Raw genomic sequence first — 144179 nt, 5'->3', positions numbered from 1 at the left:
ATTAAAAAAAATCCAATATAATGTTATTTATTTTTTAAAAAATGCTGTTGATATGTGACAATTCAGTTGTAAACGTAAGCCTCTAAGTAGGAGGCCCAAGTTATCACTGGCAATGTGGCATCTATCACTTAGATGGTGGTGATAAAGCTTCCCCCTTAGCGATAAAAAGCCAGGATGGCATAGTGTTTAAGACACTAGGACAGAAAACAGGAGACTGTGAGTTCTAGTCCCACCTTAGGCACAAAGCAAGCTGGATAATCTTAAGCCTACCCTTCTCCCTCAGGCCTACAAAGCAGGCAAGGACAAACCCTTTCTGAAAAATCTTGCCAAGAAAATCACAGAAGAGAACCAACCTAGAAATAAGGAGAAATTTTCTTACAGAACTATTAATCAGCGGAATGGCTTGCCTCCAAAAGTTGTGGGGGCTCCAAAAACACTGGACATTTTTCAGAAGAGATTAGACAGCGATTTGGTATATAGGGTCTTCTGTTTGAGCAGTGGGTTGGATTAAAAGACCTCCAAAATCCCTTCCAACTCTGTTATTCAGGTGCTTGTCAAGGGTGAAAACAGACTTGAAGCACCCCCTCCCAAAAAAAACACCCACCAAAGAAATCCTTAGGGATACGTTTTCACGGACTAGTGTGACATTAAAGTCCTAGCAGGCTCATAAGACTAATTGGGAGTCAAGACATAATAATAATAATAATAATAATAATAATAATAATAATAATAATAATAATAATAACCCCTGGGTGGGGCCCGACTAGTAACCAATGCCAAATCCGGCGAAACAACTGGCCGCTGTGATACAATTGTACAATAATAATAATAATAGAGGATCATAAAATGCTTAGAAACAACTGGCATTAGCAAAAATATTACATCCTTTATTGAAAAGGCGATGAAACAATGGAGAACTGAGTTGGCAGTAGGGAATGAGATCTACGGAATGGTTAATATCAAGCGAGGAATTTTTCAGGGTGATTCACTTTCACCTCTTCTCTTCATCATCGCAATGATCCCACTAACAGTAATCTTAAAAAAAATGAAATTAGGCTACCAAACAGCCAAAGAAGCTGAAAAAATTTCGCGTTTACTATATATGGATGATTTGAAACTCTACGGAAAGTCAGAAATAGAAATCCAATCATTGACAAACACAGTCCGAGTATTCAGCACCGATATTTCAATGCAGTTTGGCATGGAAAAATGCGCCAATGTATCCATAAAAAGAGGCAAAATCACTGCATGTGAGGGAATTGAAATGCCCAATGGCCAACTAATTAAATGCAACGAAAATGAAGCCTACAAATACTTAGGCATTCTGCAGTTGGATAACATCAAGCATGGAGAAGTAAAAACTATTGTCAGGCGAGAGTACACCAGGAAAATTTTGAAATCTAAATTGAATGGTGGAAATACAATCAAGGCCATAAATACCTGGGCAATACCAGTTATAAGATACACAGCTGGTATAGTTAACTGGACACAAGCTGATTTGGACATTTTGGACCGAAAAACCAGGAAACTAATGACAATGCACTACACTTTACATCCACGTGGTGATACTGATAGACTATACCTGCCCCGAAAATCAGGTGGCAGAGGATTATTACAAGTGAAGCAAACAGTTGAAGAAGAAAAACATGCACTGGCTGATTATTTAAAAGAAAGTCAAGAACATCTATTAATTGAAGTAAAGAACAAAAATCTACTGAAGGCCCAACAGACGAAACAAGAATACAGAAAACATGTGATAAAATCAAGAATGGAGAGTTGGCAGAACAAAGCACTGCATGGCCAATTTCTGGAAAAAATAAAAGATAAAGTGGACAGTGAAAAACTTGGTTATGGTTAACAACAGGTACATTAAAGAAAGAAACAGAGTCACTAATCCTGGCTGCGCAAGAACAAGCTATCCGCACCAATGCCATTAAGGCCAAAATCGAAAAATCCTCTGATGATGCCAAATGCAGACTTTGCAAAGAAGCTGACGAAACTGTTGATCACATACTCAGCTGCTGTAAAAAAATCGCGCAGACTGATTATAAATTGCGGCACAATTCAGTAGCACAAATGATCCATTGGAATTTGTGCAAAAATTATAATATTAAAACAGCAACAAACTGGTGGGAACATCAGCCTGAAAAAGTCACCGAAAATCAGATGGTCAAGATCTTGTGGGATTTTCGCATACAAACAGACAAAATAAAATAGTGGTGCATAATACACCAGACATCACATTGGTTGAGAAAAATAAGGTCACAATCATAGACATCGCAATACCAGGTGATAGCAGGGTCGCTGAGAAGGAACATGAAAAAATTGCAAAATACCAGGACTTAAAAATTGAAATTCAACGACTATGGCACAAACCAGCAGTGGTAATTCCAGTGGTAATTGGCACACTGGGTGCTATTCCAAAAGCACTGGAATTACATTTAAAACAGTTAAAAATTGACAAAATCACCATCAGTCAAATGCAAAAAGCTGCACTGCTTGGATCTGCACGCATATTACGAAAATACGTTACAACGTCCTAGGCCCCTGGGTGGGGCCCGACTAGTAACCAATGCCAAATCCGGCGAAACAACTGGCCGCTGTGATACAATTGTATAATAACAACAACTACAACAACACTTCTTTGCAGTGCACTGTTTTACATTGTTTCTCTCAAAGTTGCTATACTGAAAGTAAGGTAAGGTCCTTTCCTTGATTGTTAGTTCTGCCTGCTCAAACCGGAAGGATCATTTTCACACGACTAGCAGTGTGTCCTGCTGTCTCCATCTTACCTTCCTCATCCTGGTTTGTCTTCTCTCCAATCAACCAGCTTTCCACTGTGAGGGAAGAAAAAACCCAAGTCAATCGTTTTCAGGTGGTGGAATTCAATTTTTTTTACTACCAGTTCTGTGGGTGTGGCTTGGTGGGTGTGGCATGGCTTGGTGGGCATAGCAGGGGAAGGAGATTGTAAAATCTCCATTCCCACCCCACTCCAGGCGAAGTTTACTACAAAATCCCCATTTCCTCCTGATCAGCTAGGACTCATGAGGCAGAGAATAGATCATCTGGGACTCAGCAGCCATAGAGGCAGGGCCAGTCAGGGGTGGTATTTACCGGTTCTCTGAACTACTCAAAATTCCCGCTACCTGTTCTCCAGAACTGATCAGAACCTTCTCTCTGCCCTTAGTTCAACAGAACATGATAGCAACAGCAATAGCATTTGGACTTATACACCACTTCTTAGTGCTTTTACAGCCCTCTCCACGCGGTTTACAGAGTCAGCCTATTATCCCCAACTAGCTAGGTCCTCATTTTACCGGCTTCGGAAGGATGGAAGGCTGAGTCAACCTTGAGCCAGTGAGATTTGAACTGCCGAACTTCAGGTAGCAGTCAGCTGAAGTAGCCTGCAGTGCTGCACTCTAAGCACTGCGCCACCTTGGCTCTTGGTGTGGAATCCCTGGCTTCTGGAAGCCCAGGGAATTCCAGAGGTGCCAATTCCTACCACAGAGAAGCTGTTCTGCTCTGCAGCTTTGGAGGAAGCCCTCTAAAACTGCAATGGCAGCATTTCCTCTGTACCGAGAGCCAAGTAACTCGAGGAGTCAATTAGCCCAGCTTTCCAAGATGCTCAGAAGCCCCACAGCATTGTGGGAACTTGCAAGCTTATTTCTGAACTGTGATCACTGTGTTTCTTCCATATGGAAGGCCTCTTAAGCATTTAAACAATCCTACTGGCCTATTTGTACAGAAAGGGAAAACAAATAGGGTGTGTTTCCCAGGACTAGCTATTTTTGATACTTTCACTCTTGACAGTCCATCCCACGTCTGAAAAGATCTATCTGAACAATTCTGACAGCTTGAACTGCATGTAGAAATAAAAAGTGAAAGAATGTGAAGGTTTTCCCCCCGCCTTACAAACCATCTATTTTTAATTACCTACAATCTTACATACAGGAAACTAGGGAATATATACTAGGGGGAAAGTATTACTAAATCGTAGAGAGTTAGGATTACTTTGAGCATTCAAGAGATGTGTGCTGTATCAAATAAAAATGGGGCCTGTCATGTCTCTCAAGACTGCTTGTCAGTCATAGTGCCTACAAGAGTCCCTTCAAATAACTGGTGGCTCTGTGTTTTAGGCCCTGTTAGCTTTGCCTTGAAGACATATTTCCCTTCACTTATGCTTGTTTTTTAGGCAAAAGACTGGGGTGCAAAATTAAGTCCTTTCCTGAGCCTTCCCATTGTTAACCTTCTCATGGAATGGAATGGACTAGAATAGCAGCATATATAAGAACTGCTATTAGGGATAGTGGCATACAGGTAGTCCTCAATTTACAACAATTCGTTTAGTGACCGAGGTTACAACAGTACTGAAAAAAGTGACTTCTGACCATTTTTCACACTAATGATCATTGTAGCAAGCCCATGGTCAGTGATTTGCATTTGGAGGCTTGACAACTGACTCACATTTATGACGGTTGCAGTGTCCCGGAGTCACGCGATTCCCCCTTTGCAATCTTCTGACAAGCAAAGTCAATGTGGAAACCAGATTCACTTAGCAACTGTGTTACTCGTTTTACAACTGCAGTGATTCACAACAAATCTGGCAAAAAAAAGTTAAATGTGGCACGAAAGGTCATAATATGGGACAAAATTCACTCAACAAATTCCTCACTTAACAACATTAATTTTGGAGTCAACTGTGGTCGTAAGTTAAGGACTACCTGTATTATAAGAGCTGTGGTGGCGCAGTGGTCAGAATGCAATATTTCAGGTTAACTCTGCTGACTGCCAGCAGTTTGTTTCTGACCGGCTCAGGGTTGATTCAATCTTTCGTTCTTCCAAGGTCTGTAAAACGAGAAGCCAGATCATTGGGGCCAATATGCTGACTCTATAAACTGCTTTGAGAGAGCTGTAAAGCACTATGAAGCTATATAGAAGTCTAAGTCCTATTGAATAGAATGGAATAATTTATTTGGCTAAGGGTATACATGTTCTCAGTGTACATGCAAATCATCAGAAAACATAGCTGGAAGTAACACTGTATTACACTTACCCAGGGTCATTGACACACTCTTTCTCTCTACACGGGAAGACAAGACTGATGTTTTTATGACAGATTATCCCCAAAATTGCACTTGAAGGAAAAGTCTGAGTTAGAATTCTCTCCTTCAATATGCAAAGAAATCGTGAAAGCCGTTTATTTAGAAAAATCTTGTGCTCTGTTACCAAGAGGGTTTTTTGGTGGTCGTTATTGAGATACATCATGTGAGCTCGTTGATCTTAGATGTAGGTTTTATGAAGGCAATGTATTTGCAGGCTCCTAACGTGCCGTGTATCTCTCTTGCAAACACTAACAATCCTGAAATACATGCAGGGATGACACAAGCTAAGTTGACTTTCTATTAGATTCACAAGTAGGGAGAATAATAGTAAATACATGCTCTGTTGAAGCATAGTAACTGAATAAAATATTGGGACGCTTGCAAAAAGACACAGGGCTAACTCCTTGTCAGACTTTCCAGGACCAATTAGGGAATAACACCTGAACAGACTGTTTCATTGGGCAAATATATAGGCCTATCTTTCAAATAAGATGCTCAGTTGCAAATGCCATCAATTATTCCAGACTGTAGAAATATGTGTGTGTGCCTCTCCCTCTCCCCACTCTTTTAAACTTTCAACACTGAAATCCAGGAGTCACAAGAAAGATTTCTTGTTAATGCCTAGCCTTTTTCCTGATATCTCAATCTCACTTTCCCTGCATATGCCTGCGTACATATATTTTGATGTGTGAGGGAATGAGACAGAAGGAACCAGAGAGAGCATTCAATCAAGAGCCCCATTTGCAGCGTGAAGTGCTACAGCTCATTAGCAAGGTTTAAACCATCATGTGATGTGAGGCAGGGAAGGAAAGCCAATCTGAAATTTGACAACCGGGTTCCGTAAATGTCTGTGCTCCCTTTGCTACCATGTTTCCCCAAAAATAAGACAGGGTCTTATTTTCTTTTGACCCCTGAAATAAGCACTTTGCCTTATTTTTGGGGAGGTCTTATTATTTTTGAGGTGCAGGAGGCAGCAACCGTAGTCACCTCATGGCTGCTGCTGTGTTGCAATATTTTCGAGGAGGGCTTAATTTAGTGCATGCGCTCAAAAGTCCAATTGGGCTCATTATCTGGGGGTGGGTGGGTGGGTCTTATTTTGGGGAAAACAGGGTATGTAACAAAGCTTTCTTGCACATATAGGTAGCTCTCAACATACAACCAAAATTCAGCCCAAAATTTCTGTTAAGTGAGACAGTTGTTAAATGTCTCATTTTACAAGCTTTCTTACCACAGTTTTTAAGTGAATCATTATAGTTGTTCAGTTAATAACACGGTTAAGTGAGTCTGACTTCCTCATTGATTTTGCTTGTCAGAAAGTCACAAAAGGGGATCACATGATTCTGGGACACTTTGACCATCATAAATACGAGTCAGTTGCCAAGCGTCTGAATTTTGATCATGTGACCATGGGGAAGCCGCAACAGTCGTAAATGTGAAGAACAGTCCTAAGTCATTTTTTTTCAGCGTTGTAACCTTGAACAGTTAAAAAGGTAAAGGTTCCCCTCGCACATATGTGCTAGTTGTTCCCGACTCTTAGGGGGCCAAAGAGCCAGCGCTGTCAAAAGACATCTCCATTGTCATGTGGCCAGCATGACTAAACACTGAAGGCACATGGAACGCTGTTACCTTCCCACCAAAGATGGTTGCTATTTTTCTACTTGCATTTTTACGTGCTTTCGAACTGCTAGGTTGGCAGAAGCTGGGACAAGTAACGGGAGCTCACTCCATTACGTGGCGCTAGGGATTCGAACCGAGGTGCCGACCTTTCTGATTGACCAAGCTCAGTGCCTTAGCCACTGAGCTACCCTGTCCCTAAACATTATAAACATAATTTCATTTTATTTATGTTTATATAATGTTATATAAACATAAAATTTAGTAACAGTTACTAAATGAATTACCTGTCCTGGAAGTAATACTATTTTGCACATTTTCCCGCTCATTGGCTCCACAGGAAGAATATAGTCATGGAAATACAGTGGGTGGGGAAGAGAAAAGGTGATATTGTAATTCAAGAGGTGAGCACCTGGCCCAAGGCTATTTTGGGGATAGATGGGAGGAAGAGGATGCCTCTGAACGAAGATGGGGCTTCAAATGTCAGTCGTAGTACTGTAACCAAGCTCACAGGCCAAGCCGCAGACGTATTTCAAGTGCTGTTGCTGCTTGACAAGGGTCTTCCTCCTGCTGCCTTGAAAATGGAAGATTTCAGGGAGGGAGGGCATTTATACACACATCCACATAAGTTCCAGAAGACCACCCCTTTCCTTTTTTTAAATTGCCTTTGGTGGCACAAGTTACAGCTAATTGCTCTCAGCTACTAAGAAAAAAAAAAGAACAAGGCAGCACCATGGGAAAATGCTTTATCAATGAAATATTAATACATCTTTCAAGCTTCGTGGCCTCCCTCTTTTCAAGCGGTCTGCTGACACAATGGAAGGCTTCTCTCCATATTCACCAATGCTTTCCTAAGAAGGGAGGGAGGAGAGTAACATCCATTATTTCCAGTTTCGATAGATCCTTGGAGCAGTACTTAAAACTCCAGAGAGCTGACCCTACTAGCCTGCTATAGAAAAGGGGGAAAATGAGCAAGAAAGCTGGCAGTATGTCAAGAGACAGATGGGAGACAGAAGCCAGCTTCACATCTTCACTGACAATGAAGTAGACTCCCAGATTCGTGACAGCTTTCATCACAGTCTGCCTGTCCATCTTTAAACAGATGCAAAGTCTGAGAGTAAATCAAAACAACACAGCAAAATTGAATATGATTCTGTTTGATGACAGATAGTCCTTGACTTACCAGCAAAACACAGCCCAGAATTGTTGTCGTAAGTCAAGGCATGTGAGTAGAGTTGATTTTAGAGCCATTTTTAAACTGCTCACAAAGAGAGTCCCTTTGTCAGAAAGTGAGTCACACATGGTCGTTAAGCAAATTCAGCATATTGAATGGGCATTTTTTGCCATTTTCTGCAGGGCAATGAAATTAGCAGCACGAAGAGCACAATTGCCATCTCTCTGAGCTTATTACCTAACGGCTGGGACTTCTGAGAGTTGCCATTTGGCAGCATTTAAAGGGCCAGAAGTTGCAGCATTAACACTGTACAGGTAGTTCTCGTTTTGTGTGCCTGCTTTGTCTCTTGTAATTCCTTCCTCTCCAATCTCTCCAATTTCAAAGCTTGGGAGAAGAATAACAACAGTTATGTGCAGGGCAACAGTATGCGCAGAGATGGGAGCCATAAGCACCCTATGCAAACAGTCTAGTGCAGCGATAGCGAACCTTTTTTGGCCCGCGTGCCAAAAGAGGGGGGGAGAGCGCAGAGGGATCATGTGCAGGCGTGCCACATCCATAATGCAATGTGCGACCCCCAGCGCGCATGACAGGCACTCCCATTTTTTGCATGCTTTTTTCGAAAAACGACCCTATGAGCAAACCGGCCTGTAAGGTCATTTTTCGTCCTCTGGAGCCTTCAGGGAAGCCTCCGGAAGGCCCCTGAAGCCTCCGAAGGGCTTAAACCAGCCCTATGAACAAACAGGAAGTCTGTTTCCAAAACTGTAGGACCAGTTTTTTGCGCTCCAGAGGCTTCAGGGAAGCTCCTGTTTTCGCCCTCCCCAGGCATAAATCCTTTGGAGCCTGGAGAGGGCGAAAAATGGCCTCAAAAAAAAGGCTAAAGTCAGCTGGCCAGCAAGCACATGCGCACTGGCCAACTGACAGGGCAACGCCTTGCGTGCCCTGACAATGGCTTTGCATGGTACCTGTTGCACGTGTGCCATAGGTTCGCCATCTCGGGTCTAGTGTAGTTCCAATTGTGTACATGTGATCCCTTCCCCTTCATCCTTACCACTCTGCAGGAGGTAAGAAAGAAATGGGTCAGATACAGGAGACATTGCCTACATAAAATTGCTTTTTTTCCTCAATCTCTCATAGAATGGAAATTGGAGAGGAAGAATGTAGATTAATTCCTTCCCTTCTGTTAATTAACCTAACACTTAGGTGAGCATTCCAAAAAGCAGGGAGAGGTTGAGAAGTAAATAAAAGCAGAAAATGAAATTGATTAGTCTTGGCAGTTTTGAGCCAGCTATCCCAACATTCCAAAGGCAGGGAACGAGGAAAAAAGAAAAAGCACAGTTGTGGTGCTTTTTAGCAATCACTTCACTTACCACAGAGCTACTCATCACAACCATGGTTGCCAAATGAGGACTACCTGTATATACAGTAGTGGCCAAAATTGTGGAAACCTTTGTGAAAAGAGTACAGTATTTCTGAGGTTTGATGGTTAATAACACTACTTTTTTAAGAGTAGTACCATATATATATATCAATATCAATGGAAAGACAATTTAATCAAGAATGTAATGCAATAATTTTTATGAAGGATTTTCTATTAGAATAGCAGTTATAAAGAAGAAAAGTGAAAAATGTAGAAAAAAATGAGATATACAAAAATTATCACCATGTCAATTAATACTTAGTTGGGTAACCTTTAACATGAATTACAGTTTTACATCATTTTCCTACGAACCAAGTCTTTTAGTTCTGGAGTTGTTATAATGTGAAAGATTGAATGATTGCTTCTATTAACTGGGTTTTATTGCTGGCTATATTTGGCTATAACCTTTGATATAATACAGGTAATTGAACAAACTTTGTTGCATTACATTCTTAATTAAATTATCTTTCCATTGATTATATATATATGTATGTATGTATGTATGTATGTATGTATGTATGTATGTATATGTATATGTATATGTATATATGTGTGTGTGTGTGTGTGTGTATACATATACATATACATATTCATATTTATTTATTTAGTGTCACAACCCCTGGTATGCCCCAATTATAGGAGGAAGCTAACTGCTTCCATTATCTGTCAATCGGCTCGTCACAAGAGTCCATCACGACAGAAACCCAATATTTTTACTGTTGCCTTTATTATATTTGTGTTATATTTGTGCTGATAAATAAATAAAGGGAGACTAGTATAGATCTATTTCAAGCTATTTATTTATCAGCACAAATATAACACACACAAATATATATATATATATATATATATATATATATATATATATATACACATATATACACACACACACATATATACACATATATATACACATATATATATATATATATATACATATATATACATATATATATATGTCTGTCTGTCTGTCTATCTATCTATCTATCTATCTATCTATCTATCTATCTATCTATCATCTATCTATCTATCTATCTATCTATCTATCTATCTATCTATCTATCTATCTATCTATCTATCTATCTATCTGTTACTACTAAAAAAGGTGTGTTATTATCCACCAAACCTCAAAAATACACTTTTTCCAAATGGTTTCGACAATTTTGGCCACTATTGTACATATACATACATATACATACACTCTCTCTTTTCTGAGAATTTTAGGGAACTCTTGGGAAATGTTTATTCCCTTTCTGGTCCTGCCATTGACACATAATATTGAAATGAGATCTCATGGGCACAGGTCTGCACATGCAATTATACAGACACATTCAGGCTTGAGGAGAAGGCTGAAATCTAATCAACATTCAGTAATCACCATACATGACTTTTCATTTCAAACATAACCAAGAACTATAGCTTAGAAATTATGCCAATGCATGGCTTTTGTCAACCACTATTAAGAAGTCATACATCTCTTAAGCTGAACCCAGTTCACAGCATTAAGATAAAACTAGTATTTCACTTGCTCTTGCCTGTGTTCTTCTGCATCTTCTTGTACATCCCCAAATTTAGCACAGCAGAATGCTGGAAGTTCCCCCCATCCCCCCAAAAAAAGTTGCAAGTTTTTAATATTTAAGAACTCTTATAAGTTAAGCTGATCTTCTTGATCAGAAAATAGGAAGTAAGAAAAAACGTAAAGATGAGGTTGATATGGAAACCATATCTATACATGAATGAAAAGCCATTAACTGTAGGTTGATGAAAAGCCATTAACTGTAGGTTTTAAACAAAGTAACATCAGCATTCTCCCGTTCCTGGGTGGAAAAAAGCAAGCAAATGTTTGTAAATTCTCCATTTTTGGAAATATGTCCTTCTGGATCCAATCTGGGCCTGTCATCAGGACTAGAGGTTTTGTCTTCCGAGCTTTCGGACTCATGCTGAGGCTCATCTTCAGGGAACTTCTCTCTAGCAGTGTGGACTGTTTTGTGTATGGTATTTATAGTGCCTCTGTTGTATGTGGCTTCTTAGATATTGATCGGGGTGTGTTGATGGCTAGCTTTTAAGTTTTTTGCTTGTGCTTCCCAGCCCACACCTCCTAAGTACTTGATAGGCTGGTGGCAAATCTACACTGTTGACATCTTTCAATTTATGAGAGGTAATTTATTACTATTATAGATTCTGTGGTGGGAGCTTTCCAAAGTTCCTCCAAAAGTCTTTTAAACGGCATGTCCTCTACAGAAAAAATCAAAACAAAGTGACAGTCAACAACCCAAAAGATTTGCTTACCTGGAAGTTAAATTTCATTTCTTCAGACAAAACTTGAAACCCAGATCCACAGCTACAGCTCTGAGCCCCAACAGCACCAAACTATAGATTGCTTCAAAAATTCCAAGTAATTATTTGCCTGCAGAAAGCATGAACTAAAGCAGACATTAAGCAAGTTTCTAAGATGAATTGTAAATTTTATATGAACCATCACTGTAGTTAACATGGATATCAACCTTCATATAACAGGTTTTTTTCTACATACCATAGTTACCCTATAAATCAAGTACAGGTAGTCCTGGACTTACAACAGTTCATATCTTTTTTCACGCTTATAACTGTTGTAGCATTCCCGTGGTCACATGATCAAAATTGAGAGAGTTAAACAACTGGCTCATATTTATGACAGTTAGTGTGTCCTGGCATCATGTGATCGCCATTTCTGACAAGCTAAGTCAATGGAGAAGCCAGATTCACTTAACAACTGTGTTACTAACTTAATGACTGCAGTGATTCACTTACCAAACATGGCAGGAAAAGTCATAAAACAAGGCAAAGTTCAATTAACAAATGTTTCACTTAACAACAGAAATGTTGGGCTGGATTGTGGTCATAAATTGATGACTACCTGTATATTTTTTTTCAGATAACTATGAATGGGAGGAAGGGGAGAGAGAACTGATTATTATTATTATTATTATTATTATTATTATTATTATTATTATTAATAGGAGCTGTTGAAAACAAGTGGATGGAGTAAAAATGCAAATGACTGCAGATATCACCGGTGAAAATATTTTTGAATTTTAGGCAATGCTTAGAAGGAGCTGCTTGCCTGTTAAATTTTAATCCCTACTTAATTTATGACTTTTCCCCTTATTTCTCTGCTCATTTTCCTTTGCCTGTTGCAATAATTCCATTTTTCCTCTTTTTTATTTACCTAAAAGAAGGGAGGGGCTTATGCACCTGTGTATATATGAAAGAGAGCAGTTGGTGTTTGATAGAGATAATAGTTATCTGGATAGGACACCACTACGTATTTGATACAAAAGGTATTTAAAGGGGGTCCATCATGCTATAAGCTATATTTTACCATTTCAAATGGTTGCTTCAAGAGCTTCAAAGACATCTCAATACATAATGTATTGCAACCTAATGTTTTTAATGCAACATTTTTCCATAATGCATATATCTAGACAATGAATTAGGAATTTTACAGAAAAAGTAAATTAAGCAACTTAAAATTACAGTTCAAAGTGAGGAATCTAAATCACCAGTTTAGAAAATGTTTTTCAGAAATTTCCATATACATTCAACATTCTGCTAATTTTAATAAAAGCTTTCCAGAATGAAGTCACTCACCATTTAAATGCAAAATGTATAACTTAATACCAGGAAACCTACATGCCATATAACTTACTCTGAATATGTGCCTGAAAAACACTTGGAAAGATTAGTGTGGCCAATTTAAAGTTCGAATTTGAAATCACATCTATATCTTGTCAACAGAGTTACAAAGTTGTTAATATTGTAATTACAGTGGCTTAATTTTTTTTCTCTATTTTTATTGATAATCCAGAAAATTATCAAACTAATCCAGAATCAATTTGTCTTTTCTTAAAAATGAAAATGAAATGGAACTAAAGTAGTTCTCCTTTAAAGTGTGTTCAGTTATATTTATCGAGTCACAAATCCTCAGGTTCTAATTTTCTGATATGATAATTATTACAATGCCAAAAGCATCTTCTGCTATAATAGCCTGGGATAAATGCAGTGGTGTGCAGATAAATGTATATAAAAACTGGCTGTGCTGACTTCAGTTGCCATTACAGGTTACATGGTGAGATGCCACATAGCTGATCAATTTAGTAGATGTTATTGCTCAGTTCTGTTCTCAACTAGATTGCAAAGTTCCTGAAATTTTTTTTAAAAAATTGGACATTATAAACTGGCTCCATCACTCCGGTGGACAGATGACAATATGAAACAAAATCCTTAAAACTATATACTGCTAATGTGATTGAAGGGAAAACTGAGAATAGGAAAAGGCACGTAAACAATGAAGAGATAGTGGGTAAATTAGTTGACAGCTAATCTCACAAAAGGCAATTTAGCTTCTCTGTCAAGAAACCTAGGAAGGAGCATATTAAATCATTTAGAGATGCTGCCCTAATTAATTCAGTAGAAATAAGAATTGGAAATTCTGATTCTGGTTTCCGATTTTATCGGCCTGAAATAGTGCAGTGTTGGTACAGTATTCTTAATCCTGTTTATCTTAATGGGGTTAAATAGCTGACTCTTTTAAGAAGTATTTTTCAAAATCTAGAATAGGCAATCTTCAATCTATATTGAAAACTTTTTTTGGTCAGACATACAAAGGTTGCAAGAAAAGCATTGCTAAAAATCAACAGGGTGTTGCCAAACATTGACTCTGCAATTTCCCTTCTAATTGTGATATTATTAAATCATTTTCACCTGCTAAAAGTATTAAAATGCCCAAAACAGTTGTAAGCAACTAAACACTGGGAGCAGTTTACAGAGATTTGCTTTTTTTCCTTATTCCTTAACCTATAAAATAAATTTAGATTATTATTAATAATGAGCCCCAACCAAAAGGAATAAGTGCACACAGTTTGCATATATACAAGTATAGCAGTGGTGGGATTCAATTTTTTTTACTATCGGTTCTGTGGGCGTGGCTTGGTGGGCGTGGCAGGGGAAGGTTACTGCAAAATCCCCATTCCTTTCTGATCAGCTGGGACTCAGGAGGCAGAGAATAGATGGGGGCAGGGCCAGTCAGAGGTGGCATTTACCAGTTCTCTGAACTATTCAAAATTTCCACTACCGGTTCTCCAGAACTGGTTAGAACCTGCTGAATGCCACCTCTGAAATATAGTATGTGAAATACTGTGTATAATACAGAGCTAAAGGATCTTTTGAAGATCATGGCAACTTTTTTTTCCCCACTTAATTTTGAAAGCAAACTGTTTAAATGTTTTACTATGGAGAAAATGAAAGCCGACCAGTTCAGTCTAAGGCACCTGGCTAGAAGCCAGGAGACTGTGAGTTCACGTCCCATCATAGCTATAAAAGCTGGCTGGGTGACTTTGAGCCAGTCACTTTTTCTCTGAGCCCAACTCACTCACTCACTTAATCACTCACTCTGTGTGTATGTCTTTCTCTGTGTCTTTCTCTATCTGTCTGTCCCTCCCCCCTCCCCCTGTCTCTCTCTCTGTCTCTATCTCTCTCAGTGCCTCTCTGTCTGTTTCTCTCTCTCTCTCACACACACACACATACTGTGATCACCTTGTTGAGTGTCCCAACACTTAACAACTGGCCTGCATTTATGGTTTTTTGCAGCATTCTGCAGTCATAGGACCAAAATGTATGGTTAAAAGTATCTGGCAGTGGCGTTTTTCCCTGGGGGGCTCCGCAGAATATCCCAAGACAGATGCCACCACATCTGCCCTCTTCAGCGACAGGTCCTCTTCAGAAGGACGAGGCTCCTCTGGTTGCCCTCCCGTTCCTCGTCTTCTGGCTGTGACTCCACGCCATGGAAAACATAGGCGCGCGCACACCCCGCACAATTACAGCCCGGAGCAGGACTAAAGCCCCTCTTCCAACTGGCCCTTCCTCCCTCGGAGGGCTTTGGAGGGAAGCTTCTCCAGAAGCCGGGCAAGAAGCTGGGCGAGTTTCTGAGGCTGTAATTTTATGGGGTGTGCATGCGCACCTATGTTTTCCATGGCGTGGAGCTGCGGCAAGGCTCTGCACGGCTGGTCATGACTCTGGAGCCCATCTGGGAAGATGAGGAACACAAGGGTAACCGCTCTCCCGCGGATGGGCTATGGATCAGTGGAGCCTCATCCTTCTGAAGAGGACCTGTCCCCGAAGAGGGCAGATGTGGTGGCATTGGTCTTGGGATATTCTGTGGAGCCCCCAGGGAAAAACACCACAGGGGATGGCTTTTTAACCAGGCGGCTGTCAGAGAGAAGAGGGTAGCGAACGCCTGTGGGCTTGTGCAATAGCCAAATCCTCACCTCCTGTTCCTTCTTCAGCTGCTGCACAAGCCCACGTGGCATGTGCTGCCCTCTCTGACAGCCGACTTGTTTCCAGTGAAAGGGGTAGGGAATGCATGCATTTTCCTCCCTCTGAGTAGATTTCCCACACCAGTTGGACCCGTTGTTGCTAGAGACGCTTTTGTTGAATCCGGCGCAGCGGTGGGACTCTCACCATTGCTGAGAGCTTCGCTGGCAGCCGCTTCTTGCCATCGCCGCAGCGCTGGATTCAGCAAAGTGGCTCCAGCAGCAACGGGACATGCTTGGGGAAGGGGGAGCCGGAACTGACTGCCTGTGATTGTGCTTCTGCTGCCCATGCTCTCAGCTATCACATGCTTCCTTTCTTTCTCCGCCTGCCTGAGCAAAGAAAGCTGGTCACTAAACTGCCCGCTCGCCTGCATTCAAACCAGCCCATCCCCTCCTGTCTTTCAGCATGGGCTCTCTGGAGGGGGAGGGAAGGTTCTTTCCAAAGACTGGCTTCTTTCCTTCCCTCCTGCGGTTGGAAAACAGACATTTTCACAGTGGCGGCTGAAGCACAATCCCGGGCAGTCAGTTCCAGCTCTCCCTTACCCAAGCATGTTCCGTTGCTGGAGCCGCTTTTGCTGAATCTGGCGTGGCGGCGGGACTCTTGCCATCGCTGAAAACTTCGTTGGCAGCAGCTTCTTGCCATCGCCATCGCGCCGGAAATAAGCCGGTCTTTGGAAAAAACCTTCCCTCCCCCTCCAGAGAGCCCATGCCGGGAGAGAAAAGGGGGCGGTTTGGTTTGAATGCAAATGAGCGGGCGGTTTGGGGCCAGCACCTCCTTCGCTCATTTGGGCAGGCAGAGAAATGAGCCTTGTGATAAAGCACCCCTGCCACCAAGGGAGAAGGGGAGCACCTTCGCTCTCGGCTATTGCATGCCTCCTTTCTCCACCCGTCCAAACTAGCAAAGGTGGGCCACTAAACTGCATGCTTGCCCGCATTCAAACCAGCCCTTACCTCGCTGTGCAGTACCGTGATGGCAGGATATTCTTTTTTTCGCCAGTACGGGGGCATAGCCTCGACCCCTGCCTTCCTGTCGCCTCCAGTCCAGCCCTGTGCAATCTCCTCACCACCCCACCGACCTGGGGACACTCCCAGCTGCAGTTGGCATTCTCCTAGCGATCCTTCCTGGTTGCACCCCAGAGCATATGGCTGCGGCGCGCGGCTATTGACCGACCCAGGGCCCGCCCAGACTCCCAGAGAGGAATGATCAGCAGGAGAAAGCCAACTGCTGCTGGCAACGGGGCACAAAGGAGCAGCCGCCCAGCAGCTGCCACATCCCATTGCAGGCATCCAGGGTGGCCTCAATGTCTTGCCTCCAGTCCCGCACAACCTTCCCACCAACTCACTGACCTCAATACACTCTGCTGGACAGCCTCTCCTTCGTGTCCTGTTGCTGGCTGCAGGCATGTCCTGGCAGGTGCTGTGCCCCTAGAGCAGTCACATGACAGTGGCGTGTGGCCCGTTGACCGTCCCAGGGCCTGCTTGGTTGCTTCTAGGCAGGCAGATGGGCAGCATCACTCTCCCACCTCCCTGGCCGCTTGCAGCCTCAGCTGGGCGGGCAAAGGAAGAGGGTAGTAATAGGAGATGAATGACACACAAATTTAATAAATACATAAATGGCTGATTTTTTTAAACTTATCTTACATTTATGTTCTAGTCTATCCTCTATTTGTAATCTGAGAATGAGCATGCTAGAGATTTAAAAATATAAAATGGGATATTGTTCTGGTAGAAACAAATGACAACTGATTTTCATGCTTAATGAAAATAAATTCCAGGTAGATGCCAGCTCAGTGGTCGAGTATCCACAGCCATAGCACTTAGACTTATATACCATTTTACAGTGCTTTACAGGCAATCTGGATCCTCATTTTACTGACCTCAGAAGGATGGAAGGCTGAATCAACCTTGAGCCAGTCAGGATTGAACTGCTGGCAGTCAGCAGAGTTAGCCTGCAATTCTGTATTCTAACCTCTGCGCTACCACGCTATGCTGTTTATGTAGAATGCCAACTGACTCTGCTATTTCCCATTCCACTGATTTTAGGAAGCTGCTGCCAAAAGAAGTCTGACAAGATGGGAGCACAGTGGGATTCTATCCAAAACTCTTTCATATGTCACCTATCAAAAATATGTTCAGTTACAAGAACCATGATTTCTATCAGATTAGAGAAAACTTCAATAGTATAATCCAAGAAGCACCCCTCTACTGGTACAGAAAAAGATTCCCAAATTCTTGTAGAAAAACTGTTTCCTTGGCCTTCATTTAAACTTGGCTCTTTTAGGTAAGGTAAAAAAACTCTCACCGGTGAAAGCCATTTAGAAAGTGGCATAGATGAGAAACTCTAAGATGTATTAATAAAATACAGAAAATGAGGGATGGTAACTCAGCATTAAAGTTAATTATGGTCATAGACTAGCATAAAGTGGGAAAGTCTTTTCTTTTTTTACTCAGAAATCCCCTGGTATTACTAGATAGGAATCCTGTTGCCAACTTAGGGGGCAGTGCTCATCTCCATTTCAAGCCCATTGAGGTAGCACTGTCCAAAGACATTTCCAGCAGGACATCACAGAGCGCTGTTACCTTCTCATCAAAGTGTACATTACATTACGTTTGAATTGGTTGCTGTTTTCTTCAAAGTGTTACCTAGTTATCTACTTGCTAATTTGGCAGGAGCTGGGGCGAGAATGGGAGCTCACCCTGTTGCATGGAGCTCGGGTCTTGAACCTGGGATGCCAACTTTCCAGGCAACAAGCCCAGCATCTTAACCACTGAGCCACCATGCTATCCCACTAAATAGTGAAGGGAAGGGGAAAAACCCAAATTGAAACTCAGGAAATCACCATTGGCTTACCTGAAGGGTCCTTCTCTGTGCATTGCGGGAGAGTCCAAGCATGGGTTAAATTAGTCTTGTTGCCAAAGGACTGAGGTAATCTTTTTCTTTAGCCATGCCTCCTGGTCCTCCTTAATGTCAGATTTTTGACAAGTTCTGGAACTGAAGAAGGCTGATGATGCGATGAAGAAAACCAGAGTCGATCTGATGGCAATGAATCACTGGACCTGAAGACCCTGGGTGGGGTTGGACTCTCCCGCAGCACACAGAGAAGGTCCCTTTAGGTAAGCCAATGGTCATTCTCCTGTGTGCTGCTTGGAGAGTCCAAGCAAGGGACATACCCAAGTTAATTGTCACTAGGGCAGTAAAAAGGTCTGTCCAGGGAGTTGGTCATGGAAACAACCCCCTGCAGGACCCGCCTGCTGAATGATGCATTGGCTGAGGCATACATGTCCAATTTATAGTTTCTGACAAAGGGCGATGGAGACGACCATGTTGCCACTTTGCAGATTTCATCTATTGTAGCCTGGGTTGTCCAGGCAGCAGTGGTGGCTACGGTCCTCATAGAGTAAGCGGTGATGTGTTGAGGAACTGCTTTAGACTGGTGCTCATACGCAGCCATGATGCATGCCCTCAGCCACCTGCCGACAATTGAAGAAGTTACCTTTCATTCCATGGACCCTGGCTGGAACGACACAAAAAGGGCCTTGGACCTGCAGAATTCTGCTGTCCGTTTAATGTATCTATGCAGGGCCTGTCTAATGTCCAGAGTATGCCAGACCCGTACCCTCGGGTGTCTAGGGTGCAGGCAAGTTTGATAAAATTACCCCCTGTGCCCTGTAAAACCATGTGTTAATTTTTGGGGTGAAGGCCAGGTCCAGACGAAGTACAACTCTGTCTGGATGTATAATATATAGGTCCTCTTGGACAGACAGGGCTACCAGCTCCAATATTCTCCTTGTAGATATTATAGCAATAAGAAAAAAATCTTAAGAGTGAGGTGTTGAAGGGAAGCAGCTCAAAGAAGTTTGAAGGGAGCTGAAGTTAGACCCTGTAGAACAACTGAAAACTGCCAGGTTGGGTACCGGTGGACCACCAGAGGGTGCAGATTGGACACTTTTGGTAGTCTGTTGAGGGGCTGAGCTGAATCTCCAGACCAAATGGTGGATAATGCAGCGACATGACAGCGGAGGGTGTTGGGAGGAAGCCACCTATCAAGGTTCTCCTGCAGAAAGTCCAATATGCGGGGAACTGGTAGTGTGACTGGATCAATATGATGGGTGTCGCACCACCTGGCGAAAGTGGCCCAAGTGGCATCATAAATTCTGGTCAAGGGTCACCTGGACGCCTGGATGGTACGTATCACCTCCTCCGAGAGGTCATCCCTCCTCAGGAGGTCCCCCTCAAGTGCCAGACAATTGGAGCCACTGAGGGTCTGGGTGGACAATGGCCCCTTAGCTGAAGGAGACCTAACCCTGAGGGATTCATTACGAACTGGACACCGAGAGGTTGACGAGGTTGTACCAGGACCTCCAGGGCCAGTGAGACACCACCAGAAGCACCTCCACGATGATTTTGTGGACCACTTGTGGTATAAGAGGAAGAGGCAGAAAAGCGTGGTATAGAATGTCCTGCTGGAAAAGACGTAGGGAGAGTCTTGTTGCCCTCAGCTCTAGCCAGTTGACGTTGCAAGCTGCTTTGGCTGGAGACCACCTGCCCTGTGTCACGGGTTGTCTCATGTGGGTCCCTCAGCCAAATAGGCTGGTGTCCATTGTGATGAGTACTCACGTTGGTTCTTTGAAGGTGTCCTTTTAGATGGCTGCTGATTGCCACCACCTGAGGGACCTCTTCATCCTCAGTGGAAGTAGGATATTTGTTGTGGAGTTGCTTCTGTTGGCTCTCTGATGAGGCAGGAGAAACCATTGCAACTCCTGTGAGTGGAGGCATGACCAGGGAACTACTGAGATGCATGAGATCATCTTCCCTAATAATTGCGAAAGGAGCAGCACAGGGACCTGCCCAGAGGTGGGTTCCTGCCAGTTCTAACCTCTTCTATAAATGAGGTTCCACAAATCTACCATGCTGTTTAGAACCAGTTCCAGCTCCCTCCCCCCGCCCGTCCACATCACGCTTGCTCTGCCCGCCGCTCACTGATTGGCTGGCTCACCAATTGCCCCCCACCTCTAAGAGTCCTATCTAAACCTTAAAGTCTTAAAGCTGTCAAGTTTGAACACCCCTGGGGTTTTTTTTCTAAATGGTTAGGGAAGCAAGGGTCTTGTAACTTGACAGCTTTAAGACTTGCACGCTTCAAGAACAGAGTTCCTGAGCCAACATGACTGGAGGAGGAATTCTGGGAGCTGAAGTCCACAAATCTTAAAGCTGCAAAGTTTGAACACCCCTGGGGTTTTTTTTCTAAAAGGTTAGAGGTGCAAGGGTCTTGTAACTTGACAGCTTTCAGACTTGCATGCTTTAAATGCCAGAGTTTCTGAGCCAACATTTTGGTTGCTAAGCAAGAACGTTATTAAGTGAGTTTCACCACATTTTACAAGTTGGCCATGCCCACCTAGTCACATGACTGCCAAGCCACTCTCATTCGGTCACATGGCTGGCAAGCCACTCCCACCAGGTCACATGGTCGGCAAGCCGTTTGCACAAAGCAGGCCACACCTACAGAAGAGGTTCTAAAATTTTTTGAAACCCTCCACTGGACCTGCCTCAACCTTGAGAGACCGCCTGCTGCCAATTACCTCCACCAGACCGATTAGATCCCACAGACTAGGCCTCCTCCGAATTCCATCCGCCGGCCAGTGTCGACTAGCGACTACCCGGAGGAGAGCCTTCTCTGTGGCTGCTCCGACCCTCTGGAACGAACTCCCCGTGGAGATTCGCACCCTCACCACCCTCCAGGCCTTCCGCAAAGCCCTTAAAACCTGGCTGTTCCGATAGGCCTGGGGCTAAAGAACCGTTGCCCCTATCTCGAATGGTATGATTGTTGCGTGTTTTAAATTATGTATTGTTTTGTGTTGTTGTTAATTTGTCTGTATCCCCCTTCTCTGGTTTGAGTTGTGAGCTGCCCTGAGTCCCCCTTTGGGGGAAAAGGGCAGCATACAAATGAAATAAAGATTCAAACATACATTCAAACCCCTGAACCTTGTGGACTAGAGTGCCTAGGCTGTCTATCCTATCCTGAGAAAGAAACACCTTGCAGATTGAGGTGTTGCTCACCACCCCCAGGTGGAGGAGCTTGGTGGTTGGTGTGAAGGGACTTTTTTCCAAGTTCACAGAGAACCTGTGGTTCTGGAGGGACCTCGTGGTGACCTGGAGATCTTCTAAGGCTTGTTTCCTGGGCAATGACTGGATTAAGATGTAACACTGGAGTCTTATAGGTCTGCATCTGAGGTGAGCTGCGATGACTGACAGAATTTTGGTGAAGGTTCTGGAGGCTGACGAAAGGCCAAATGGTAGGCCCTGTACTGATAATGTCGGCCGGCGTAGAACTGCAGGAACCTTTGATGTTGTGGCCGAATTGGGATGTGTAGATATTCCTCCTTCAGGTCTATGGACTGCATTTCTGTCAATTTTCTTAATGATCCAGATTTGGGCTAATTAAACATGTTGGGTTTAATAGTTTATTGGGTTGGGTTTAATAGTTTATTTTCTATTCAGTGTTTATGCCAAATGTATCCTTCTCCAGAAGGTTACGAAGAGTCACTGTGAGAAACAGAAGTCCCACAAACACCTTCCACATTCTTGTAGTCATGTACACTCCACTGGAGCTCACCCATCCATCCCTGACACAAAGCTATGTATTGCAATCTGTACTGTGGATTAGGTCATTTCAGATCAAGGTTATAATGTGGGATGAGGAAGAAAGAAGATTATCTTAATCCTCTCAAAGTTACAAGAAAGCAACTTTAAGGGTTGTGTCATTGACTGAAAGTCAAAAGTTGAAGTCCTCTATGTCTCAGCCTTGGGTGGGGAGGGAGGGTAGCCTACTTTTTATTTTGGCTGGCATGAAAATTGACAAGGAGAAAATGGAAACAAAGAGAGACTGAAGACAAGAAGGCACACAACCTACTGTTTCCATGATGTGTGTAAAGAAGCCTTGCTAATTCTACATAGTTCTGTGATGGGCAGGAATGGGGAATGGAAGGAGAGGGATTTGGAGAGAATGAGGGAAAGGCTGTGTGTGTATATGTGTGCATTTACAGAGTGTACCAACAAGCTATAGGCTCCGGAGACTGATTAGATAAATTATATTACATGTTTGAATTGGTTGCTGTTCTCTTCTGAATACTTCCTTATTTGATTCATGTTTGATCTTTGAACATTCCTGTGTACATTAAAATTATCTTTGACATTTGCAAATTCTAACGAGATGGTCTCCTTTAGATTATCAATTTTGTTTATAGGGTATGTCCCAGTGGTAGGTTTCAAATTTTTAAAAAACCTATTCTGTAGGTGTGGCCTGTTTTGTGGGAGTGGCTCGGCGGTCATGTGACCGGGTGGGAGTGGCTTCATGGACTTGTGACTGGGTGGGCATGTCCAACTTGGAAAATGTGGTGAAACTCACTTAACAATGCTCTCACTTAGCAACGAAAATTTTGGGCTCAATTGTGGTAATAAGTTCTTTCTTTCTTTCTTTCTTTCTTTCTTTCCTTCCTTCCTTTTGTCTCTCTCTTCCTTTCTTTCGTGTCTTTCTCCCACTTTCTTTTTTTCCTTCTTCCTTTCTCTTACTTTCTCTCCCCCCCCCCCTCTCTCACACAAATCCCTTCCAATTATTTTTGTAGATATATTCTATGAACGAAAACCAGTGCCCAATAAATTCTATGATCACGGCATTCTGTGTCCTACAAGCCAATTCACAGAGCTCCCAATTCAGCCTCTTACTGCTCTGGTGGTTAACCGAATATGGTTAATTGTCCTGTTATCTCTTGTCCTTGGTTCCCCATTTTTTAGCAGAGCGACAGAGGGGGCTAATTTCAAACTGTTTTTTTTCCCTTTTGCCGAAGCCAGATTTCTCTGCCACTCGGGGGTGTGTGTGTGACCTGGTGGATGTCCAAAGGTGTTAGGCACGCCACGGAATGCACACACGTCACACACACACTGCTTGCCACAATGCAAGGCATTTGTATAAGGAGGACTGGATCAGCTGGAAGGCTGGCAAAAAAGAAGCCTCTGTTTCTCTGCTGCCGCAGCTTGCAAGATGACAGAGCAGAGATGATGGTCGGTGCTCTCGTGCTTATCACTCACCACCGCTGCCCCTGTGGCACACTTGTTGCAGCCCTGCCTGGCTGGGTGGCTGGCCGGGAAAGCAGTGAGGGGGTAAGCACCGGCCATCATCCCCGCCTTCTTCCTATGCGAGCCACAGTAGTGGAGAAACAGAGGCTTCTTTTTTGCCAGCCTCTCAGCTGATCCAGTCCCCCTTACACATGGTGTGTGTGTGTGTGTGTGTGTGTGTGTGTGAGAGAGAGAGAGAGAGAGAGACAGCCGCCTGGTTTCCAATGGGGGGGGGGAATCCATGCAGAGGAAGGAAAAATGCATGGATTTCTTCCCCACCACCATTGGAAACCAGGCGGCTGTCAAAGAGAAGGGAGCACATGCCATGTGGGTTTCTCACAACAGCCGAATCCTCACTTCCTGTTCCATCTTTGGCTGTTGAAAAAAGCCCATGTGGCACGTGCTGCTCCCTTCTCTTTGACAGCCGCCTGGTTTCCAATGGGGTGGGGGAAAAATGCATGGATTTCTCCCCCCCCCCCAATTGGAAACCAGACAGCTGTCAAAGAGAAAGGAGTGTGTGCCACGTGGGCTTCTCCCAATCCTCCGCTCCGGCAAAGGAAGTAGGTGGGTGGGGCAAGCCAGGTGCGGACAAGTGGGGGAGTGAGTGGCCACTGGGTGGACGGAGCAAGTGAGCAGCGACTGGATGGGTGGGGGGAGCAAGTGGGAGGGCAGGAGCGTTCCAGTACGGGGCCTCCAGAAAATCAGGTATGGGAAGGCATGCTAAATTTTATGAAGCGGTATGTGCATACCAGCTGAAACCAATGCTTGGTATGTCCTGTATACTGCTAATTTATTAAGCAGTGTCTTCTGTATAATTTAATTTTCCTTTCCTGTAACTGCAATATACTGGCAATAGAAATACACTTAATTTACAGGCTAATTAAAAGTTACCCCTACCCATTAATTAGGAAGATTTGAGAGACTAACCTACTGATTAAATGTTAAAGTTCTACTGATGCTTACGATAAATAAGCAACAGCAAGGAAGTCGTGTACTTGTGTATGTGTATGCGCAGCCGTTGAAATAAGGAGACAGAAAACATTAATCCAATTTAGAAAGGAAATCCTTTTACACTGTCTGAACTTAACGCATAATGGTGAAATTCTCTCTTCATGCAAATGGAAAACCCAGAGGCAGAACAAACTCTAGGCAGAGAGAGAGAGAGAGAGAGAGAGAGAGAGAGAGAGAGAGAGGGAGGGAGGGAGGGAGGGAGGGAGGGAGAGAGAGAGAGAGAGAGAGAGATTGCTAAGTTTTATTTCTTAAATTTCCAAGCCCATGAGCCAAGGAGGGCATTAAATGTACTATCACCGTTTGAAGTGGCACATAAAACTTTGTTTTAAGAAAGGACAAAAAGCTCACGTTGAAAGGAGGCAGAGCTATATTGATAGCGAGAAGTTTGTAAGTCTTAAGAAAGAAACAAGTTGGCACTCAGATAGTCAGCTGTTGATAGGATCTGCAGTTTGAACATTCCCCAGCTCAATTTAACCTCACTTTGATTTTACATCAGAGCTGAATATATTTTGATCCAGACTCCTATTCAACTGAGCTTCTAAAAGAGGATTCTAAAATCAGTTTAATATAAAAGGTTCTTCATATCAGATGCAACATCTATTCAGCAAATTAGTTAACAAATTTAGAGCATGATACATAATGTGAATTGTCTATGCTTGCCCGGTTAGAATTGTTATCCTACAATCAGAAATGGTTAACATTTCAAAAGTAGTAAACAGCAATTGTACCAGGTCCTATTTAGTTGATTATGTCACCAGCCACTGAGGAACAGATGATTCAGATGAAATATCATTTTCTCAATTAAGCCTTAATGGATGACACCATGTACAATGACTAAAAAAACCATGTGGTTCATTGCAAATTCTCAAAATACTGAAATTTCCAACATTCTAACCCATAACAGTAGCAACAATTTTTAATTCAATTAGATGCTAAATGTTTTGTAAACCCTGGTCAAAAATGTCCTACACATCATAAACAATGGTGCTCCTGAACTCCAATCTGAGGTAAGATCTAGGTGGAACACCTGGAATCTCTCTTGGCACCATAAAGAGGATAGTTCTGAATATTCACTCTTTTTATGTTGGGGGCATTGAGGAAATTTAAGAATAAAATTCAATAAAATCTTAGCTATTATCCAAATTTCCAGGCAAAACAAAGTATAAGTGTGCCCCTAGGCCAGGGTGTCAAACTCGCATCATCTCGTGACTTTTTCCCCTTCAATAAACCAGGTGTGGGTGTGGCCAGTATGTGACGCATCTAGCCCGAAGGCCGTGATTTTGGCAGCCCTGCCCTAGGCTGAAAAGGATGCTCAAACTCGTTTAAAATGTTGATTCTACATGAATCAACATGTAGAGTTTAAATAAGATAATTATATCCATAGCTCATTTCCTTAAAAATTGTGTGTTATTTTATAGCAGGGCATTATAAACTCTGCTTACTAAGCTTCTTATTGCAATCAGCAGCAGAAATTCAGTTGATTGGGTCCATGGCAGAGGTGATCTTCTGCCGGTTCACCCCAGTTCGGGCAAACCGGTAGTGGTGGGGGCGGGAAGTTCTGCCCATCTGTCATCATGGATGCTCTGCGCATGCTGAGAAGGTTCTGCACATGCACAGAAGTGCTGCACGCAAACATTCCCGGTTCCAAAGATAAGTGGAAACCATATGTTTGGTTCAGGTAATACCTGTAGTGGAGAAAATGTTTGGGAAATTATGCTAACCAGCGAATTCATTAACCAAGTAAGAATACAGCCAGATTTCCCTAGGTTCATGCCAAGCCTTATGTTTTTGACGATCCAGAATGTAGTATGGAGAATGCAAGCCAAATTGTTAAGTCAGCCTTTGCCTAACCGTAGCTTGCAAACTGCTTTCATGGGATATATTCTGCCTGAATGTATTTTCCTCTGAAGGAAACAAAAACTTTGATCCCAGGTTGTACATTACCAGTAGCTGACAACTGTTGAGTGAGTTGCGCATATGCAGTCCTATGATGTAAGCATGAGTGAGATACTGAATCAGTATGTAGTAAATGAGATTCTATCATTAGAATTTATATCTCAGGAAAGAATGAAACCTGATCATATGGAAGTAGAGCTTCTCATTCACTCCATTGCTAAAATCTACCAGATGATTGGTGTCAATTGCAGTCTCTTAACCTTGTATTTGCTAAAAATAACTCCATCAAACAAGAAATTTAGCTTGCTCTTCGGGATCTTCTGATCTTCAGAGAAAATCATTAGGTATCCAAATTAATTATATATATGACATTAGATAAAAGTTGACTGTTTAAAGAAAAAACTTTCCCCAAACTTTTTGTCCCTTCATTCTTTTAAAAGCTTGCATTTATACTTTTTGATCTTTACTCTGCAGGCAATTGTTTTAACTTTCATTTCATGGTTTTAAAATGCCATTTGAGGAATTACCTCCAAATCTTTGGGGATTCAGCTACCTATCAAACAAATATGTACAGAAATGCAAACTATGACATCAGTACCATTAATTTCATGGCATATGATGTTTCTGATTGGGTAAAGTTTTTCCTGTCATTCGTGTCTGATTCTAGGACACTGTGCTCATCTCCATTTTTTGGCCCAGGGAGCCAGCATTTTCCAAAAACAATTTCCCTGGTCATGTAGTCAGCATGACTATACACAAGAGGCACATGAAATAAATGCTGTTACCTTCCCACCAAAGTGGTACCTATTAATCTATTTGCATTTGCAAGCTGCTTGGTGGCAGGAGCTGGGGCAACTAATAGGAGCTCATCCGTTGCGCGGAGCTCTGGTTCCAAACCCAGACTGTCAGCTCTCCAGCTGACAAGTTCAGCATCTTTAACCACTGAGCTATTGTGCTTCTGATTATCATGATGCAATTTCATAGATGCTTGGCTATGTATAATATGTAACCTGTAATTTATAGATTCCTGTACAAAACATCCTGGAATCTCATTGTAGTTTGCAATCCTTCTATAGCAGTGATGGCGAACCTTTTCAGCACCTGCTGCCCAAACAGGAACGCATGTGCATGTGAGTGTCAGAAACCCAAAGACCAGCTGGCTGGTGTGCATGCCAGTTTTTTGGCCCAAAAAACGGCCTGAAAATTGGCCTCAAAACAGCTACAAACGGCCTGAAAAATTGCCTTGTTTTTGGCCGTTTTCCGGTGCGTTTTCCGGTGCTCTGGCGCCCGCGAAGAACAGCTGGCGCCTTTGCCCACAGAAAGGGCTCTGTGTGCCACCTCTGGCATGCGTGCCATAGGTTTGCCATCACAGTTCTATAGCTTTTTAAAATTCCACTATATGTTTCCACTATAACTTTATTTGTGGGAGGGGGGAGACTTTTTTTGGATTTTTTGGGACTGTACGAGGTTAAGACACAATTTCATTTTTGGAATGAAAATACTGCTCCAATTCATGGAGGAGAATGTGCATGCAAAACTGAAGTTAAGGCTTGCTTGTATCTGTTTTAAGTGAAAACCAATATCCCTAATTTCATAGATATGCAAGACTACTACATTGCAAATTTCTGCAAAAACCCAGCTAGTGCCATGACTTCTATCACAATAGGAATTTACCTAGAACAAAATGGCTAGAAAACAAACTCAAGCTCTTTTATCTCAATCCATCAAAGTTGAATTATGATGCATTTGACTTTGTATATAAAGTCAGGGTCTTATTTTCTTTTGATCCCCGAAATAAGCACTTGGCCTTATTTTTGGGGAGGTCTTATTATTTTTGAGGTGCAGAAGGGAGCAAGTGTGGTCATGGCTGCTGCTGTGTTGCAATATTTTCAGGGAGGGTTTATTTTCTGGGGAGGGCTTATTTTAGTACAGGCGCTCAAAAGTCCAATTGGGCTTATTATCTGGGGAGGTCTTATTTTTGAGGAAACAGGGTAGTGCATTCCGCTTCAAATTCATTGCATAGAAAATTCTATTTCATATAATTCTTCATTAAGATAATTTACCCCTTTAAATCTTTTCTCACCATATGGAAAGATAATTTCTAGATTTTGTTAATTAAAAGTAGATTGGGAGTTAATCTATGTTGCAGCAATAGGCAAATTCTGGATTCTATCGTTTTCTTCATTGGCAGACTCTTTCCAGGTTGAGTCTTCTTACTCTTATGAGGGATATACACTGAAAATCCACCAGAAAACTCTGGTTTCTCTTCAGATCGTATAAATCTTTCACCTTTTAGCAATCACTGTGTTTTTGAAAGTGTCAGCAATTACGTAAACTGATGCCATCTTCAATAAAAGCTTAATTTCTTAGTGTCATCCATCAACACTAGATGCCAACCAACGAGGAGACAAAAATGCAGGTTGAATCAATGTGCTTTTGGAATGAGGGGATTATGTGTCAGAAAACGGAAAAATAAAAAGGATGTTTACATTAGCTAAACAGTTGAGTTTAAGGTTGTCATTTTTATACTTCACAAACTTAATCAATTGACTTTTTCACCGTTGGCTTGCCATTTCATTCATCCAGAGATCCGGACCCTACCCACTCTCATGGCCTTCCGAAAGGCTATTAAGACCTGGCTATTCCGGCAGGCCCCGGGCTGTTGAACTCATGATTGAGTTCCAGCCCTGATTAGACTGGGTGTATGTTGTGGTCTTTTTTAATATATGTTTCTGTGTTTTTAACTTTTTTATTTTTTAAATGCATTGTTGTAAGCCGCCCGGAGTCCTCCGGGATTTGGCGGCCTATAAATTTATTAAACATCAAACATCAACATTTGAAGAAGAGATAGTAATCTCTATTTTAATCTAGTTCTTTTAGAATGGTGTGTGTGTATGTGTATTCCAGCATAATTCTGGAATGCCTTGAGCAATTTCAACCAAACTTGGTACACAGATGACTTTCTATGGAAAAAAATGCTGTGGGATAAGACACCCCTCGAGGTGTGTGTTCTGTTAAAATACAGCCTATTGTACCTTAAAATGACTTCTACTATACAGTACAATAGAGTTGCTATGGTAATGGCTTCACAGTACTCCACAAAGGAGCTCCCTCTGGTAAGGGGGAAAATTACAACATTAGAAATTACGTTTGGTCCAGTCATTTTCCCCCTATAAATAAATACCCAGGCAACGCCAGGTTATCAACTAGTATGCATATAGATTAGAGCTGTCTGTTCTATGACTTCATCTGATGTACCTTGAAATGCTCCTCTTTCTTGGTACAGAAGTCTCAAGTATTAATTCTTCACAAACTAATGCCTCCTACAAAACACAGCTTTTAGAATTTTCTTCTGCTGTAGGGTTATTGAATAGAAATACCGAGTAGGAGGCTTACCATGCATGTAAGTATTAGGACTTGAATTTCACATTGTACTAGGACACCAAGATGCGGTGGTATATCTAAGCCATTTTGATTTTGAGGGGTGGCTCCTGCACTAGGTAGTTTGAATTTAACTTAAAAACCCAGAGGAAAAATAAACCCAGGGAAGTACGTTCAAAAGAAAAATGAACTATTAAAAGACCTCTGCACCACAGTGTTCTTTCCCTTCAACTTTTGTTTATTGATGTACTGAACATGAAAAAGTACAAAGGATCCAAACACAAAAGAAAACATGTACAGCCTCTTTTAAATACTCAACAGAATATATTTTTCTACTCCAACAGATGTGAATTAAGTCATACTGTACAACTTCAAATAAATACCAGCCTTACATTTTATTAAGTGCTCTGTTAAACAGTGTAAAGTGAAGCCTGATAGACATGCCTTCTCACCAATGCTTTGATCTTGCTACCGTAGAATATAGTAGCAGAGTATAGCTATGTTTCCCCCCTCCCCACATCATATCTCTTTATTGTTATTATTACTGTTCTTTTCCAAAGCAGTGTTTGTGTTAGTGCAGAACAATTGCTCACCACACCTCAAGTGAACTTCTCTCAGAAAGTCAATCGATTTGAATAGCATTGAATGGGTCTAGCATGAACAATCACTTTCACTTTAACACTCTTCTTCCAACAGTTTTATGTACTGTACTATACTGAAAATTTATAACTACGATTTTTTTAAAAAAAAGAAATAATCAAAAAAAGCAACTGCAAAGATCATGTACAAGTATGTTATGCATAGCACATTGCTTGTTCTAAGGGGAAGCATGTGAGCATCTCAGTTTATACAAAAAGCAGGACGTAACTATATAGTTGTCAGGGCATCCTGGTGAAGGCACAGCAGCCTTCAGCTTTTTAAAAATTTATTATAAGCTAGATGCTAATCAGAAAATATTTGTACTTTTTGACCTTAAATTTCTTCCATACATGGTAAAGACTTTATTATTTCCCCAAATAAGTGATTTTAAGCATCATACAAAGTTAAATTTCAATAGCATACAGGTATTTATGATTCTGGTATGAAAAATGTAAGGAATTTGTTCAAAACCTATGGTTATACTCATTTTTTTTACCACAAACATATTTATAAACAAAAAAGTAGCATCACCATAAACAGCTGAAGCTAGACTATCTACAGACAAAATTTGCAACGTATCTGATCCACTGTAAATTCAAGTCCTCAGGACAACAAAAATGAATAAGCAGACCTCAAGTAACAATCTTAATGCCATTTACAAAGAAAAAAAATACAAAAACATTTGAACATCACTTGGCATGTTAAGTAAAGAAAATAAAAAACCAGAAGAAAACTCGAAGTATTAGCTGAAAAGAGGTTCATCAACAAAAGATCTTATTTACATTACACAAAGCTCAGGTGTTAGCCTTGAACATAACTTTCAAAATACCTTCAAATATATCCAATGCAAGACTGTTTTTCCTGGTCTGCCACTATGCAAACCATGTGCAAACATCTTTTATTTTCTTTAAGACAAAACAATTCTTCAAACAATACTGCAAGTACATCACTAAACACCATGAGCTCTATCTGAAGGGAATTCTATAGGAAGAACAGATTTTTCCCCCATCTCAGTTAATTTAAATTTCTTGCCTGCTCTTATATACTTTTAAATTTTCTTCTGTTTCAAAATCACAAGTTTAATGTGAGCCATCTATCACATAGTAACCAGGATGTTCAGAGATTGCACCAACATTTACAAAACCAAAGCTTAGCAGTGCTTTCTCCCAGTGATTCCAGTTCTTGAGTAACAAAGATCTCTTAAAGAATTTCTACATCATAAATCGCTCTAAAGTGTTTTCCCCCAACCACTGCAAATTTCCTGGTAAGTTTTAAAAGCTCACTAGGTGTCATATGAAGAGATTTCTCAAAGTATTCAAGTCAAAATATTTGTTCCAGGACCTGTAAAAAGTTTCTCCAAATTTTCTCTTTTTTATAAAAATAGATGCTTTGTTTTTTTTTAAACCCACATCAAAGAGGCTCTTATCTCTTTGGCAAGGTACAGCTTTACGAAAAGTTCTCCATTAATCTTACAATAGGCTTTTATAATGCACCACCCCCCTTCCCCAACCCAAATCATAATTACAAAATAAATATTCTTAAACTTTATAAATAAAAATGTAAACTTCAAAACACTTCTTGAACAGACTAAACAGCAAGGCATTAAAGTGTAACTCAAACACAACATAAGATTAACTAACTTAGGAATTTTAACACAAAGCCTCAATATCTACTCACAGGTTCAAGGCAGTCGTGTAAAAGAAAATTTCTTCCCTTAGCTCAAACATTTTTTAAAAGGTCCACCTTCTTCAAAGAAGGCAATAGAATGCATTGTGACAGGTAAAAACCCTGTACCTCTTGTCCATATTTCAAACATAAAGATATTTAAGAAGTTTAATTCAAATACTAGCAATAAAAAATCTCGCAATATTTCTTAGGATGCTAGTCTGTAATTCCCCCATCTCAACACTGACTTACAAAGACATTTACTAATGTATAAAGTTTCTTTTAACTTGCCTTTGTCGAATAGTTTTCAAATATAAATTGGGCTGAGGACACCTCATTAGGCTTTGTGCGTTTTGTTTGTTTTAAAGGAAACCTGCAAGACTCTGTCTCCAAGGCGGTATCCATTCAGGCTGGCTATTGCCATGGCGGCCTCATCATAGTTTGTCATAGTCACAAATCCAAAACCTTTGCACTTGTTTGTGTTGAAGTCGCGGATAACCTTCACGTTTGTCACGGCTCCGAAGGGTCCGAACATTTGCCACAGGATGCTCTCGTCTGCATCAGGAGCTAAATTGTACACAAAAATGCACCATCCGGTTCCTGCGTGTCCTGGGATATTGATCCCAGCCAAACTGGTCATTCCATCAATGGTCATTGGAGAAAACCTGCTAATCAATGTAGAAGGGTAAAAAGAAAGAAAGAAAGAAGCAATTCTTTTTTTAGAAGAAAACTTTTTTCAAGATTAGAATGAATCTATTTTTATATATGAACATGCTTTAAGTAACTTAAACCAAGTGCCTTTCTGCCTACATGTTATGGATCAATTGTTTCTTCCTTCAAGAATGCCTTTTTGTTAAAATATTTATAGACACATGCCAAGGCAGTCTGGTGTAGTGGTTAAGATGCTGACCTAGAAACAAGGAGACTGAGTTCTAGTTCTGTCTTAGGCATGAAAGCCAGCTGGGTGACTTTGGGTGACTCTCCTTCAGCCCAATCCACCTCATAAGGCAGTTGTGGGGAAAACAGAAAGAGGAAGGATTATTAAGGGTGTTTGTCACCTTGAGTGATTGATAAAAACAATAAAGGCAGGATAAAAAATATTTTTAAAGCGGTTGATTAATGTTATAGTGCCGTTTAACCAAAGGTTTGTGCCACTTATGTGACTTTAATACAAATTTACTGTGAATAATAAAATATAGTTGCCATGATGCTCTGTAGTAAGTCTTTCTCAAGTCAGATTATTTTGCTTTTTGCCTGGACTGCGGATAAGCTGACTAATTCAATTACTTTCAATGCTGATATGACAGAAAAGCAAACTGTAGTCAGCTATTAGAAAGTCTAAGGAATATTGTGATTGCCATGTTTGAAATGTGGTTAACCAAGGTTCTTGAGAATTTGCTTTTGGTGTGTCATGAATAATATAAGCAAAAAGATTATATAAAAATAAGCGGTTTAATTTTAACAACTAGCTTTGTTCAAAACTCTGTATATCCCTACCCTGATGGCTCGAGATACCAGTTCTCCAGAACATGGGCTGCAGAGAGAATCCATCTACTAAAAATTCATGTTGTGCTTTTAGATAGACACAACCAAATAGAAATCTCTTACTATTTTAGCTAAGGACTGGCTAGCAATATCTTCTTTTAAAAAGAGAAAGGAACAGTAAGAGTTTTGTTTATAGTGCTAGTATTCAATTTCCGGAATCTTTTGTTTAATTCCTTTTAAAAACCTAGTTTTTAACTCATCTCCATGTAACTTTTTTTCCCAAAAGACAATTATATTAATAACAGAATGATGAAAAAGTAAAAAGTACAAATGTATTGCCTTCAATTGTTCATATTCAGTCTTTATTGTGTTGTTTCACCATGAATTTAGCAAATTCTTTAACACAACTGAATACTTATTCAACAGAAAAAAATAGCTTCAGATTTCTGATGTTACATCTAGGTTTTGGTTTGTTTATTGTTGTGTACCTCCCTGAGTCACTTTTGGCAAAATGGGTGGCTATATAAATTCTATAAAACCAACAAAAATAATCCTACATGAAATATACATTCTTGAAACTGAAGCTCCAAATGGCCTTATGGAATTATTATAACCTTTCTTAACTTTTTAAGGTAATATAACATACTTGATATGGTATGCTTATTGTTTATTGCTTATTGTTGCTCCAAATCTACCTGCTTCTTGTACAGACAGATGACTAAAAAAACACATACCTGGTGTTGGCCTCTTAATTGTTAAAATGTCCTTTGAGTATATAAATGTGTTTCCCTTGTACATATGTGCTAGTCATTCCCGACTCTAGGGGGCGGTGCTTATCTCTGTTTCAAAGCCGAAGAGCTAACGCTGTCTGAAGATGACTCCATGGTCATATAGCCATGAAGGCGTATGGAACACTGTTACCTTCTCACCAAAGGTGGTTTCTATTTTTCTACTTGCATTTTTATGTGCTTTCGGACTGCTAGGTTGGCAGAAGCTGGGACAAGTAAAGGAAGCTTACTAGGAATTTGAACCGCCGAACTGCCGACCATTCTGATCAAGCTCAGCATCTTAGCCACCAGGTCCCTAGATTTGAGTATATAAGACGCCCACATTCTTTCAAAGTGAAATGCTGATACAAAAGACTCTCAAATAAGTCATTTAAATGGCAGATAATGGGTGTCCTAAACAATGCTAGAAAGCTGATAAAGTAAGTGATAAATGGAAACAAATGATTACCTCTGTATGTGCAAAGATCACTCAATATCTAACACATGAAGTACCAATACTCTTAGTTCAAACAGGAAGTTATTAGTAAAATTAATTATGGATCTAACACAATTTGTTATTACCTCTTTACTCCGTATGCCATATTGAGCAGATTGTCCAACCTGCAAAACACATTTAGCAAAAGGTTTATTTAGCCTTTCAATCTTTCACTTTGATTATGTTATGTGCTAGATTTTCGGAACTGCACTTTATGCAAAATTGAAGTTGTGCAATGATTATACACTGGCATAACTTGAATTTTGCTGAAGAGATACTGTCCAAGAATTCTCATAAATACAGCTTCAAGTTCAGTTGACATTATGCAATTATATTAAAAAAGGCACTCAGACTCAGTATTTTAATTCTGGATAAGCAAGCCCATTAGGTATGTCTGAAGTGATACAATATACACATTAATGTAGTTCAGATGCTATATTTAATAGCGATCCTTTTAGAAATATGAACACCAAAGACTAAACAATTTTGCCAATATTTCCATGCCTTTCTCTGAAAACTCGTAGGGATAAATGAATGAAAAGTCTGTCTTTGTGTGAGAAACAGTGCATGCATAACATTTTTCTGCAGAAAATCTTGTAGCAATTTTATTTCTCAAGATTATTAATATATGATTATAAAATTATCTTGATGCACTGTAGATTTTAAGCTGGTAAGATTTAGCTATCTGCCAAAAACTGCAGCTATGTTAGAAATCTACCATTTCAGCATAAAAGAACCAAGGAATCACATTTTTTTGAAGTCTTAACATTTGATTTATCACCAAGTATGAACTTTTTACAAACCAAGTAGTTAGTTGTTTGCTCCAATGTAATGGAAATGGTATTTAGGGTAATGCTGGATTTAAATAATTGCTGAGAAATCAAAGCAAGTCAGGCTATAATATTTACTATATTCTATGATATTAACTATATTCCTCAGTTAATTAAAGTTAGGAGAAGAAGACATATGCATTGCAAAACTGGTTCCCATTTTCTTTTAAATTCACATTAAGAGATACTTTAGATGCATTTCCCCCACTTCCAAAAAAGCTACAATGTGCAACTTCCAAGATAATGTAAATATACATAGCCTTTCTGAAGGAAAAGAACATCTGGTGCTGCAGTGCTTGGTTAGACTAGATTGTGGGCTGTTACATTTAAAGTTCCTGCCAATTTTTCTTTTGTCTGAAATTTGTATGCCACAAATGTTGTTGTCCTTTAAAAAACCCTTATGCCGGTTATATCAGGAGGAAATGCTGAAGTTCAACAATCTGATTCAGATTGAGACTCAGAAAAATAAGTAAGCAAGCTAGTTTATTGCAATTGAGTGGACAATGCCAAAAATTTTATCATATAAACCTAAAACTTTTCTTCAGGAATGCTCACATGGATGCTGAGTCATTACTTTCAAAACTAGAACAGCTTTAGCTGTGACATAATATATAGTAACTTGAAACTCCTAGGTTATTAGGTAGAGGTTCAGTTAACATGCACACCACAAATTTTAAAAGAAAATGTGATATGTACACTCAGACAATTCTCCCCATTTAGGAATATCATCTTGATTTTTATTTCTGGCTACAGCCTTTAAACAACAAAGACATTGTATCAAGATCTCAAATATCCTGATATGGTCATCACCGTCTTCATCATTCCAGGAAGGCATTCACCTATCTAAGAGATGGAAAATTATTTTAAAAATTGCTTCTGTCTCAGTTAACAATTGGGGGGGGGGGGGAATCTAACGACTAAAAAACATATTAAGATTGTTCCATATTATTTATCAACTTGTCACTGGATGCAAACCAAAATTTCCTTTGTTGAAAGAATAATGGGGAGAAACAAATATGAAATATTTGGGCTTGCTTTTCAGTCAACTTTACATGGCATGCAACAGGCATGATTTCTGCAGTTAAGCCTCCTAATAACTTATTCAAAATTTGAGTATAACTTCTGCAATCTTCAGATATTGATAATTAGGTATGATTTATTTTGCTTCAGAGGAAGCAGATGTAGAGCTCAATAAAACACTCTTATTTTTATAACAGGTTATTTTGGCCAGTCATTAAAAGTCTTCCATTCCCTAAATCTAAAATATGTTAACTATTAATTAACAATTGGACAAAAGGGAGAGAAGACCACTGTTGATGGAGAGGTTTTTTTTTTCCTTTTCCTTTTTAAAAGTTGATTGAAAAATGTGTGAGAAGTACTGATATTCATTAATGACCTGTGTGTTTTACAGGTTTCTAAACCACATTGTAAATTGATAGGGTTTTTAAAAAATTGATATTTCTGCTAACACTTGCACATTAACCAGCTAAAAAAATGTCCATAAGATGATAAATCAAAAGCATAGAAAGCATAGAAATATGTATTTTTCCAGTTTTGGAATAAAGATGCAACTTTTAACAATAAGACAGGCAATATTTATGTTTTAATGCAAAATTCTAATAATTATCAATTTTACCTGGGATTGTTGGTATGTGAACTCAAGTCTTTCAACCACTTGAACACAAATTATCACATATTTAGATTTCTCGAGAGAATAAAGAATGGGAAGATATTCACAAGAGGGAATACTGCTTTTGAATTACTGTATTGTAATTCTTTTAAGACCAAGTCTTTTCCTCTTACAATATTTAGTGAAGATATCCACTTTCAAGAGCTTTATTGTAAAACAACAGCTTCTAACAAAACAGTCATTTACATCCATTACCAAGTAGTAAGAATTGTATAGAAGTTGCCATTAAAACAGTCTTAATCTATCTATCTTTGTGAATAACAGTAGCCAATAATTTGAATCCTACCATCTACATATCCAGGATGTTAAGCAGATAGTAATGAGTGAACAGCAAATAAGCACTGGTGAAATATGAATTGCCATTTAAAAAACCTTGGGGTAATGATAGCTCTATTAACAAATAACACACCGACTTAAGGTTTCAGTTGCTTCTGTATTTCCAAAACAAATCCAGGCAGGAAAATGTACAGAACTTTTAAAAAAAGTAAATTATGTTTGTACATGTGTATATATTAATTTGTTTCCCCATGTGAAATAAAGAACATAAAAACAATCACATTTTTTCGATGTCGTATGTTTAGAAGTGGAATCTAGCCAGACATTAAAATGCTACTTTGGTTGCTGCACATAATTAACCTACTAAGATTTACGCATTTTCTTTAGACAGCTGCAGGTAGATATGCAATGGCATGAGTTAAAACTACTGATTTAATATTATTGGTTTCTGCAACTCAGAATGAGCTTTTCACAGACTGGATTCAGCACCAGCTCTGCTCCTTCTCTTAAACTCCCTAGAAGGAACTTAACATCCTGACAAAAAAAAAAAAGTGATGCAATTTACTTTTGTCTTTTTGTCAGGAAATAAAATAAAACTCCAATAATGAAACACTGGAAAATACCCCCAAAGCAGGGGAAAAGAATAACAAATTTCAGCACTGTGCCCTCTGCTGACTTCCTTGCATTATTGCTCCCCTGTTCATTGTTGTTCTCAATAGTAATTTCCAAAAAACGTATATCTGCCCACAGAAAAGGTTAGCTCCCCTGCCAAAGCTAACCTGAATCATAGCTTTATTAAACTATCAACTATCTTGATAATGGCAATCCAAGGAATTATTTTTATTTACTAGACGAGACCAAGTAAGCAACATATGACAACATATTGTATCAAGCATCTTAGTGACTGTTCTCTCCATGTTGATGGAAATCCTAAAAGACCCATATTCTGAAATCTTAGGATATATTTTAGAGGATATCCATGTAAAGTCTCTAGTACAATTCACACTCCTCCAATACTTCCAAGCTTCAACCTTTTGAGAAATCTTATCTGCATTATCAAGCACCATGCATGAAATGACTATCCTTAAGGAAACTCTTGAAAGAGACGGAAAAACTCATATTCTTTGACTCAGACGTGTCACTTCAATACAAGACATGAAGATTTCACCTTCTGTATGGTTTTATATTACAATGCAATTCATCACTGAGGATTGTTTTCAGGAAAAATATCCAAATCAACACATTTAATCTTGTCTGTACAGTCACCGACTAGCAAGTTTGTTTAGTGACTGTCTGAAGTTACAACAGCACTGAAAAAAATGACATAACCATTTTTCACACTTACGTTCTTTGCAGCATCCCAATGATCACATGATCAAAATTCAGACAGTATTTATGACCGCTGCAGTGCCCCAGGCTCATGGGATCATTTTTTGTGACCTTCTTACAAGCAAAGTCAACGGGGAAGCTAGATTCATTTAACAACTGTGTTACTAACTTAACAAGTGCAGAAGTCCCTTAACAATTATGGCAAGAAAGGCTGTAAAACAGGGCAAAACTCAGTTAACAATTGTGTTCGTAAGTTGAGGACTATCTGCAAAAGTTTTGCTAGTAACTGATGACTTGTGGAAATACTTTTGAGCTGTCTGAAAATCCAGATTTTAATTCCCAGAATGGCATGAAGAATAAAATCACCTAACAATAGTCACACAGACTGAACCTGCGGACTTCAAGCTGAAGTTGCTATTTTGTGTGAGGATCTGCTTAAAGTCTGATGTTATCAGAGCCGGTGCCAAATAAAAAGAGAGTTACACATATACTTTCCCAGCCTCTGAGGCCCTCAATCTTTAACTGCCTTTAAAACACTTCAACTAACAACAGTAGTAAGAGTACAGCAATGGCAAGCATAATGTACTTGCCTTTGTACACTAGATATAGATCTAATACAATAGATATGGATCTAAGGATCAGATACCCATCGAAGACAACTGCAAAGACAAGCTCTTTAAAGTCTATGCAAACACATAAACACACACACACTTCTACATTTTGTGTGTACAGCAATGTCTTCCTAAATTTCTGAGAGGAACCGAACAATGCCTAAATTAATATGAACTGAGCAAGCAACACCGTTCTCATTTGGAATGCATGGCTCTTTTATTTGACAAATCACCAGAGCAGAACGGATTAAAAACTCAAGCAATCCTTAACATTCGATGTTAAAAATTGCTCTCAAAAACATGATCTAAATGTGCTGTTTTAAAAAGAAAATGGAAAGAAATGCAGTGAAGTCTATTTTTGTGGAATGGAAAAACACGTTCAAAAAGCAAATGGCAACCTTGGGATTCGTCCCTCCATTTCTGAACCTGTAAATGCACATTTCCAGCATTCGGGGCCTATCCCCTTCAGAGTCATCTACCACCATCGCTGAAATAATGAACATCCTTTAGACGATAAGCCGGCAGCCCATGGCATTGTGAGAAAGATCTAGTCAGGGTTTTCTAAGGCCACTGGAGATTGCGTGCCCCAGTCCTGGCACCAGCTATTTCTGCAAAAGTTCATTTACCTCTTTTTCATGTCAGTGCAGCAACAATTCCCCAGTGGCCTTACTTCAGGCACGAGGCAATCTGGAATTCTTCTTCTGACCATTGCTAACTCTGCCCTGGCACTCAGTTCTGGAGCAGGCAGTCTGCCTATGGAGAAAGGGCAAGTCTACTTTTATTCAATATTCAGCGGCTTCACAGAATATCCTTTGAACAACAAAAACAGAGCAGAAACTGAATACTCCAGAAATCCACTGAATACTGAATAAAAAAATAATAATGGGTTTTTTGTTCCCCCTGCTCCAACTGAACGGTTCACTAGAACGAATGTGGGTTTTTTTCCCCCTGGGTAGACAAATTAATAGCACAACATGCAAAGAAGCTGTTTGGATTAAGTTGTTTAGGTGAGACTGCCATTGGCCAGGTGTTTAAATAAGCACGTTGTTTGTTTGTTTGTTTTAAATTAAAGTCCCAAGGTTTCTATAAGACAAAGTTTATCTGAGCTTTCTGCTACTTAGTGAGCACAACTAATATCTCTCTTCTCTCTTGCATTCACACAGGAAAATAGCATCAAGTTCAAAATAAGCCTGTTTATCCCCTCTCTTGAACACAAATCTTTCATAAAACAACACTAAAATAAAAGCCCCGAGCAGTTAGTGAATGTAGATTAATATAGTATTTGTTTCAATTCATGCCATCTGTCTTTTTCAACGCACTAAAATATCACAGAGAAAAACGTATGGCTGATAGCACTGTGTGTCATCAGAAGAGAGATCCATACAAAATAATGGAAAACCACTGGGGGAAAAAAATCCATTTCTCCCCATTCCAAAAAGGATGCAGAATAATTACTGAGACTCCACTGCAGGAAAAAAAAAAGGGATTTCTTTCAAAGTAAAGAAGACTTGATATAAAAAAAGCAGGGTTTAGACAGGTTTTCTACTCTGTGGAAACGTCTTATTCTAATAATTTATCAAATATTCCTAAAAGCATCTTGCAAATTGAACGACAGATACTTTCCAGTTAAATATTACTACCTGCCTACATAAAACTCTCTTCTTTTTATAGCTACCAACAGATGGCAGCGCCTCAAAGTATTTTCTGCTATGTCTGTCATATATTAAATTTAATAACCAATAGTTCCCATGTGAGGAAAATATATTTCTACAGTGATGCTGGTTGGGGGAAAAAATTCCAGAATGGTTAAGAAACAACGTACAGTTCCACGTACCTAAAACGTTGAGCCTGCTGAGCAAGAGGTCCTGGGTACCTCCTATTTGGAGACTGGTACAGCTGGGAGAGAATGGCCTGATTTGTTTTTTGGCTTGGATTGTTGGCAAACTTTACAGTGATGGGCTCCGTGGCCCCGGGAGGTTTCTGCCCATTCAAGCCCTTGATGGCTTCTTCAGCTTCAATCCGCTTGTCAAATCGGATAAACCCCACACCTCTTGAAACTCCTGCATAAAAGCACAAAGGAATTCGACCATTACTTCCAGGAGGTTATAGTAACCTCCTCCCCAAAGAACTTGATTTTTTCCCAGGCATAAATAAGAATCATAGAAATCAAAGCACAAAAAAAGAACCAGATTCAACAACTGAAGTGGATTTTTTATAAGAGGCAATATAACATATAAAGCATTGGCAAGGAAGCAGGAATACAAGAGATGGGAACCAAATAGTGGGTGAAACCACGTTTATAAGAGACAAAGCAGAAAATGGCTTCTTAGATGGGCATTTGGTGATTGTGTCAAGAATGGGTGATGGATAAATTGGAATGGATCTGGCTGTTTGGTTCTTACAAGATGCTATATATTTTGATATTATCATTATGTTGAATTTATGCTGATAGTTCCTATTGTTGTTGTTTTTTTACTATATTTGACAATTTTTAATTATTTATTAGGGACGCGATGGCTCAGTGGCCAAGACACTGAACTTGCTGATCAGAAAGGTCGGCAGTTCGAATCCTTAGCGCTGCGTAACGGAGTGAGCTCCCATTACTTGTCCCAGCTTTTGCCAACCTAGCAGTTTGAAAGCACGTAAAAAATGCAAATAGAAAAAATAGAGACCACCCTTGGTGGGAAGGTAACAGTGTTCCGTGCACCTTTGGCATTTAGTCATGCCGGCCACATAACCACGGAGAGTCTTCAGACAGTGCTGGCTCTTTGGCTTTGAAATGGAGGTGAGCACTGCCCCCTAGAGTCGGAAACGACTATATGTGCATGGGGAACCGTTATCTTTTTAATTATTTATTACAAGCTGCCCAGAGTTGCCTGATTGAAACAGCACAGAAACATCTATACTACCATTGTAACAAATAAAGACCAGACCCAGCTTAATATTAAATCTGGTTACAAACATGCCTCTGGGTTTAGTATATTATGACATATTCACATTAAGCTGTTTATTTTAATTAGTCCAAGTCCAAATAACTCTAGCCAGTTCACAACTGGCTACATGAAAACTAATGCAAATCAAAAAAGAGATGGGATCCAGACAAAATAAAAATAATAAGGGGGAGGACAACCAGGACTGCAAGACTTTATGAAATGTGAACAGGCTGGGAGCCTTTAAATATATATATATACGCTTGTACCAAATATTGATACAGATGAAAAGCCTATAGAAACTAAGTTCAGCATATTGAAACACAAAAGCATCTAGATATATTGTTGATTTTTATCTGTGCTGTACAATGACAACTACTCCCAAACCAGCAGTAAATCTGAAGTGAGAGGACTGAAATGCAATAAACAAATATACACATACATAATCAAAAATGTAGTTATAGGTGTATTTAAAATAATACAATTGAAAGTCCTGGAAAGCTTATGGGATATTTGCATTATAACTATTGCTATTATTATGGGGGGGGGGGGGAGAAAGACAGAGAAAAGATTTAAACATCTAAGGAGGGGGAAAGGAAAATTAACTATTTTGATTACTTTAGAGTAGACTTTTATAACAACTAACCTTATAACAACTACCTATATAACAATCTGTCTTATGCCATCACTGCATACTTCTGCCAGTTTGTCTCCTGCAGCAACACACCTTTATTCTCAAGGTAAAAAGATACTATTCTCAGAAGCTTGTAATCTCCAAACAGCCAAATTTCTCTTTTTATTTCTCTTAATCAAGGAATATGAAGGTTTGGATGTTTAATTTGGAATGCTAGAAGGGAGCAAGGCAAAATGGACAGGCCTGCTTTTTTCTTTTCTTCCATACAAGGAGAATATGTGTCCCCCCTTTTTTTCTTGTTGCTTGTAAAGTGCTATTTGCTTTGTTCTGCTAACTTCTGATCTAATCTGGCGTTATTAGAGGAAACTATCCTTTATTAGATGCCGTTTTGATCTAGTAACAGACCTTTTCATCTTTCCCTTAAAATGATTATGATGAAGGCAGCCTCCGAGAAACCCAGCACAGCAATCCGAGGCTTCCTTACTTAGAGAAGAAACTCCTGCTGTGTTCAGTGAGACTTGTTCCCATATATTTCACACAAAATGGTAGCCAAAAGAATTAATACTTTGTGAAGCTACAATTCTTATGTATATTTACCAGGGATCAGTTCCACTGAATTCATTAGGATTTGCATAGCATTGTGCTATTAGATAGGTAAAGGGCATTATCCTATTTATTTATGAATATATTAAATGGCAATTCTGTATTATGATAGAATTTACACCACTACATTTAATACAGGAATATTTACTACACTATAAAAGTTTATTTTGCAAAAACTATTTTGGAGTTTCAAAATTTTAGAAATGTTTTTTGTCCTTAAAGTGGCAGCTCCTTTAAATTCAGATAAGTAGTTCTGAAATCTTGACTGCAGCAATTTGAAATCCATTAATCAATTCTTTCTATGAACATTGATGGCTAAGAAAGAAATAATAAGATGTAAGCAATATATAATAATATATATCTAAATATATTATCTGTCTCTTTGCTCTCCAGTATTTTATAAGGTGTCAATTAGTAGAATCTATTGCTTCCAAGGAAAGCTCACAAATTCAATTTCTAATATATGATGCAGGTTTAAGAAAATACCTATCTGAACCTATAAAAATATTTATTTATAGCTCAGGGTTGAAAGGAGAGGTCCTTTGATACACTTGATTGTTTTCTTGCAGATGTTTTATCATCCAGACTACTTATCTGAACTATTGAAAACTGAACTTCTGCCACTGAGACACAATGATTTTTACTGGGAACAGAATTTGATATGACATTTAAAAATATAGTTAATAGCAGAGGTGGTATTCTGCCGGTTCACCCTGGTTCGGGCTCTGCCCACCTTCCCTGACATCATCATGGACGCTCTGTGCATGTGCTGAAGGTTCAGTGCATGCACAGAAGCGCCATTTGTGAGCTCCCGGTTCTGAACCAGTAGCGAAGTAAGAGAATTTCATGCCTGGTTGATGAATGAATATGCCTGGTTGATGATGAATTTAATAATTTTCCATTTGGCAGCAAGTTTGCTTAAAGCATGATGATACAATTCCAGTAAATACCACATGAACTAATATATTCCAGATTACAAGTCTGAATTCCAAATTATTGTATTTCAAACTCTAGTTTTGAAATAGATGAAATTTAGTTTCATCTAAATGTCCTTTTTTAAAAAAAAATATCTGTGTAGCTCAGGGATGTCAAACACAATTTCACTGATGGTTGCATCAGGGTTGTGTTTGATCTTGGGGGACAAGAGTAGACATGGCCAGGGAGGATGTGGCCAGCTTGATGTCATTTGTGTCGGAGGCATCTGTGGTGGCCCAAGTACTCTGCCAGAGAAAACGGGCTCCTGAGCTCCGTTTTTGGCTACGATGGCCTCCTGCAACCCTCTGTTAGCAAAAATGGAGCTCAGGAGGGCAGCTGGAAGAGACACCGTGGGCCAGTCCTTCGCTTTTTTCCAGGGTGGTCCTGCAGGTCAGATCTAAGCACCCTGGTGTAGCTCAATTTTCTCAACTATCATTTTTAGTTACATACATTGTAAGCTATAAACCATCTGCGTTTTATTCTTGAAGTCTTGAAGCTCCTTTGTTATAGCTTTACATTTGAAAAACAGTTGGCAAGATATATTCAGGCTTAAAATTAGGATAAATTTTGCTTAGGTTGGTTTTAAAGGAGAATTTCAGCTAGTGTCTTGATGCATAAGACTTTGAAAAACCCAATAGGCATACATGCAAACAACACATAGTTTGCTTGCAATCAAAAGCTGTTTTTAAAAAATCCCAGTGGCTGATGTAATTCCATCAATTTTAAGCCAAAAAGAAAAATAAAGGATAAAATAAAACTCTAATTATACCACCATAGAAAATCAAAAAATTTTGAGAAGCACATTTCTTTCATCATTCCTGTGGGAAACTAAATGCTATTTTTGCATTAAATGGGATCCAAGTGTTATTTTAAAATTATTTTATTAAAACAAGTCACAGATGTACCCTTTTTTGTTTGTTTGAAACGGCTTAATTTTTTAAAGGAACCCAATCAAATTGGTAAAATTGAAGTGCTTTAAGAATACTAATGAATATTTTCCTAATATTTTGTAATTTCTCTGAAAATAAATCAGTCAAATTATTGTATAGGACATATTTCATAGTATAATCCGACCAATGCATTACATTGCTTCATGTGTATCACATATAAAAAGATAACAAGACCAATGTATTCGCTGAGTTGGCAATACCTAGAGAATAAAAATCGTGTTTAACAAAAATGAACTCTTCAATATTTATGTATCAAGTCAATCTTCCTTTCAGTCTTATTTTTTAAAAATCTGGTAATTTGTTTTTCTCAGGATCTTGCATTATCCTAACACCGAAAAATGGGAATTGTAAGGTTTGTTTTAAAGCCTAAATGATGATTATGAGTTTGTATTCCACATTTTCTTAGTTTGCGGAAACTGCTAAGACCACTAAAGTGCAAGACTTTACCCCCCCCCCTTTAAGACAGGTTTTTTTTAGCATTTTATAAGGAACATTTTCTTCATTCAATGCTTGAGATTACAGCAACTATAAGAATGTATAAATTTATTACAAGGCATGAAACAGGCTTCAAATATGCAGCTTCAAGGTGGAAATGACTCAGCCTTGCCTGACTACAAACCAGGAGTTATTTTTATCCATGCATATTTATGAACAATTCCAGCAGAAAATTGTATTTTCTGCCCCACATAAACTTTTATATGTTCAATATTTTGAAGGCTGAGAAAGACAGGGCAGAGCAGCTTTCTACTTACCAGTGACTTGGTCAACGAGAATGCGGGAAGTAATAATACGTCCATATTGGGAAAACAGCTGTTCTAGCTCTTTCTGTGTCATAGTTTTTGGGAGACCGCTGACGTACAGGTTTGCATCTCTAATAGAAGCTGAGCTTGGCCGTGCATAAGAAACCTGCACAATGAAAAAAAGCAACTTGATCATGCAAATGACTGTATAATTGGAGTAGACGGTTGCCTACTTTTAAAAACACATGAGTTAACTCTACTTTCAGATCATACATCCTTGGCCTGTTTTGTCTATTATTGTGTCATGGAGGGAAGCAGGGCAGAATGCCATTTGTATGGGAACCTAATGGGATTATATTAAACCAGGAGACCCCGGGTTTTTTGGGGGACCAGCCTACTCTCTGTGGCTGTTCTTTGTTGCTTTAGAGCAGAGGTGGGGAACCATGGCCCTTTTATGACTGTGGACTTCAACTCCCAGAATTCCTGAGCCAGTCCACAAGTCATAAAAGGGCTTCCCCCATCCATGCCCTAGAGCAGTGATGCTTAACCTATTTGGCACCGAGTGACAAATCTGGAACGTGTATGCGCCAGAGCTCCTGAATCCGGAAGAAAGCAGCTGGTCTGGTGCGCATGCTCACCAGCCAGCTGCTCTCTTCTGGGTTCTGGTGCACACATGTGCAAGATGGAACCTGGAAGAGCTGGCAATAGCGCGCATGCCCACAGAGAGGGCTCTGCATGCCACCTCTGCCATAGGTTCGCCATCATGGCCCTAGTTTCCTAGGAAAGTAAAAAAAAAAGGGCAAAAGTGGACAAGAAGCTTGGCATGCCACACATGGCGGTACCAAATCCCACTGTGCCCCTGCAGGTTTTTTTTTCCCCTTTACCAGAAAGAAGTTAAAAACCAGGAAGTGAGAAGACAAATACAACCCTTGGACTCGGTAACTGGCAACAGAGAGGTTAAAAAGAACTGATGAACAAATATTCAGTATTATATTATCTAGAATGCATAAAGGCACTTCAAATGTATGCTGGCAATATGAACAACTTGTAGGGACATTTTATCACGCTTGATGAACAAGCTGAAAATTTTTGAATCACAATATGTACTTTGATACATAGAATTTTAAAGATTAATATTCTGTTAAAGCCAGAACTTTACGATTAATGGACAAGCACTTAGAAAAAAAACCCATAGAAGATTATTTCAATATATGATTCAGCGGAAAGATTACTCTAGTCACAGAGAAGGAAAGATTCAACACAAGCCACTAAGGAGGAATAGTTGGTGAAGTTGACAGATTTTGCTGAAATCAATTAATTAACTTATTTAACATCTACATTTATTGGTGAATGAAAGCCTCTTATGGACATTTGCATAAAAATGGGGGGGATGAACTCGTGACTTAAGGTTTTGACAATTAGACAAGAAAGAATGCATAAAGAATAATATAATGTAACTTTAGAAAGAGAAGTTAAATATGTTTGCACTTATAACTGTCGTGAAGGATACTGTAAGTTACGTCTTTATGCCTTTTTCTTTATTTTCTTTCAATTTTTGTTTTTACTTTATTTTCTTTTTCTGTTTACTGTTACCTTAGATTTTACGTACCTGTTTAAAAATCTTAATAAAAGTTTTCTTTAAAAAAAAGGATTATACTATCATATACTTGCAGGGAAAAGAATGGAGACGGAAGCAGGGCAAAATACAGTAATATTTAAGTTTAATTTTGTCATGTGCTATGCTGTCAGATTTGTCCCCATCGGAACTCTACTGCATAACCCCTTCATTTACCTGCTGATGTTCTGATGCTGCTACTGAGCAGGGCCTAAGTAGAATTATCACTGCATGCGCTCAAATGCCATAGGCATCTTATTTCTTGCTTGCCAGAAATAAAATGCAATCCAGCCAGCTGGTTTTTAAAAAAATCATAATTGCCAATTACCAGCGAAGAACAGAATTTTACTGGCAAGAAATAATTAAAGCATCTTTATTTCTTGTTGCCTTCTATTTAGATTTCCCCTCCCCCCCAATTTTTTTTTAAGGAAATGAAGTTATGTCAATTGATTTCACTGGCTATATAATGTGGACACCCTGCTGATAAAACTACTATTAAGATATCATTAATTTCTGTCTTGTTATGAGTGAAGCTCAGAAAGCCAAAAATGTTTTCTGTTTTAAGCTGAAAACTGAAGTATAAACATATTTCAAGAAAGCTTTAGTCCCCTGCCCCCTTATTTGTGCTTTTCAATTATTATATTACAGAAGGTTGGCAACAAAATTACATGAACGTATGTATGACAACTGAAAAAATATAAATAATGCTACCCCATGTGTTAGCAATTGCATAAAATGTTCCATAGTTTCTTACTATAAAAAGGTGATTTTATTTAGAGAAGTTATTTCACACAGTTACAATTCATTGTTTTTTAAAAAATAAGGAAGTGTAACCTGAACTTTGTGAAATTGGTGCCAGCTTAGGAAAAGCTACTGTAACTAATAATCAATGTTACAGCGGAATGGATATGATAAATAGTAAATATAGCAAAAATATAAAACTGCTGTATTACACATTTTTCCCATGTAGGTCAGATTATTTTTTTTTTAATATTGCTTTTAACATAACGGATTTCTAAAAGTCAATGCAACTCCTTAAGATTTTTATCAGTAAGGTTTGATAACATATCTTTTAACCTCTTTTAATCCAATTGAAATACACAATCCTTTTCACTAAACCTTAACTTTAATTCAAAAGCAGGGCCTGGAATTCCTTAGGTTTGTCTTAAAAGAGTTTTCCTTCATCAAAATTTCATTTACAAAGTTATACAACACTCTTACGTGATTCGTTAAGATACACTAAATTGTCTAAAGAACACTATTTGGCTCATGAAATTGCTGGGAACTAGAACTGCAGGCTAATTTATTCCCAAACAAATTGGTGCTTTGGAGCACTTTTCAGTCACTCAAAAGGATTTTCTGTGGCTCTATGTCAGAGATGCCAAAGTGAATAAGAGCTCCAAATACAAAAGTATTTCAAAGAAGGAAGACCAAAATAGCGCACTGTCTCCGACTAGCACTGGACAAGTAATTCAGCAATAACTGCATTGCTTGGGACAATTTAACTGAACTAATTATCTAGCAAAGAGTATTAGTGATCCTAAGTAGGAAGCAGGTGGAAATTCATTCTGTGTTTTTATTTTGAATTTTTAGATATATTGTTGAACTGAAATTTAGTAACCTGAAGTGTATATTCTTTTTTTAAAATTTCCATGGGAAAAATGAATTAGAGGATAGTTTGTACAGAAATGTGTACGCTCATGAAAACGGTATTTGCAGAAATTGTGCCCAACTGCGAACAAAAATATGCACCATAGTGATCCAGTGTGAATTCAATTAGCTCTTAAAAGATCAACCAGTCCTGTCTATCATTAAAATGACTACGCTGAAACTGCTTAGGTCTGTTTACCGATGACTTTGGGAGAGTCACAACACTATTCAGAGGAAGTGACAAAAATCAATATTCAACCTGCCATAAGTGCACAGGGAAAAGATAAAGTAAAAAAAAATATGTTTTTGAAAAAAATCTCTTCCGCAAAGAAATGTTGCTGTTGAATTTTGGGGTAGGAGACCCTCCAAAGGAAAAAGGGAACAGTTGAGCTCTGGATAGCAAAATTACAGTTTTATTGGTGTCCCTGCCTCAGTCCTGCATTTCAATATGTTGTCTTCCATTCTAAAATACCAATATCTGTTTGTGAACGAAATATATTCCATTATATGCAGGTTAGCTAGCACCCAAGAAGCAGAACAATTTATAATTTAATGATATTTAAAGTTCAACATCATGTCATCATTTCAGAATTGCCAATTTATTGGCTTATTTTAAAAATGGGGTTTTCATAATTTTGTTTGTTTGAAAATAGATTTACACATCACCATAAATTGTTTCTATTTTAAAAAAATATACATCTTCCAATAAGATGTAATCACCTTTGCACATTTCACTACACAAAATTTGAATACATTTTGTGAAATAAGACTAATGCCACTGCATAAATAAATATCAGTTATTAAAACAACTTTCTGTGAATTTGGCAGTTTCAATTTCTTAGTGGGTTTACTAATATGCAGTTGATTATAAAGTTTTCCAATGTAAACTGAAAATTGTATGGATTCACACAAATATGTTTAATTCACTGACAAATGTCCTGTTCAACTTTTGGGGGGGAAGGGGGGAGAGAATCCATATTACTAATTATTTTTTAAAAAGTATGTTATAGAATAAGAATAATTGGATATAGATTTTAGTTTGTTTTAAATATATATATTTTAAGTATATTTAAACCAAATATATTCTAAGTATGAAGACTTAAGTTTCATACTTACATCACCCTATATGTAGATTCTCAATCATGAGGTCATGGTTATCAGAACTAAAGAAGCTTCTTGCATGAGAAGTACAACATTTGAAAAGTACCTTTGGGACACACTAGTCACAATGTAATTCACAAGGTCAAAGTTGGAAGAACTTTGCCTTCATGCATACTCTTATCTTTGAATTGGTCTGCTTGTTAAATGGGAAACATTTCCCCAATAAATAGCAGTTGTGCTATCAATATCAATCCACAATTAATGAATAGTGTTAAACCTAAAGATGAGCCAAAGCAACAATTACTGGGCTTCATCCAAGTAAACTTTATATTCCATCGTTCCACTATATGAAGCAGTCCAAACACTATTGTTAATCAATAGCTCTGGTCTGAATAGAATTCTTTATTGGCCAAGGGTGATTGGACACACAAGGATTTTGTCTTTGGTGCATATGCTCTCAGTGTACAGAAAAAGACAATATACATTCGTCAAGAATCATAAGGTACAACACTTAATGATAATCATAGGGTACAAATAAGCAATTGAGGAAATAATCAATATCAATATAAATCGTAAGGATACAAGCAACAAACTTACAGTCAAGCAGTCATAAGTGGGAGGAGATGGTGATAGGAACGATGAAAAGACTAATAGTAATAGTAATGCTGCCTTAGTGAATGGTTTGACAATGTTGAGGGAATTATTTGTTTAGCAGAGCCATGGCATTCGGGAAAAAAAACTATTCTTGTGTCCAATTGTCTTGGTGTGCAGCACTCTATAGCGTAGTTTTGAGGGTAGGAGTTGAAACAATTTATGTCCAGGATGTGAGAGGTATGTAACTATTTTCATGGCCCTTTTTTTGACTCGTGCAATATACAGGTCCTCAATGGAAGGCAGGTTAGCAGTAATATATATTTTTTGCAGTTCTGATTATCCTCTGAAGTCTGTGTCTCTCTTGTTGGGTTGCAGAACCAAATCAGATAGTTATAGAGGTGCAGATAACAGATTCAATAATTCCTCTGTAGAACTGAATCAGCAGCTCCTTGGGCAGTTTGAATTTCCTGAGTTGGCGCAGAAAGAACATTCTTTGTTGTGCTTTTTTGATGAGGTTTTTGATGTTAGGTGTCCATTTCAGGTCTGGAGATATGACAAACCTAGAAATTTGAAGGTCTCTATTGTTGATACTGTGTTGTCTAGTATTGTAAGAGGTGATAGTAGGTAGGGTTTCTCCTAAAGTCTACCACCATTTCTATGGTTTTGAGCCAAGGTGGCGCAGTGGTTAAATGCAGCACTGCAGGCTACTTCAGCTGACTGCAATTCTGCAGCTCGGCTGTTCCAAATCTCACCGGCTCAGGGTTGACTCAGCCTCCCATTCTTCCGAGGTGGGTAAAATGAGGACCCAGATTGTTGTTGGGGGCAATATGTTGACTCTGTAAACCGCTTAGAGAGGGCTGAAAGCCCTATGAAGCGGTATATAAGTCTAACTGCTATTGCTATTGTTCAGTTCCAGATTGTTCTGGTCACACCCCAAGGCTAGTTGTTCAACCTTCCATCTGTATGCAGTTTCATCATTGTCTTGAATGAGACCAATCACTGTTGTATCATCTGCAAACTTCAGTAGTTTAACAAATGGATCGTTTGAGTCATTGGTAAATAAAGAAAAGTGGAGAGAGAACACAGCCTTGGGGGGGGGGGGCTCCTGTGCTAATTGTACAGGTATCTGATATGATTTTGCCTAGCTTCCCCTGCTGCTTCCTGTCTGTTAGGAAGCTTGTGATCGACTTACAAATGTGTTCAGATACCGCTAGCTGATTTAGTTGTTAGAAGAATGTCCGGTATGATGGTATTGAATGCTGAACTAAAGTCTACAAAGAGGACCCCTGCCTAGGTCTTTGGAGATTCAAGAGGTTGTAGGATGTAGTGCAGAGCCATCTTAACAGCATCATCTGTCTATCTATTTGCTCAGTATGTAAATTGCAGAGGGTCTGACAGTGGATCTGTAATGGTCTTTAAGTGGGACATCACTAGCCTTTCAAAGGTTTTTATAACTATAGATGTTAGAGCAACTGGTCTGTAGTCATTCAGTTCGTTGATGGTGGACTTCTTTGGCACTGGGAAGATAATGGAGTGTTTGAAGCAAGAAGGAACATGGCACATCTCTAGTGATTTGTTGAAGATTCAGGTGAGGAATGGGGGCCAATTGGTCACCCCAGGCTTTCAAGCAAGGAGGAGTTATCTTGTCTGGGCCTGCTGCTTTTCCTGGCTTCTGTCTGTGAAATAGATCTTGCACTTCCTTTTTTGTGAACACCAGGGGTTGTGAACCCAATAGGATGGGGTCAGTTGTAGGAGGCTTGGCTGTTGTTGGTATGTCTGGGATGGGAGTTGTGAAGATAGGTGGCACAGTTTCCTTTCAAACCTGCAGTAAAATACGTTCAGGTCATCTGCCAGTTGTTGATTTCCTTCAGCTTGGTGTTAAGTTCCCTCCAGCAGCAAAGACATGGTGATCTTCTTAGAGTCAGCCGATGTCTTGCTGACCGACACTGCAGGGGCATCCAGAGGATTTTTATTAACGGCGAAGCAGTCGTCCATCCACCGCTGCTGGTGGCGGGGTTGCTGGAGGCGCCGCTGCTGACTGGCTGTAAAGCGGTGGCCAGGCATCCAGTTGCGGGGCAGGCGGTTAAGGTGGTGCGGCATACTTGGGCCAGGTGTCCTTTCTTATTACATCTGTGGCAAATGGCAGCCTTAAAAGGGCAGACAGAGCGAGCATGGTTGCCCTCGCAACCCAAACAGGTGGCTACAGTGGAGCGGTTGGCTGGTTGAGGCGGCAGCCGTCTGGGCAGGGCTTGTAGGCGGTCTACCTAGTCTTCCTCCAGATCGTCTAGGGGAATCATCTCGTCAATGAGGCAGGTTCGCTGGGGAGGAGTGAATGGTAGCTGGACGCAGTGCATCTCAGCTGTGGATTGCTCCAAAGGTTCAGCAGCTCTAGCCTCTCCACTGCCTGTTGTAAGGTGATTTCTGCCCTAGCGAGCAACCTCCGCTTCAGGCGGAGATCCCAAACCCCACAGACGAACTGTTCAACGAGGGAGTCGTTGAGGTCGACGAATTCGCACTGGATAGCCGCTGTTCGGAGAGATTGTAAGAATTGGCTTACAGTCTCGGAGTCTCTCTGCATGTATTGTCTAAAAGGATAGTGGCAGGCTATCCTCGAAGGCATAGGGACGTAGTGGTTCTTAAGTTTGTTGATAAGCGTGTCCCAATTCAGTTCATACATGGCCAAAGGCGAAGTGAGAGCCCTGGACATATTAAACATCTTGAGACCGCACGAGCTTAGGAAAAAGCTACACTTGCGGTCCGAGGGTAAGTTGTGATTGTTATTTGCTATGAGGAAGCATTTGAAGCATTCCAAAAAGCCAGCTCATGACTCGCCAGAGGTTCCAAAAGGTGCGAATGGTGGGAGTGAAGCCATGGCTGTCGCGGCTTGAGGTAAAAAAAAATCTCTTGTAGAAAGGAAGGAAAATAATTGAGTTCCTTTTTCGGTAGCTGTTCAGGCAGGAACCGTCAGCATCCCACCTTCGTCGCCAGTGTTAAGTTCAGTATTAACTGAAGAGGCATGAAGTGGCTGAGGTAAGTGAACAGCAGTTTATTCAGTAGAACAGCAACAAGAACTATGTACAGTGATTCAGCACATCACCCTGCTTGACAGCTATTTATACAACAGCTGTCAAGCAGGGCGACCAATAGGAATGCCTCGGGCAGCCCGTGCTCAGCCAGCCACGCCTTAGCCAATCAGGTGTGGCTGAGCTGTTGCCGGCTGTCAATCATAAGTCAAGGACTTGTGGCCAGTCGTAAGTCGAGGACTTTAGGACCAGTAGCAAGTCGAGGACTTAGAACCTGGGAAGGAGGTTTGCCTTAACTGGTGATGTTTTTAAGAACTTTCAACATGTTTGCTGGTTCATTTGTTGAGAACCAATTCCTTAGCTTTTCAGAGTAGCTTCTCTTTGCTGCTCTAATCTCCCTTGTTAATACATTTCTGGCCTGATTGTATAGCATTCTATCACCTTTTTTGTAGGCTTCTGCTTTGGAACGACGTAGCTGCCTAAATTTAGCTGTGAACCAAGGTTTATTGTTACTGTATATTCACAAGTTCCTGGTCAGAACACATAGGTCTTCACAGAAGCTGACATGTGATGTTACAGTATCTGTGAGTTCATCCAGGTCTTTAGAGGTTTCTTCAAAAATTTTTCCAGTCAGTGCAGTCAAGCCTGTAGCTTTAACTTTGCCTCCTCAGTCCAAGTCCTCACTGATTTAATTGTTGGTTTTATGGCTTTAAGTCTTTGTAAGCAGGTACAAGGTGAATCATGCAATGATCAGACTGGCCCACAGCTGCTCATGGTAAAGACCAATAACCATCTTTTAGTGTTGCATTGCTTTATTAAACTGTATCTTAATTCATGCCTTTCCCTTACTCGAGCCATGAGCTTGGCTGAATGTGAACAAGAACTTGGGATACAAGCTTTACTAATTTTAAATTTCCCCAAAGGATAAACTGCCAGTGCAATATTCTCCATCTTAGTAAGGCTGCTAAGGGTTAGGGTTAGGCTAAGGCTATTCAGAATTCTGGAGAAAACCTGGCTGAAGCCATCTTGTGTTGCCTCATAGTTGCCATTTGAAAGGCAACAGACCTGCGTCTAAAAGCAGCCAAGCTGCCAGATTGATGCGGTGAAAGACAAGCATTCGGCAGTCATAGTTAAAGGATCTAAGGCTTTATCTGATGCATGAAACCAACAGAAAAAGTAACAAAAAAAGATTTAGCATAACTGAAAAACCACTGTGACCAATTTCACAATTCCTAAACTTCAATAAGCAAACATGCCAAAGAAGGAATTTCCTAACAGAACAGTTAATCAGTGGAACAATTTGCCTCCACAAGCTGTGAATCTCCAACACTGGAAGTTTTTAACAAGAGATTGGACAACCATTTGTCTGAAATGGTATAAGGTTTTCCTGCCTAAGCAGAGGGTTGGACTAGAAGACCTCCAAAGTCCCTTCTAATTCTGTTATTCTATTCTATTTTGTTCAGTTCTGTTCCTAAAAAAAGCAAGTGCTTTGTAACATGGTGTTATCTTTCAGTCTCTTGAACTCTAAGATAAGATTTCTTAAAAATCTGCAATACAGTGTAAACCTGTATTCCATACTCCCTCCTTACTATTTTATTTAGCGACTACACACGACAACCATTCTAAGAAAGGACATCTCCCCCACATTCCACAACAGCTACAGACCCACAAGTTCACATAATTCAATATGTGCCTACTGCTGAGACAATCTTGGGGGAAAAAAGATCCACACATGTGTAATTGCACCACCACGTCCTTCTATATGTTCTTCTACAAGTTAGTAAGAGGGTAGAGACTTACAATATGGTGTATTGGAACATTCTGGAAGGAGGAAGATCAATTTTTATTTGTTGGCATAATCTAGCAAAAAGAAAAGTCACTGCTTTGTGGGGATTACTAAATTTAGTTCAATAAACTCTATCTGCTTCTGTTATCTGGAGCAGAATGAGAGATCTCCAGTATTATCTTTGTTACTTGAATTATAATAGGTGTATAGTTAATATGATGTTTTTTGGCCAGCACACTACTTCAGTTCTTTCAAAATGAAATTAAAAAAACAAAAAACCAAGAATATGCTGTATGCTAAAAGAACCCAAGATGTGATATTATAGCAGAAATATGGCACAGAAATTTTGATCAACACCTCAATGCAGGAAAAAAAAAATACAGATCCATTTTTGTATCTCTTTATCTCAGGACAGTAAGTATGTGATCAAAATGTCCTGAAATTCTACACATCCCCTGGCAACTATATGGGTAAGCAATCTGAATGGAAAAATTATATAAAAATATACTTAATTTAGCATTTTTCCCTCACAGTTCCTTGGTCTCAATTCCACACATATAAGCTGCTACCAACAAAGGAATTATATCTTTATTTACCCTTTTTTAGATTAATTAGAGCTTCAGGGAAATGTGGCCACTTATATCTGGGAAATGACAGAGAAAAGGGATTATAAATCCCTTTCTGTTTTTACTACTGCTTGTAAGTGCTTTGAAATTAAAAGACCTAGAGGAACTTAGTTACATAATACCGTATAAAGATTTTATCTAGTTACAGCACAAACCAAGTTTAACTGATGTCTTTCCACAAATATTCACTGGCAAACATGTCTCCTATCTATCAGCAATGGATTAGTTATTAGATTAGAATACTTTTGTTACCATTAACAATATAATCTATTTATTAGTGGCAGAATCGAATTCTTAATAATAAAATTTGTAAATGAAAAGTTGACAATTTATGGGGATGCTATCCAGAGCTGTATTTAGTCTACTGACCACAGATTGAACACCTGCAGCATGCCCATGATCATGTCATTAAAATTCAGATGCTTGACAACTGGTTCCTATTTATGACTGTTGCTGTGTCCTAAAATTATGTAATCACCTTTTGTGACTTTCTGAAAGCAAACTCAATGGGAAAGCCAGATTCACTTAACAACCAGGTTACTAACTTATCAACTATAGTGATTGACTTAACAATTGAGGCAAGAGAGATTGTAAAATGAAGTAAAACTCACTTAACAACAGAAATTTTGGGCTCAATTGTGACCATAAGTTGAGGACTACCTCTCCACTTATGCTTGTGCGTTGCTAGGAAGATAAAAAATACAAAGTATTATCTGGCAAAAGATCATGGTGTATAGTTATCAGTTCATCATAGATGGAGTTACTAAAAAAAATTCTCAAGGATGGGAGGATTTGATCTTATGGATAAATTAATTAAAAATCACCAATGAATCAATGTATGCATTTAAGGGTCTTTATTTCCTTATTTAAATAAAATGATTATTGTTCTTCAGTTGGTATACTGCTTTAATCTTCTACTATCTTGCTTAAAATAACACAATCAGCAAAGAAAGTATTCATCATTATCCGCCCTGAAGTAAGGCTGAAAAACAGTTACTTGGCAATGATGTCCCAACAAACCTGATGCCAATGTTTCAATTGGTACCAATGTCTCAACCAACTTACACAGCCTTGCCAGGTTGGGATCAAAATAATAATTTGCAGCAATTCAAGCATACAAACAGATGACTCAGAACTTTTATAACAAGAAACCGAGAATGCTGAGTTACCTGCAATAATAACAAAAGCAATTGTCCCGCCCCTGCCAGTCACATTGGGTACAGCAAATATTTTCTGTTCTGACATTTCAAGTTGCTGGTCTGAACAATGAAAACTAAAATATGAATTAAACAATTTATTGGGTGAATCATCATGCACTACCAGGTTCTGTGGTGCAAAAGTTTCTCAAATTCTGTTGAGTAGCTAGTAGTTTTAATATAGAAAAGGAAAGTTAAAATGTACCCTTTATTTGAAGAGTTCAAAATGTGCCCTTTTTTTGAAGAGTTCTTTGCAAGGGCATTTGAAGCAGGCATTCAATCTATTTCCTATCTTAGCATTCCATAAATCCAATGCTGTGCAGATATGTTAGACGATGCACTGTGGCTATTTTAATTGCACATCACAAGTAAGGTGGTTTTAGATCCCAATGAACTAGTTAGAATCACCTTCCATGGAATAGTTATCATAGTCTCCAGTTAGTCGCCCTTGCTTCTCTTGAGGAAAGATTATTGATCTCACATTCAAGATCTCCAGGCCAGAACGGACTTACTGCTCTTTACTTAACAGATAAAGCAGACTAAATTTGTGACTATGAAATCAGACAATGTGACTTTCACAGCTAAGACAACTTTTGAAGAAAATATAAATCACATTATCGGTCATGGCTACCTACATAAAGTCTTCAACTGATTTTAATGCTTTACTGGACCTATTCCTTTCTATAGTCCTGTTAGTCCTGTTAGGTAAAAGCTTCAGTTACTCAGAGGCATTCAAGATTCTGATTCCTGCTGTTTTGATCATCAGATAATTTTCTGTCTTGATTTTGCGCTCTATGCCTGATTTATTTGCATTGCTTTGCTATTCAAGTCCAAATAATCTATTCCAACAGACTCTGGTATGCCAAATCTAATAACTCTAGCATTCTCTGTAAGCCTCATATAACAACAGAATATTCAACTATCAGGTTAACTAGGAAAATCAAAAGCAGACAAAACTTAACAGTCCTAATAATGAATGTTCTTAGAAAGTATGCATTTTTGGAGTTTAGACTGATGAGTTTTAATATTGCTATGTTTTTTAAAAAGCTTGAGTTTAACGTAAGGGCAACTGGAAAAAAAAACAATTTTAAATTACCCCGCAAGTCTTATTTAAAAAGTATTTTTACACAAGTAATTTATGCAAACCTTTCAAAAATGCAAGCTGACAAAATCAACCAATTTGTATACAAGAAACAAATAACAAGCTGCCATTTTTAAAAGTCTTCCTATGTACTATTTAGGAAGGGAAAACACCTTTCTTCTGTCCCAACAAAAGAATCACATCTGCAAAAGGCTCTTCACTTTATCTTGAGACTACAGTCCTGTGATATTTAATTATCCTGTCAAGAGCACTAAATGGTTTGGCACCAAGCCCTTTCACTCAATCTCTGCTGATTGATAGCATCAATAAAATTCACTCACTTTAATTAAACTTCCAAATAGGATCTCATTTTGCCACTTGCTAGGATCAATGTTCTATGATATGGAAAGAACAGAACACAAAGGTTGTAAAGGTGCTTCTTCTTCACCTTCACACTTCATTTCCTTCAGATATTCTAAAGGGGTTTTATACAATACGTACATATTTTACAGCTCTTGTCACATTCGCTAATCAAAAAAAAAATCACAACTGAAAACTCTCATCTACCTATGATTATGTGACACATGTGAGCACACATGTGCATATATGCAAAAATACACATTGAGAGTATAGTATTTTCTTGCAAAGCTGTCTTATCAGTCCTAGTGATAGTTCTATTTTAAGCAATTAACTCATTGAAAAAGAGATGCGTATATTTAAAAAATTATAATAAATATAGAAGTCTGTTCAACAGGATGTGTAATTGGTATATTTATTCTGAAAAAAATTGTTGTTGCGAGTGCTAGTAAAATAGACTGCATCGTGTTGGAATTCACTGAGTTATGATATGTTTTCAAGGGTTTTTAGGCATGTATTGTATTGCACTTGTCAATATATTAATTTTCTTAAAATAAAATCCAAGTTTTAGAGAATTAACTCCCAGAGGCAAATGACTCTAACCCTGATCATTGTGTTGCAAAGAGAAACCAAGGACATAATTTTGTTTTATCTTTGGATTAGAAGGAGTGGGATGAACTTTTCAAATTCCTCTTACTCATTCCTTCATGATAATGCATTTATAACTTTTAAATACCAGGAAGTGGGAAGAAAACCTACTTAATTAATTTGATTAAAAACAACTATATTACTTTGACAGGTAACAATGTTATATAAACATTAATGGTGGTCAGTTCTTAAATATTACATGAATACAACTTGGAAAAGAATTATCTGACCATCCTTAGCTCTATAGAAACTAAGGTGCTTTATACAGTAAGATAGGAATGGATAACTTATGACCAGTAGACTAATTTTAAAAGTTCCCTGCAAGAAATCAACTCAAGATTTTGCCAAGAGCCATTTCTTTCTTCCCTGGAACTTGCTGCTTGGGTGATTGAGATGGAGAGTGCAAGGTGGCACAATGGTTAGAGTGCAGTACTGCAGGCTACTTTAGCTGATTGCTAGCTGCAGTTTGGCAGTTCAAATTCCACCGGCTCAATGTTGACTCAGCCTTCCATCCTTCCAAGGTTTGGGTAAAATGAGGACCCAGATTGTTGGGTGCAATAGGCTAACTCTGTAAACCGCTTAGAGAGGGCGATGAAAGCACTATGAAGCGGTATATAAGTCTAAGTGCTATTGCTATTGCTAAGAACAAGAATAACTGTATCTAAAAGGAGAACAGGTGTATGTACCCATTCCTTAAGTAAGTTCCACCCACCACATGCTCCACAACCTGGCCCTGAGAAAATGGTCTTCAGGTTGTCTTTGACTTACAACAGTTCATTTAGTGACTATTCAAAATTACAACAGCACTGAAAAAGTGACTGTTTTTCACACCTACGACTGTTGAAGCATCCCCATGGTCACGGGAACAAAATTTGGAAGTTTGGCAAAGGACTCATATTTATGACAGTTGCAGTGTCATGGGGTCATGTGATCAGCTTGTGTGATCTTCTGATAAAATCAATGAGGAAGCCAGATTCACTTAACAACCAAGTTTACTAACTTAACAACTGCAGTGATCCACTTAACAACTGTGGCAAGAAAGGTCATAAAATGGAGCAAAACTCACTTAACAAATGTTTCATTTAGAAAAAAAAACATTGATCTCAGTTGTTGTCGTAAGTCAAGGATTATCTGTAATTCCCGGAAAGGGGGGGGGGGATGCTTTTTGATTACGGGATTTCACTGGTTGAGAAACAAGTGTAAAATGTTATTTCAACACTTCTACATTACATGCTTTCTCTGTGACTGATAATGACTTGGCCCTCCTCATGTTAGATTTCAATCTCCATTGATAGCTGATGAATAGAAATATTGAACGTTGACATCCAATATAGCATGTAACAAATCACCAGCTCTGATTCATGGAGAGCACACAAATGCCATTTATGAACATTTAAGATATACTTTACCCATTCACAGCATATTTTGCCTTCCTTTAATGTGTCCTCATTTAATGAGGAATAAATGGCTAGCCTCATTAACGACATGAATTCCTGAACAATGAGCATTTTACTTTGTTTTCATGAGGATTAGAACACAGGTTGTAGCCACAATTGAGCCCAAAATATCTGTTGTTAAATCAGACATTTGTTAAATGAGTTTGCCTCATTTTATGATCTTTTTGCCACAGTTGTTAAGTGAATCACTTCAGTTGATAAATTAGTAACACGGCTGTTAGGTGAATCTGGTTTCACCATTGATTTTGCTTGTCAAAACATTGCAAAAAATGATCATGACCCAGGGACACAGCAACTGTCATTAAGAATGAACCATCTGAATTTTGATCACATTACCATGGGATCTTAAGTGTGAAAAATGACCATAAGTCACTTTTTTCAGTGTCATCATAACTGTGGTCACTAAATGAACTGTCGTAAGTCAGATGTACTTGTATCTGATGTTTCCCCAATATATCAGAATTCACTCTGGTCTAGGTAAAGAACCTATTGTACCAATCAAATTCATTCAATCTCTTTTAAAAACATTTTGTGCAAAAAGCAGGCACTCCAAAATCCAGATTTATTACCTCAGAAGAAGGAAAATATAGCCAGCTGTGATTTCAGATACCAATGAGAGGATGATATAACTTTCCTCATACCTTTTTCACTTAAAATCTACAGTATATCTCAAATGACAAGAAAATCGATGTATTATTTTAGGAAAGCGGAGAACAATTGTGGGTCATAGTCTAGAAGAAGTCTCCCCAAGCACCCCATTTGTTACCTTCCAAACCTCTCTCACTGCAACAAGCACATTTCAATGACTGTTCCAAAGACATAATCATCTGTGCCTCCCACAGCCCTCAGGCAAGGCAAAAAATGAATTTATTCTGTCTATGAAAACCGTGAGACAATGCACAAGGGAATTCAAAGAAGGAAAATTCAGCTGCTGGGAACATTTATCAGGGAAGTCTTAAATATAGTGCTTTCTATTTTATATTATTGTCAATATTAATACAGTATCACATAACTTGATAGATACTGGGATTTTCTTTTTGATATGGTTGCAAATAAATGCAATGTCAGGCCTGCAGCCAGGTTCCTTTTGGGATCTTTGGTCTGTCACGCTTCAAACTGAAACACATCCTGGCAGGGAAGAACTTGTTGGCGGATGCGTCAAGAAAACCGCAGTACGACAGTAAGAAGGAAGAAGTGGTTCACCCCATCCTTTCTTCCTCCCACCAGAAAGCGGCCCAAGTCACCACCCGAAGCCAGGACAAGCTGACAACAGTGATGAAATCGCCACTCCCAGCAGACCCGTGGCCCTACAATAACAAGGGCATCCTAACGATGAAAGATGGCTTAGCCTGGAAGGGGGCCAAACTTTACATCCCCACGGGGTTGCGGCTGAAAGTTCTACAGTGAAGCCATGATGCGAAACTAGAAGCCACTTTGGATTCCTAAAAATGCTCCACCTTGACAGGCGCCAATTTTGGTGGCCAAAGATGAAATCAGAAGTAGAAGATTAGCTTGCTGCTCAAGGACTGAGTTTAAATTTCGTGTAGCCATGCCTCTTGCTACCCTCAGAGGCTCAGTTTTAAAAAAAGAAGAGAAGCCCCAAATGAACTGTATGTGGTGAAGATCTATGTCCCCAAATGGTATACATGTCCCCGCGGGCACACATTTAGGGTGGGGTTGGACACTCCTGCAGCGCCTAGAGAATGACCATTCAGGTAAGCCAACGGTCATTCTCCTAGGTGCTGCTTGGAGTGTCCAAGCATGGGACATGCCAAAGCTATGCCGTCCCAGGGAAGGAAGAAGAATTGTCCAAGCCCGCAGGGGTCGCAATGACTTGTTGCAGAACTCTCCTTCCAAAGGAGGCCTCAGTCGAGGCAAAAACATCAAGTCTGTAATTCCTCACAAAGGGGGATGGAGTCAACCACGTAGCGGCCCGACATATCTCTTCAATAGGTGCTTGCGTGGCCCACGCAGCCCAAGTTGCGGCGCTCCTCGTTGAATGGGCTGTAATACGAGGGGGGACTGGCCTGGCTTGTTGTTCGTAGGCCAGCTTGATGCATGCTCTAATCCAGCGCCCAATGGTGGAAGATGTGACTTTTTTGCCCATGGAGACGGGTTGGAAGGACACAAAGAACGCTTCCAACTTGCGGAAAGAAGCTGTCCGTTTCATGTAGACACGGACCGCATGGCGAACATCCAGTTTATGCCACACGTGCTCCCTTGGGTGCTTGGGAGACGGGCAAAAGTCCGGGAGGACCACCTCCTGTATTCTATGGAAAACACTGTTAACCTTTGGTAAAAGGTCGGGTCCGGTCTAAGGAAGACTCTGTTTGCATGTACAATACAAAGGTCGCTTCTGACCGAAACGGCGGTCATCTCGGAAATTCTACGGGCTGAGGTGATGGCAATAAAACTGTCTTTAGAGTCAAGTGGCGCAGTCCAACGGTACGAAGCAGTTCGAATGGGGCTGCGGTCTATAGATGTCAAGAGGTTGTCCTGCCTGATGCAGCCCAGGATGGTCTGGAGGGACGGATTTGGGGATTAGGAAAATGATGGAGTAGAACCCCCTGCCTTCCTGGCCTCTGGGAACCCTTTCTATAGCCGTTATCTCTAGCAAATGATCTATCTCCGCCCTCATGAGTTGGAACTTGTGGGCCGATTTGGGAGTGGGACAACGGACAAAGGTCCTTGGGGGAAGGGAGAGGAACTCCAGGGTCAATCCGTGGTGGACTGTGTTCAGAATCTAAGTGTCCGTCTTTACGGTCCAGTTTTTTGATGACTGCAGGCAAAATCTTATGCTTGTCCTTGGATTAAATTAAAAGTGGATCCAGGGCCTCCCCAAACAGCTTCCCCCCTTTGAAAGGAGCGGAAGTGAGCTTCCACTTCGCTTTCATGTCCGCCTGCCAGTGGCGGCACGAGGTTACATTAAAGGCAAGGGCTCTGGAAGAGAATTTTGTGGCATTAAGCGAGGCATTAGCTGAGTACTCGATGGCCGCTATGATTTTATTAACATCCTGCATCGCCCTGGTGTCCCCTGCTGGCAGGCTGGTCAGCAACTTGCGGAGCCAGAATAATGCTGCCCTGCTAAAGTACGAGGAAGAAGAAGCAGCCCTCATGGCCCATGCAGTGGCCAGATGAGTCTTATGGGAGGCTTTCTCCACTCTCTTGTCCTCACCCTTTAAGCCTTCCAGCAGATTAGCTGGAAGAGCAGAATTGGAAGTGAGAGAGACAATGGGGTCATCCACCTGAGGGAGTTTCAACAGCTCCTCTAGGGGGCCCTCCATGGTGTAAAGCTTTTTATCTATCCCACTGGGGTTAGCCATGGAACCCAGCTGGGCCCATTGGCTTTGTATAATGTCAATAAACAGCTGTGGAGCTCTAGAACCAGATCCATGGGAGGGGAGGCTTCCTTGAACAACCCTGCGCCTGGGTCTTGTGGCCAAATGGTCTCCTTAGTACCCTGATCAGAGGAGGGCTTTCTGCCTGAGCTGGGAGGCCCTTTTGGATGGCTGAAGCCCGGGCCTTGGTAAGGCTAGCCCTAAACATGGAGGGCTTGAATAGGCCTGAGAAAGCAGGCACGTCGGGTGTGGGATTTTCATCCTCTGAGCGGTCCGGAGCATCCCGCTCTGCCTCCTCTCCGTCAGACACCTCACTGACTCCAGTAAGAGTTGGGGAGGGCTCCCTAATCGGAGGGTCTCGGGATCCCACGGCTCGACCCTTGCTGGGGTTAGCAGTGGGAATGGGCAATTTAGAGGCCAACTGTTGGATGCCATCTAAAATGCCTTGGGAGATCACGCGTGCGACTACATCCTGCATTTCCTTTGATAACTGAGGCTGAGCCCTGGGTAGGCTTAGGCCCGCCTCAGAAGGGGCCAGAGATTCCTCCCCTATGATGGAGTCCCCGTCGTTAAGGGAATCCTCAGCCAGAGAGTGGCAGGGCGATCCCAGAGAGGCCCTAGATGGGTTGGGCGAAAATCCAAAATCCTTCTCAGCTGCCAGAGGTCCTTCTCACTGTGGGGTGGGGAGAGAAGGTCCTGCGCTCCCTACTCTGGGAGGAAGGCTAACTGATGCCTATTGCTGTGCTGCTTGGGCCTTTTGGAACTGCTTCTCAAGGGCATTTTGGCGCCTTTCAGCCAACTTCTCAGCTGCTTTGGAGGTCTTTGTATTTTGGGGGTGCTTCCCCTTAGCTGGGCACCCCACCCCTTCACCTTGGGCAGCAAGATTGGTTCTGCTACACTTACTGATAGTGGGGCCGGCTTGAGAATCCATGTCATCTACCCCGATACCGGCCATGATGCTAGGCACCGGAATAATAGAGGCTGTGATGACTGATAGGAACTGCTGCTATGGAGGCAGTGGCGAAGGCCTTCGGATGTTACTAATTTAGTAGCCTGAGGCCTTCAGCAGCACGATATAAATGGCCCTGAAAATGGCGCCAGTTGAGACAACCAGGGTGCCTGCAGATCCGCGCTGTGCTCAAAGGGCCAGGGAACTGCCTGTCAATGGCTAGATCCCCAGCGGCCACCAGATAATAGCTCAGAGGAGGGGGGAAGGCCTGCCTGGCAACCCAGAGTGAGGCCCAAAGTTAAAAATCCCCTCCAGCGGCGATCTGCATTGAAGGACAGGCTGCGTGGCGAGAGAAGCCTCAAAAGAAAAGTGCACCAATTTTGTGATTTTAAAATGGCCGCCGCACACCTGGAGCAGCACCGAGGGAAGTCTGAGAAGCCTACGGCTCCTTTTTGTGGACCCTGACTACCTACCCGTCCCCAGAAGCTCGCCAGCAGCCGCTAAGAGAGCCCCCTGCAGTGCAGCTGTAATCGCGGCAAGTGAAGCCAGCCTGCTTCGCGTGTTTTTAAACTGTATTTAAGAAACGGGAGCCAAAATAACAAACGCTACAGAAAGGAGCTAACTAACACAATTAGAAAACAAAACAAAATAAATGAAAGGGTACACTACACTATCTTGGAGAGTCCAACCTGCTGCTCAAGGACTGGATCTCTCCAAAAAGCGTCCTGTAGAGCGACTGAGTTTTTAAAAACTGAGCCTCTGAGGGGAGCAAGAGGCGTGGGTACATGAACTTTAAACTCAGTCCTTGGGCAGCAAGCTGAAGTTAACCCGTGCTTGGACACTCCAAGCAGTGCCTAGGAGAAAGCTGTGCTACTTGTGTGATGATGAAAATACAGCCAGGGAAGCCCCATGGACTAATACAATAGGTGACCAGCCCTAGCCGACCATGGGAAGAGATTGCAATGGAGTTCGTCATCGAGCTCACAGACAGCAGCAGGAATAGACTGATCTGGACAGTTATTGATTTTTTTCCAAGCAGGCGCACTTCATTGCTTGCTCAGGATTGCCGTCTGCAAAGAAATTAGGAAAAATGTTTGTGAAACACTTTTTATCGCCTGCATGGAGTGCCCAGGAGGATCATTTCAGACCGCGAAGTCCAGTTCACTGCCAAGTTCTGGAGAGAGTTCCTGAGGTCCATTGAGTCCACACAAGGACTGAGCTCAGTGTTTCATCCAAGCACGAACGGAGCAGCGGAGAGGGCCAAGGCGATGGTGACACAATACATCCACTGTTATATGGACTATCAGCAAGACAACTTGTCGGACTTGCTGATAGTTCGCCGAAGTGGCGTACAACAACACAGTCCACAGCAGCACTGGATTAACTCCTTTCCAAATTACCAGTGGCAGGAATTTGTCCCCACACCTGAGCTGCCTAGTCTCTGGCTGAATGGACACGCTAAAGAATGGACACTTGACCGGAACTGGATGGGTAGAACTGCTAGCATGGCAGTGGGAGATTGGATCATGTGATGGACTTGTGGGTGTGGGGGCAAGATCTTGAACTTTCAACTGGGTGGGGAAAACCAGGAGGCTTTCAGATTCGCAGATGTGCCAACATGACTCTCTAAATAAATTGGAACTTTGAGCAATACTTTGCCTTGGACTCTGATTTAATTTTGGATGTTATTTGGAACCTTGACATGCAAACTGCCTGGATAAGCTCTGGCAAACAAAGGCAATAACTTGTGAACAAATTATAATTAGTTCCAAAACTATATAGCTTCTGGAAATACATAGGACAGATTATTCAAGTTATTTTATTCTAGGCATTAATTTTAATCTCAAAAGTTTACATACTTTTATAGTTTTGGTTTGAAGTCTCAATCCATTCAGAGTATTGATTGCCTTTTCAGCATCCTTAGGGTCAATGTAATTCACAAATCCATATCCCAAACTCTGTCCTGGAGATTAAGAAAAGATGAGAAAGAAAAAAAAAAGTTACATGAGTACATAAAGAACTCACATTCGCGTTTGAATTCTATAATAATAAATAATCATTTAAAGGTACTATGTGAGAAAAAACAACTTCAACAATTTAGGTAGCACACTCACTGAGACAGGAAAAAATAAAAGCACACTTAAAGGATAACTATTCTATAACTATATTTAATAATCAGTAAGCAAGTATATGAACAAGATATTGCTTATATATCTATTATTTATTCTTCCAATTCATCCAAAATCCACAATTTTCTATCCACAATTTTCTGAAGCAGTAGCTATCAACAAACCAAGACAAGGGCTGACAAAAACAAGAAGAGAACACTAGTTCACCTTCTGCCTATAACAAGATTCCAAGGCGTCTATGATAACTCTCCACAGCCAACTTGCTGTGGCTAACACACCATGATCAACTTGCTCTAAGACAACTCACCATGGTCAACTTGCCATGGGAGAAGAGTTACACTAATATCAAAGAAATGGTGTAGAAGAATAAATAAAGGCTGCAAAAGGAGGGACCAAATGAAATGTGAATGACAAACATTAAAATAAGTTTTTATTTATTTTAAATAATTAAAATGAATTGTTAAATTGTCCTGCAGTGAGGTATCTCCCTGGTGAGTTGGCCACGGCAAGTTGTCTTGCAGCGAGTTGGCCAAGCTGAGTTGGCCACAGTGAGTTGGCCAGAGGGAGTTGGCTTTGGCAAGTTGTCCCATTTCGACTCTGAGGACTAAGGGCACTTACAGCAGTAGAAAAACAGATCAAGAATATAACCAGTACAGGTAGTTCTTGACTTACAACAGTTCATTTAGTGATCATTCAAAGTTACGACAACATTGAAAAATGTGACATGACTATTTTTCACAGTTATGACCTTTACAGCATCCCCACGAACATGTGATCAAAATTGAGATCCTTGACAGCTGGTGTTTTAACCTAGGCTTCCTGATACAGTAAAAAGCACACACTTAGTCCCAAAAACCTCTTTTTATTTCAAAGGCTGTGAATTACGTTCATTCACAGCCTATAATGAGTCCCAAATAATTGTAAAGAGTTCTACAGTAGGCTGCCAAAATCCTTTGGGATAACGGTGATAAGCAACCAACTTTATCTTCCTTGAAACACTGCCAAAGACTTAATTGGCAAATAGCTTGGCAAGGTCACACGGAGCAAAGAGTCAAAATGGAGCTTCAGAAGGTAAACTGACCAGCATGAACCAAGTTGCTTTCTGTAAAGGCTCATGTGTCTTTGCTCCTCCTTTATGTCCTATGGGAAGGGCCAATCACCTCCAAGCCTTATTTCTGAGTTGTCCCTTGTCTTAACTGTTCTTGCCTTCTGGCAGCTCTGCGCATGCGCGCACTGGAAATGGGGAGACTGTTCCTCTGCCTCGCTGCTGTCCGACTCTGGAGGCTCCGGAGGGAGCACATAACTCCCAGATGGTCCTGGCCCCCTCTCTGCCTCTGACACAGAGCCCTGCTGCCAGCTCCTCAGGCCGCCGGAGGAGCACAACAGCTGGTTCATATTTATGACCACTGCTGTGTCCCAAGATCATGTGACCCATTTTGCAACTTTCTGACAAGCAAAGTCAATGGGGAAGCCAGATTCACTTAACAACTGGGCTACTAACTTACAAATTGCAATGATTCACTTAACAACTGTGGTAAGAAAGGTCGTAAAATGGGGCAAAACCCACTTAACAAATATTTCATTTAACAATAGAAAATTTGGACTCAATTATCTAAATTTTGTGAATAATGAATCACAATCTATCAGAAAAGGCAGATAAAATCTATAAAATAGAATGAGCAAACCTTTTCAAGTAGTGGACATAATCACATTATTTATTTTGTTTAACCCCCAAAAATCAGGGTAAAATAAGGGGGAAAATGGCTTGAAAGTAATTTGACAAAGAATAACAATCACAAAGCAATCAAAGTCAGCATGTAGAGCAAAAACTGCTTCTCTATAGAAATCAAATCTAACGTCTTCTGTAATGGCTGAAGTTTAACTGCAATAAACTGCAATAGCACGAAACCTCCCAATTTTCATATGGATCACTTAGTAGGAAAGTCAATCTTAAAATTACATGATTTCACATAATTTCATAGGGACAAAGTAACAACTTTAAAAATGATTTAATTTCAAAATGCCCAGAATTTCATGGTATAGCAGGTGAAATCATGAATGTGTTTGAGTGAACTAGATTCCTCATAAATTTTGATTCTTTAAAAATAAACATTGCTAAGAATGTTTCTGAGAAATTCTGCAAGTTGTGAATACAGTCATATTTGTCTCAGTGAAAAGGAAAAGTACCATGACTGAAAAACTGCAGAAATTACTGAAGCTATTTCCGTATCATGAAGTTTGATAAAACATATGTTTTTTAGATTTGCATTCTACATTTCCAACAAATGGTGGCAGACAAGAATTAAACATTTAAACATAAATCAAAGGCCGAGTAAACTAAAGCAAGCTAAGGAAAGATTCATGAAAGAAAACTCAGTCAACAATCCCAGGTACAAACAAATTGCATTATATTTCACCTCAGGATGCAAAGAGCTACTCTGAGGGTCTAACACTGTCTAACTACTTAGGCTTCTTCTACAAAGGATTCACTGACTCCTACACAATGTTTTTAGATGTTTAATGATGAATATATAAACCTCCTAAAAAAATCTCAGAAAATATCTGCGAAGAACTTAATGGATAAAATATAGACTTTGCTAAACCAAAATCCATTTCTTGAATAAAATACTATCTAGTAAAGTTGCTGGCTGTTTTATCCTTTTTAATAATCCTTGAAATTTTCTAAATAACCATTGAAAACTTATTCACACATAAGAGAATGCTAACACAGAATATGTTTTTGAAATCTTTCTGATCTGGAAATTTTTAGATGTGTGAACTCAACTTTTAATTTTCTCAATAATGGAAAATTAGAGACCATCCAGCCACAAGCAAACTGTTAAATAATATTATCAGAAACCTGTAATTTCATTACTTTTTGGCTCAATTTTGAATCATCCTCCCCCCCCCCTTTAAAAAATAATGCTTCAAGTATTTAACCAAATGGATTATAGTAAATGAAAGGCAACCATAATAAATAAGCTAATTTTTAAAGGATCAGAGGAACTCTACTTTGGTGCAATATACTGCACTATATTCACTGCTGTGGAAGCTGTTTGTAAGCAGACAAGGCTTAATATATATGTGATTCACATCTATAATTGAAAAAAGATGGCACAATATATAAGATGCAAGAATGATGTATAGTAAACAGAAGCAAAATCTATAATCTAAAAAAATAGCCAGCATATGCATTGTCTAATGATAAGTAATAATAGCAAAGATATAATAAATATCCAAGGAAATAGTAGGTGTTGTAAGCAGAATTCAATTAAGGAAATAACAAAGCAAGAATACAATCCATAATACAAGCTCCAGGCAGACATCAAAGCATTAAAACAAAAAAGCTGTTGATATACCAAGGTATTAGTGACACTGGAGGTTCTTTAAAGAATAAAATATTGGGCTTTTGGACTCCTGGATTTCATTACTCTCATGATTCAACCTTGGAAGATCAACAAGGGGCAAATATTTTAGAAGTGAGTCAATTTTTGTGTGAACTGAACACATGCCATATTACTGAAACAGATCAAAATTAGCACTGCGCTGACAGAAAACTGATATATTCTCCTCAGCAGCTGGCTTGCCAAGTTCCTAAAGAATCTATACAAGTAGAAAAACCTCAAATAACCATTTCAACAGCTTGCTACAAGCAAAATAGAAACAGAAATGATTTAATAATTTACTGAACAGGATTTACATGTTGCTCCAACTAATGGTGAAGAAACCTCCTACTCCCACTTAGGCATTCCAGATAAATTAGTCCTCAACGTTCAACTATAATCGAGCCTAACATTGCTGTTGCTAAGTGTGACAGTTAAATGATTTTTCCCCATTTTACAACATCTTGCCACAGTTGTTAAGTGAATCACTGCAGTTGTTAAGTTAGTAACATCGATTGTTAAGTGAATTTGGCTTGGTTGCAAAAGGTGATCACGTGACCTCCAAGGCACAGCATTCATCATAAATGTGGATCAGTTGTCAAGCATCTAAATTGTGATCGTGTAACCATGGAGATGCTGCAACAGTTGTGTGTGTGAAAAATGGTCATGTTACTTTTTTTAGTGCTGTTGTAACTTTGAACAGTCTCTAAATGAACTGCAAGAACTATTTGTACATTATACACAGGGAGACTTATTTCCCCATACATGCAGGCTGAAAAATAAAGATGCAGGACAAGTAGTATAGGATACCCACAGAGAGGAAAAAATAATTACACAAAACAGCCAACAACAATTATAGTTAATTATAGTTAGTCCCTCAGAAGGGACTCGAGACTTCTGGTTCAAAGGTGACAATATGAGAACTGCTAAGAAGCAAAACTGGGGAACTGCAGTCTGACCTTATTACAGGCCGGGTGTTTGTTCAGCTTTAGAGCGTTTTGCTTTTAAACAGGGAAATATTTGAACATGTTAAAGAAAGCGTATGATAAAGTAAATAGGTTTGAGTTGCAAAATGCCTTACATTAATATGGAGTTTCTAGATGCAAGAAGAGCATTTGTGAGAATACATATCATGTTTAGGCAATGGTTTGATTCTGAGCAGGGGATTACACAAGAATGTAGGATAATCTCCTATGTTCTTCATTGCATTTTTGTTTACACAGAAGGAGGATCATATTGCAAACAAATATACAAAGGAATAATGAATGGGTTGAAAGGAAGGGGAAGGTGGAGACAATTGTAAGTGGATGAAAATGATAGATTTTCAAAAATATGCCTGAGAAATGTTTAAAGAACAAAGCTAATAGATGAAGCAAGTTATGGATGTCGTAAAAATAATGGTGAGTTCCAAAAATATACCTTCTTCTATCTTTCTGGTTTGATAACCATGTAAGTCTAACAAATAGACATTGAGAAATACACTAAATACACTAAAAGGTATAAATTTGATTTAGCTGCACTTCGTTCTCTCCCACCCTCTGTCTCATGCTTTTAATTCTGTTTCTATTTCTTAACACTTTTTCCGTGCTTTGCACGATATTGCTTACTCTGAAAAGGAGCAGACTGAGGGCTATGTATGTCCAATCATTAAAAAAATATAGAGGTATACAGATTTAAAAATTAGAAGAACATCAAAAATAATCCAAAGCAGAAAAGAAAATACAAATATCTAATAGATTATGAGTATGAGTATGAGTAGTTTATTTATATGCCGCCCTTTTCCCTGGGGGGACTCAGGGCGGCTCACAATTCGGAAGGAAGGGAGGACAAACAGATTAAACACATAAGACAGTACATCATTAAAAGCATAACATTCATACTATTCGGGTGGGTTGCGGTCTTTAACCCCAGGCCTGACGGGACAGCCAGGTTTTAAGGGCTATGCGGAAGGTCTGGAGGGTGGTGAGGGTACGAATCTCCACGGGGAGATCGTTCCATAGGGTCGGAGCTGCCACCGAGAAGGCTCTCCTCCTTATGTAATTAACATTACATAACATTAAAGCCTAGAACTGGTAAGCCCAAGCACATTTTATAAAGACATTTTACTGTCCTGTTAACATTCCTGAATTGTTCTTTTTCCCAAAGAGCTACCAAGTTGCCCACGGGTGCCCTAATTAAATCAGGAGTCTCCAATGAAGCTAATCCAGTTATTTAATAGGAGCAACATGTCGGCACATACCAAAGTGAAGACAGCTCTGACCCCACATATGACCCAATTTTGACCATTTCCCCCCTCCCTCCCAGGGTGTGCCATAAATCACATTCTCCAATGGAGAACTTTCACAGGGTTCTGATATTATACTCCTCCAGCTGTTGCAGGTAATGTGACATACAGCCCTGAGAAAGGTATGCATGGAATGGATGCTTTGCGAGTTGACAATAACACTGCCTCAAACCATAGTAGAATAAGTCCTTGGTTGACCATGGTTAAAGTGGATTTGTTCATGAAACACAGAACATAATGGGAAAGCCAGTTCTCCTGTCTGTTTGTATCTAATTGGAATACTACTCCAGAGAATTGGCGCACTGCTTACTCTAAGCAATATGAATGAGGCAAAGTATAAGGCTACTAAATGAAACAGATAACAGAAGTATGGGAACCTGAAGGAAAATGATTTTTTCATCCTATCTAGACTAGATGGTCCATAAAATAAAATGTTTTATTTAAATAAAAATAACCTTAAGAGTAACATAACTATTAGAAAACCAAGTTGGACCTGTGATAACACTTTGAAAATGAAGATAACTTTCCAAGAGTTGACATAAAATATTTGCAAGTCTTTAGAAGACTGAAACATTAGTTACTTATCATCCGCCACATGCACAGAATTAGGTTGAAAACACAAACCCACCACCACCTCCCCCTCCTTGGCCTGGTCTGTGCTGTCAAAAAGGTTGGGGGCGCATGGTCTAGATAAAATGGATGCAAGCATCCCTACATTAAGAGAAAAACTGAATTAATATCATTAACAGTTCCTTGTTCAGCATAGCAGCAGCATTACAGCTATTCCTACAAGCTAAACTCAAATTAAAAAATACATAAGATCATACTGAAGTTACTGTTATGATGTAGTTCAAATATTCCTGAGGGGGCTTTACAAAATTGCTAAGGCCTAAAAATCAACCTTGGCAATGACAGACAAATGCCATTAGTAAAAACCAATTTTTATAACGTCAGATTAGTTTACAAAAGTGTATAACAACCCAGGAAGGGGGGGGGGGGGAATGATGTTTTCAGTTAATTAAAAAAATGCAGGATATGTAATCTACAAGACACTAAGTAAATTATAAGCAAGACCCCAAATTCAGCTTTCGCTACCCAAAAAAAGAAGCGAAAGAAAAAGCAACTAAGTAGACAGATTTTTGTCTCCTGACAAAAATCAGATGACTCAAATTAGACCTGAATTATCTATGAAAATGCAAAAACCTTGTTTCTTCAGTTTATTTCTTCTTTTACATTTCAAGGACAGAAGGATAATTCAACATCTCTGCTCACCACTTTTAGAATTTCACTTCTTTAAGAACAAATCTGTACATGCATAAGTTATCTGAAATACGTTCATTTGTGAATATGCACCCCACACAGTATACAACAACTTCATGCCAATTATCTCAGAGTAATAATTATAAAAATATCAAACTTTGACAACTAAAAGATAGGGACATCATTAGGAATGTCAGCTGTCATGAATCAAACATGATTGCTGTACATCAGAATTTGAACGCAATATAAAAGTTCAGACATGGCTAAAGTCACCATTGGCAAACTATCTGAACTTCAATGCTGAACTGTCACCTTCATAAACGAGATTTCAAAATTGAACTACTGAATCCAATGAAGTTACACACGTCTTAGAACTCTCCTCTTAGTATTGTGTTAATGTCTAAGACGGGGGTGTCAAACTCGTGTTGTCACGGCGTTGTCACATGATGTATTGGGACTTTTTTCCCCATCGCTAAACTGGGCAGGGTCAGCACATGACGTATCTGCCCTGCAGGCTACAAATTTGATGCCCCTGGTCCAAGGCAATGCATTTTTACTCTAAGGGTAAGCAGTGAACAATCTGTATATGAGCCACAGATGCATAAAATCAAGGTGTTAAAAAGTCTACAAGCAAGAAGTTAGTAGAATGATCCAACTATCATTCTCCTTCCATACCACACTTTTTTTATGAATAAATGACATTCCCAAAGGAAATACAACTTAAGAAAATAACAGTGTAATGGTAGTGAGGTCAAGGAAAAACAGATGTCACCTCCAGTCATGTTTCTCATATCTCTAATGGTCAGTTCTTTCTTGAATCCTTCCTGTAAACTTCCTATGCTTCTTCTAAGCTTAGAAAGCAAAACTTTTTCCTAATAAAGACATAAAAGCCAAGCTAATCATACACTTTTCGATTTAAAATAACTTGCATTCAAGTTTCTGAATTTAGTACATCCAACATGAAAAGTTATAGTCAGAAACAAAAATAACATTAAGCATCTAACGGGTTTTTAAAGAAAGGCTGAAAACAAATCTTCTTGTTCATTAATATCTTCAAGGATGGATGCTTAGAAATTAAAAAAAAACACCTTTTTCTATATTTCTTAGAATTTTTTTTAATATTCTAGCCCCTAAACTAGCTATGCTTGCATTAACAACTTTTAGAAAAGGAGGAATTATACTATTCCAAATCCATTTACAAAGTTAAAATGCAATACTATGATATGGTAAAAATCAATGAAGCTATTATTAATCTATTATTGAAGTTATTATATGGTGTTTGAACAAAGGAATGATCCTGTCTTCCAAAATGAACATTCACTGAAATAAATTATTTCATTATACAATCATCATGCCTTGTTCATGAAATGTCAGATATCATGAACCAGGATAACACGTTAAGTTCCAGTTAAGCTGATTTATTGCTCATCCCTATAAAACAAAATCTAGTCAACTAATGGGGAGCACTAAATTGGTGCTAGATAAAGGAATTCAAGAGGGGTTGGACTTAGATCATTTGTGGAAGCGTAACAATAGCAGTAGACTTATATACCGCTTCATAGGCCTTTCAGGCCTCTCTAAGCGGTTTACAGAGAGTCAGCATATTGCCCCCAACAATCTGGGTCCTCATTTTACTCACCTCGGAAGGATGGAAGGCTGAGTCAACCCTGAGCCGGTGAGATTTGAACCGCTGACCTGCTGATCTAGCAGTAGCCTGCAGTGCTGCATTTAACCACTGCGCCACCTTGGCTCCAGCTGGCTCCAGAGTAACAGCTCCAGACTGATTCCTTTCTTGACTCTACCCCTACGTTCTGTCACTCCTTCTACATGAAATTATAATTTGAAACGGGCGGTTAAGTGGCTGTACTTTATTTTCTACTTGTAACCTTCTGATGTTTTGCCACTGTTGATAATCTTTGTGTTACTACTTATAAGAAAAAGTCAAGAAAAAAATATGCAGAGTTGGAATTGTATTTTCATTAGTAACTTTACTAGCTATCTAAGCCTCCTTAAATTTAAGAGTAGCACGTGTATGTGAATGGGTGGCCAGTGCAAAATTAAATCTGATATAATTTAAAAGTGAGCCAACTTACATTAAGTACAGTCTATATCAGGGGTGAAATGCTCTGAAGTCTGCTACCAGTTCGCTTTGGAAATTAGAAATCGTGTGGCATAGCTGATTGTCAGAACATAAAAAATGTTACCAGTTCAGGCGAACCAGCTGTGCTGCACGATTTCTAATTTTTTTTTTACTACCGGTTCGGGTGAATCGTTCTGAACCAGTAGCATTTCACTCCTTGTCTATATCAATGTTTCCCATGTATTCAATAATTTTCCTTTTTTATCCCATTAAAAATTACAACTCATTAGTTAACTTTCTGGATGCAACCCTGAGAACTCAAGTTGTGCATGATATGCAAGACAGTCTAGTCAATGGTTGTTTCAAATCAGCAATACCACTTTTAAAGTATGGTTTGGATTCTAAGCCCATTTCAAGGAAAGATGGAAGGCTGTTACGACCTTTCTCACCAGGTTATATTAAACCCCAATGTAAGTGTTATGGTTTACAAGCTTGTTATATGGTGCCTTAGGGTTTCCGCCCTCTTTCTGGAATATATTAGCATTGGTTATTGGGTTCTTTTATGTTGCTGTTTGCAAATGGTCTCTTCATTGTGTAGAATTAGCTATTTAAGATAGATAGGCACATAAATGTTTAAAATAAATGAATTGATGTATTTGAAGTAGTGAATAGTTAAGAACATCTTTATCTCTCTTTGACTATAGGTAAGGTATTTACTAAATTTGAAAGAAATGTGGGGGGAAATATACAGATTTGATAAAGTAACACCAATTGTTATAAACTATTTTTGGCATTATAAAGAGCATGAAATACTAATTTACAACTTAACAGTTGGTGGGGAAAATAGGGCTATGCCTTTAAATCTGTTACTATTCCGGTGACTTGGGATGAACATGAAGCTATTTAAGGAAAGTTGATATTTAAGTGTTCTCTGTTCTTGCTGGAACATTTATACCTGGGAATTGTTTTGGATGCTATTTTAAATATTTCAAAAGAAAAAAAATATATGTTTACTGAAGTTATCATCAAGTGACAAAAAGCTTGGTATTAAGACATGAAGGATTTTAAGAGTCACCCAGCATTTCTTTTAAATATCTTCTTCCATTCCTTCCTATAATTAAAATCACTTAATCTGTCATTCAATATTCATTTAAGAGAGAAGAAAAGTCAGCAGCCAAGTATAGGAAAACTATTGGCAGCATTACAGTATTTCCTTCCATCTTATGCTACTATAGCTTTTCAATTTTTTTTAACCTTGGCTCAAATGTTTCCAGTTAGTAATGAAAAATTTAAGACACACCAACACTATAGCAGAAAATGAGAGGCGAGTTATATACTATAGATATTATTCTGTAGTTCAGTTCTTAAAATCTGCTCTGGGGACTCTTGAAAACCCCGACTATTTCAGAGCGTCCATGAAGTCAAATATTTTTTTAAAGAAAATTCTGAGTTTTAATTTCTAGTAGATTAAATATTGATAGATACAATTTAATCTATATTAATAGATACATATTGAGACCAAAATGCTTGAGAACTAATGCCCTAGATCAGTGGTTCTCAACCTTTTCTCCACTAGAGTCCCTTTTAAATAACTTACGTGGCCACAGATCACCAAGACTTAAGATTCAAATCATAACCCATTGCTCTAAGATGTTAACATGAACACACAAAATTATCTTGAAGTGAATTATGACCTACCAAGGCTAGCTACTCTATTACATCATCCAAGGCTGGTTCAAGTTCTGTTATCCCAATCTTTTTTTAACTGAAATGACATAGACCTAGAATATATGTGATTGTAATTGTTCTGTCATTGTGCTTTATTTTCTCACCCCAAAAGCAGAAGGAACTAGATGTATTATAAAAATTTAACTTCTTATGCTTAAGGAATAAAACACTTCATGAAAAACAGGAAATATTACTCTGCCTTGTTTACTCCTAGCTGCCATACAAGGGGTTAATGAGTCCAGTGAAGGAAGCAAAGAAATTAGTGTGCATTAGAATAATGTAGGAGAACGCCCATGATTTTTGATTCTTGGACTTTGCAATTTATGACAAAAATATTATTTGATAAATCTTTGGGGAAGATCAATCACTGCCATCCTTCAATCAGAGGATGTAGGATGGACATCATTTTCAGAGGATTAACCTCTAAGCAGAAACTTTTGAAGGAAAGGGACAATTCTATTGGTCTATCAATCTAGACTAATTAAGAGCTGATCTCCTAACTCTTCTAAAACAGAGTTGGAAGGCTACAGTCAACTGAAGAGGTTATCATACACTGAAAGATTACATTCAGACAACACTTATGTAACCCAGCATTGTGTTTGATTTTGGCGGGTCGGGTGGGCATGGCCAGCTTGACATCACTTGTGTCGGGGAGGCACCTCTGGTGGCCAGAGCGCTCTGCAGCGAAAATGGCTTCTAGACCTCTTTTTTCGTCTGGAACGGCCTCCTGCAACCCTCTGCCAGCAGAAACAGAGCTCGCAAGGACCATGCGTGGCCCTCACGAACTCCATTTTCCCTGGTAGAGGTACCACAGGCCAGTCCTTCACTGTTTCCAGGGTGGCCTTGTGGGCCAGACATAAGCATCTCACAGGTCGGATATGGCCCATGGGCCTTGAGTTTGACACCCCTGGTATAACCCATTAATCAGAACATCAAGCTCCACTGATAATTTCCCTAGGAAAAAAATGTCTAAAACAGATTCTTTCATAAAATGGAATGAAAACTAATAGGGGTGGGGTGGGGAGCTTTGGAGAATTCAGCAACAACATCCTTCAACTATTCCAACGGAGGAAAAGCTGAGCCACAAAGGCTGACTTGGATCTCTCAAAAGTCCTGTTCCAGTAACCTCATCACTAAGAAGCCCGACCTTGCAAGTAGTTGTTCTCTTCATTGAAATTCCTGATTTTTCATGCCAGGTCCTATTTCTTCAAACAGCCTCATATAGATAACAAAAATGGCTGGACAGTAGTCTGTACTTATATGAGATTAATGGAAGCAAAGTTTTTCTAGAAGGGAAAAATATCATAGAACAAGTAAAATAAAGCAAGATCACAAAATAAATTGGTAAGAATTTGAAGAAAGAAGAGGATGAAAGATGAACCCACACTGAAGTGGAGCAAAAATTCTACTGGTATAAAGGGGCTTCAGTCCCAAAGACAGCAAGAAAAACAGGGATAACTTAGAATCACAGGACTGGAAGGGACTTCAGAGGTCTTTTATCAACCCCCTCCCGCCTCCCTGCTCAAGGCAAGCATCTTTATTTAATAAATGCTTCATTTGTTTATTTTTTTAATTTTAATTTATTTAATAAGTGTTCATTGGACCAACATTTCTCCTCAAGCCAGGTGTTTCAAAATACCCAAGCTGCATACCTGCAAGACTACTCTTTTAAAATCCAGGTTGCTCTCCACAGCGTTAACCTTCTAGAAATTTTGGGAAAACAAGAATTATTCTGAGAGCTCACTGTGAACGACAAGGCCTTTACATGTAGCCTCTATTCTACTTTAAAAATGTGAATGTTTTAATTCTGAGTGCCATGTCTGGTTGCCCTTAATTACCAACAACCCACTGAGAACCCTTTTTGGTTGCGGCAGGCGCAAATGTGATAAACAAGTAAGAGCAGTTACAGTCTCCAAGACAGAGGCAACTGATTGGTATGAAGATAATTATTTACTTCCCTGGGCTATGTGGGGAAAGCTCAAGGTGAGTCTATTTCAGTAGTGGGATTCAAAATTTCTTACTACCAGTTTGGTGGGCATGGCACAGCTTGGTGGGCATGGCTCAGTGAGCGTGGCTGGGGAAGGATACTACAAAATCCCCATTCCCTCCTGATCAGCTGGGACTCAGGAGGCATAGAATAGATGGGGGTAGGGCCAGTCAGAGGTGGTATTTACCGGTTCTCCAAACTATTCAAAATTTCCGCTACCGGTTCTCTGGAACTGGTCAGAACCTGCTGAATACCACCTCTGGTCTATTTCTCTATTAAATGGAAGGTCATACAACTGCTGATAGCTCTTCACAGCCCACAATATCTATTGTACACTACTATCCTGACTGAATTAAGAAAAGACTGCCCTTTAGTAATTCCAGATTTCCAAGGCCAGGTTAGAACATAATACACCTAATTTCTACAGTATTGCCCAAGCAGTGTTATCTTCACTTCTTAGCCTACTCTGCTGTATTCCAATTGAAAAAAGCTGACAAATTAGTTAGCTGAGGCTTCTATTTTCTATCTTAATTCCAAATATAATTCAATTTTAAGACCTCTCAGAGAATCATGTCGAAAATCTCATGAAGACCATGCCACCACATTTTGTTTTTAATTAGGTTTTCCTTATCTCTGCATTTTGAAAACATTTTATGAACATAATAGATACCTCTGAGAGAAGTGGCACCTGAGTGGTGTAAGGCCTATGCAATTAAGAGACCAAAGTCAAATCAGACCATTACTTTCCACATGGAATCCCTAGCAATCCAAGGAGTTACAGTAATGTGTCCATAATGAGCTGGTTACATTTCAAGATAGTCTATGCCCGTTAAGTCACTGCTACAACATCTTTAATAAAAGCAAAGTCAGGAAACAAATCTACTCTTATATCTAGCACTATTCATACTAGTAAGGTTTTATATTAGCCTGTACCTGCTGAATCTTAGCCAGTGGAATTCAATGGAACTCCAGTAACAAATACAAAATGTGAAGTGTTACTTGGACTTTCATCCATTTAAATCTATTAGGATTATACAATGGGATTTTGAGAGAGAAGAAAAGGCACATTTAAGGGAGTCATCTTTAATTATACTGAAAGAACAAAAGTTAGTTCTGTTAACAAAAACATCCAGTGAACAAAATAGTTTCAATAAAGGAAAAGATAAAAGGCATATATGACATCACATAGCATCTTTGAGATTCTGGCTCAATACTTATGAGTATTTTGGTAAATGCCCAGTGTTTACATCAATATAATATAGATGTTTTGCATCAGAAAAAGCTATAATATGCATTTTTGGTTTGTATTGGTTTTGTTTTGGGTGTGTATATGTGTGCACATTTATATTCCCTGATCTCTTCCAATTTGAAATACACAGCTATGATTGGAACTATTTAACAGATGTTAAGTTTTAAAGAAACTGGTGAATAACAAAAATAATAATAATCCTGTTTGTTAACAGAACCAACTTAATACTTTGTTCATCTTGTTGAAACACTTGAAATCTATGTCAGTCTCGATAATGTTTTTTTTAAATTTCAGATCATCATTAAAAATGGAAAAGAACACGGAGTCAAAATTGGAAGGTGCCTTGAATAGGTTTCTTTAGAAAGTATTCTAATAAAACCTCATTTTTCTGAAATTGAAAAAGTCAAAACCAGTGAAGTTTATAATTTTGAGTTTTAAGTCTGACCTAAATAACTCAAAGCCAATTTTATGTGGCACACAATTAAAAACCAGAACAAAGCCTGAAACAATTTAATGAGAAAGAACATCATGTGGGAGGGAAAAACACAGATCACAAAAAAAACAACTAAGAGTGCACATCAAATGGGGATATTATCAATCACACCATATCCCTTTCTTGCTCCAAGTCTTCAGCTATAACACAGTAAAAAGCAGGAAGGTAAAAGAGAAAAGCAGTCAAACCAAGCACTTGAAAGAAAGGCTTCATAAAGTTTCTTCTTAAACATCTCTTCTATTTTGCAGGTTTAAAGCAACTGTATCCTCTGGAATGCTTAGTCACTGCTTCAAAGGTTGTCTGCAATCATTTATATATGGTTACATTTATTGTTCCAGCCCAATTTGCAGAAGAAGCAGCTGCTTTGATACTTAAAGGGGGCATAGCTGTTCTGCTAGTACTAAAATGCTTGGAGGTAAAGTACTTCTTTCAAATATTTTTCATGACCCCAGAAAAATAACAGCTTGGATTCTTAAGAGATGCCACCTTGACATAATCTCTCTGGCTCACTCAGCAGTACAACCTTATTCTATTATGAAAAATGAAGCAATTGAACCTCCATATCTTCTATAGAGTAGAATGAACCAGCCATGCTCAAGCCACCGGCATCATTCATAGAAAATTAATTATCATTGCCACCTATATCTAGTATAGGCAGACCAGAATGCCAGGTGAACGATTTTAGCTATAAGAAAATGAATGTGCTTTCAAATCAACTCTCAGTGGACTACTTCTTTTAGCAAACTGGGCTAGTAAAATGAAACCACAAAGTTAAATGGTATCTTAATATTATTTGTTGAGGTTGAGCAGGCAAACCATTCTACTTAGTAACAGGGACTTCTGCGTATGTCCCAAGGCCATTTCCTGTGCAAAATGGGATAGACACGTGATGGCAAACCTATGGCACACGTGCCATTTATTAGGGCACGCGAGGTGTTGCCCTGTTAATTCCAGCGCGCACTGCATGGACACATTCTCTGCACTGTTGCTCTGAGGATTTTTTTCTAATGGAATACTATAATAAAGCTCTAAGTGGAACTTGTCATCTTAGCAGTAGCACAAAGACTTACAGTATATACCACTTCACAATGCTTTACAGTCCTCTCTAAGCGGTTTACAGAGTCAGCATGCTGCCTCCAACAATCTTGGGGTCCACATTTTACCGACTTTGTAAGGATGGAAGGCTGAGTCGACCTTGACCTGGTGAGACTTGAACTGCTGGCAGTTGGCAATCAGCAGAATTAGCCTGAACTACTGCATTCTAACCACTGTGCCACCACGGCTCCATCCAATTGTAATCTTGCAATTACATAGGATGGAACATTGGCAATTTCCAGGTGTGTGAACTTCAAATCCCAGAATTCCACAGCCAACATGATAACGAAAGCTGTGGCACCAGACCCACTGCATGTTACTGAATGTATGAATGGTACACCACTGAAGAGTTTCTACATGCAAATTAATTTGCTCAGTGCATAAAACACCACGATTCCACAAGCAATCAAGAAAACATCAAGAAAAATCCCTACAGAGTGATTGGTTTAATAATTCAGTGAAGAATGAAAATGTACAGTACTTCCATTTTTCCATTATTGTAATAATAGCCAACAGATGACTAGGCCAAAGGAATTGGGGTGTGTGAGTGTAGAGGCGAGAAAGAACCCCAAGCCTTCATGTTAGATTTTGTATTTGTGAAAAATACCACATCTCGTTTGTATTTGCAACTCAAAGTCCAAAGAATTGCTAGAAGACTGCCAGTCTTCAGTACTGTACCAATGAGCTGAGGTGGTGCCGTGGTTAGGCTGCAGTACTGCAGGCTACTTCTGCTGATCACTAGCAGCCAGCAGTTTGGCAGATCAAATCTTACCAGGCTTAAAGTTGACTCAGCCTTCCATCCTTCTAAGGTCGGTAGAATGAGGACCCAGATTGTTGGGGGCAATATGTTGACTCTGTAAACCCTTTAGAGAGGGCTGGAAAGCACTGGAAAGCAGTATATAAGTGTAAGGACTAATCACCATTACTAAATCAGCCTTGCAAAGATATATCCCATAGCTACCAAGGAAAACACACATATACCTGTTCTTCAGCAGGTAAGAACAGTGAACTGTGAAGAATCTTCTACTAGACAGTAGGAAGCAAGTTTTCCAATCAGCAACTTATCATCCAGAAATCTGCTTTAATTAGTTATGCTCTGCGGTTTATTCAGTTAGCTCTGAACATGCCATATAAGGATTAAATCATATGCTGCACTAAGCTGTGGTTTATTTCCAAGTACAGGTGAAACTCGAAAAATATATCGTGCAAAAATTCATTTATTTCAGTAATGCAACTTAAAAGGTAAAACTAATATATGCGATAGACACATTACATGCAAAGCAAGATAGTTCAAGTCGTGATTTGTCATAATTGTGATGATTATGGCTTACAGCTCATGAAAACCCCAAATCCACAACCTCAGAAAATTAGAATATTGTGAAAAGATGCAATATTCTAGGCTCAAAGTGTCCCACTCTAATCAGCTAATTAAGCCATAACACCTGCAAAGGGTTCCTGAGCCTTTAAATGGTCTCTTAGTCTGGTTCAGTAGGAATCACAATCATGGGAAAAACTGCTGACCTGACAGTTGTGCAGAAAACCATCATTGGCACTCTCCATAAGGAGGGAAAGCCTCAAAAGCTAATTGCAAAAGAAGTTGGATGTTCCCAAAGTGCTGTATCAAAGCACATTAATAGAAAATTGTGTGGAAGGGAAAAGTGTGGAAGAAAAAGGTGCACAAGCAGCAGGATGACAGCAGCCTGGAGAGGATTGTCAGGAAAAGGCCATTCAAAAGTGTTGGGGACTTTCACAAGGAGTGGACGGACGCTGGAGTCAGTGCATCAAGAGCCACCACACACAGACGGATCCTGGACATGGGCTTCAAATGTTGTATTCCTCTTGTCAAGCCACTCATGAACAACAAACATCAGAAGCGTCTTATCTGGGCTAAAGAAAAACAGACCTGGTTTGTTGCTCAGTGGTCCAAAGTCCTCTTTTCTGATGAGAGCAACTTTTGCATCTCATTTGGAAACCAAGGACCCAGAGTATGGAGGAAGAATGGAGAGGCACACATACAAGATGCCTGAAGTCCAGTGTGAAGTTTCCATAGTCTGTGTTGATTTGGGAAGCCATGTCATCTGCTGGTGTTGGTCCACTGTGCTTCATTAAGTCCAGGGTCAACACAGCCGTCTACCAGGAGATTTTGGAGCACTTCATGCTTCCTTCCGCAGACAAGCTTTATGGGGATGCTGACTTCATTTTCCAGCAGGACTTGGCACCTGCCCACACTGCCAAAAGCACCAAAACCTGGTTCAATGACCGTAGGATTACTGTGCTTGATTGGCCAGCAAACTCGCCTGACCTGAACCCCATAGAGAATCTATGGGGCATTGCCAAGAGAAAGATGAGAGACATGAGACCGAACAATGCAGAAGAGCTGAAGGCCGCTATTGAAGCATCTTAGTCTTCCATAACACCTCAGCAGTGCCACAGGCTGATAGCTTCCATGCCATGCTGTATTGGGTCCAAACCAAGTACTGAGTACATATGCATGCTTATACTTTTCAGAAGTCCGATATTGTTCTATGTACAATCCTTGTTTTATTGATTGCATGTAATATTCTAATTTTCTGAGATTGTGGATTCGGGGGTTTTCATGAGCTGTAAGCCATAATCATCACAATTATGACACATCACGGCTTGAACTATCTTGCTTTACATATAATGAGTCTATCTCATCTATTAGTTTCACCTTTTAAGTTGCATTACTGAAATAAATGAACTTTTGCACAATATTCTAATTTTTCGAGTTTCACTTGTAAAAGCATTGTTCAGTGCTTAAATGTTAATCTAGTATTTACAAGAGCAGCATGGAGAAAGAAGAAACTTAATTATCCAATTTTATCAATCCTCTGAATCCTCTGCATGAAAAAAGCATGATAAATAAAATTTTAGATGGCTATATATTGCATATTAACCAAACAGGTTATTGTCAAAATATTGATATCCTCTGTAAGGGGAAAAAGCTTTCACCCAAGATGTATGGTACCAGAATTGGAAATGAGAGAGAAAAAATACACGTTAAACAATAGAGTTGAGTTTTACCCTTGTCATATTATTTACTTAAGTAATGGTTGTGCCAATTTATCAACACCACCATTAAATCAATCAATTAACAAATCCAAAACACAGTGAAAGTTTAATTCTTTTTCCAGCAGATAACTATACTGGGTAGTAAATTAGCTCCCTCTAGTGGTTTATGTAAGTAACCCATTCAAAACAGAAATTGACATGTTACTCTTTACAAGAGATGGAGACTTGTTACATAAAATTTAGACTCATGCGTTTTGGAGAAAATGTAAAAACATGTTTTACAAAGAAAAAAATATTTGGAAACAACTTATAACACTTAGCTTATTTATAGCACTCCATTCCCTTCGTATCTTTTATAAATATAAAGATACACTTATTTTACAAATCAGCGGTTTCTGATTATTCTAAGACAGTGCTTCCTAAACTTTTTCCGTCATTATCCAAAACCATTTTCAGGGTTCAGCAAACAGTCATGTTCTTTGTAAAGGTAAGACTGGAAAATCATATTTCCACATGTAGGTGATTGCAAATAACCTCCCAGTTGCCACGGAATGTTCCCTTGTAAATTGTTAATCAGAAAAATTCCAGAGAATTCTTCTTTTCTTCGAATAACCTTTTGAGTTGACTGCTTATCCTAAGCTTGATCATTAAACTAAGCTCTGTAAAACCATTAATGGTCCGTGTGTTTGTTACACAAAGAAAAACCACTTTTATCCAATTCTGGATCATTTTATTACTCAGGTTTGGGAAGCACTGACCTAAAAAGTTTATAATATTTTTAAAAAGAAGAGGAAGAAAAGGAAGAGATCATATTCACAAAGTTAAGGCTGTCTCAGGGACTGGACAGTATCTAAATGTATCTAAACAAAATATCAACATGGACATAAAGCTGTTTACTGGATCCAGAGAACTTTATGCAAACATATCCATCGCTTGAGTAAACATTTGAAAAGGAGAGAAAGGCTGCAAAAAATAATAAGCCAAAGAAATTAAAGCTATGGAAGATAAGAAAAAGAGCTAAATTTGGTTTAAGTGAACAGTATCTACAATAAACTATGAACCATTCTTTCCTCTGCCACATTTCTATGCCACTTCCTACAATGCTTTCCTTCCTTTTTTTCATTTTAAGAATCTTATCTAGGCACATTTTTCCTCTTCCACGTGACCCATTCATTATTTCATATATTTGTTTTGTGATTTGTGACATTCATTCTCTTTATATGACTAAACCATTTCAACTTACTTTGCATTCAATCACATTCATTCAGCATTTATTTGTGGCCCGGCCAAAACATCAGTGTAATGTCACTACAAGCATTCCTTGTACACTGATGAGTAAATGTAATGCATAATCTAGTAGACGTCACTTATTTTTGTCTTACTCTTTGGTCAATGTTGAGCTACTCATTAAGCATTCTGCTTTTTCCCATGCATGCTTTACTTTCTTCATTCACATCCTATCTTTCTCACATTTTTCAAGTGCATTTTCATATAAAACACATTACAGTCAAGTTGATTCACTGTGTCTATCATATGCTTCCTCTACATCATTAAATGTACAATAAACTTGATTTCTCACATTCATACATTTCTCAATGATCTGCAGAAGAATAACATCTGGTCTCTACTTTTCTTTATTACTGTGCATCTTTTTTAAAAAAAATGAATTCCATCTGGATAGCTCTCTTCACAAACTTTGAAAACAATAAATCATTCTGCATATTCTTTCTGTCTTTTAATCTTCACCATTCCTTTATCTCTTTGACTACATTCTTTACCATTATCTTATATGATACCACTTAGAATACAATCTAATCTTCCTTGTTAGCAGACACTATTCTCTTACATACATTTTCTCATCCACAGCTTCTTTCTCATTTCATCATTGTCCATGCATCTCGTTTCGCACTTCCCTTTAGCATAGCTTTCCATATGACGATTTTGCTCCATAATTCTTTTCATTGTGTTTTCTTCCACATTTTTTTTCCTTACATCCACTTTCCATTCATTATCCTTAGGACATTGATCTATCTTTTAATATTTTTTTCTATACACAACTCACAAATTCTATTCCTTCAATGTTACTCTTTCCACCTAGAACATGGCTGTCAAACTGTGGCATCACATTGTCGTCACATGATGTATCGTGACCCCCCCCCCTTCATTAAACCGGGGTGGCTTTTGTGTGACGCATCCGGGCTGCTGGCCATGAGTTTGACACCCCTGACCTAGAATGTATTCTTATTTTTATTTTTCTTCCATGTCCATTTTCCCAAGCTCTACTCTTCATATTATCAAAAGATGTTCTCTCTTACACTCATCACCTATCACCCTCATGTGTCCTTCATTGTTTCTCTCCATTTTATCATAAGATAAAATCAATCATGCATTTAATTTGGTATTCATTTCTTTACCTTGTATATGCATGGATAGCCACATGCTTAAAAAATACATTCGAAACAAAGAAAACTTTTTCTGCACAGATATTTACCAGTCACCAAGCTCATTCATACTTGGATTTCCAAATGATTCAATCACTGTTTATGAGCTCTCTTACCTTATTGTCATTTAACAGAATCCCTTTCCCTGATCACATTCTATTGTTCCTTTTTCTTGAAAATGTATCTCTCATTCTTCCTTTATCAACATTCAGTAGAATCATCATTTTAGCCATTGTCTATCCATTGCAGGATGAAATGGAATATAATATGCATTTACTTATAATGTATAGATTTCTATATTAAAATGTCCTCACGTTAATCTTCATTATGCCAATTCATGTCTTCTAACATACCTTTTACTCATTGATTCATAATTAAACTTATCCCTTCAATTCTATGCATATATTAACTCCACTCCATCTTCATTCAGAATTATTAAATTGTTCCCATTTCTGTTAACTTCAGACATAGAGCATATCTTTTGGGGTTTTTAGCTTTATCTTATTTCCTATACTTTTATCATTTATTCCTCTTTTGTGTCACATAATAATCGTTCATATGATTATCATGAAATGTGCCTAGAGCCATGATGTAATGTGGCATGCAGAGCCACATTGTTGCCCCAGCTCAGCTCCACCAGGCATGTGTGCACACCTCCTGCCGGCCAACTGATTTTCACACAAGCTCAGGCGGCAGGTTGCATGCTGGAGATGCATGCACATGTGCAAGGGGGTCGCGCATGCATGTATGGGGAGGGCTTGGTGCCACCCCCACACCCCATTTTTGGTCCCAGAAGGCGTCAGGGCGGCCTGCTAGGCCCAAAATGGGGCACAGGGGAGTGCACGTTCATGCGCGGGGGAGGGGGGACTGTGGTGTACGAGGTGTGTCGCCTATGCATGGGTGTGGGCAGGCACGCACTTTGCATGCACATACACACTTTTGGCACACAGCAACAAATAGGTTAGCAATCACTGGCCTCGAGTATTGACCTCAACCACTAATACTTTTCTTTTCAAGTAGGGGGTAGAGTAGGTTACTAGCCATAGTTGTACCTATGTCATGTTGCATTTCTTGCTAAGAGAGAAGAGTCAGTTATGACACATTCTCGCCAATATGTCACAAGCACAACCAAAGCTCAGTGTTATTCCAAGCATTTTTGTCCTGTTCTATGTAAGCAGTATCTCTAATCCTACAGCATAGCATGTGTGAATAGCAATAGCAGTTAGACTTATATACCGCTTCATAGGGCTTTCAGCCCTCTCTAAGCAGTTTACAGAGTCAGCATATCGCCCCCACAGTCTGGGTCCTCATTTCACCAACCTCGGAAGGATGGAAGGCTGAGTCAACCTTGAGCCGGTGAGATTTGAACCACCGAACTGCAGATAGCAGTCAGCTGAAGTGGCCTGCAGTACTGCACTCTAACCACTGCGCCACCTCGGCTCTGAATGACCTTTGGAGACAAGATTGAGACCCATCGAAAGAAATGGTCAAATAAAAGGAACTTAGTTTGCAGTAGAAATATAGACACGGCAAGAGTCTCAGAAGAGACCCTCCCTAGTTTCTTGGGCTGTAAAGGGGATGGGGGAAAGAAATACTTTCAGACTTGCACAATTCTGTTAATGTAACTTTACAATAAAGTAGAACTGGCTCATCTAGTCATGTTTCCTGTCTGGCCTACATAGCAATTACGCTTAGACTTATATACCACTTCATTTTGCTTTACAGCTCTTGCTAAGCGGTTTACAAAAACATTGTCCTCAACAATCTGGGTCCTTATTTTATTGACCTTGGAAGAATGGATGGCTGAGTCAACCTTGAGCCACTCAGAATCGAAATCATACTAAGTGTGTCAGGCCTGGAAGCCTTCTTTTGCATTGGGCCTTCAGGCCTGCCACCTTTTCTGTTGTGGGAAAATGGGAGGGGGGATTATATGGAGTATGAGAGATATGTAGTATAAATAACATTCCTTTCCCAGAGAGTGAAGGACATCTTGCCCTGCATCTGGAGTGGGTATGACTGGGAGGCAGCTCCAGTTGGGACGGTGCCTGGTTGGACCATGTGATGGGGCAGGGATTTGGACTTTCATTTGGGTGGGGCAAACCTGAAAGCTTTCAGATTCGGATTTTCCCAGATGTGCCAATATGGCATCTCTAATAAAATGGAACTTTGAGGAAAGCCTTGGAGTCTTCTTTCGTTTGGGGTGTTACTTGGAACCCTAAAGCTAACAAATCTAGAAATTATTTTTCTAACCTGGACAGTGTGTCTTGTTGGAAATATACATAGTGGAAAGCAGAGTTTTGCCTTTTAATAAACATTTCATCCAGAATTAACTTTGATAATTCTCTAAATAAATGGCCGAAAATGTGACATTCATTAATAGGATATTTCTTAATGTGACTTTGACTATTGGAAAATGAAAGATCGATCTCTATACACTCTGCAGTTTAATGTTCATAATCATACTGGAAAACATGATGCCACACTAAAAAGACTGAAACCTAAGTTGTTATTATTAAATATTCTTCTGTTATGAACCCAGGATTATGAAACAGCCTCCCTGTAGGTACTAGAGTTGCATACAGTCTGACAGCCTTTCAGAAGCATTGAAAATCAAATTATTCCAGAGGGCCTTTAGTGTGAGAATGTTTTCTTGCTGGTGATTGCTATTGTAAGATTGATATAATTATGACTTTTACATTAATCATCCATTCTGGATGTTATAGGTTGTTCACCTCAGACATTTTATTCTAATAACCATAGATGTTATATGTAGATAGTATATATCTATATCTATATCTATCTATACACACACACACACATATACATACATACATACATACATACATACATATATATATATATATGTTGCATTTGTGCTGATAAAGGTGTGTGTGTGTGTGTGTGTATGTATGTGTATGTGTGTGTGTGTATGTATGTATGTGTGTGTATATATATATATACACACACACACACACACACACACACACACACACACACATATATATATATATATATATATATATATATATATATATATATATATATATATTATATACATACATACATACATATACACAGACACACACACAGACACACACACACTCTTACTTACTTACATTTTATTGCTTCTATTTCTGTTAAACTGAGAACATTTTGAACTATTACCCATAAGCCAAAATGAATCTAAAAAAGCAGTGACATTTTTAAGAAGTTGGCATAGTATCCTTCACTCCCTATGTGTAAATATACAAGAGACTCATAGAAAATTGAATTATATTGTTACCTGTTTATACCCTATTCAGAACACCTTGTATTTACTTACTCATTGCCCTAGTTATTAGTATGCAAAAAAAAAAAAAAAAAAAAAAAAAATCAAAACTGCTCACTTCCTACATTCAGACCTGAAGATTTCCAGAAATGGGGCTAAGGGGAAAAAATTGATGCCCAAGAATTCCCTCAACAACAGTCATTTTTCCCATTAAGAGGCTTTAAGAATGAGATGGAAGACTTATATATTTTCGTAGATTTTCACGGGTGTAGGTATGCTGGTCTTGTTGTATTCGGGTCTTTTCCCATGTAAGATTGAGATTGTCTTGGCAACATTTTGGCAAGCTTTAAGCCAAAAACACCAGCCTGAGGATGGTGAGTGAGACCTCGCTGAAATGCTGCCAAGACAATCTCAATCTTACACAGGAAAAGACCAGAATACAACAACATTTCAACCAAACTTGGTACACAGATGACTTACTCTCTGGAGAAAAATACTGTGGGGGTAAGACACCCCTAACACCTCTCAGGGTGTGTGTTCTGTTAAGATACAGCCTGTTCTGCCATACTGCCATACTGGCTTTTACTGTACAGCGCAGTGGAGTTGCCATGGTAATGGCTTCACAGTACTCCACAAGGGGGCTCCCTCTGGTAAGGGGCAAAATCCAACATTAGAAATTACCGTATTTTTCGGAGTATAAGACACACCTTTTTTCCTCAAAAAAGAGGCTGAAAATCTGGGTGCGTCTTATACATCAAATACAGCATTTTTTTGCCTCCAGAAGCTCCGCCCCTTCACCAAAATGGCTGTGCATACCCTTATGGAAGCTTTCCAAGAGCTCCTGGGTGCTGGGGAGGGCAGAAATGAGCAAAAAATGGACCGTTTTTTGCTCCCTCCCAGCCCCCAGCAGCACTCTATAAGCCTCCATAAGGCTATGCATGCAATTTTTTTGATGAAAAGCTGGCTGTTTTTTGCTCATTTCCCCCCGCCCCCCGAGCACTCTGCAAGCACCCCAAGGCTATTCATGCCTTTTATTTGAAAAAAATGGGCCATTTTCGCGAAAAACAGACTGTTTTTGGGATGTTTGCAAAATGCAAAAAAATTTTTCCCCATTTCAGAAAGCTCTTTAGTTAGAGTGATCGATGAGAATTAGATTGATCAAGTGCTGTGCCAGCAGAAACAAGTCTTAGGTGCTGCAGCTTGTCAGTGATTTCCTTCTCCAGCACATGGATAAATACACAGGAAATATCTACCTACCTACCTACTCTCTCTCCCTACCCACCTACCGTATTTCTCTCTCCCCCTCTCTACCTATTTACCTACTCTTTCTCTCCCTGCTGTATTTCTCTATCTACCTACATACCTACTCTCTCTCTCTCTCTCTACCTACTGTATTTCTCTCTCCCCCCTCTACACACACCTATCTACTCTCTCTCTCCCTATCTACTGTATTTCTCCCCCCCCCTTTATCTACCTACCTACCTATCGTCTCTCCCTCCCTACCTACTGTATTTCTTTCTCTTTCTCGCCCTCTCTATCCCTCTAGCTACCTACCTTTTTAAAAAATTTGCCTCTTCAAAACCTTGGTGCATATTATATTCCGATGCCTCTTATACTCTGAAAATTACGGTAGATTTGGTACGGACATTTCCCCTATAAATAAATACCTGGGCAATGCCAGGTTATTGGCTAGTTATTCATAAAAAGATCCCCATCTCAGGCCTTGTTCTTCCTACTGATCTTCAAATTTGTTATGATTACAATATTCAGAAAACTGGTTGGAATTTGTGGGAGATAGAACCCAAAATATACAGAGGGTGCTAGGTTAATGAAGGATATTTTAAAGCCCTGAACAATCTCTAGGATTTGAATCCCGAAACAAGAACTTTCAGAACAGATGCTCTATTACGATATGATGAAATATGCTTTTCTGGAATTAAAAGAAAATACCCATAATAAAGTGAACATGCTTAAGAACATTCCAGAGAACCATAAAACAATTAATTATGCTTATCTTAATTACAAAAAACAAAAAGGTTCCAAGCCAATTACATTAATGTTATTCCTGTTCCTCTAGCTAATAAAGTTTTTTTTTAACTAGATCAATTATTCCTTGAAGAGCTGTCAACAGTTTCTTGATTGAAAGGAGATATTTTGATCTCTGATTAATATTAATGTAACATATCATCCACCATGTATTTCTTTTTAGATTGAGGGCATTTTAAAATGAAGTATTAAGATAAAGTAACAAGCTTGGTGGGCTTAGTGGAGGAAGGTAATCACTCCGATTCTCAAAGTCTTCCCCACTTCATAGGGAGACTGAAGTATAATAGAGACCACTGTGCTATCAACTTCGATGTAGCTGCTAAAACCGTGATGGTGAACCTATAGCGTTCTAGAGGTGTCAGGCAGACCCCCCTCTGTGAGCACGCACAATGTCACCAGCTTCTCTCTAGGGTACATAACGCGCATGCGTGCCAGCCAGCTGCTCTGGCACGCATGTGCACTGGCCAGCTGCTCTCTTTTGGATTCCAGCGTGCACATGCGCGCCGGCCAGCTGGTCTTTGCACAAGCAGCTGGCCACCATGCATGCATGTAACAGAATCCAGAAGAGCAGTTGGCCACCACGCGCATGCACACTTTTTTGGTGCTCCGGCGCATGCTCCAGTTTTGGCACTTGGTGCCGAAAAGATTAACCATCACTGTGCTAAAATAATTCTCTCCTACCAAAAAAAGGAGGGAAGTGTTTTTTTAAGAAAAAATCTCAGTTCTTATTTGGGGATAGAAAACATGACCAGATAAGCTTTTTTTTTTTTTTTTAAGATTGCATTAACAAAATCTTGCAAGTCTGAAAGTACATGTTTCTGTCACCTTCTCTTTAAAGCCCACAAACTCTACCCTATCTACATTGGTCTTAGCGGCCTTTTATCTAGATCAGGGGTGTCAAACTCATGGTGTCATGTTGTCGTCATGTGATGTACCACAGCTTTTTCCCCCTTCATTAAAATGGGGGTTGCATGCCCAGGACGTGATGCATCTGGCCCGTAGGCTCCGAGTTTGACCATCCTTGATCTAGATGTACTTATGGTTATCCTTCATTGTCCCATTTTCCAGGTCATTGGCACATACCATTGCACTTGTAGAACATCCTCTCTCTTCTCACAGTCCCTCCACTCTTTTAGCTTTCTGGAAGGCCATCAAGACCTGCCTTTTTAAATCAAGCACTGAGGTAAAGTGCTGGAGCCTGTGGAGGGTTGTGGATGCATCCCAGGGAAATGAGTTAGTGCTGGATGTTTGTTTCTCTGTTGTGAGCCACCCAGAATTTAACTGTAAGAACTGATGATATGGAAATATTTTAAATAAATGAATAAATATTACCATAATATACTGGGAGGTAAGCCAAGGATTTTAAGGACAAAAATACACCATCAATTTTGGATTTGGCTTATCCATGAATATACATACATTAGATTTTTCCCTCAGCTTTTTCAAAATACCTATAAACGCTCATACATACTCAAGGATAAGCAACCCCACAATAAGCCAACCCATAAAATGGACGTGTTTTAATTTTCACAATTTTTCATATTTTAATTAACATTTTGAAGGTTGGCTTATGTGCAGTGGGCTTTTATACAAGTGTATATGATATCTTAAACTCCTGTAGGAAAAGCGGGATATAGATCTAACAAATAAGTTACTAAGATAATACTAGAGTGGCTAATAAGTTGCATATGGATAAGACGCTTTTAAAACATCAAATAATTTGTTTCTCAATGTTACCCTGGAGTTGAGCAATAGAATAACAATAGCAATAAAGATGGCAACAAAAACCACAATCCTATATTCAAGGAACAAGAAAAAATACCCTACAGAATTTAATGGGCAGCTCTGTAGGATTAAGAATGCAGGAGTCCTAGGGCAGTGATGGTTAACCTTTTCGGCACTGAGTGCCAAATCTGTAAAGCTTGTGCCGCAACCCGGAAGAGAGTAGCTGGCCGGTGCGCGCATGCACGCCATTGTTCCCTCTAAGGTGCATGGCTGCGCACATGGCAAGAAAACACCGCGCAGCAGTTTCTAACTGCCGCACAGTGATTTTTGTCACAGGCTCGGGAAGCTAAGGGGCCTCAGATTTTCTGTCTTGGTTAGGGTTAGCACGGGCGCGGGGGTGGGGGAACGGCGGCAGGAGCTTACACGGCACAGCCGATCACCTAGGACCTCCTAGGTGCCGGCTGCACCACTCATTACCATCAGTCGCCCCGTGTTCAGCAAAGCTAATGCGGGGAAGTCCTTTGCAGGTGGCTAGAACTGGCCGCCCGCAAAGGACCTCTCCAGACTTGTTTTGATGAGCACGGAGCGACTGACGGTAGTTTGCACCGGCCGCAGCCTCTCAAACTAGTGTCAGTCACCCTGTGTTCAGCAAAGCAAGCCCGGGGAGGTCCTTTGTGGGTGGCCAATCCTAGCCGCTTGCGCCCAGCGCTGCAGCTGAAATGAACCCCCAAAGCCCCCACCCCCACCAGAATATCTGCTGCCGCCTCCTCCTCCTCCAATAGCACTGCCGGATTTGCTGCCCGACGCTGCGGCTGAGGTGAAGCTGCCAAAGCTCCCTTCAGCACCCCCGCTCGTGGCAGTGGTACCTCTCCCTCCACGCGGAGCACCTGAGCTGGCCCCACATTATCCCTCTCCCTTCCTCCTCTGCCGTGCTTTTGAGGAGCCATGAGGGTGCGGGAGCTAGTAGGAAGGGGTCGGAGGGGGCGGGAGCAGGAAAAAAAGGCCTCATGGCTTCTCAAAAGCACGGAGGAGGTGGAGGCGGCAGCAGGGGTAACCCAGTGCCCAGCTGAGGTGCTCCGAGCGGAGGGGGAGGCACTGCCGCCGTTGCCATGGGCGGGAGTGCCAGCATGAGCTTTGGCGGCTTCACCTCAGCTGCAGCGCTGGGCAGCAAATGTGGTGGTGCTGTTGGAGGAGGAGGAGGAGGCAGCAGCAGTTATTCTGGTGGTGGCGGGAGCTCTTTGGCATCTTTAGCGGCAGCCCTGCCCCGTGTGAAAAAAACCGAAGATGGAGCAGATCCACGCAGATGACGTCGCCGCAACATGACTGGAGGAGGAATTCTGGGAGTTGAAGTCCACAAGTCTTAAAGCTGTCAGGCTTGAAGACCCCTGGGGTTTTTTTTCCTAAAGGTTTAGGGGTGCGAGGGTCTTGTAACTTGACAGCTTTAAGACTTGCGTGCTTCAAATGCCAGACTTTCTGAGCCAACATTTTGGTTGCTAAGCAGGAGCGTTGTTAAGTGATACTGATATTATATAAAACTTTTAATTAAGCGGGTACCTTGAATAAACATAACTTTGAGTTTTAAATAATACTGATTTCATTGTTGTCTTAGGTGACATCTGTGAAAAAAATTCAGGTGCTCAGGCATGAAAATGTGCCGCTCAAACATTATACTTTTCTGCTCACACTGAAAAAAAAAGAGAGGGAACATTGATGCGCACCAGACCAGCTGGCACGATGGAACCAGGAAAAGCAGCTGGTGACGGCGCATATGCCCACAGAGAGGGCTCTGAGTGCCACCTCTGGCACATGTGCCATAGGTTCGCCATCACAGTCCTAGGGGGACAAAATAAAAATGTGTCTGGCCAGCATTTTATTCCTACAATGCCCAACCAATGGAACCAATATGCAGAACTCTCCCACTTGTGCTAATTTGAGAGCAAACAACAATAAGAAACATAACACATTTCAAATATGCTTTCTGATTCTTCTTTTCCTCTAGATTTGAGCTTCAGAACACTTTATAAACAGGGTGAATTTTTTAAAAAAACCCAATTGAAATCAATTTTAATTTAATCAAAGTTGAAATTAATTAAAACAATAGTGATAATTAAATCCCTCCATAAATATTTAACTCTAATAGTCACATAAAAACAAATTAATGGCTCTATCACACATGCGTAGGTAACATGCAAATTACCTATCAAATCCCTAAATTCATCAGTTTTTCAGCTCATGAAAACGTTCTTTTTTCATCTTAGTTGTCTGCTGTTGCTTCAACCAGAAGTTCTGAGCTTTCCATGTCTGCTAAATCTGAGTGTAGTTTACATAGGCAAAGATAATTTTTTTTTTAAAAAAATCTGTGCTTATGTAGGAGAGCAGCATGTGAAACAAAACAAGAGGGAAGATTCTTATCACACTGCATCTAGTAACAATGGCTATTGGTACTCGCTCAGTTTAAAAAACTACATTCAAGGCCCACTTTAGTGAGAAATGTTTGCTCATTTTAAATTAATGTGTTTTCATTATTAAACTTTCAGTATGCAGGAAATGTCAGAAATGTGAACAAATCTCAGTGGCTCACTTTATTTAAGTCAGGGATGAGCAACGTATTGCCTGCAGGCATCCGTATGTTACCAAGTATGCTGCTTGCTGCTAACCAGCTTCCTATCTCACGCAACCTTTTCTTTAAACAAATATATAACTTTTTTAAAAAAAAAAAGTACAGGAAACCACAATGCTCCCAGAAATACAACTAAGAGGCAATGCTTTGTGGGCCTCCAGAAATCTCCCATCAGAGTGAGAAAGAACAATTGGGGAAGGGTGTTGAGGGAGTAAGTTCACCTTTCAGAAAATGGGTTAAGTGTAGGTTGAAACCTTTTTGCAAACACCTACCTGAAACTGCATACATGTAGTTCTTTCTTAGCAACCCTCTGACGTCAAGACAGGTCTTGTCAGAACTATTTACAACCTGGTTTCTAAGTTCTGAAGAACTTAACAGTATCCACTCCTGCAGTCATATGACTGCATTTTGGGTGCTTGGCAACCTGTTTACATTTATACTCATTTGCAGCATCCCACCATCACGTGACGGTAATTTTTGGAGAAATTGCCAGTTTCTGGCATTTACTTCCGGTTTCCGGCAAAAACCAACCAACCATTGGGCATAATGGCTTTGTTTAATGACAGCTGCATTCATTTAATGATGTGTGTGTGTGTGTATGTGTGTGTGTGTGTGTGTGTGTACACACATATACCTCCGGATCAATTATGGTTGTAAGTTGAAGACTATTTATACAGGGTATATAATATTGCCTTAATACAGAATACCCCCACCTACAAAGATGTAAAACAAGGTGTGTCTTGATGTTGATGTTCTTCAAATTATATGGAATGCCATTCCAGGATTCCCTTTTTTTTCAGTGTCTATATGCCTAAAATTCCTACCGTTTTTCCGAAAATATGACCTACCCTGAAAGTAAGTCCTAGCTTGATTTTACATGTGCACCCAATGTAAGCCCTACCCCCAAAATAAGCCCTAATAAGATCCCACCCACTCCAGAGGGCATGGGTAAAAATTAAGCTAGGGTAGGAATGGTGCGTGGAGCTGCCCTACTACTTACCTTTGGACAGTTGCAGCCAGGTCTAACACACCCTGACAACTGCCTCATCAGCCTATTTCTTCTGCAGCCGGCAAGACTTTCCTGAAGGCCTCTGTAGCTGATAACAAAGCTCCAGATCGATCCGGAGCTCTGTTATCAGCTGCAGAAGCCTTCAGGAAAGCCTTGCTGGCTGCAGAAGTAGTTCCTGAAGGCCTCTGATAGCAAAAGGAGGCTGCGGGTGGGGGGTGACACATGCAAGTGAGGTTAGTCAGTAGATGACATCCCCTGAAAATAAGACATGGTGCCTTTTTGGGTGGCAAAGAAGGATAATAAAGGGTCTTATTTTCGGGGAAACACAGTGATAAATCTCTTATCATCTCATAGTGATGATATGATTCTGAAGGCAACTTCTCATGGTTGGCCTCAGAAGGCTTCTCCTAAAACTATCTAACGATTTAGTTGTTAAAATATGACCAAGTTCACAATGGTAGTATAGGGCAAGAGGTATATGAAATATGCTTAGCATCCAGATTGAGACTCTACAAGTTACATCCTTTTTCATACATTGGTATGATTTCTACTGAAATGGGATCACAGGCATGGGATCTCATTAAACATTCTGGCTTTCTGACTCTATATCAAATATACGTAACATCACAATCTTTGCTTGTACTATCCTATGGAGCAGAGCTGTGGGACCTATGAAAACCCTCCCTAGTTCTAGAAAAGCAGCTTTTCTTAAGACATAATGTAGAAACTGATACAGCTTCTGCATGTATTCTTTACAATGACAATCAAAACCCCTAATTATGAGTGTAAGACCTATCAATGAATATCAAATTATCCTAATTCTTACTAGAAGAACAGCTAAGTATGCCTCTGTGCTGTGCTGTGCTGTGCTGTGCTGTGCTGTGCTGTGCTTGGGTAAACAACCTTTTTAAAGTTATGACATTGCATGGGTCAAGAGCTTTGGTGGTGCAGTGGTTAGAATGCAGTATTGCAGGCTAATTCTGCTGACTGCCAGCAGTTCGATTCTCACTGGCTCATGGTTGACTCAGCCTCCCATCCTTTTGAGGTTGGTAAAACAAGGAACCAGATGGTTAGGGGCAATATACTGATTCTGTATACCACTTAGAGAGAGCTGTAAAGCACTGTCTAACTAAGTCTAAGTGCTATTGCTATTGCTAAGTCGGACAGTTCCACTTAGAACTTTATTCTAGTATTCCATTAGAAAAAAATCTTCAGAGGAGCAAGTGTAGAGAATGTATCCATGCAAGTGTTATTGCTATTAGAAGTCACTGTGGCTTTCAAAAGGCAAATTTCATTGAGCATGAGGTTGTACTCATATTTATCATGCTGCTGTTTTCTAGATGAATTAGAGCTTCAAAGACAGGCCTCTGCAATAGTCTACTGCAAGTGACCAAGGTATGAGTATGAATTCTTTCAGATTGCTCAGACCAAGAAATAGATTCCATCAGAAGATTGGAATTAGTGTTTATATTAGAATTCAGGAGGTCCATTTGTGTTTTTCCTTTCCTTCCTTTTTGTTTCTCTAATCGTTTCTGAATATTTCCTTCAAGACCATCTCCACTGCTCCTGATATGTGTAGATATCATGAAGTGCCCAAAATTGTCTAGGCTACTGCATTCTAGATCACTTATAGCTTCTAAATGCTCATCAAGGGAAGTCAGCACACTACAGTAATCTAAATAGGCGGTAACTAGGGCATGAGTAATCGTGGGTAGTGCTCCTCATCCAGAAATGGGCACAACTGGTACACAAGATGAACCCATGTAAAGACCCATGTTCTTCAAGCAGGGGCTGTGAACCCAGACGTATCCCAAATTCGGCACCAACTCTGGAGTGTTAAAGATCAGAGGTAGGTTTCTACCGGTATGCACTGGTTTGGGCGAACTGGTAGTGGTAATTTGGCCTGGGTAGCAGAACCGGCAGCAACCCAGGTTTGCCACGGCCCCGAACCGGTTCTCTGGTCTCTTCTGCTGTTCCTGGCAACTTTTTGCCAATGCGTAGAACAATTTTCAGTAAACTGCACATGTGCAAACAATGTGCGATGAGCGCACATGTGAACAAAGCGAGTAGTGCAAAGCCGTGACCTGACAAATGCGCGCACAACAAAAGCGTGCTTCCGAAACCGCAGCGCGAAAACCGCTACATCATCAACGCGCCCACAACAGCGCGCTGACAGAAGCGCGATTTAAGTTAAGGTAAGGGTTAGGTTCAGGGTTAGGTTTAGAGCGTGCTTCTGTCGGCGCACTGTTGTCGCTGCGCTTCTGTGCTCATTCGTTGGCGCGGTTTAGAACTTGTGGTTTTCTCGCCGTGGTTTTGTCGGGCGCGCTTTTGTCGGGCGCGCTTTTGTCGGGCGCGCTTTTGTCGGGCGCGCTTTTGTCGGTGAACTGTGCAAAGCATGCGCAAAGCGAACCAGTACCAACCGGTACAGGAACCCATCCCTGTTAAGAGATAAAGTTGAAAATTCACTGGATGCAATGGGTGGTCAAAACTCAGAGTGATCAAATCTTACCAAGAAGAGTTGAAGCCTGTGCTTTCCCATCCAGATCCCCACAGCCTCAATAGCATCATATGGGTCCGTCTAGGGCAGAGAGGCACACCTATGTATACTGATGATGTGTTGCCCCAGGTCAGTGGATAAAGCTTCAGAGCTTTATATAGATGTTAAAGAGAAATAAGGAGAGAGACTTGAGGAACCTTCTAAAGCAGAGGCCTCAGGCATAATCTCTCCACACCAACCAATACTGATAAGAACCAGCTCTGAAGGAAGGAAAACCACTGCAGCACCATGTGTCCTCCACTTAACTTTCTGAGCCAGCCCAGAAGAATACCACAACTGATGCAAAGAGGTCAAAGAGGGCCAGGATGGATGTGCTACTTCCATCCTACACCTGTTGAAGGTCAATAAGTCAATCAGTGCTGTCTCAGTGCTGTAAGAAGGCCTCAAACTTGACATAAAATAGGCCAGATAAAAGGATTTGGCTACTCACACATGCAATCTACCTAGTCAAGGTAGGGAAGAAAGTTATCCAAAGCAGAATAAGATATTCTACCTTTCTTTGGGGGGGGGGGGAAGGATTTCAAAAGAAGGTGCTGCTACACTTTCGTTCTGCTGTCCCAACTGCTTACCTATTTAAACAATCCCTTAAGCAAATTCCATGCCCCGATTTAGAATTTATTTCCGAAATAAAAGTACAATTAAGAGCTCAACATGACTCTAAATGAAGTAAGAAAGAGCAAAGAAATTTGTGCATCTAAAGAACAAAATTACCTCTCTGTAAAAAGAAATAAGACTCAAAGCACTGGTCTAAACTATTTTGCAGAGAGGAAAAAAAAGCCCATTTTTAGAAGGAAAGATCTAAATAGACAAGAAGTAGAAACAAGACAGTAATCCAGTGTAGATTTCAAAGGCCTCTTTTTTCCCTCTGCCATGTTTAAGAAATAGCTTTAATTTCTTTCCATCTTATACTTCACTGGCAAGACGACAATGGTAAACTCATACTATTGTCAAGAAAACAGGAATATGTTCATTTAATTACAGAAGTTGAGCTTGACCTGTTTACTTTTATTTAAAATTGTAAATAGCATTTAAGAAACAAAATAAAAAGGGGACAAAAAGAGACTTTAAAGACTAAAAAAATAGATTAGACCCTTAGATCCTTTTAGACTTGCAAAATTAGTCTAAAACTTAAGTGCGGGAAAACTCTGAAAAGATAGAAAGTGGGCATGCAACATAGCGAACAATTTAGCATAGAGATACTATGCATAAACATGGTACCTCTGGAATGTCACTTTTTATACCTCACTATGGATGGTCTGCCTCACGTACATACAGGTGACTTCCGTCCAAGATTGTGCAGACTTAACCTGTAACTTAGCAGGTACCAGACATTTACCTTAAGCCAGGTAAAAATAAAATAAACATTTGGATGAAAAATAAAGCTGATAGAGAAACAACTTTTGTTCTAACCAATAGATGGTCAGATTAACCAGTCTTCTCATTCCATCTTCCTAGGAGTAATGCATAGCAGTACACAAGGCTAGCTAGAAAAAAGTGGGTTTTCCTCATTGAAACCATGGGACAAGCCAGAAAACCAGGAAATTAAAGTATCAATATAGGTGGTCCTCATTCAAAGTTACAATGGCACTGAAAAAAGTGGCTAATGACCTTTTTTTACACTTGCAACCGTTGCTGCATCCCTGTGGTCATGTGATGAAAATTCAGGATGCCTGGGAACTGGTTCGAACAGGATGCAGTGTCCCAGGGTCATGTGATCACTTTTTGCGACCCTCTGACAAGTAAATCAATGGGAAAGCCAGATCCACTTAATAACCATGAAAGTAACTTAACAACTGCAGTGATTCACTTAATCACTGTGGCAAGAAAAGTCATAAAACTGGGGCACAACTAACTTAACAACTGTCTTGCATAGCAACAGAAATTTCGGTTCAATTGTGGTCATATGTTGAGGACTACGTGTATATTGCATGTAAAATGTGCAGACAATATCTAATCATCTAACTTGCTTTTTTTACCTTATGGTGATTATTGGGATTGGGTCCTGTGTATGATAGCAGTGTGTCTGAAATACTTTTTCATCCACTCTGGTATTTGAATGGCAGCAGCATTTTATTTGGGGCATCTTTTAAACATTTATGTCTTCACATAATGTCTTCAACATTAAGTCTTAGTTACAAATGAGTCCACAGGAGGGTGGAAGGTAAAATGTTTCTGTGCCTTTAAACATTGAAAGCACTACACGTAAATCTATATCATACTAAAACTATCCTATCTGTCACTTTCAATTGGAAGGTAAACAAATAAAGAATAAACAAACTATATAGAGATAAAATTCAATGCTCTGGGGTCTTTGTTCTATTTTCTGCTCTATGTTACATATTGTCTGACCTCCTATTTTGAATGGGTAACAAAGGTCGACATCACTATATTAAAAACTTTAATTATTAAGAGAGAAATCCATATCATCATATTAAAGCAAGGACTTAGACCAGAATGAAATGGATTGGGGCAAAACAGAATTGCATTATTTCTAGACTTAAACTACATTAAACAAAATTATGCTTTTAAGCATCACCTAATTAGAAAGCCACCAGTTTATTCAAGCCAGTTTCAGGTTATAAAGTGTATGTCTTATGAAGTATTAGATTTTTGCAACCTATCAGATTTCTAGATTGACTCTTGAGTCTGAAATTTCAGGAGATTTGCCAAAATAAAAAATAAAATAAAATAAAATAAATAAAATATTGTCTCGCCAGGATTCCAATGTTGAAATGAGTGAGAATAAATATTGGGCAAAATGAAATGCAAGTCCTACTAGGTGCCAAGAAAATTGTGCAAATTCAGAACACTGAAACTAATAGAGGTATCTACTCAAGTTACTCTGAAACACAACATTCAAAATTTGAGAAAATGACCCAGATGACAGTACCACAGTGGTAAACTACGACCAACTGGAAACCACACAGAGAATTTGATAGAGATTATGTAGGATTTGGAGGCTTAAGAATTTGTGGATTTCACAATGTGAAATCACATGAACAACCTAAACCTATGTCCAGAATAAAGTTAAAATGAAAGGGAGGGAGGGATAGCAACTAACACAGATATTGCAGTAGGAGTACGCACAATGTTTCAATCTTTCCAATGATGAAGTATTGACCATTCGGAGCTCAAATCAAAAACGTACAAACAAAACCTGGCCACTTTCAGTGATGTCCCTTACAGTATATTAGCGAATATTACAGTATTGATTTGTGGCTTTTAATTAGATTGCTTTTTCTCCCATTTTTCCAGTGTAGCTATTATAGCAAAAGGGAACAGTCATATTATAGATACTATTAGTTTAGACTGGATGGGGAATGCTTGATATCAAAAGCTAATGGTACGGGCTGTGTTATCTTCTCAGGACGTGACTCTAAGGCCTGATCTCAGATAGGCTCAAGATCTTCACAATTTGAACACTGGGCCCTATCTAACAAAATGAAATTCAATTGGGGGAAAAGTAAGATTCTACATTTAGGCAAAAAAAACCAAACACAAGGTATAGAATAGGTGATATCTGGACTCCATAGTAGTAACTGTCAGAAGGATCCTTGAGTCTAGTGGACAATCACTTAAATATGAGCCAGCAGTCTGCTGCAGTTGTCCAAAAACTAACACAATCCTAAACTGCATTAACAAAGGGATAGAATCAAGATCACATGAAGTGTTTATAAGGCCTTGGTAAGACTACACTTGGAAAACTGCATCCAGTTTTGTCACCACAATATAAAAAAAGATATTGAGACTCTGGAAAGAGTGGAGAAGACCGACACGATGGTTAGGGAATTGGAGGCTTATGAAAAGAATGGTTAGGAGATTGGAGGCCTATGAAAAGAATGAAAACCAGTTGCAAGAATTGGGTAGGTCTAGTTTAATGAAAAGAGGATTAGGGGTGACATAACAATGTTCAAATATCTAAGAGGCCGGGAGGCATCTGCACATTAAAATAGGAATTATGTCATTCATTACAATTTACAACATTTGTGTAATGACATCATTACACAAATTACGTAATGTGCATCAATCTGCATAATGATGTCATTACTATCTCATCAAGACAACCTTCAAAGAAAATTCATTTATCCATTATTGGAGGGGGGTGTCAGGAAGAGGATGTCTAAATTTTGTCTAGGTCTAAATGTTACAAGTTCAGTTGCTTGTGATCTTTTTTGTCGCAAATTTAATTAACAATGCTGACAAAGATGGAAAATAATCAACCTTAACATTTAAAGCTGACCAAAGTTTGCTTTGTATAGAGACATGGGTGGCATATAAATGTAGTAATAAATGAACACCTTGTTAAACCAATTAACCTCAACTGTATAAAAAATCATCTACATACAGGCAATTTACACTCCTTTATTTGCTATTCCTTTAAGAAGCAAACAAAAAGTGTGTTCTCTTTGCAACTAAGTAATTTAGGCAAAATACACTGCCAGCTCATACAACTATTTTTGAATATGTTTGTAAGCTTCTATTGTAGTTCACAAGAGATATTATCCATCTTCTAAGGGCTGTGACACTGTTCTGCCATTCACAATTATGAGATTAGAAATGTTCAACAGAGGGCATATATTATGCAAAATTGCAAACGCCTGTTATTTACTACCTGTGATTTTGTCCCTTACAAGTTTGCAGGATTCTATTTCACCAATGCTCCCAAACAGACTTTTGAGCTCTTCTTGTGTCATATTCGAGGGAGATAGTTGACTATTAATTGGTTTTGCTGTCCTCTGTGTTCCCAGAATCACTGGTGATGAGCAGTTTGTTGTTTATGGTAGTAGGGCCATTGGCTGTGTTATTGCAAGTTGGCCCATTAGACAGTTGTGTTTCCATGGCAGCAATTACCTGCTAAAAACAGAGAAAATGGGAACTGTCAGAATTCATATTTCACCATCTATTAGTGATTCTAGCTATGAATTTAAAGCTTTGACATTATGCAAGAGTGCCCAATTGTCAAGACTGCAATTATCATTCTATAATAAAAACAAAGCTGTTGTAATTCTCTAACAATAAAGCCGATTTAGAAAAAAAATAAAGCTACAAAGGTTTACTGAAACGATTTTTTCTAAGCCAAAGCTAATTCAGTAAACCCCAAGAAATAACTGGTTAAGTATTAAATTCTAATAAAGTTTCAACGTTGTTCAAATAAATGTCTTATAAAACTTTCAATAATTATTGCAAACGATGAACTGACAATGACAATCAACAGTAGACTTCATAAAAGACATTATTAAAAACAAATGTACTGTTTTGGTTACTTTTCAAATATTCAAGTGGATTGGCCACATTAGTTATGTTGCTGGCAAAATAAAAGAGTTGTCTCTTCCAAACTTTGTGATTGACAAGGATTAAGAAGTACCAAATGCTGGAATAACCACATGAACACTTCCTTGCTTCATCACCAATTATTATCAACTATTTGACCTCTATTGTTTCTCGCAGTGCCCCCAAAGCAGTGAATTCAGACCTGTATAACTATGTCTTCAGTTAAACTGAGCTAATAGAAAACTGAAGTTATTGACAGAAGAGTAAAAGATTTTGTCATTTGAAGCAAGAGCTTTCCTAAATATAGAAAAACTTTTTTTTATTTTAGGAATGCTACTGTAGAAAACCTGTTAGCTATCATTTCCAGATAAGAATGGAATTTAAATGTTAATCAAATCTGAAAAGACAGAACTCATTTTAGAAGTCAAGAACTAGTTTAGTGTGCCCATAATACTGCTTCAAGAAGGAACTTGGCCTCAGATTCTTCTCAGCTGGTCTTTTGATAATCCATTATTTTCAATCTTAGGTAGTTTAATAAAGTCCAAATTATTATCTCGGTAAAAACCTGGAATGACAATACTTGGAAATTATAAATATTGCCCTTTAAAAAGGGAAGGTAGGAGATTATGAGCTATCAACCCGAGAATGACCAATTTTGGGATAATGAGGCATGCCTTCAATGTTTTTTAAGAGGTCCAAATATCTTCTAATGAACACTCCTTTAGTTCCTCTAACATATGCTCACTTATGACCTCTTTCCTATGATTTCAAAACAGAACTGAATTGTTCATGTACAAACTATCCAGGATATTTTAAGCAGTTTGTTATTTAAATGTTCCTACTGTATCATGCAGAACATATGGGCCACAATATTGCAGACTGAAGCTTTCTAGAAAGTTATTTTAAGCATTATTAAACTGATCTTTTCTTAAAGGATAACTAACCATCTTCACATATCTGCATATTTATTTTTGTGCTTAGATGGCAAGAATGAAATCCTAAAGCAACATTCAAATGAACAGCTGTAATACCCTATATAATCTGAAATTACAGTGTCTCAGTTACAGATCCATCTGCTACTCGAAATAAAACCATACCAATATTCTATCTTTTAAAGAAATATACCCTATCCATAAATAAAGTTTTCACCTGTTGGAAAACAGGTTTTTCAGCAGCTTTGAATTTTTGTTTTTATTTCCAGCCAAGAAAATTTATGACTCAAATGGAATTCTATAATTTCTTTAGTAACCAAAAAAATACACAATGTAAAGTCATTTCCAGAGTTATGGTTATTCAGCATTCAGACCATACCAAAGCAGTTTTAATACAAACACTGTTGTTTTTATTATAAAATTGTACTGGAGCAAAACTCAAGTTATTATGAAGAAAGATAGCATTAGAAAAAGTTGTATCTATATTTACAAGTTTCAAGTATGCCATGAACCTTGCCCAAGCCAAGATATAGTCTAATAGCTATGCCAGAACTTATAAAGAGAGCATACAAAATTAATTCAATATAATTTAAAGTGTTTGGTATGGCCTCAGCACTAGTGCAACATGTTAATAATAGCCTACAGAATTTAAGAAAAATCCCACAGACCCCAGTCCAAGGCTCTGCTGCCCACGAACCACTTCTAAGCAGAGAAGCCACATCACACAGTCTGACTGCCATGTTAGTTTGGAGTTGCCGTCTGCAATATGGACACAAAAAGTACCATATGTTAGATTAGCAAGATAATGCAACAAATCAGTTCGTACAAATTTACATTAATTGTATTGATATTCCCAGCACGTCCATGCAGTGTGGCTTAATAGAATTTCAGGCAATTCCAATCTAATCTTTTCAAATTCATTCAATGTCTTTTTCTTTCAGGAATTAAGATATTTTTAGAAGCCGGGTTTAAAAGAGCAGAACTAATTACTTTGCATTCATCTTTAAACCTATCTTAAATGCATATATACCGACATATGGCTACAAGAACTCTATCTCAGCTAAACAAAGATCTGGTGCTGAAAAACAAATTGGTTGGGTGAGGTAGAAATAATGGCAAAATGATACAGCCGGATTATTTAATTTTTTGGGCCAGAGATTGCTTTCATAGTAACCTTTTATGAAGTTTGTGAAATTACATCAGTTACTCTCCAGCTCTGTAGACTAACCTGTTTGGCACAGTTATGCCATAAATATCACTGACTTGATGAATTCAATTGATGTTGCAACTGAAAGTTTAATTCAGTATTTATTTACAGAGAAAGTGTAAAGAGTCAAGCAGTATTACTGAAATAATTGAGCTGATAAACATAGAAATGTCTTCAATAATATGCTGTCCCACACAAATTGTAAAACCAGACATCTGAATTTTGCGCAGCTAGAGACTAATGCATCAGCATGCCACTTATAACATCTCATGATTTTTAACATAAAATGGGAAGCTAACACCATATCTATATTAATTCCCTGAGGTTTCTGAGGCACCATTGTTCTGAAAACCAGTCCTTGGCCACACCTTAAATTCACATGGCTCATTTGACGGTTTTATAAATGTATACGGTTATTTACAGTAAGTAGGTTGTTTATAGTAAGAAATAAAATGACTGATTAAGACAGGCCTCCTTATGGATCCCCCTCCAAAAAATATCACCCATTTTCTTTGGCCAAAACAAAATCTGCCAGATCCAAAGCTTGAATAATGTGCACTTTATTACAAATTTATTTAAAGCTAAAGCATTACTTGCAACAGAACTACATACTGATTCATTCAGCAGTTAGTGGGTTCCCCCCTCTAAATGCAGAAATGCACGCTCACTACTGTAAAACAGTGAATCTCTAAGGACAGAAGTTCCACGATGGGTATGAATTAGATAAACTGAGAAAAATCCAGCATGAAATGAATGCATTCCAACAAAAACTGAATTTATTACTTGATTGTATAATATCTTGACAAATTCTAATAAAACAGCAGTACAGGATACATTTGTGTTCTATCATTGGCAATATTATCTGGTCAATATATCTGTATTATCAAGTCCCCTCATTCCTCCAAACAAGTAAAAGTATTGCCATTTTCTTGCCAACATGGGCCTCTGTGTTACAGCAACAAAAAGTTTAGATTTAGAACATCTTAGGAGTTCAAAGACATAAATGGATAATCAACTAGAGAGTATTTTATCTCATTAGGGATGTCAATCAGAGTTTGTTTTGTGGCTTTCAAGTCAGTTTTTGACTCCAGGTGACTGCCTGCACAAGATTCTGCATTTTTCTTGGCAAAGTTTTTGGGAAGTGATTTGCCACTGCTTCTTTCCCAGGCCTGAGTGTGTGTGACTGGCGAAAGGGCACCCAGATAGCGTTTGTTCCCATTACAGGATTATAACTCACAGTCTCCCAGTTTCTAGCATGGCAACTGAAACATCATATCATACCAGGGTTATACATATGTATCAGTTGTTGCAGAAATCAACTCCAGAAAGCACCACCGGTAACTGATTCAGCAGGATTAACTTCTCTTATATATAATATAACACATAAATAAAATATACAATGCCATCAGCAAATAAGTAAAATATACAACGTCATCAGCAAAGGACAGAACAGTTTTCAGTTCAGAGTTGGCAGACAGACTAGTTTCGTTTTAGTTCTCAACTCAGCACTCAGAGCTACATGGCTAAGCCATGGCCCTAGCTCCAAACTCTTTCAGTTTCCCTCATTGCTCACCTTGTTACTAGCCCTATTCATTGGCTGACCTTGTTACCATGTCTCTGCCAGTCATGAATTCTCTGACAATTTGTTTATCCAGGTAAAATCCACTAGTAATTAACCAGGGAGGAGACGGGCAAAAATATTTCACGATTCAATATGAAGAAAAAAAAAGCTTTTATAATTGGAAAAAGTATCATTTGGTAATATTCTGCATTAGACCAATTTGCAACACCTTCTGTTACATTGGTGCCATACAATTCTTTTCTTTAAATGTAAATATAATATACTTGAAAGCAGCATGCTTCTTAAACATGCTCCCTCTTTTTAAAGAAAGCCTAATCCTTGAAAAACTGCAGGGAAAGGTTCTAGAACAACAGAAGAGAATGCAAAACATCGATACGACTAATCTTAACTTCTGTCACTATGCATAGAAGCAACACTAGTTATAACTTAAGACTAAAGAAAATTCACTTGGGCAATTATCTTTGCCCAAGTATTCAAAAAATACATTATTTCACAACTAATCATTACACAAACACATACAGACATACAGACACGCAACAAACAAAGAATTAAAGAGTTTGAATTTGACAGTAGTTATTGAACTGGAATATATAGTTGGGAGAAAATGGGAGATATACCAAATGTCTATAAAAGAAAGGATAAAAATGCCAAACACCAATAAAGCGTTCTTCTTGAAATTGCATGACAGTTACTTCTTACATCCTGGAAACCTGGATCACAAACTGATAGCTCTCCCTTTGAAATCTGATAACCATTTAGGAAACAAAGATATGTTAGATCTGTAGTAGGAATACAATAAAATGTTAGGCAAGGTCAAGAATTCTAAAAAAAAAATCTAATTTTATCAGAATTGTAGAAGTGGGGGTTTGGTAGGATTTCTGAGAGACAGGAGGAGGAGAAGAAATCTTGCACTGTCCTTTGGGTGATACATCTTAATAACTGAAAACACCCAATAGTATCATCTTTATCATCCTACTGTGTTTCCCCCAAAAATGAGGTCTTATTATTTTTGAGATGCAGGAGGTGGCGAGCGTGGTCACCTCATGGGTGCTGCTGTGTTACAATATTTTGGGGGAGAGTTTATTTTTGGGGCAGGGTTTATTTTAGTGCATGCGCTCAAAAGCCCGATTGGGCTTATTATCCGAGGAGGTCTTATTTTCGAGGAAAGGGGGTATTTATAAAGCTTTAGTGCCAAAGTAGGGAGGATGGATTATCCAAATAGAAATTTAACTGCATAGGAAATTAATACTATAGCCAATAGTATACCACTTTCATAAATAAAAACCAAATTAAATATTTTGCAACTAGCGTACAAGCTAGGTTTTGGATTAACGAACAGGGAGAATCAGGACTCACTCTTAGTCCAAACTAAAGAAGCTCTATGTAGGACACCTTGAACTCCTGGATATCAACCCAATAAACAAATCAACTAGACAATAATCTAAATTTATGCAGTTTCTGACCATTTTATATATCCATGTATTTGCTTGAGGCACCTAAACAAAATGAAATTCAAATTTAAAGGAACATTAATCTTCAAGTCAGCATTGAAAGACCCACCAGAGTCAAAGTTAATTTATGATTAGTAAGTCTTCAACTTATAATACATTTCATTAATCTGCATTGATGAAGCTCAGGGGTAAGATCATACCTTAAGGCAGAAAAGCTGAAAATACACACACACACACACACACACACATATGTGTGTTGTGTGTGTGTGTGTGTGTGTGTTTAATTTCTGCTGATAAATAAATAAAGGAGACTAGTATAGATCTATTTCAAGACTATTAGCTCTCATCAGCTAGCCATACCCTTACTGGATTTGAACCTGGCTATATCACATACTAGGCAACTTCTTAGCCTTAGGCCACAGGCTCTTATCCGTTATCAGCGATATATATGCGAAAACGCACACGCAGGAATCACAAAATGTCCAGAGACCACAAAGCCTGCAAACTTGAATTTGGCGATGTATGTTCCTCCTGGCTTCTAGGTGCTCAATAACAAAGGATTTTTCGAAATGACCATCAGAGCATTAGTATTTCGTATATTATTATTACACACTCTGATGCTAAGGAGTTAAGACGTTCTACTCCCTCTCCCAACCTAAAACTTGGATGTGGGCATGGCCAGCGCGTGACTCATGCGGCCTGCTGGTTGAGAGTTTGGAGAGGCACCTGAGGGAGAAAAGGGGGTAAGATAGGAGAGGTTTCTTGTGGGCAAGCCTGAGGGAGAGAAGGGGATAGGTTGTGGGAGCTTTCTTTGGGGCAAGGCTGAGGGAGAGAAGGGGATAGGATAGGGGAGGCTTATGTGGGGCAAGGCTAAGGGAGAAAACGTGATAAGGTAGGAGAGGTTTCTGTGAGGCAAGGCTGAGGGAGAGAAGAAGATAGGATAGGGGAGGATTTTGTGGGACAAGCCTGAGGGAGAGAAAGGGATAGGATAGGGGAGGTTTCTATGGGGCAAGGTTGAGGGGAGAGAGAGAGATAGATACAAGAGGCTTCTGTGGGGCAAGCCTCAGGGACAGAAGAGGCGAGGAGGATGATAGCTACTCATTAATTTTCAAACTGTAAGTGTCGATTTATAAAGCCTGATCACATAGTTTCGTAGCAGAGCACGGTATTCAGCTAGTTCTTAATATGTGCAGAAGTGGCTAAAAAACAGATTAGAAATCCAGAAAAATTGCTGTTATCTAATATTTATAATACTAAGCAAGCTGGATCAGGTTGATAGCCTTATAATGGCTATCAATACTGGAAAACTTATAATAGCTACCAAGAACATGTTTGTAGGACTACAACGATTCTGGGGTCTATCACTATCATCATAATCACCATAAATCAGAAATGGCTAGTTTTATATATATAGGTGTGCATGATTAGACCAAAAATTTCAGCACAATATTCTATTATAGATACTATGCCCAGTTGTGAGAAATTTGCAGGCCACGACTATGCAGAGAAACAGCAATCTTTACCATTATGTTGCATTGCGTATATCCATATTTTAATATTTTTTAGAAAGATATTCATTCTCTACATAATAATTTTATCCACATTTCTCTCATGTGTCATTTCACTTTCTATTTGCCATTTCCTCCTCTAACTTAGAACCTCAAACACCGTAATCCTTTTTAGCATGCAAAAGTGACTTAAGCGTCTTAATAAACCCAATTCTCCATTTCAATATATTTCCAGCTCTACACTATCCTTTGAGGTATGATAGGAACATACTGCATTGCAATAGGTGGGTGTTATATGAATTTTAATGTAGATACCAGTTTCATTTTCAATAAATGACTTTTCATTTTTAATGATTTCCCATATGGAAGTAAAATGTCTTCTGTCACTAAACACCAAGTGGCTGTTTCATAGAGATATGCTACAAAACATTTCAAGTCAATCATCAACAGCCCTTACCATTAAGATTTGTTTTTCACTTCAATAAACATCTATTTATAAATGTCCTTGGAAAACTTTCAAAATATTTGCTTTATTTCCTCCTCATTCCTCCCCTCTGTATATTTGATAACATTAGCAGATTTGAACCCCTTATTGTTCAATCCAACACAAGTTCATTTATAAAAGTAAATTACAAACAGCAATCCCGGTAACATGTTGCTGTTTATAATCTTCTATAAAACTGTATAGTTATTCCACCTTTACTTTCTGTTAAACAATTAGAAATCAGTTAAGAATACCATCACCTGTTGTCCTTGGCTACCAGCATTTTTCAACAATTCTTGAAAAGCAATAACCTAAGCCCTTTTGAAAAAAAACAAATAAAAGTGACTAGAGGACATTGTTTTTATTCACTGTATGCTGCCATGTTCAAAGAATATTTTTAAAATTACTTAAGCAAGTCTTACATTTGCAGAAGAACATTGTTTCTTCTGCATTCTTCAACAAGACATGTTATATACAGTATGTACTATAATTGGAAAAGCTAGCCTTTTACAATTACCTGCATATCTCCACTTTAAAATCAGTATTTATATACAGTAGGGAAATCCACATTTCTCTAATAAAAAACTTTCATTACATTGGGAAGAAAGTTTTCTCACTTTTTAATTAAGAAATTTCAGAAGGGTACCATTTAGACTTAGTGAATTGCGAACAATTTGTTAGCAAGATCCAGAAAGAGGATCTCTTTTCATTATTACTACTCCAGTTTAGTCCAATTTTATTCAGTATTTCCCTCAGGCTGTCTTCTTACTATCATTTCCTACCTTGTAAGATCTGGAGTGAAAATCAAACCAGAAAATCCAATAGATCAACATTATTGCTTCATTTCTGTGCATTGCATATATTTTAAAGTTCTTGATATTAATATTATTAGCAACTTCTTCCCTTCACTATTTTTTTTACTTTTTAAATTCCCTGTGTTGCTTTTTGTTCTGTTTGAAGAATATTTTATTTCTCTTCTAACAAAATCCTTGATACCACACAACTCTCATATTGATGATTCATGGTTTCCTGATACCTATTTATTGTATACATTCTCAATGATCATCCACTGTTGGGCATTTCTCCCTACTTTTCAACTAATCCCTCAATTGTGGCATTTCTTTTTAAATGAAATGTGACTTTCTTGATCATTCTACCCATGCTTAAATTTATCAGTACCACAGTTACCTAACCAATCACTACAGGAGAAAACCATCTTTCACAATGTGTTTTAAAGTTATGGAAAGGCAATCTGATTTTTAACTCTGTTGAATTTTGAACATATAAAACATTAGATGTAAACATTGTAATGTTCGCTCTAAGACATGCTGCATGATAGAAACATTATTTAGAGAGAAAAATCTGAAAAAACCCTGCCCCATGTACCCAATACTGCCCAATTCAACCCCTAGCCTGCTAGAGTAAGGAGTCAGCTACTAAGAGACTACCCATTATTGATTTAGGGCACCTAGAAATGTAATCCCTTTAACTGTGACCAGATTACATATTGGTAATTCAACTGGTAATGCATGGTAATGGTAATTTAAGAAAAGAAATTAATTTATTTGTCCTTTTGATTCTTGATTTTATTCACAATCTTAAGTTCACCCTGAGCATTCTTTCTGGATGTCTATAGCATATCCTCAGCAGTAGCCTCTCTGTGAGCCTAAGATGCTATTTTAAAAAGAGTTATGTAGAGGAGTTTGTTTTTAAGCCTTTAGTTTTTTTATTATTTCTATTACTATTGATCATCACATAGTCAGCCAGATGTTCAGACTGGGTTTGGCATTTTTGTCTACTATGGAGTCCTTACCAAGGACCCGGGATAGGCAAATCTGGATGTTTGATGGTATTACAGATATCGTCACAGGATGGAAGCTGTTCCAAGTAAAACTGCCTTCTGCAATTGACTGACAGCAAATTTGTCAATGCCTATGGTGTTCAAGTGATGCTCCGGTTGTTTTGGGATTACACCCAAGGCATTTGTACTACCCTTACTTGCCTTTGCCATAGTCATTCTATTTCCATTGGTAGGTCTTTGTATTTTGTTATCTTCTCCAGTTCTTTTTCTTCTATTCTGCTGTCTCCAAGCACTGCCATATCCACTATCCAGACTTTTTTCTTTCTTATCGACAGCTGTTAAGTCCAGAGTGTTTTGCTGCAGGTTGTTGCTGTTATTATTGTTGTAGTTTTTAATATACATGATGTTTTTTCATGCACTCTTACAAAAGCAATATAAAGAGATTATAGCCCACTGTATCTTTTTATTCCACTGGATTATAGATTTATATGCCCACTGTCAATAGATGAATAATTTTTATTCCACTGTCAATAGATGAATAATCCTAAAGTAGAATAAAACTTATTTTAAAAATATAAATACAATGTGAAATAAAAAATAAAACAATTAATATAACATATGCTTAGAACCATAAACCATGTTAAAGTTCTACAACACAGGACATCGGGAGGAAACTGAACAGAAGGCACAACAGCACAGACTTAACCACAGCTATGGGTGGAACAGAGACATCATAAGCTGGCACTAAACATTCACAAGGCTTGATGCCAACTGAAACTAAACAGAGAAAAAAATTGTTTCACTTGGTGTTTCGACAAAGAATACCTTCTGGCTACCACATAGCCAAAGCCGGGAAAACTTAGTATGCTTGAAAGAAAGAATCTCCTTTAGAATGTACATGCAAATCAGACACACAGAGAAAATGTATAATGTGTTTCCCTGAAAATAAGACAGTGTCTTATTTTCTTTTGAACCCACCCCCACCCCCCAAAATAAGTGCTTGGCCTTATTTTCAGGGAAGTCTTATTATTTTGAGGTGCAGGAGAAAGTGAGTATGGTTACCTCATGGCTACTGCTGTGTTGCTCTTTTTGCAGCTTTCACTAGCATCACAGAAGGGGTGCGGTGGTTAGGGTTGCAGGAGCGGCCGCTAGGTAACAGCATGTGGGTTGCATGGGGCATATTCCCCCCTCCTTTCCACCGTCCTGCCTCGCCTCCTCATCCAGTGTGGTTTGTGTGGCAACCAACCAGAGGAAATGGTGGGGATCGGCTGCGCATGCAGTTAAATATTTTTGAGGAGGGCTTATTTTTTGGGGGGAAGGGCTTATTTTGCTGCATGTGCTCAAAAACCCAATTGGGCTTATTATCCGAGGAGGTCTTATTTTCAGGGAAACGGTAATCTTAAATTGCATCATTTTAATATATCATTACAAGGAGTTGCAGGCATTTTCCTCTTTTAGGACATTACTCTAAATCTGTCATCTTGGAGCATTTCAAATGTAGTCTGTTTTGGCTTGAGGGTTTCTAACACCTACCCAAATACTTAAAACAATTTGTTCCTTTCCAAAGTTCTTTGCCATGTGCATTATCCACTTTGAATCATCAACCTTGTTCTATCACCTTACCTTCTTGGACAATCAAACAGATTTCCTTGAATTCCTTTAACGTAAATATGTTTCTTTCAGTATCTCATTTTAAAAGAATCTCCACTATTGTTTTGATGTGAAAGGCCAACAGTGTTGTTCAGTAAATTAAATAGACACTGTTTACTACGTAGTACAGGTGATCCTCAACCTATTATCACAATTGAGCCAAAAAATGTTGCTAAGTAAGACATTTGTTAAGTGAGTTTTGCCCCATTTTACAACCTTGCCTACCAAAGTGGTTAAGTGAATCACTGCAGTGAAGTTGGTCTCAAAGATTGTTAAATGAATCTGACTTCCATACTGACTTCGCTTGTCAGAAGGTCACAAAATGTGATCACATGACCCACCGCAACCATCATAAATATGAGTCAATTTGTTGTAAGTCAAGAACTACCTGTACATAAATGGTATGTTCCACTCAAAGGAATACTTTTATAAAAACAAAAGGCTTGACCCATCAGCAAATCATCAGAGAAATTTTTAGTGTTAGCATGTTTCAATTTAAAACACCCTGTTTCAACTGAAAAATGCCCCTTCTACAACTTGAAACAGCTATTTTCAATGCAAAACAAGATGTTTTAAGCACTAAAGGATAGTAATGAACTATGAGAGTGATGGCAAACCTACAGAACGTGTACTTGAAGTGACACATGGAGCCATTTTGCCTGGCATGTGCCGCGTCGGCAGTTTCTCTTCCAGGTTTCTGGCATGCATGTGCACAAGCCAAACATCTGGACTTTGTGCATGCGTCAGTGCTGGAAACCGGGAGAGCTGGTCTTCTGTTTTCTGGCGTGAGTATGTGCACCAGCCAGCTGATCAGCACATGTGTGAGCGGCAGTAACTGGAAGATTTGCATGTGCGGCAGAAACCGGAAGTTAATTTTTTTGGCCGTGCATGTCCCTTGGGCAACTCCTCTTCCTGATAGCGGCCCAGACGAGTGCACACGAAGTGTTCCCTTTTCTGCACTCGGTGCCAAAAAGGTTGGTCATCCCTGTACTATGCTTAAAGTAGCTTGTTCCAAGTAGAGAATGGTATATTGTTTTAAGTTCAAAACATTTCTAAGATGTTCAGAATACCCCATTTCCCACTCAAAACACCACTTTCAAAATAGGGTATTTTGTATTTAAGGCATTTTAAATGCTGAGTGATTCTATTTTAAATTTTGCACATCTTCAGTGCAGCCGCTAGAACCAACAGTTGAGAACAGCTTGTATTTTTATTCTAAGCAAATATATCTCCATCACAATGGAGACATAAAGGACATTCTTTGAGATCATATGAAATGATAGCATTTCATAATTACACCTCTAGAAATGAGAGAGATACAAGCCAGATCTCAACATTAAGATAAAAGTTGCCCTTGCACATATATGCTAGTTGTTCTTGACTCTAGGGGGCAGTGCTCATCTCTGTTTCAAAGCCAGAGACCCAGCGGTGTCTGAGGGCGTCTCCGTGGTCATGTGGCCAGCATGACTAAACGCCGAAGACTCACGGAAAGCTATTACCTTCCCACCAAAGTGCTCCCTATTTTTCTACTCACATTTTTTACATGCTTTTGAACTGCTAGGTTAGCAGAACCTGGGTCAAGTAACGGGAGTTCACTCTGTTACGCGGCACTAGAGATTTGAACCGCCGAACTGCTGACCTTTATGATTGACAAGCTCAGTGTCTTAGTCTCTGAGCCACCGTGTCCCATTCAACATTAGCTTTGGATAAATAATCTCAGTGATTTACATCAAAATTCTATCAATAAAATTTCTGTCTCAAATTATACCAACATGTACTATACTGTTACATTAAGATCTACTGGGGGAAGCGCAAATGAACTTAGCTAAATTTAACCTACTGAATCACACCTAGCTTCTTGGCGAATTAAAAAAAACTACAGTAGAAAGTTAAAAAAATAAAGAGATAACAAATTTTCAACAAAACAGCAAAATACAGCATCAACCCAAGGAAAATGTCTACATTATTCTTAGGCTAACAGAGAGGAGCCTTAAAAGTAGGTTTTTTCCCCATAAAATTAAATGAGAGAATAAAAAAAAAGGTTTTAACAAAGTAGTCCAATTGTCCTTTTGACAATTGAGCCAACAATTTATGTTGCTAAGTGAGACAGCTGTTGAGTGAATTTTGCCCATTTAATGACTTTTCTTGCCAAGGTTGTTATTTGAATCATTGCAGTTATTAACATCAGGATGCTGCAATGTTTGTAAGTGTGAAAAATAGTCACTTTTTTCAGTGCCATTGTAATTTCGAATGGTTCCTAAATGAACTGTTGTAGATCATGAACTACCTGTACTATTTCAAGAACGGAATATGAAATGCCGCAAACATGTACAAGGTTTTATTCTCCACCCATTAAGCGCCATAGATGTTGAAACTGCATCTCCAAGAATTCATACTAAACTGAGTTATTTTGAGATGGGCAGCCAAATAAATGTGTGTGTGTGTGTTTGTGTGTGTGTGTGTGTGTGTGTATGTATGTGTGCATGTTTAAAGCTATGTAGGGTTACAATCCAAAAATAAATTGACCTTACTAGGCTAGGAGATGCTGTTGTAATATAATTGGACTCTTTTTTTTCTCCCTCTACACTGATTATGTAACTGCAATATGCTTTTGAAGTACCAAGTACTCCTGTGATAAAACAGGCTTTTAAATGCATCCCTAAAAAAATATCAAGTCATCAAGCATTTCACATAAGATTTGCTCGCTCAGCTTAATTATGAGGGGGGAAAAATCTTCTTTCAAATTCTTCATCTACTATCCCTTGTCATCTCCTCTATTTAAGAACTAGATCCAGTTTCCATATCTCCTTTTTGCAGATATAAGCCATATCTCTTTTTCCCCTTTAAGACAGAGTGCATCAATAAATAAAATGCCTTTGAATTGATAGAAACTAAAATGCAAACCTTTCATAATAGAACTTATGAGCCACAATCACAATGAGATATTCTTTTAGCTTTCCAGGAAAAGCCTTTTGACTGCTATGACAAATAGTTCAAAGCATTTGGCTATATGCTATATGGGAATAAAAGGTTTTCAAAACCCTGACAGAATTCTGTTAATACTAAAATGAAACAACATAAGCCTCTGAATGAAAGAACTCTTTCTCCAGCAGGGGGGAGAAATGCAAATTGCATCATTTTTCCATTGGGAATTCTGCAAACTAGTACATCAAATCACAAACCCAGCAGGAAAAAGGGTCATTTGTCAAATATCTTGGAATACCTGACATGTTATTCTCCAAGCTTTGGGATAAGAAGCAGCAAACAGTTCATAAAGGATCCAAGCGGAGTGCTTCTAAGAGATCACTTTCTTTCTGACATAACAGTAAGACACCTGTATAACTTTAAAGTGGTGAGCAACAATTAAAAGAATGTGAAAAAGTGGTTGAAGATTAAAAAATAGGCAATATATTTTGTCACTGAAAAGCTGCAATCTTGCTCCCAACTTCCCCCTCCAGCATTCTACTATTTAGAGACTACTTGTATAAGCAATTAAATAAACCAGAACACTAGCTGTCGTAATTATGCATCAATTCAGAGCCAAGAGAAACAAAAATATGAGGCCTACTCATCAGAAGGCAGGAGGGGAAAAACATGAAAATTATTGTGTATTATTGTTTGGAGGCAACTCACCAAAAAGGTTCCAAATTTACATTTACAAATGTGAATTGTCACAACAAGTAATTAGTATTTCCAGAAGTACATCTGTAGATTTATATACACAAGGAGCTTACTTGTAACAAAAGAAAATCAGTCTACTAGTTTCCAGGAAGTATGAAAAGCTTCAACTTCACACGGAATCAGTAGTTTAAGGATAATGTGCCAATCACACTGATCCAATTCCTGATCCAAATCCTGATTTGGGTTTGACAATGAAATATTGGCTAAAATGCAGGAAAAAAAAACCACTGTATTAGAGACACCATAATAGCCTCCAAATTTTTCAAACTACAGGTATCATAAGTTACAGTGTTTAGACTGCAAGACCTATAAAATAAACAACTAATGTAACCTAGGTGAAGCCAGAAATCAGTAGCGTTTGAATTAATCAAATTCCGTCATTAAAAAAAAATAATTACTTGAATATCAATTTGCAGAGTTGATTTAGTATGTGCATCAGGAAAAAAGATCAAGTAATGATGAAGTTTTCACTTGTAATTGAAAATTAGTGATCCTACTTCAGTCAAGATCTCATTTAGAGTTCTATGCTTATGTCAGATTTTCAAAAAGAGTAACAGAGTCATTAAAAAGTCCTAGAGCAAACTGTGTAAATTTCTACCTCTAACTATCCCATATGCCAGGGATAATTCTTTAAATTTTCTACCATTTTGCAATCCTTTTTATATTAAAATATGAATAGATATTGAACCAAGTATGAAAATAATGACCAATAAAAATACCACCCCATTATCTGCAAATCATTTACTTAAAAACCTATAGTTTCTAGTTAAGACAGTTGATCAAAAAACTCATAATAGCAAACAGATTGGGGTAGCCTTTAAAGGTGAGGTATTTATCTGAATGTTGATTTGCCATATGTATTATATGTTTCCTTTTATCTATTTAACCCTGACTTATATCCTGCATTTTATTTATTTTCTATTTTGGATATAGCTGTAAGACTAATCAATCAATAAACTACCTATACATACCTAGAAAATATCAGATTTTGTTGAATATCTGAACAAAATTTAATAATCAAGTATGCAGTCCTCCAAAAAGGCCTACTGCAGAAAACAGAACATCAATCAGACCCCGCACAGTTGCATAATTCTGTTGACACCTTCTGATCTTTCAAGAACCACCCCCTCCCAATCAAAAAGGGACTATTTATACTATGTGGAGATCACATTTGCAACATCTGTTCAAAATAGCAGGAGTTGTACCTGGAAGGGTTTCTCTCACAGGTTTAAGAAATCATTATTTGGTCAATCCCAATTCAATATTTTTGGTGAATGTCTTAATCACGATTTTCCATTTTATCCACTTTAGATTTCTTATAGCCTTTTATATAAATAAGTAGTGATGTCACCAGGATGGATTTGATTTAAATCAAGTCAATTTAAATAACAATTTAAATAATGATTTAAATCATGATTTAAATCACTAGTAAAATGGATTGATTTAAGTCATAATGTTTAAACAGAAACTGTCATCTCTGTCCCGCAGCAGTTGTTCCTCTGACCCGCTGTTGACTCACCGACAGTCCCATTATTGCAGAATATACAGCCTCATGTTACATAACTAAGCTCCATTTCATGCTGAATAAACTAAATTATTAATGTATCTTAAATAGGAAACTATCTTTAGACAGATTTTTACTCCAAAAGCATGATAAAAACTTGATAAAAATCCAATTTAAATTTAAAAAATCTGACTTTTTTAAAAAAATTAAAGCATCAATTTTTATCCACCCTGGATGTTATCTATTACAACGAGCATCAATTTAAGAAAATCAGTATCTAGGCTTCTATGGAGTGGATAATGTCCCTATCCTGTTTGTTAAGGATAAGCTTGCTTTTTTAAAAAAAATAAAAGACTTCTAAAAGAACCAAACATCCCTAGTTAGAAAATTATTTTGGAGTTGTATAAATATTTCATGTCCCAGAAGAAAAAAACTTGAAACATTTTGAGTATTCTGCCACAGGGTATTTTTGATTCTCTGGTAATGAATCTAATTGATTCTTCCCCACTGCCAACTACTCTTTCCCTCAGCTGGTTTGGAATATTTGTCATTCTTTTAAGTGCACACTTTCATGCATTATAGTAACATCTAAGTATTTTTTGGCCCTGATCAATTTCAATAAACCAATAAAAAAAATTTAAAAAAAAATAAAAGTTGGTTCCAATAGTAGATCTGTACTACTGCATTTAACTGGTACAAAACTGAAGCAGTTCTTGCCTGGGTTTAGAATTTAGTGGCACAAGCTATAAATGGTTATGTTACGTGAAATGTAGCCAATGTATTCTGCAAATCTTTGGAAAAATTTTCATAGCTACCCAGTGCCAAAAATAAAAGCACAAATCATTTGTAAGTTTCTGAGTCACTATCGCTATCAAAACTTAAGAGCTGGATTTGACAATCATTAAAATCATACAAATAGGGCGGGGGGGGGAGGAATGAGGAACACAATACAGGAATTGTAACATGATGTCATTAATCTTAATTATAAAGATAGTAATAGCCAGGAAAGGGTTTTTGTATGGCTACCTGGAGCTTAATCATAGTAACAGCAGTGTGAACCAACTATCCCATTTTTCTGTCTGGATGAAGTCATTATTTTACAGTAAGATTCCATCTAACACAGAATGGATTCCTCCTTGACTAATGTTTGTCACTAATGTTTGTGATTCTTCAAAAAGCAACCAGATTCTTCAAAAAGCAACCAGGGAAGGGAAGATGGAAAGTTGGAGGGGGGCGAAAGAAAGAGGTGTATGGAGGGTTGAAGAGATATATTGGGTTTCTATTTAGGGGGGTATTGTTGACAAGAGGAATTGCTGTGTTTATTGTTTAATGTTGTATGGCCCCGGTTATGCACAGTATATATGTGACTGTATCAAAATGAAAAATGGAAAATAAAAACACATTTTACACTGAAAAAGCAACCAGGTCTATATTTAATACCATTTATTAATCCAAGCCACCCAGTAGTGGGATCCTGCCGGTTCGATGATCGTGTGCTTCCCGCATGCATCACCAGTTTTAGCAAAACTTAACATGTTACTTCTGGGGAGTAACACAGCGGAGGCGCAGCAATCCACTCTGCCATGTGAATCAGCTGAGAGGATATAGATAATTAAAGTGCAGGTGCAGGAGGGAGGGCAACCTGATCATTGGAGTGTACCGGTTCGAATGACCATTTTATGGTATGGCATTTTGTCGTTTTTTGAATTTGGGTATGTAATACAAATAGAGACAACATTTAAGATCCATATATGTTGAACTACTTAAGTCAATATATCTGGATCTTAAATGTCTATATTGAATTCCATACTCAAATTCAAAAAGCAACAAAATAAGGTTTTAAGGTAGGTGGTTTCAGGGGTGGGTTTCAGCCAGTTTGGACCGGTTTGGATGAATCGGTAGTTTTCCCAATCTTGCTAATACTGTAATTTTTAAATCACTAGGCCTTTGTTCTGGCAAGGAGTGATATTTTGGCCTCTTTCTGGAAGATTCCACAAAGGGCCAACTTCCCATTGTTTGTTGTTATGTGGGATGGACACTGTGGAAGACTTTTAGGTGCGTAGTGTTTATCATAGGTTTGGCCAGATCAACCTATTCTTCAGAATTTTTGATAAAGGAGCTGGAGTACAATTATGTATTATCACTATTTTCATATTACCTATAGAGTTAACTTAGTTTTGTACCTCTGTATGCTATTAAGTTGCTCAGTGATCTGCAAAATCTCTATTACATGGTATTGTAGTATTTTAGCTTAATTGTATAAGCTAATTTTTAGCATAATAAATTATCTGTCTATCAATCTGTTACCTAGTTTTTCACTATAAGGTTGTTCAAATTAAAACTAAAAAAATCATAGGAAACTAAAAAAACCTTTTCAACAGAAGGGTTTTGGATGCTAAACAGAATTGACAGAAAAACTGTAATGTTTTTTTAAAAAATTGCATATGTCTCAAACATGGGAAATTAACAAGATTTCAAGCCAACTCTGACTTCAACAGATAATTTCTTTAAATATTTTAAAGTAATTTCTAGTTTTTAGAAGATATCTGGGGAAAAAAATCCAGATAGTTTGATGTAAAAGAACCCAATGAGAATACTGCTCAATTTGAATATTTGTTCAATTTGAAGCAGCTTTTTTGCCCAATTAAATATCAAGCAATAATTTTAATAGGTTGTATACTTTTATTAAGGCATTATTTTACTTGCTTTAAAAATTAAGACAAGTTGCAACCCAAATATTGCTGGAGTGCAACATTAATAGAAAAGCAAAGAGTTATTCCAATAATAGCAAGCTTGCTTTTAAAAACATATTCAACAATAGAACCAAACTAGTATTCTAGATTTCCTTCTATTTCCATAAACATAAAAACTAAGTAATTTCATTTGGAAAAAATATGTACTTGCTATTCTATACATACCGGTACTTTCATCATGCTCCATTTTGCTTGCTATTCATCAGTTCTGAAATCAGTTCACTAGAAGCTTTAGTTATATCAAATAAAAGACATTTTGGGGGCGGGGGGGGGGAACACTGTTAACACTTAACAAGTTTGAAACACATTACTTTCATGCCAACAGATATTATATAAGTTCTATTACTGGAGGGTTTGGGTGTTATTCACAACTACGGTATATGCATGGATATGTTGCGTGGATAAAAATAATTACACCTACTTGTTAAAGAATGTCTGTATATACCTTGACATTGAGTTCCCAAAAGAGGTAAGATTTGAAGATATCATATGTTGTTCTAAAATACATTTATGAAAACAATAAATCTACAATAATCAGAAATCAAGTCTACAACCAAATGCCTACTAAATAGAAACTTTCTAAATTGAGTTCACTCTATTGACACACATAGATAAAAAAGACTGGAGAGGCACTTTTCCTTTTTCAGATTTTTTTTCTCAATTTTTTTTTCAGCAGGTACAGAGAAAACATTTACAGAGAGATGAGTGAATGTTTTAATTAATGTATTCAAATAATACTATATTGCCCGTTCTACTTTTGCATCTTTCCCTGAATTTAACATTTAAAGAATGATTGTCATTATCGTATCGCTACATGAAAAGCTTGTCTAAAGGGACAGTTAGAGGAATTGTCCTTGACTCCCAAACTGGAAGGGGCACCACTCAAAATATATCTGAAATGATCAGATACAGCAGAGTTTGTTGCAGAAATCAAATCCAGAAAGCACACACATGTAACTGATTCAGCAGGACTCATTAACTTCTCTTTATATACATAACACATAAAGTAATATATACAATACCAAATTGTCCTCTGAAGAACAGTGAAGCAAACTAATCAATTTACATTTCATGGCTTCTCTTATGTTACATTATTTAATGTCCACATGCTTGATTCTATATTTTACTGTCACTTTTTGCCATGTTGATGCAGGCAGCCTCATCCTCATATACCGTTACAGCTTCATTTACCTTTACATTTAAATCCTGTAACAGCTGTACATACCAAGTTACCTCTGAACAGGGTTCAGACAGAGCGATAAATTCTGTCTCTGCAGTAGAAATGGCTACAGTTGTTTATTTCCTGGACTTCAAACCAATTAAAGCACCTCCAAACAATACCACAATCCCAGAATTGGATTTTCTGGTTTTTACATCATTTGCATAATCACTATCAACATAGCATTTCAATTTTAATTCTTCAGAGACTTCTATTTGAAGACCCAAATTAACAGTTCCCTTCAAATACCTTAGAATCCGTTTTACATCCATCCAATGCAAATATGTTGGTGCAGCAGTAAAGCTAATCAAAATGCTTACTGCAAAAGCTATGTCTGGTCTGGATCATTGTGACAGCTATAACAGGCTGCCTATTGCTAACTGATATATCTCTTGATCACAGGCTTCACTTTTGTCCCCACCCAAACTGTTATAAAAATCTGTACTCATAGATGTTGGAGCAGTATTACAATCTTTCACGTTAAATCTGTCCAACAACTGTTCAATTTTTCTTCTTTGATTGATAACATAACCACTTTTCTCAGTTTTTTTGTATCTTCACACCAAGATAATTTTGTGTTTCTCCCAAATTCTTTAACTCAAATTTCTTCTCTAACTTACTAGCAAATTCTTTTACCTGTGGATACATCCTTTGCAATGAAAGAAAGATCATTCATAAATGCTAATAGTTGACATCAGCCTTGCAACTCTTGAACCCAAGACCCTTCAATGCAGTATCTAAACATATATTCCAATTCCTGGCTGACTGCTTCAACCATAAATGGCCTTGTTCAATTTATACACTGTGTTTAGGCCTTTTACTTTCATACCCTAGTGCTTGAACCAAGTAAATGTCTTCCTCTAACTCAACATTGAGGAATGCAGTAGTTATGTCAAAATGCCAAATTTTATGGCCATGTGCCACTTGCCAAGACTAGTCCCAGCCTTATGCTTTTACTCTTTACAGTTGGTGCGAATACCTCATCGTAGTGCACATCTGTGAAAAACCTTGTGCCACTAACCTTGCTTTATATTGGACCTCATTGTTGGGCAGTACTTTCTTCTTGTAAACCCACTTGCATCCTACAGCTTTGCTACCCTGTGCTAAAGTCATAGATGTGAACATGTTATGTTCATCCATGGATTTCATTTCTTTGTCCACGGATTTTTTCCACTTTACTTTACAAATTTAGGTAATGCCAATACTTCCTTATAGTTCCTTGGCTCATGCCATATTACACACCTTTACTTTACTAACAAAATACCTGTCAGGTGGAATTTCCTTGTTCCATCGCTCCGACCTAGGTGGCATTGACTGCTCCTGTGCTTCAACCCTCTCTTGCTTCGTATCTTGTTCAGCTTCTCCTCCATGAATGCTGACACTGTCACTAAGTGAGTTACTGTCACTAAGTGACTCATTCCCAAAATTTGCATCAATTCTGTTTCAATTTTGCTCTGCAAAGCCAGCAGACCTGGAAATGACTATTGTTCCCATCATTAAAGCGATAGCTCTTTGAGCCTGGCTCATAGCCCATAAACCTGAGCTTTCTAGTCTTTGGTTGTCCTTTTCTTCTAATTGCTTTTGGAATATGCACCCATGCATTGCTTCCAAAAACCCTTAAATGTGCCAGAGATGGCTTTCCCCCATATAACACTGCATATAGAGTATCATTAATTGATGAAGTCCACAGCCTATTAATTAAATAATTAGCAGTCAACATGACTTTACCCCAATATGACCTGCTCAGACCAGAGTTCTTCAGCAGGGAGTCCTTCATGTTTTGTAAGACACCATTACGCCTCTCAGCTACACCATTCTCAGTGTACGGATTAGTGTATCTGTGCTTTAGTCCTAATTGTCTCAACCACTGTTGAAACCTTGGCTGACATAAATTCTGAACCTCTGTCAGTTTGCAGCTGACATACCTGTTGTTTATATCTTCTTTCAATAAAGCTTACCCATTGCTTAAATTTCTGTAGCACCTCTATTTTACTATTTAATAAATAGCAGAACCCAAACCAGCAGTAGTCATCTACAATGATCAATGCATACTTTGCTCCTCCCAAACTGGCTTGCATTGGCCCAACCAAATCTACATGTACCAGTTCTAAAGCTCTTGTTGTCTGCCTTGTGCTACTTTTGCTTACTGGGAATGGCTTGGACTTTGATGATTTGCAGACTGTACAGTCCAACTACACCTTACACCTTTTTAAATTTAATCCTTCTCCAAACTGTTCCATCCTTTGCAAAACTCTGAAGCTGGCATGACCAAGCCTTCTGTGCAAGAGATGAACACATGAATCATGCTGTACCACATTTCCAAATGTTTGTGCACATTGAACCTTTTGTCCCTGCAACACATAGAGATTATCCTCTTTTATGCCCTGTGCACATACATTCCCATTTCTCATTATGAGACACCTCCCAAGTGCAAATGTGGTCTCAAATCCTTGCTTGTCTAAACTAGAAACACTCAGCAAATTGTGCCCTATTTCAGGAACACATAATACTGTATATCATTAACCTCTTTTCTAGATATGGAATTTGCATACTGCCTCTTCCAATGACTTTAGCCTTCTGGCCATTTGCCAAGGCTACTGCATCTCCAGCAGTTGGATCCATCCTGTACAACAATTTAGAATTGTTAACTATTGTTTGACTTCCCACTGACTATCAACCATTTGTCTCTGCTATTACAATAGCTGACTTTTGCCACAGGAACTTGTTCATCTGATGATTTTCTTCCTTGCAAACAATTTTTGTTTTGCAAATAATTTCTTCCTTGCAAATAGTTTTTTCTTTGCAAACAGTCCTTCTTTAAATGAATCTTTTCACCATAGATGAAACACCACCTCTGTTGCTGGGATGTAATCTGGTATTCTGCTGCTTTATTTCTCTTTGCAGACACCTTGTCTGTTGCTCTGGTCTCTGCAGACAACCAGTCTGTTGAACTTTCCATTGCTCCCTCTCTCTCTCTCTGCTCCTTGGACCCCCAGCTCAGGAATTACTTGTGGCTTTTTCTAAAATGGGGCTTGTTCTCCTAAGCAATCAAACAAGCCTTTAAGGCCTCCAAACGCAATTCCTGCTCTGGTTTGCATTCAAATACTGCAGAAACCATCTCCCACGCTTCATCAAGACTATTTAATATCACAGTACCTTTTGAGATTCAGGAATCTGCATTCCACACTGCTCTAACTAAACAAATAAAGTTTGCATTTATAAAATACTGCTCCACAGATTCTTCTGGTTGCAAACAGGCTCTTTATAATTTCTCAATAATTGCACATTATTGCATACAGATACACTCACATGCAGACTTCTTAACTTCAGCCAGATTTCCTGAAGAGGCAGGTTGCGCGAGCAGCTGTTCCAGTCTCGCTCATGCACCTCCCAGCCTCACAATGCCCTGGCCCAGCTCTGGGAGTACACTCTATGGTTGTATGCTCTGCTGGCAGCTGCCACAACCATAGAGCATACGCCCAGAGTGGCCACTGCTGGAAGACTTGGTTTGGAAACAGCCGAAAAAGCCATGGTGGGATGGCAGCGGCAGCAGAGGTGCTCTGGCTCTGCAGGGAGAGCTGGGCCAGGGCATCGTGAGGCTGGGAGGCGCACGAGCGTGAGCAGAACAGCCACTCGCGCAACCTCCCTCTTCAGCCATGCAGAGCGCCATTCACTGGCATTTCCAAGGTACCAAGCCGTGGGAGCCGAGCGGTAGCGAACAGGCGCTCACGCCGCTTGGCGATACTCCTAGGTCAGTGAATGGCCTGTGCCCGGCTGGAAAGGGGGTTTGCCGATTGGCTGCTAGTGAGCATGGTCGCTTCATGGCTGCTGTTGCGCTGCTGCGACAGCGCAATACAGCCATTCACCCATAAGGCGGTGCCCGGCTCTTTGGGAGCCCGCTCGCAAGAGAGCATCCATCTGGCAACCCTCATCTTCAGTGGGCACAGTGCTATCACCAACCTAGCATTATCCCGAAGGCGCCAAGCAACGCAATTACTTTTGCCTCCCCCCGGTTCCTGTAGCTTGGCACCTTCAGGACACCGCTAGGTTGGTGAGTGGCGTTCTGTCTGGCCAAAAGTGTGGTGTTGTCCAGGGGGATTATTTGCGGGGGAGGGCTTATATTTTTGTCCACCAGAAAAATGTGGCATGGCCTTATTATCAGGACATGTCGAATTTTGGGGGAAACATGGTAGTTCTTCTGTCCCAAACAAGGCAGAGAGCTCTCCTTAAATTCAACAGCAGCCATCCTGCAATCTTTCTCTGTCTGGTTTCTCTTTTAACACAGGCAGTCTCTCAGCTTAATTAAAATTCAGTCTTTCTGTGTACTCTGGGCCCATAACTTTTCAGGTTGTTGCAAAAATCAAATCCACAAAGCACACACAGGTAACTGATTCAGCAGGATTCATTAACTTCTGCTTATGTACATAATGACATATGCAGTAACATATACAATACCAACAGTGGTTCTTCCAAACATGGCAGAGTTACATGCAAAAACAGGCAGAGGAGAGAACAGCAGAGAACAGTTTCAGTTTTGATTCAGAGTTGCAGATAGACTAAATTAGTTTCATTTCTCAGCACAGACTTGCAGCTTTTAGTGCAGAACAGTTGGACTAAGCCACGCCCAGGCGCCTAGCTATCTCCAGCAAATACTGTTTCAGTTTCTAAACTGCCCTCATTGGCTGACTTATTCATTGCTATGCTTATTCATTGGCTGACCTTGTTACCATGTCTCTGCCAGTCATGAATTCTGACACATATTTCTTCCAAATAAAATTGATTAGTAAAAATATAATGTGAAGAGTTATTTTAATATTTTTCTGACATTCTCTCAATTTGCTTCAATAGATACAAATTAATGAAGGAAACAATTACAGGAATTTCAGTCAGTAGCAGGAAGGTGTGCTTATAATATTTGCCCATCAATATCTGTCTTGTGCATGAATTAAAGTGGGATATAAATAGAAAAGATTTAAACAGGCAACTGAAATTATGTTGAATAATATAAATTTTATTTATATTATTATAGCCTGCACTATTAGAACCTCACTCATTTATTTTCAAGTAAAAAATGTATTTGGTGGTTTATTTTATGCAAATTTATCAAACCCAAAACCGCAATGACACTTATAGTCTAGGAATAAGCAAAAGAACAGATATGTTTCCATCTTTTCATCCATATTTCTATCTTCTCAAAATATATAACCTTAATTTCACTCACTGGTGTAAGTAAGATGATCTATTCCTGTGCCATCTGTTTCCTTGATTCTAGCTTTTTGTATAGTTTTTATGATATTAATTTGATTCTATTTATCTATTTACTCTTTACAAGTTATTCAGAACTGCCTTATCAGTGAAATGAGCTGCATATAAATTTAATAAATAAATGAATTCAGGATCAACAGCCATACTTTTTAAGGAAATATACTTGTTTGCCAAACATCAAGAAAGCACAAACCAAAACTTGCCTATTCAATTATTGTTTGCAATCAAAACAAAGATTGGAAACTAGGTAATACAGGCAGTCCTCGATTATGGACATAAGCCGTGACAGTCATAAAGTGGATCAAGAGTAAATCATGGTCACATGATTGCCGAACAATGCAAACAGTTATAATACAAGCCAATTGCTAACTGTCTGAAATGCAGACACTTGGGAGGAGGGGGCGTGGCGCCATCAGAACTTCAGAACTGAATTATAAGAATTTTGGGAGTCCATCAGAACTTTAAATAGTCACTAAAGGACTACCTATTTTAAAATTGGCTGTGGATTTATCTGTGCATATTTTTGGACATTATACTTCAGAAGCCTTTCTTTACCCTAAATATCCATACCACTTCTGAACTGCCTACACACTGTTGTCAACATGCTTGCACTAATTGCATGGCAGGTACTGGTTAAGGAACAGATTACAATTCTTTTCAACAGAATCTGAATCAAGTTGAAAATACTGCGGCCCGCCAAAGCCATTAATCCGGCCCACACAGGACCAAGAGGCTGCCCTGCCCAACCTTCGGCAGAGCTCTAGACTAACCTTCACGAGCTCTGTGGGCTGGAACTGAAAGGTAAGGCCAACAATTTTGAGATTGTTGGGAGACTTTCTGGAGGTGGGGAAGGTGAAAAATGGGGTGCACAGATGCCCCAGGTGGCCAAAAAAATGGGTCCATTTTTCACCTCCCCCACATCCAGGAGAGACAGAGAGAGACAGAGAGAGAGACAGAGAGAGAGAGAGACAGAGAGAGAAACAGAGAGAGACAGAGACAGAGACAGAGAGACAGAGACAGAGAGACAGAGACAGAGAGAGAGACAGAGAGACAGAGACAGAGAGACAGAGACAGAGAGAGAGAGACAGAGACAGAGACAGAGAGAGAGACAGAGAGACAGAGAGACAGAGACAGAGAGAAACAGAGAGACAGAGACAGAGAGAGACAGAGAGAGAGAGACAGAGACAGAGAGAGAGAGGAGAGAGAGAAGAGAGAGAGAGAGAGAGAGAGAAGAGAAGGAAGAGACAGGGAAGGACAGAGGAGGAGAGAAGACGTGTGAAAAAAAAATTGCTGTTTCCTGAAGTGGACCACTAGCCTCCTAAACAACTGAAAAAATGTTGTAGTAGAAAGACAAGTCAACCAAAAGAATAACATGCAAACAAAAGCAAAACAAATTAAAGTTTAATTTGTGTGCATTGTTTAATGGACTGTTAAATTGGCCACACCCACCTAGTCACATGACCTAGCCACAACCACCCAGCCGGTCCGGCCCCCCAACAGTGTGAGGGACTGTGAATTGACCCCATTTAAAAAGGTTGAGGACCCCTGGTCATATGTATGCATCAGTTGCTGAACATTTGTATTTTGATCACATGATCAGGACGATGTTGCAAAGGTTGCAACTGTGAAAAATGGTCATGTCACTTTTTCAATGCCATTGTAACTTTGAACAGTCACTAATTGAACTGTTGTAAATTGAGGACTACCTGTAATCTACAATAAATTAAAAAATAAGAGCATCTTTCTCTCTCAAATTAAAGTCCTGAAATGAACAGAGGTTAACTACATCCAATATTTCAGTTTTAGTTGTATTCTTTGATATTTATTTATTGATTAGCCCTTGGGCCATATGAAAGTGCAGAGTTCCAGAAACAAATTATTACTAATATTTGATAAAAGCAATTTAAAAGTTGTATTCAAAATATTGCTGATTTGGAATGTCAAGCAAAATTCCAATTCCCAATATTAAAATAGAAACACATGTACCAGTCAGCTCCTGAGAAGAAAAAAATAATGAATCCTTTTATTATAGTACCTAAAAGAATGGTTTGCTTTGATTATTAATTTGTAGATCACACAGAATGAGGCAAGAAATAAATCCTCTAAGTGCAATCTAATTCCAATCTAATTCCACACTACTTTTACTTGTATTTACAGGTAACAAATCAGCTCATATCAAAACAAAGTTGCTATAACTTATCCTAAGCAATTCTACATTTTTTACACCAGCAGTTGCATTCATATCACACATATTCTTTAGAGAAGGCCTTGCCTAGCTAGTAAAATCTCCAAAATACTGCAAAAACACAAACAAAAACAAAATAATAAAAGACAGTTCACAATGCCTGAAAAGTTGGTTTGAATGAAAACAGGATATGAATATAAAGTTCAAAAAACAAAACTCATTTAAAGTACACAAGGTTACAATATAAATGGTGATGACGTTCCACTGAACATAGTATAATCAGGGTGGATTTAAATCAATCAATTTAAATCACGACTTACATCACTAGTAAAAAGGCTTGATTTAAATCGATTTAAATCATAATTTTTAAAGAGCAACTGTCATCTCCGTCCCACTGCGGCTCCTCCGACCCACTGTTGACTCACCAACAGTCCTAATATTGCAGAATATACAGCCTCATGCTACATAACTAAGCTCCATTTCATGCTGAATGAACTAAATTATTAATTTATCTTAAAATAGGAAACTATCTTTAGATAGATTTTTATTCCAAAAGCATTTTATTAAAATAAATTTGATAAAAATCATAAAAATCTAATTTAATTTTTTTAATCTTTTTTATTATTTTTTTAAATCATTGATTTTTATCCACCCTGAGTGTAATACAGGTAGTCCTTGACTTACAGCAATTCCCTTACTGACCGGCACTGAAAAAAGTGACTTATGACCATTTTTCACACTGTTTATAGAAACAGCCCTAATGCTTCTTAGTTCCTTCAGTGCTAATTTATTTCACCCCTGTTGCAACAACTCCGGGGTCACATGATTTAAGTTCAAATGCTTGACAACTGACTCATGTTTATGACCATTGCAGTGTCTGGGAGTCATGTGTTCTCCTTTCACAACCTTTATAAGTAAAGTCAGTGAGGAAACCATATTCACTTAACAACCATGTTACAAATTTAACAACTGCAGTGATTCACTTAACAACCCTGTTACTAATTTAACAACTGCAGTGATTCACTTAACAAACATGGCAAGGAAAGTTGAAAAAGGGGGCAAAACTCACTTAACAAAATTTCTCACTTAGCAACATAAATTTTGAGCTCAATTGTGGTCGTTGAAAGTATAAGGTAAGGTAACCAAACGCAACATCCTTGGTGCTCTCTGTGCTTGGTGGTTTTCTAGCAGATTTTCATTACCCAACAAGGTAAACATCTTGTATTGGGATTCACAGTCCAACCCTGAGGTACAAGTATTCTAGAAAATGTACAGATCCTAAACTTAACCTTATTCCTCCTCACTTTTGAAACAACTGTTTAGTTTTGATTTGTTTGAAAGAGACACAATTTTTTCTCTCCCTGAGAGCCAAATAAGAGCAACTTAGATGCCAGGATCCACATTTACTTATTCATTACAAACCCACATTCTGTCTTCTAGGAACTGTAAATGCAAGATGGTGAAATCCAGGACTGGATCTGATGGATGTTAAAAAATAATGGTGAAATAAATTAGCACTGAAAGAACTAAGCAGCATTAGTACTGCTTTCATAAATTATGTGTATGTGTGTTATGCTACATAAATAGCATAAACCAATATTAAATTATATTCAACCAGACATGAGATCAGTTTAGTGTAGAATAAAAATCTCATTTTAAACTAAAGATACTTTTGGCTTAGACGTTCATAAGGGTCTGGACACTTTCTTCTATAGTAACAATAATGATGATAATAAAGGTAAAGGTTTCCCTCACGCGTATGTGCGAGTCTTTCCCGACACTAGGGGACGGTGCTCATCTCTGTTTCAAAGCCAAAGAGCCAGCGCTGTTCAAAGATGTCTCCGTGGTCATATGGCTGGCATGACTAAATGCCGAAGGCACATGGAAAGCTATTACCTTCCCACCAAAGGTGGTTCCTATTTTTCTACTTGCATTTTGACATGATTTCAAATTGTTAGGTTGGCAGAAGCTGGGACAAGTAATGGGAATTCACTCCATTACGTGGCACTAGGGATTCGAACAGCTGAACTTTCATATTGACAAGCTCAGTGTCTTAGTTACTGAGCCACCATGTCCCTATAATGATAATAAATAACACTCCCAGACTGTAAATTGAATTGAAAAAAATAATCAGAATCATAATACGCAAAACCAAGCATTGGTTAAGAACTATAAAAATATGCAATGCCAGATCTAATGTGCTGGTTAGATCATAGTTATATCTGTGAATGGTTATATGATATATTATAACATGGTTACATCAAGATGATCAATTAAGATAATTAAAATCCTGGAGACTAAAACATATGAAGAACAGTTGCAGGAATTAGGTATGGCTAATCTAGACAAAAGAAAGATTGGGATGACATGATTGCAGTATTCCAGTATTTGAGAGGCTGCCACAAAGAAAGGGGTCTACTTATTTTCCAAAGCACCAAAAGGCAAGACAAGAAACAATGGATGGAAACTAATAAAGGAGAGAACCAACTTAGAACTAAGGGGAAATTTCCTAATAGTTAGAACAATTAACCAGTGGAACAGCTGGCCTTCAGAAGTTGTGGTGCTCCATCACTGGAAGTTTTTAAAAAGAGACTGGACAGTCATTTGTCTGGAATGTTATAAGGTGCCCTGCAAGCAGAGGTTTGGAGAGAAGACTCCAAGGTATCTTCTAGCTCTATTCTGATTAAATTAGATGAAGGTACTAGCTATAGTTTATTCTAAATTTTAGAATTTAAAAGGTCTTCCTCTAACGTCTAAAAAAACCTATATACAGCTGGAAATTGTGTGCAAATACTATAGTTCATACCCAACATTAGACCATAAAGTGATTTATTTTGGGGTTGCATGCAAACCAGGACTTATAACCAATCATTCCATTTTCTCCATTTATGGGTTATATGGTTTGAGTTCTTTCTATAATACGTACATTGTAAAAGAACTGGGAAGAACAAGAATTAAGTAAGAATTAAGTAACATTTATTGCTATCTTAGAGCCGCATTAGAGTGCAGTACTGCAGGCTACTTCTGCTGATCACCGGCTGCCTGTAATTTGGCAGATCGAATCTCACCAGGTTCAAGGTTGACTCAGCCTTCCATCCTTCCGAAGTCAGTAAATGAGGACCCAGATTGTTGAGGGCAATATTCTGTCTCTCTAGACTGCTTAGAGCGCGATGTAAAGCACTATGAAGTGGTATAGTAAGTCTAAGTGCTATTGCTATTAGAGGAGATCTATTACCTCTTCAGAAGTGAAGATAATATAACATTGTTCATATTTTGACATAGTAAGGCATAAGTATACACTTCCTGTGTAAAGATGGACCTCACTGCTAGGGAAGCAGAATTTGACAACCTGACAAGAGTGGGTTTTTCGCCAGCATCAAGCTCAACTTGAAGCAGGTTATTATGTTCATGTTAGAAAATTATCTAATTAAGATAATGCATGCATATAACAACATAAAGAAATGTGATGGTGCAGTGGTTAGAATGCAGTATTGGTAGACCAGTGGTCTCCAACCTTGGCAACTTTAGCAAAGCTGGCTGAAGAACGCTAGGAGTTGAAGTCCACAGGGCTAAAGTTGCCAGGTTGGAGACCACTGTTGTAGACCTAACTCTGCTGACTGCCAACAGTTCAATCTTGATCAGCTCAGGGTTGACAGCCTCCCATTTTTCCGAGTTTAGCAAAAGGAGGACCCAGGTTGTTTGGGGCACTATGTTGACTCTGTAAATTGCTTAGAGAGGGCTGTAAAGAACTGGGAAGCAGTATATAAATCTAAGTGCTATTGCTATAATGCATGTTGCACAGACAGTGTGTTCTTGATTGAGCAGTAGCAGCACTCTTCTCTTTACTTTTCTGGCCCATCTTTCCCTTCTGCAAGGAAGGCTTTCATGTTTATCTAGGATTAATAATGAATCTTTTTTTTCTTGGCCTACTACAAAGGTTCACTTCAATGAACCTAAAGAACACCCATGCACTATACTGATCAAACACTTTTCTTCTATACACTCGTCTTCCTGAGGCGGTTCTCTGTGACAGCCTCCTTATCAGAAGGCAGACATAACATGTAATGTCTCTCCTGAAAAAAATCTGAGGTAGATTTTTGTTACAGGTAATAGCAAAAAGATTCAACAAAAGAACCAGTGTAGCAGCAAAAATCCCCCTTTGTTAAATTTGGCACTGTACAGGAAGTCGTCAACTTACAACCAAATGGGGTCTAAAATTTCTGTTGCTAAGTGAGACATTTGTTAAGTGAATTTTGCCCCTTTTTATGACCTTTCATCAATGTTGTTAAGCGAATCACTGCAGTTTGTTAAGTTAGTGACATGGTTGTTAAGTGAATCTGGCTTCCACTTTGACTTTGCTTGTCAGAAAGTCACAAAAGGTGAACCCAAAGTGATCCTGAGACTCTGCAACTGTCATAATATGAAACAGTTGCCAACATCTGAATTTTGATCAGCTGACTATGGGGGATGCTGCAATGGATACAAGTGTGAAAAATGATCTTGTCATTTTAGTACCGCTGGTAATTTTGAAGTGTCACTAAACGACCTGTTGTAAGTCAAGGACTACCTGTACTGGGAGAGGAGATTAATTCTGGAGTTCTCTTCTACCTGAATATCTAGTATTAGGAGATACAAGGAATATCTCAAAGGTACAAGAAGAAAAAACAAATAGGTAGGGCTAAGAAAGTCAGGAAGGTCAGACAAGACTTATTTAGAGATACAAGACATCCGTGGAAAATTAAAGTAAAAAAGATGCTCTGTAGGAAATTTGGTTGGTTGACAGAAAATAATAAATATTGCTTCTGGAAAGCCATGGTGTTCCGTTGTTCACTCTACACCATGCACTATTTACTGAACAAATGAAGCTAGAAAGAACTCAGAAAAGGTATCTTCCTTTAAGGAGGGCAATTCATTCTCTTCGGTTCCATTCCATTCCTGAGAGGACATTTGAACCTTACAAGGGGAGATGGTATATAATATAAAGAATCAGAATAGGAATAGAGCTGGAAGGAACCTTGGAGTAGTCCAGCCCCCTGCTCAAGCAGAAGATCCTATACATTTCAGACAAGTGGCTGTCCCATCTCTTCTTAAAAACCTCCAGTGATGAAGCATCCACAACGTCTGAAGGCAAGCTGTTCCATTGGTTAATTGTCCTCACTGTTAGGAAGTTTCTCCTTGATTCCAGGTTGCTTCTCTCCTTGATTAATTTTAACACATTTTTTCTTGTTCTGCCCTCTGGTGCTTTGGAAAATAAACTGACCCCCTCCTCTTTGTGGCAGCCCCTGGAATACTGCTATCATGTCCCCCCTAGACCTTCTTTTCTCTAGATTGGCCAAACCCAAATCCTACAACCATTCTCTAGATTGGCCAAACCCAAATCCTGCAACCATTCTTCATATGTTTTAGTCTCCCAGATCTTTAATCATCTTTGTTGTTCTTCTTTGCACTTCAAAGACTCAACATATTTTAGTAATGTGGTGACCAAAACTGCATAGTTTTAATAACAGGGTCACCCGCAATTTTAAGCTGTCTTTTCAAGATTTGTATCCGCAGCCTCAAAAAGACTTATGTAGCTTCAGTAACATTTACAGAATCAATGTCCCAAACCAGCGTTTCAACTTGCTATATAGACAGCTTGGTGTCCTCTTTTAATTTCATCCCAGGTTCCCAGAACAGCTCTAAGCATTTGATATTTGTGAACTGTTTTCAAAACACTTTTTCAAACCTTACTTCATTTTCGTTCTTTCTTTCCAAACATAATGCTCATAATTCTGTCCACTTCTACTTTTACTGCTGCATATATGACAGTACCACAAGGTACTCTTTGGGGACATCCTCTTCCCAAGTGCTAATGAACCAAACAGAAAACAAAAGATACATTTCCTAAACAGGTTACAGAAAGTATAAAGGCAAACCCCGATCTCATCAGCAGAGCTTCCAACAAAGTAATCTTAGGAAGCTAAAATAACAAATGAACAAGTAAACAACTAGCTAGTTATTGGTTGTATATGGAAAAATATGGCCTATGAAATGGCAGTCTATTTTATAATCAAGTTGAAAATATAGCTTCTATATACTTTGCATGAAAACTACTAACAACATGAAGCCATTTTATAAAATGATGGCTAGTCTTGAGCACAATTTTAGTAGATTGTTATAAAATATTCCTAATTTGGGACAAGTTTTAAAGGCAAAAAAGAATGGGAATGGTGCTTATTCTGCCCTCTATATCTTGAAAAATACCCCTAAAATGCTTAGAGCAAGAATCTCAGATATTTCCAATATGTAGTGGACTTTCCAACAAAATATCTAGGATAAGCATTTAACTTACAGTTTACATTAGCATGTGGGAGGAAATGGCTAAAAAGGAAACTTGAAATATGGTCCCTTAATTATTCATTATTGCTGCTTTTATTTGTCCTTCATTATGCATGTCACTATGCCAGTGCAAGAGAACATAATCTAAAATTGAAGACAAAAAAGACTGAAGAAAAAAAGTAAAATCACAAGATAAACAAAAAGCAGTATATGGCTATTTCAGAGGTATGCTTGATTAGAGATATAGCTTCAGTCCAGAATTTTTTTTAAAAAATAAAGCTTTGATGGAAAAGCTGAACAGAAGGCTTCAAAATAAAGGCAAAGTTAGTGCAGTATGCACCCCATTATTTTAGCAAGCAGGACAGGTGAAACAGTAGCATTATTCAATTCCGATTTCCTACCAGGAATTCAATCAAGTTTGTAACAGCTGGGAAGACTTTTTTTTCAATTGTTTTTGTATTAACAATTAAGACTTCACCACTGGTGATCAGTGGTGGGTTGGACGCAGTACGCCCCGGTACACACGTACTGGTGCCTGCCGGAAGCATCAACCACCATACCGGAACGGTGCTTTGGAGGGCCTGCCCACTTGCCCTTGTACCTTACCTGTATTTGAACGAAATGGGCCATCTGTACATGCACATGCAGCGCCTGTGCACCGTTCCACCGAGCAGCTGGAGCATCGCAAGCGGTGGGAGCACATGCACGCACAGCGTGCGTGCCCGTGGTGCACACTCAGCTCCCATTGTAGCGTACCGGTTGCAATGGGAGTTGAAACCCACCTTTGCTGGTGACCTTGCACTATAAAAATCTCTAGATCTTGCTACTGATGACCTAGGTGTACCTTTTTTTTTCCTAAAAAAAAAAGAAACAAATCTATATAGACATTGGGAGAAAATTGATGCTACCATCACGATCTCCATTTGTAGGGAAATAATGTAAGCGTTCTTTTCCATTCTATGCCATTCTGTGAACTTTGGTAATTACTGATTGACACTGCCTATCACAGTTGAATAGGACAGATGGACAATGAAATTATGCTGTTTTCTTTCCTTGTTCCTTGAATCTTGTGTCTACTGTACAGACCAGGTAAGACGTGGTTTATTTGAAGTGAATATGAACAAAAGTATCAGGATCTGAAATATTGAAAATAGCAAGTTCCGCATACTTAACCTAATATTAGAATAATTCTAGATCCAGATAAGATTAAGATATATATATATATATATATATATATATATATATATATATATATATATATATATATATATATATATATATATATATATTGTGTTTTTTTATTTGTGCTGATAAATAAAGGGAGACTAGTATAGATCTATTTCAAGCTATTTAGCTCTCATCAGCTAGCCATACCCTTACTGGGATTTGAACCTGGGCTATATTACACCCTGGCTTTCACTGATAACAGGATAAGAGCCTGTGGCCGAATGGCTAAGAAGTTTGCCTAGGATGTAATATAGCCCAGGTTCAAATCCCAGTAAGGGTATGGCTAGCTGATGAGAGCTAAATAGCTTGAAATAGATCTATACTAGTCTCCCTTTATTTATTTATCAGCACAAATAAAAAAAACACAAAATATAACAAAGGCAACAGTAAAAAAATATTGGGTTTCTGTCGTGATGGACTCTTGTGACGAGCCGATAGACAGATGATGGAAGCAGTTAGCTTCCTCCCATAATTGGGGCTTACCAGGGGTTGTAAAAAATCATATATATATATATATATATATATATATATATATATATATATATATATATATATATATATATATAATCTTCAGAATGTGAAGAATATTCTATTAGTCTGATGCATTAAGAATCTCTTGTCAGGAAACATTATATAATTGCCATGGCTACTGAGCACCAAAAACAGTGCTTAAGTCAGGGTTACCCAGTAATGAAGTTTGCAAATAATGAGTCTCGTATGATCTTTTAGTATGAATTGAGTGATCTTACCCTAGGCTTTTATCTCATAATTTCTTGAATGAAATACATAGTTCTAGTGGTTGTTGTTGCAGCCCAAAATGGCTTCGATTTGGGTCATTTACAGGAAGTTTGACTTATGTATATTATCAATAACTAGCTGATAAACCTGCATTGTCCGGGTATCTATTATAGGGGAAAATGTCCGGACCAAACTAATGCTGGATTTTCCCCCTTACCAGAGAGCCTCCTTGTGGAGTACTGTACCCTGACAACTCCACTGTCCTGTAAAGCCATTTTACAGCAGTACAGTAGAGACCATTTTAAGGCACAACAGGCTGCATCTTAACAGAATACACACACCAAGGGGTGTTAGGGATGTCTTATCCCCACAGTATTTTTTCCCAGGGAGTAAATCATCTGTGTACCAAGTTTGATTGAAATTGCTCAAGGGGTACCAGAGTTATGCTGGAACATACACACACAGCTGTTTTCATATTATCAATCATTGTCCTTCATGGTTACAGGTCAGATATTTTCAGTTGCTACCTCAAAGTTTTGAAATCTCCGTTCTTTCTTTGGGAATTTGGGCAGTTTAGAAAAGAGTAGGAAAAGTATTCCCCACTACAATACATTTTTAAATAGGTTTGATTGGTTAAATGGTTTCACTGTTTTATTTACTTATGACATACACCTTCTTGAGAGATCTTTGGAAACTGGTTTAGAAATACTTCAAAGGATTGCTTATTAAATTTACCTAGATACCCATCTGACCATTGAAGCAACCCTGGGAGGCTCACAAAATGATAATTACAATTAAGAATTAAATAGGAGCTAAAAGGCAAGGGAATAGGGACGTGATGGTTCAGTGGCAAAGACGCTGAGCTTGTCGATCAGAAAGGTCGGCAGTTCGAATCCCTAGTGCCGCATAGCAGAGTGAGC

The 144179-nt window shown here is 38.9% G+C and overlaps 1 protein-coding gene across 1 annotated transcript; it reads right to left on the bottom strand.

Annotated features, from left to right (window-relative positions):
* Window positions 1–32696: 32696 nt before the first annotated feature.
* ELAVL2 (ELAV like RNA binding protein 2) lies at window positions 32697–109426 on the bottom strand. The gene is given in 9 exon segments (XM_032214036.1): window positions 32697–33024; window positions 35194–35232; window positions 41678–41903; window positions 46688–46841; window positions 67956–68059; window positions 107096–107182; window positions 107185–107202; window positions 107205–107337; window positions 109355–109426. Coding segments are annotated over 9 exon segments (1161 nt in total).
* Window positions 109427–144179: the final 34753 nt, after the last annotated feature.

The sequence above is a fragment of the Thamnophis elegans genome, chromosome 3 (genome assembly GCF_009769535.1).
Source record: "Thamnophis elegans isolate rThaEle1 chromosome 3, rThaEle1.pri, whole genome shotgun sequence".
Lineage (NCBI taxonomy): Eukaryota > Metazoa > Chordata > Lepidosauria > Squamata > Colubridae > Thamnophis > Thamnophis elegans.
This window is presented reverse-complemented; position numbering and strand designations above follow the sequence as displayed.